Source organism: Spodoptera frugiperda, chromosome 21 (genome assembly GCF_023101765.2).
Source record: "Spodoptera frugiperda isolate SF20-4 chromosome 21, AGI-APGP_CSIRO_Sfru_2.0, whole genome shotgun sequence".
In the NCBI taxonomy this organism is placed as follows: domain Eukaryota; kingdom Metazoa; phylum Arthropoda; class Insecta; order Lepidoptera; family Noctuidae; genus Spodoptera; species Spodoptera frugiperda.
Window position 1 is genome coordinate 67,501 of NC_064232.1, and position 109,240 is coordinate 176,740.

General features: G+C 42.3%; 6 protein-coding genes across 16 annotated transcripts; 4 read left to right on the forward strand and 2 right to left on the reverse strand.

The window, feature by feature from the left end:
• Window positions 1–27,174: 27,174 nt before the first annotated feature.
• Window positions 27,175–34,564, forward strand: LOC118280438 (sorting and assembly machinery component 50 homolog). Of its 4 annotated transcripts, XM_050701992.1 has the most exons (12): window positions 27,175–27,337; window positions 28,218–28,334; window positions 28,418–28,447; window positions 28,711–28,833; window positions 29,836–30,046; window positions 31,001–31,085; window positions 31,850–32,085; window positions 32,498–32,585; window positions 32,844–33,226; window positions 33,306–33,378; window positions 33,797–33,994; window positions 34,438–34,564. In XM_050701992.1, the coding sequence occupies exons 1-12, from the start codon at window positions 27,317–27,319 to the stop codon at window positions 34,493–34,495; spliced, it is 1,623 nt and encodes a 540-aa protein (XP_050557949.1). In that variant the 5' UTR covers window positions 27,175–27,316; the 3' UTR covers window positions 34,496–34,564. The 4 variants fall into 4 exon arrangements, with proteins under 4 accessions (XP_050557949.1, XP_050557950.1, XP_050557951.1 ...); XM_050701993.1 differs by lacking the exon at window positions 28,418–28,447; XM_050701994.1 differs by lacking the exon at window positions 34,438–34,564 and having other exon boundaries at window positions 29,836–29,931; window positions 33,797–33,992.
• A 667-nt stretch (window positions 34,565–35,231) lies between these two features.
• LOC118280439 (putative fatty acyl-CoA reductase CG5065) lies at window positions 35,232–44,251 on the forward strand. Its single transcript, XM_050701996.1, has 13 exons — window positions 35,232–35,437; window positions 38,467–38,580; window positions 38,989–39,105; window positions 39,458–39,577; window positions 40,034–40,159; window positions 40,464–40,609; window positions 40,924–41,036; window positions 41,449–41,641; window positions 41,961–42,107; window positions 42,260–42,349; window positions 42,825–42,989; window positions 43,303–43,401; window positions 43,689–44,251. The coding sequence occupies exons 2-13, from the start codon at window positions 38,485–38,487 to the stop codon at window positions 43,816–43,818; spliced, it is 1,542 nt and encodes a 513-aa protein (XP_050557953.1). The 5' UTR covers window positions 35,232–35,437; window positions 38,467–38,484; the 3' UTR covers window positions 43,819–44,251.
• A 1,260-nt stretch (window positions 44,252–45,511) lies between these two features.
• On the forward strand, window positions 45,512–61,419 carry LOC118280437 (cullin-2). 5 transcript variants are annotated; one of them, XM_035600469.2, is made up of 14 exons: window positions 45,512–45,680; window positions 46,823–46,905; window positions 48,106–48,326; window positions 48,784–48,877; window positions 49,275–49,349; window positions 49,745–49,811; window positions 50,448–50,710; window positions 51,029–51,325; window positions 54,888–54,995; window positions 57,477–57,733; window positions 58,149–58,293; window positions 58,548–58,902; window positions 59,375–59,601; window positions 60,211–61,419. In XM_035600469.2, exons 2-14 carry the CDS (start codon window positions 46,843–46,845, stop codon window positions 60,370–60,372), a joined length of 2,334 nt encoding a protein of 777 aa, XP_035456362.1. In that variant the 5' UTR covers window positions 45,512–45,680; window positions 46,823–46,842; the 3' UTR covers window positions 60,373–61,419. The 5 variants fall into 5 exon arrangements, with proteins under 5 accessions (XP_035456362.1, XP_035456364.1, XP_050558202.1 ...); XM_035600471.2 differs by lacking the exon at window positions 45,512–45,680 and adding an exon at window positions 45,778–46,142; XM_050702245.1 differs by lacking the exon at window positions 45,512–45,680 and adding an exon at window positions 46,179–46,202.
• A 3,104-nt stretch (window positions 61,420–64,523) lies between these two features.
• Window positions 64,524–65,498, forward strand: LOC118280436 (nematocyst expressed protein 3-like). The gene is made up of 2 exons (XM_035600468.2): window positions 64,524–64,705; window positions 65,041–65,498. Exons 1-2 carry the CDS (start codon window positions 64,661–64,663, stop codon window positions 65,479–65,481), a joined length of 486 nt encoding a protein of 161 aa, XP_035456361.2. The 5' UTR covers window positions 64,524–64,660; the 3' UTR covers window positions 65,482–65,498.
• A 264-nt stretch (window positions 65,499–65,762) lies between these two features.
• On the reverse strand, window positions 65,763–73,740 carry LOC118280435 (adenosine 5'-monophosphoramidase HINT1-like). The gene is made up of 2 exons (XM_035600467.2): window positions 73,327–73,740; window positions 65,763–69,979 (listed from the first exon to the last, which is right to left on the reverse strand). Exons 1-2 carry the CDS (start codon window positions 73,654–73,656, stop codon window positions 69,818–69,820), a joined length of 492 nt encoding a protein of 163 aa, XP_035456360.2. The 5' UTR covers window positions 73,657–73,740; the 3' UTR covers window positions 65,763–69,817.
• Window positions 73,741–74,376: 636 nt separating this feature from the next.
• LOC118280434 (putative fatty acyl-CoA reductase CG5065) lies at window positions 74,377–108,169 on the reverse strand. Of its 4 annotated transcripts, XM_035600465.2 has the most exons (13): window positions 107,966–108,169; window positions 97,920–98,029; window positions 96,893–97,009; window positions 96,301–96,420; window positions 83,335–83,460; window positions 81,748–81,893; window positions 81,076–81,188; window positions 80,269–80,461; window positions 77,316–77,462; window positions 76,772–76,861; window positions 76,385–76,549; window positions 75,824–75,922; window positions 74,377–75,522 (listed from the first exon to the last, which is right to left on the reverse strand). In XM_035600465.2, the coding sequence occupies exons 2-13, from the start codon at window positions 98,022–98,024 to the stop codon at window positions 75,366–75,368; spliced, it is 1,578 nt and encodes a 525-aa protein (XP_035456358.2). In that variant the 5' UTR covers window positions 98,025–98,029; window positions 107,966–108,169; the 3' UTR covers window positions 74,377–75,365. The 4 variants fall into 4 exon arrangements, with proteins under 4 accessions (XP_035456358.2, XP_050558205.1, XP_050558207.1 ...); XM_050702248.1 differs by lacking the exon at window positions 107,966–108,169 and having other exon boundaries at window positions 97,837–97,978; XM_050702250.1 differs by lacking the exons at window positions 97,920–98,029; window positions 107,966–108,169 and adding an exon at window positions 97,754–97,827.
• Between the last annotated feature and the right edge of the window lie 1,071 nt (window positions 108,170–109,240).

Here is a 109,240-nt window from a genome sequence, read left to right on the forward strand (position 1 = left end):
ACCAAAGTTGCATCTGAACAGTAGTTATTTCGTCTAAACATTCGTAGTTAATACCGAAAAATCAAAGTTGCGACTGAACAGTCGCTGTTGCGACTACACAGTCGCAGTCGCGACTGAAAAGTCGGAGCCTCGATTGAACAGTCGTTGCATATCAACCAAAGTTGCATCTGAACAGTAGTTATTTCGTCTAATCATTCGTAGTTAAGAATGAAAAATCAAAGTTGCGACTGAACAGTCGCTGTTGCGACTGAACAGCCGCAGTTGCGACTACACAGTCGCAGTTGCGACTGAAAAGTCGGAGCTGCGATTGAACAGTCGTTGCATATCAACCAAAGTTGCATCTGAACAGTAGTTATTTCGTCTAATCATTCGTAGTTAAGAATGAAAAGTCGAAGTTGCGACTGAACAGTCGCAGTTGCGACTACACAGTCGCAGTTACGACTGAAAAGTCGAAGTTGCGATTGAACAGTCGTTGCATATCAACAAAAGTTGCATCTGAACAGTAGTTATTTCGTCTAAACATTCGTGGTTAAGTATGAAAAGTCAAAGTTGCGACTGAACAGTCGCAGTTGCGACTACACAGTCGCAGTTGCGACTAAAAAGTCGTAGGTGCGATTGAACAGTCGTTGCATATCAACAAAAATAGCATCTGAACAGTAGTTATTTCGTCCAAACATTCGTAGTTAAATCTGAAAAGTCAAAGTTGCGACTGAACGGTCGCAGTTGCGACTACACAGTCGCAGTCACGACTAAAAAGTCGCAGGTGCGATTGAACAGTCGTTGCATATCAACAAATGTTGCAACTGAACAGTAATTATTTCGTGCAAACATTCGTAGTTAAGACTGAAAAGTCAAAGTTGCGACTGAACAGTCGCAGTTGCGACTACACAGTCACAGTTGCGACTACACAGTCACAATTGCGACTAAAAAGTCGTAGCTGCGATTGAACAGTCGTTGCATATCAACAAATGTTGCAACTGAACAGTAATTATTTCGTCTAATCATTCGTAGTTAAGAATGAAATGTCAAAGTTGCGACTGAACAGTCGCAGTTGCGACTACACAGTCGCAGTTGCGACTGAAAAGTCGGAGCTGCGATTGAACAGTCGTTGCATATCAACCAAAGTTGCATCTGAACAGTAGTTATTTCGTCTAATCATTCGTAGTTAAGAATGAAAAGTCAAAGTTGCGACTGAACAGTCGCAGTTGCGACTACACAGTCGCAGTTGCGACTGAAAAGTCGGAGCTGCGATTGAACAGTCGTTGCATATCAACCAAAGTTGCATCTGAACAGTAGTTATTTCGTCTAAGCATTCGTAGTTAATACCGAAAAATCAAAGTTGCGACTGAACAGTCGCTGTTGCGACTACACAGTCGCAGTTGCGACTACACAGTCGCAGTTGCGACTGAAAAGTCGGAGCTGCGATTGAACAGTCGTTGCATATCAACCAAAGTTGCATCTGAACAGTAGTTATTTCGTCTAATCATTCGTAGTTAAGAATGAAAAGTCAAAGTTGCGACTACACAGTCGCAGTTGCGACTACACAGTGGCAGTTGCGACTGAAAAGTCAAAGTTGCGATTGAACAGTCATTGCATATCAACAAAAGTTGCATCTGAACAGTAGTTATTTCGTCCAAACATTCGTAGTTACAACTGAACAGTCGCAGTTGCGACTACACAGTTGCAGTTGCGACTACACAGTCGCAGTTGCGACTGAAAAGTCGAAGTGGCGATTGAACAGTCGTTGCATATCAACAAAAATTGCATCTGAACAGTCGTTATTTCGTTCGAACATTCGTAGTTAAGACTGAAAAGTCAAAGTTGCGACTGAACAGTCGCAGTTGCGACTACAGAGTCGCAGTTGCGACAGAAAAGTCGAAGTTGCGATAGAACAGTCGTTGCATATCAACAAAAGTTGCACCTGAACAGTAGTTATTTCGTCTAAACATTCGTAGTTAAGACTGAAAAGTCAAAGTTGCGACTGAATAGACGCAGTTGCGACTACACAGTCGCAGTTAGGACTGAAAAGTCGAAGTTGCGATTGAACAGTCGTTGCATATCAACCAAAGTTGCATCTGAACAGTAGTTATTTCGTCTAAACATTCGTAGTTAATACCGAAAAATCAAAGTTGCGACTGAACAGTCGCTGTTGCGACTGAACAGCCGCAGTTGCGACTACACAGTCGCAGTTGCGACTGAAAAGTCGGAGCTGCGATTGAACAGTCTTTGCATATCAACCAAAGTTGCATCTGAACAGTAGTTATTTCGTCTAATCATTCGTAGTTAAGAATGAAAAGTCAAAGTTGCGACTGAACAGTCGCAGTTGCGACTACACAGTCGCAGTTGCGACTGAAAAGTCGAAGTTGCGATTGAACAGTCGTTGCATATCAACAAAAGTTGCATCTGAACAGTAGTTATTTCGTCTAAACATTCGTAGTTAAGTATGAAAAGTCAAAGTTGCGACTGAACAGTCGCAGTTGCGACTACACAGTCGCAGTTGCGACTGAAAAGTCGGAGTTGCGATTGAACAGTCGTTGCATATCAACAAAAGTTGCATCTGAACAGTAGTTATTTCGTCTAAACATTCGTGGTTAAGTATGAAAAGTCAAAGTTGCGACTGAACAGTCGCAGTTGCGACTACACAGTCGCAGTTGCGACTACACAGTCGCAGTTGCGACTAAACAGTCGCAGTTACGACTGAAAGGTCGAAGTTGCGATTGAACAGTCGTTGCATATCAACAAAAGTTGCATCTGAACAGTAGTTATTTCGTCTAAACATTCGTGGTTATATCAACCAAAGTTGCATCTGAACAAATCAAAGTTGCGACTGAACAGTCGCTGTTGCGACTACACAGTCGCAGTTGCGACTACACAGTCGCAGTTGCGACTGAAAAGTCGAAGTGGCGATTAAATAGTCGTTGCATATCAACAAAAGTTGCATTTGAACAATAGTTATTTCGTCTAATCATTCGTAGTTAAGAATGAAAAGTCAAAGTTGCGACTGAACAGTCGCTGTTGCGACTACACAGTCGCAGTTGCGACTGAAAAGTCGGAGCTGCGATTGAACAGTCGTTGCATATCAACCAAAGTTGCATCTGAACAGTAGTTATTTCGTCTAAACATTCGTAGTTAATACCGAAAAATCAAAGTTGCGACTGAACAGTCGCTGTTGCGACTACACAGTCGCAGTTGCGACTACACAGTCGCAGTTGCGACTGAAAAGTCGGAGCCTCGATTGAACAGTCGTTGCATATCAACCAAAGTTGCATCTGAACAGTAGTTATTTCGTCTAATCATTCGTAGTTAAGAATGAAAAATCAAAGTTGCGACTGAACAGTCGCTGTTGCGACTGAACAGTCGCAGTTGCGACTACACAGTCGCAGTTGCGACTGAAAAGTCGGAGCTGCGATTGAACAGTCGTTGCATATCAACCAAAGTTGCATCTGAACAGTAGTTATTTCGTCTAATCATTCGTAGTTAAGAATGAAAAGTCAAAGTTGCGACTGAACAGTCGCAGTTGCGACTACACAGTCGCAGTTGCGACTGAAAAGTCGAAGCTGCGATTGAACAGTCGTTGCATATCAACCAAAGTTGCATCTGAACAGTAGTTATTTCGTCTAATCATTCGTAGTTAAGAATGAAAAGTCAAAGTTGCGACTGAACAGTCGCAGTTGCGACTACACAGTCGCAGTTGCGACTGAAAAGTCGGAGCTGCGATTGAACAGTCGTTGCATATCAACCAAAGTTGCATCTGAACAGTAGTTATTTCGTCTAATCATTCGTAGTTAAGAATGAAAAGTCAAAGTTGCGACTGAACAGTCGCAGTTGCGACTACACAGTCGCAGTTGCGACTGAAAAGTCGGAGCTGCGATTGAACAGTCGTTGCATATCAACCAAAGTTGCATCTGAACAGTAGTTATTTCGTCTAAACATTCGTAGTTAATACCGAAAAATCAAAGTTGCGACTGAACAGTCGCTGTTGCGACTGAACAGCCGCAGTTGCGACTACACAGTCGCAGTTGCGACTGAAAAGTCGGAGCTGCGATTGAACAGTCGTTGCATATCAACCAAAGTTGCATCTGAACAGTAGTTATTTCGTCTAATCATTCGTAGTTAAGAATGAAAAATCAAAGTTGCGACTGAACAGTCGCTGTTGCGACTGAACAGCCGCAGTTGCGACTACACAGTCGCAGTTGCGACTGAAAAGTCGGAGCTGCGATTGAACAGTCGTTGCATATCAACCAAAGTTGCATCTGAACAGTAGTTATTTCGTCTAATCATTCGTAGTTAAGAATGAAAAGTCAAAGTTGCGACTGAACAGTCGCAGTTGCGACTACACAGTCGCAGTTGCGACTGAAAAGTCGGAGCGGCGATTGAACAGTCGTTGCATATCAACCAAAGTTGCATCTGAACAGTAGTTATTTCGTCTAATCATTCGTAGTTAAGAATGAAAAGTCAAAGTTGCGACTGAACAGTCGCAGTTGCGACTACACAGTCGCAGTTGCGACTGAAAAGTCGGAGCTGCGATTGAACAGTCGTTGCATATCAACCAAAGTTGCATCTGAACAGTAGTTATTTCGTCTAAACATTCGTAGTTAATACCGAAAAATCAAAGTTGCGACTGAACAGTCGCTGTTGCGACTACACAGTCGCAGTTGCGACTGAAAAGTCGGAGCTGCGATTGAACAGTCGTTGCATATCAACCAAAGTTGCATCTGAACAGTAGTTATTTCGTCTAATCATTCGTAGTTAAGAATGAAAAATCAAAGTTGCGACTGAACAGTCGCTGTTGCGACTGAACACAGTTGCGACTACACAGTCGCAGTTGCGACTGAAAAGTCGGAGCTGCGATTGAACAGTCGTTGCATATCAACAAAGTTGCATCTGAACAGTAGTTATTTCGTCTAATCATTCGTAGTTAAGAATGAAAAGTCAAAGTTGCGACTGAACAGTCGCTGCGACTACACAGTCGCAGTTGCGACTGAAAAGGAGCTGCGATTGAACAGTCGTTGCATATCAACCAAAGTTGCATCTGAACAGTAGTTATTTCGTCTAATCATTCGTAGTTAAGAATGAAAAGTCAAAGTTGCGACTGAACAGTCGCAGTTGCGACTACACAGTCGCAGTTGCGACTGAAAAGTCGGAGCTGCGATTGAACAGTCGTTGCATATCAACCAAAGTTGCATCTGAACAGTAGTTATTTCGTCTAATCATTCGTAGTTAAGAATGAAAAGTCAAAGTTGCGACTGAACAGTCGCAGTTGCGACTACACAGTCGCAGTTGCGACTGAAAAGTCGGAGCTGCGATTGAACAGTCGTTGCATATCAACCAAAGTTGCATCTGAACAGTAGTTATTTCGTCTAATCATTCGTAGTTAAGAATGAAAAGTCAAAGTTGCGACTGAACAGTCGCAGTTGCGACTACACAGTCGCAGTTGCGACTGAAAAGTCGGAGCTGCGATTGAACAGTCGTTGCATATCAACCAAAGTTGCATCTGAACAGTAGTTATTTCGTCTAATCATTCGTAGTTAAGAATGAAAAGTCAAAGTTGCGACTGAACAGTCGCAGTTGCGACTACACAGTCGCAGTTGCGACTGAAAAGTCGGAGCTGCGATTGAACAGTCGTTGCATATCAACCAAAGTTGCATCTGAACAGTAGTTATTTCGTCTAAACATTCGTAGTTAATACCGAAAAATCAAAGTTGCGACTGAACAGTCGCAGTTGCGACTACACAGTCGCAGTTGCGACTGAAAAGTCGGAGCTGCGATTGAACAGTCGTTGCATATCAACCAAAGTTGCATCTGAACAGTAGTTATTTCGTCTAATCATTCGTAGTTAAGTTTGAAATGTCAAAGTTGCGACTGAACAGTTGCAGTTGCGACTACACAGTCGCAGTTGCGACTGAAAAGTCGGAGCGGCGATTGAACAGTCGGTGCATATCAACAAAAGTTGCATCTGAACAGTCGTTATTTCGTCTAAACATTCGTAGTTAATACCGAAAAATCAAAGTTGCGACTGAACAGTCGCTGTTGCGACTACACAGTCGCAGTTGCGACTACACAGTCGCAGTTGCGACTGAAAAGTCGGAGCTGCGATTGAACAGTCGTTGCATATCAACCAAAGTTGCATCTGAACAGTAGTTATTTCGTCTAATCATTCGTAGTTAAGAATGAAAAGTCAAAGTTGCGACTGAACAGTCGCAGTTGCGACTACACAGTCGCAGTTGCGACTGAAAAGTCGGAGCTGCGATTGAACAGTCGTTGCATATCAACCAAAGTTGCATCTGAACAGTAGTTATTTCGTCTAAACATTCGTAGTTAATACCGAAAAATCAAAGTTGCGACTGAACAGTCGCTGTTGCGACTACACAGTCGCAGTTGCGACTACACAGTCGCAGTTGCGACTGAAAAGTCGGAGCTGCGATTGAACAGTCGTTGCATATCAACCAAAGTTGCATCTGAACAGTAGTTATTTCGTCTAATCATTCGTAGTTAAGAATGAAAAGTCAAAGTTGCGACTGAACAGTCGCAGTTGCGACTACACAGTCGCAGTTGCGACTGAAAAGTCGGAGCTGCGATTGAACAGTCGTTGCATATCAACCAAAGTTGCATCTGAACAGTAGTTATTTCGTCTAATCATTCGTAGTTAAGTATGAAAAGTCAAAGTTGCGACTGAACAGTCGCAGTTGCGACTACACAGTCGCAGTTGCGACTGAAAAGTCGAAGTTGCGATTGAACAGTCGTTGCATATCAACAAAAGTTGCATCTGAACAGTAGTTATTTCGTCTAAACATTCGTAGTTAAAACTGAAAAGTCAATGTTGCGACTGAACAGACGCAGTTGCGACTGAAAAGTCGCAGTTGCGACTACACAGTCGCATTTGCGACTGAAAAGTCGAAGTTGCGATAGAACAGTCGTTGCATATCAACAAAAGTTGTACCTGAACAGTAGTTATTTCGTCCGAACATTCGTAGTTAAGACTGAAAAGTCAAAGTTGCGACTAAACAGTCGCAGTTGCGACTACACAGTCGCAGTTGCGACTGAAAAGTCGAAGTTGCGATTGAACAGTCGTTGCATATCAACAAAAGTTGCATCTGAACAGTAGTTATTTCGTCTAATCATTCGTAGTTAAGAATGAAAAGTCAAAGTTGCGACTGAACAGTCGCAGTTGCGACTACACAGTCGCAGTTGCGACTGAAAAGTCGAAGTTGCGATTGAACAGTCGTTGCATATCAACAAAAGTTGCATCTGAACAGTAGTTATTTCGTCTAAACATTCGTGGTTATGAAAAGTCAAAGTTGCGACTGAACAGTCGCAGTTGCGACTACACAGTCGCAGTTGCGACTAAACAGTCGCAGTTACGACTGAAAAGTCGAAGTTGCGATTGAACAGTCGTTGCATATCAACAAAAGTTGCATCTGAACAGTAGTTATTTCGTCTAAACATTCGTGGTTAAGTATGAAAATCAAAGTTGCGACTGAACAGTCGCAGTTGCGACTACACAGTCGCAGTTGCGACTGAAAAGTCGGAGCTGCGATTGAACAGTCGTTGCATATCAACCAAAGTTGCATCTCGAACAGTAGTTATTTCGTCTAATCATTCGTAGTTAATACCGAAAAATCAAAGTTGCGACTGAACAGTCGCTGTTGCGACTGAACAGTCGCAGTTGCGACTACACAGTCGCAGTTGCGACTGAAAAGTCGGAGCTGCGATTGAACAGTCGTTGCATATCAACCAAAGTTGCATCTGAACAGTAGTTATTTCGTCTAATCATTCGTAGTTAAGAATGAAAAGTCAAAGTTGCGACTGAACAGTCGCAGTTGCGACTACACAGTCGCAGTTGCGACTGAAAAGTCGGAGCTGCGATTGAACAGTCGTTGCATATCAACCAAAGTTGCATCTGAACAGTAGTTATTTCGTCTAATCATTCGTAGTTAAGAATGAAAAGTCAAAGTTGCGACTGAACAGTCGCAGTTGCGACTACACAGTCGCAGTTGCGACTGAAAAGTCGGAGCTGCGATTGAACAGTCGTTGCATATCAACCAAAGTTGCATCTGAACAGTAGTTATTTCGTCTAAACATTCGTAGTTAATACCGAAAAATCAAAGTTGCGACTGAACAGTCGCTGTTGCGACTGAACAGTCGCAGTTGCGACTACACAGTCGCAGTTGCAACTGAAAAGTCGGAGCTGCGATTGAACAGTCGTTGCATATCAACCAAAGTTGCATCTGAACAGTAGTTATTTGAACAGTCGCAGTCTACACAGTCGCAGTTGCGACTGAAAAGTCGAGTTGCGATTGAACAGTCGTTGCATATCAATCAAAGTTGCATCTGAACAGTAGTTATTTCGATCATTCGTAGTTAAGAATGAACAGTCGCAGTTGCGACTACACAGTCGCAGTTGCGACTGAAAAGTCGTAGTTGCGACTGAAAAGTCGAAGTTGCGATTGAACAGTCGTTGAATATCAACAAAAGTTGCATCTGAACAGTAGTTATTTCGTCTAAACAGTCGCAGTTGCGACTACACAGTCAAAGTTGCGATTGAACAGTCGCAGTTGCGACTACACGGTCGCAGTTGCGACTACACAGTCGCAGTTGCGACTGAAAAGTCGTAGTTGCGATTGAACAGTCGTTGAATATCAACAAAAGTTGCATCTGAACAGTAGTTATTTCGTCTAAACATTCGTAGTTACGACTGAAAAGTCAAAGTTGCGACTGAACAGTCGCAGTTGCGACTACACAGTCGCAGTTGCGACTGAAAAGTCGAAGTTGCGATTGAACAGTCGTTGCATATCAACCAAAGTTGCATCTGAACAGTAGTTATTTCGTCTAATCATTCGTAGTTGAAAAAGAACAGTCGCAATACACAAGTTGCGACTGAAAAGTCGGAGCTGCGATTGAACAGTCGTTGCATATCAACCAAAGTTGTCTGCGTTATTTCGTCTAATCACGTAGTTAAGAATGAAAAGTCAAAGTTGCGACTGAACAGTCGCAGTTGCGACTACACAGTCGCAGTTGCGACTGAAAAGTCGGAGCTGCGATTGAACAGTCGTTGCATATCAACCAAAGTTGCATCTGAACAGTAGTTATTTCGTCTAAACATTCGTAGTTAATACCGAAAAATCAAAGTTGCGACTGAACAGTCGCGTTGCGACTAACAGTCGCAGTTGCGACTACACAGTCGCAGTTGCGACTGAAAAGTCGGAGCTGCGATTGAACAGTCGTTGCATATCAACCAAAGTTGCATCTGAACAGTAGTTATTTCGTCTAATCATTCGTAGTTAAGAATGAAAAATCAAAGTTGCGACTGAACAGTCGCAGTTGCGACTACACAGTCGCAGTTGCGACTGAAAAGTCGGAGCTGCGATTGAACAGTCGTTGCATATCAACCAAAGTTGCATCTGAACAGTAGTTATTTCGTCTAATCATTCGTAGTTAATACCGAAAAATCAAAGTTGCGAAACAGTCGCTGTCAAAGTTGCGACTGAACAGTCGCAGTTGCGACTACACAGTCGCAGTTGCGACTGAAAAGTCGGAGCTGCGATTGAACAGTCGTTGCATATCAACCAAAGTTGCATCTGAACAGTAGTTATTTCGTCTAATCATTCGTAGTTAAGAATGAAAAGTCAAAGTTGCGACTGAACAGTCGCAGTTGCGACTACACAGTCGCAGTTGCGACTGAAAAGTCGGAGCTGCGATTGAACAGTCGTTGCATATCAACCAAAGTTGCATCTGAACAGTAGTTATTTCGTCTAATCATTCGTAGTTAAGAATGAAAAGTCAAAGTTGCGACTGAACAGTCGCAGTTGCGACTACACAGTCGCAGTTGCGACTGAAAAGTCGGAGCTGCGATTGAACAGTCGTTGCATATCAACCAAAGTTGCATCTGAACAGTAGTTATTTCGTCTAAACATTCGTAGTTAATACCGAAAAATCAAAGTTGCGACTGAACAGTCGCTGTTGCGACTGAACAGTCGCAGTTGCGACTACACAGTCGCAGTTGCGACTGAAAAGTCGGAGCTGCGATTGAACAGTCGTTGCATATCAACCAAAGTTGCATCTGAACAGTAGTTATTTCGTCTAATCATTCGTAGTTAAGAATGAAAAGTCAAAGTTGCGACTGAACAGTCGCAGTTGCGACTACACAGTCGCAGTTGCGACTGAAAAGTCGGAGCTGCGATTGAACAGTCGTTGCATATCAACCAAAGTTGCATCTGAACAGTAGTTATTTCGTCTAATCATTCGTAGTTAAGAATGAAAAGTCAAAGTTGCGACTGAACAGTCGCAGTTGCGACTACACAGTCGCAGTTGCGACTGAAAAGTCGGAGTTGCGATTGAACAGTCGTTGCATATCAACCAAAGTTGCATCTGAACAGTAGTTATTTCGTCTAAACATTCGTAGTTAATACCGAAAAATCAAAGTTGCGACTGAACAGTCGCTGTTGCGACTGAACAGTCGCAGTTGCGACTACACAGTCGCAGTTGCGACTGAAAAGTCGGAGCTGCGATTGAACAGTCGTTGCATATCAACCAAAGTTGCATCTGAACAGTAGTTATTTCGTCTAATCATTCGTAGTTAAGAATGAAAATCAAAGTTGCGACTGAACAGTCGCAGTTGCGACTACACAGTCGCAGTTGCGACTGAAAAGTCGGAGCTGCGATTGAACAGTCGTTGCATATCAACCAAAGTTGCATCTGAACAGTAGTTATTTCGTCTAATCATTCGTAGTTAAGAATGAAAAGTCAAAGTTGCGACTGAACAGTCGCAGTTGCGACTACACAGTCGCAGTTGCGACTGAAAAGTCGGAGCTGCGATTGAACAGTCGTTGCATATCAACCAAAGTTGCATCTGAACAGTAGTTATTTCGTCTAAACATTCGTAGTTAATACCGAAAAATCAAAGTTGCGACTGAACAGTCGCTGTTGCGACTGAACAGCGTCAGTTACTACACAGTCGCAGTTGCGACTACACAGTCGCAGTTGCGACTACACAGTCGCAGTTGCGACTACACAGTCGCAGTCACGACTAAAAAGTCGCAGGTGCGATTGAACAGTCGTTGCATATCAACAAATGTTGCAACTGAACAGTAGTTATTTCGTCCAAACATTCGTAGTTAAATCTGAAAAGTCAAAGTTGCGACTGAATAGTCGCGACTCAAAGTTGCGACTGAACAGTCGCAAAGTTGTTGCGACTACACAGTCGCAGTTGCGACTACACAGTCGCAGTTGCGACTGAAAAGTCGGAGCTGCGATTGAACAGTCGTTGCATATCAACCAAAGTTGCATCTGAACAGTAGTTATTTCGTCTAATCATTCGTAGTTAAGAATGAAAAGTCAAAGTTGCGACTGAACAGTCGCAGTTGCGACTACACAGTCGCAGTTGCGACTGAAAAGTCGGAGCTGCGATTGAACAGTCGTTGCATATCAACCAAAGTTGCATCTGAACAGTAGTTATTTCGTCTAAACATTCGTAGTTAATACCGAAAAATCAAAGTTGCGACTGAACAGTCGCTGTTGCGACTACACAGTCGCAGTTGCGACTACACAGTCGCAGTTGCGACTGAAAAGTCGTAGCTGCGATTGAACAGTCGTTGCATATCAACCAATGTTGCATCTGATCAGTAGTTATTTCGTCTAATCATTCGTAGTTAAGAATGAAAAGTCAAAGTTGCGACTGAACAGTCGCAGTTGCGACTACACAGTCGCAGTTGCGACTGAAAAGTCGGAGCTGCGATTGAACAGTCGTTGCATATCAACCAAAGTTGCATCTGAACAGTAGTTATTTCGTCTAATCATTCGTAGTTAAGAATGAAAAGTCAAAGTTGCGACTGAACAGTCGCAGTTGCGACTACACAGTCGCAGTTGCGACTGAAAAGTCGGAGCTGCGATTGAACAGTCGTTGCATATCAACCAAAGTTGCATCTGAACAGTAGTTATTTCGTCTAAACATTCGTAGTTAATACCGAAAAATCAAAGTTGCGACTGAACAGTCGCAGTTGCGACTGAAAAGTCGCAGTTGCGACTACACAGTCGCATTTGCGACTGAAAAGTCGGAGCTGCGATTGAACAGTCGTTGCATATCAACCAAAGTTGCATCTGAACAGTAGTTATTTCGTCTAATCATTCGTAGTTAAGAATGAAAAGTCAAAGTTGCGACTGAACAGTCGCAGTTGCGACTACACAGTCGCAGTTGCGACTGAAAAGTCGGAGCTGCGATTGAACAGTCGTTGCATATCAACAAAAGTTGCATCTGAACAGTAGTTATTTCGTCTAAACATTCGTAGTTAAGACTGAAAAGTCAAAGTTGCGACTGAATAGACGCAGTTGCGACTACACAGTCGCAGTTGCAACTGAAAAGTCGAAGTGGCGATTGAACAGTCGTTGCATATCAACAAAAGTTGCATCTGAACAGTAGTTATTTCGTCTAAACATTCGTAGTTAAAACTGAAAAGTCAATGTTGCGACTGAACAGACGCAGTTGCGACTGAAAAGTCGCAGTTGCGACTACACAGTCGCATTTGCAACTGAAAAGTCGAAGTGGCGATTGAACAGTCGTTGCATATCAACAAAAGTTGCATCTGAACGGTAGTTATTTCGTCCGAACATTCGTAGTTAAGACTGAAAAGACAAAGTTGCGACTGAACATTCGCAGTCGCAACTAAATAGTCGCAGTCGCGACTGAACAGTCGGAGCTGCGATTGAACAGTCGTTGCATATCAACCAAAGTTGCATCTGAACAGTAGTTATTTCGTCTAAACATTCGTAGTTAATACCGAAAAATCAAAGTTGCGACTGAACAGTCGCTGTTGCGACTGAAAAGTCGCAGTTGCGACTACACAGTCGCATTTGCGACTGAAAAGTCGGAGCTGCGATTGAACAGTCGTTGCATATCAACCAAAGTTGCATCTGAACAGTAGTTATTTCGTCTAATCATTCGTAGTTAAGAATGAAAAGTCAAAGTTGCGACTGAACAGTCGCAGTTGCGACTACACAGTCGCAGTTGCGACTGAAAAGTCGGAGCTGCGATTGAACAGTCGTTGCATATCAACCAAAGTTGCATCTGAACAGTAGTTATTTCGTCTAATCATTCGTAGTTAAGAATGAAAAGTCAAAGTTGCGACTGAACAGTCGCAGTTGCGACTACACAGTCGCAGTTGCGACTGAAAAGTCGGAGCTGCGATTGAACAGTCGTTGCATATCAACCAAAGTTGCATCTGAACAGTAGTTATTTCGTCTAAACATTCGTAGTTAATACCGAAAAATCAAAGTTGCGACTGAACAGTCGCTGTTGCGACTACACAGTCGCAGTTGCGACTACACAGTCGCAGTTGCGACTGAAAAGTCGGAGCTGCGATTGAACAGTCGTTGCATATCAACCAAAGTTGCATCTGAACAGTAGTTATTTCGTCTAATCATTCGTAGTTAAGAATGAAAAATCAAAGTTGCGACTGAACAGTCGCAGTTGCGACTACACAGTCGCAGTTGCGACTGAAAAGTCGGAGCTGCGATTGAACAGTCGTTGCATATCAACAAAAGTTGCATCTGAACAGTAGATATTTCGTCCGATCATTCGTAGTTAAGACTGAAAAGTCAAAGTTGCGACTGAATAGTCGCAGTTGCGACTACACAGTCGCAGTTGCGACTGAAAAGTCGAAGTTGCGATTGAACAGTCGTTGAATATCAACCAAAGTTGCATCTGAACAGTAGTTATTTCGTCTAAACATTCGTAGTTAATACCGAAAAATCAAAGTTGCGACTGAACAGTCGCTGTTGCGACTGAACAGCCGCAGTTGCGACTACACAGTCGCAGTTGCGACTGAAAAGTCGGAGCTGCGATTGAACAGTCGTTGCATATCAACCAAAGTTGCATCTGAACAGTAGTTATTTCGTCTAATCATTCGTAGTTAAGAATGAAAAGTCAAAGTTGCGACTGAACAGTCGCAGTTGCGACTACACAGTCGCAGTTGCGACTGAAAAGTCGAAGGTGCGATTGAACAGTCGTTGCATATCAACCAAAGTTGCATCTGAACAGTAGTTATTTCGTCTAATCATTCGTAGTTAAGAATGAAATGTCAAAGTTGCGACTGAACAGTTGCAGTTGCGACTACACAGTCGCAGTTGCGACTGAAAAGTCGGAGCGGCGATTGAACAGTCGGTGCATATCAACAAAAGTTGCATCTGAACAGTAGTTATTTCGTCTAAACATTCGTAGTTAAGACGGAAAAGTCAAAGTTGCGACTGAACAGTCGCAGTTGCGACTACACAGTCGCAGTTGCGACTACACAGTCGCAGTTGCGACTACACAGTCGCAGTTGCGACTACACAGTCGCAGTTGCGACTGAAAAGTCGTAGCTGCGATTGAACAGTCGTTGCATATCAACAAAAGTTGCATCTGAACAGTAGTTATTTCGTCTAAACATTCGTAGTTAAGACTGAAAAGTCATAGTTGCGACTGACTGCGAACAGTCGCAGTTGCGACTACACAGTCGCAGTTGCGACTGAAAAGTCGGAGCTGCGATTGAACAGTCGTTGCATATCAACCAAAGTTGCATCTGAACAGTAGTTATTTCGTCTAATCATTCGTAGATAAGACGGAAAAGTCAAAGTTGCGACTGAACAGTTGCAGTTGCGACTGAACAGTCGCAGTTGCGACTGAAAAGTCGGAGCTGCGATTGAACAGTCGTTGCATATCAACCAAAGTTGCATCTGAACAGTAGTTATTTCGTCTAATCATTCGTAGTTAAGAATGAAAAGTCAAAGTTGCGACTGAACAGTCGCAGTTGCGACTACACAGTCGCAGTTGCGACTGAAAAGTCGGAGCTGCGATTGAACAGTCGTTGCATATCAACCAAAGTTGCATCTGAACAGTAGTTATTTCGTCTAATCATTCGTAGTTATAGAAAAATCAAAGTTGCGACTGAACAGTCGCTGTTGCGACTGAACAGTCGCAGTTGCGACTACACAGTCGCAGTTGCGACTGAAAAGTCGGAGCTGCGATTGAACAGTCGTTGCATATCAACCAAAGTTGCATCTGAACAGTAGTTATTTCGTCTAATCATTCGTAGTTAAGAATGAAAATCAAAGTTGCGACTGAACAGTCGCAGTTGCGACTACACAGTCGCAGTTGCGACTGAAAAGTCGGAGCTGCGATTGAACAGTCGTTGCATATCAACCAAAGTTGCATCTGAACAGTAGTTATTTCGTCTAAACATTCGTAGTTAATACCGACTGAAAGTCGCATCAAAGACTGAAAAGTCGGAGCTGCGATTGAACAGTCGTTGCATATCAACCAAAGTTGCATCTGAACAGTAGTTATTTCGTCTAACATTCGTAGTTACGACTGAAAAGTCAAAGTTGCGACTGAACAGTCGCAAAGTTGTTGCGACTGAAAAGTCAGTTGCCTGCAGTTCAGTCGCAGTTGCGATACACAGTCGCAGTTGCGTCTAATCATTCGTAGTTAAGAATGAAAAGTCAAAGACTGCGATTGAACAGTCGCAGTTGCGACTGAAAAGTTGTAGTTACGATTGAACAGTCGTTGAATATCAACCAAAGTTGCATCTGAACAGTAGTTATTTCGTCTAATCATTCGTAGTTAAGAATGAAAAGTCAAAGTTGCGACTGAACAGTCGCAGTTGCGACTACACAGTCGCAGTTGCGACTGAAAAGTCGGAGCTGCGATTGAACAGTCGTTGCATATCAACCAAAGTTGCATCTGAACAGTAGTTATTTCGTCTAATCATTCGTAGTTAATACCGAAAAATCAAAGTTGCGACTGAACAGTCGCTGTTGCGACTGAACAGCAGTCGCAGTTGCGACTACACAGTCGCAGTTGCGACTGAAAAGTCGGAGCTGCGATTGAACAGTCGTTGCATATCAACCAAAGTTGCATCTGAACAGTAGTTATTTCGTCTAATCATTCGTAGTTAAGAATGAAAAATCAAAGTTGCGACTGAACAGCCGCAGTTGCGACTACACAGTCGCAGTTGCGACTGAAAAGTCAGCTGCGATTGAACAGTCGTTGCATATCAATCAAAGTTGCATCTGAACAGTAGTTATTTCGTCTAATCATTCGTAGTTAAGAATGAAAAGTCAAAGTTGCGACTGAACAGTCGCAGTTGCGACTACACAGTCGCAGTTGCGACTGAAAAGTCGGAGCTGCGATTGAACAGTCGGTGCATATCAACAAAAGTTGCATCTGAACAGTAGTTATTTCGTCTAAACATTCGTAGTTAATACCGAAAAATCAAAGTTGCGACTGAACAGTCGCTGTTGCGACTGAACAGCCGCAGTTGCGACTACACAGTCGCAGTTGCGACTGAAAAGTCGGAGCTGCGATTGAACAGTCGTTGCATATCAACAAAAGTTGCATCTGAACAGTAGTTATTTCGTCTAAACATTCGTAGTTAAGAATGAAAAGTCAAAGTTGCGACTGCACAGTCGCAGTTGCGACTACACAGTCGCAGTTGCGACTGAAAAGTCGAAGTTGCGATTGAACAGTCGCTGCATATCAACAAAAGTTGCATCTGAACAGTAGTTATTTCGTCTAAACTTTCGTAGTTAAGAATGAAAAGTCAAAGTTGCGACTGAACAGTCGCAGTTGCGACTACACAGTCGCAGTTGCGACTGAAAAGTCGGAGCTGCGATTGAACAGTCGTTGCATATCAACCAAAGTTGCATCTGAACAGTAGTTATTTCGTCTAAACATTCGTAGTTAATACCGAAAAATCAAAGTTGCGACTGAACAGTCACAGTCGCAGTTGCGACTGCGACACAGTCGCAGTTGCGACTACACAGTCGCAGTTGCGACTGAAAAGTCGGAGCTGCGATTGAACAGTCGTTGCATATCAACCAAAGTTGCATCTGAATGAAAAGTCGAAGTTGCGATTGAACAGTCGCTGCATATCAACAAAAGTTGCATCTGAACAGTAGTTATTTTGTCTAAACATTCGTGGTTAAGAATGAAAAGTCAAAGTTGCGACTGAACAGTCGCAGTTGCGACTAATTAGTCGCAGTAAGGACTAAAAAGTCGAAGTTGCGATTGAACAGTCGTTGCATATCAATAAAAGTTGCATCTGAACAGTAGTTATTTTGTCTAAACATTCGTAGTTAAGAATGAAAAGTCAAAGTTGCGACTGCACAGTCGCAGTTGCGACTACACAGTCGCAGTTGCGACTAATTAGTCGCAGTTAGGACTGAAAAGTCGAAGTTGCGATTGAACAGTTGTTGCATATCAACAAAAGTTGCATCTGAACAGTAGTTATTTTGTCTAAACATTCGTAGTTAAGAATGAAAAGTCAAAGTTGCGACTGTACAGTCGCAGTTGCGACTACACAGTCGCAGTTGCGACTACACAGTCGCAGTTGCGACTGAAAAGTCGAAGTTGCGATTGAACAGTCGCTGCATATCAACAAAAGTTGCATCTGAACAGTAGTTATTTCGTCTAAACATACGTAGTTAAGAATGAAAAGTCAAAGTTGCGACTGAACAGTCGCAGTTGCGACTACACAGTCGCAGTTGCGACTACACAGTCGCAGTTGCGACTGAAAAGTCGAAGTTGCGATTGAACAGTCACTGCATATCAACAAAAGTTGCATCTGAACAGTAGTTATTTTGTCTAAACATTCGTGGTTAAGAATGAAAAGTCAAAGTTGCGACTGAACAGTCGCAGTTGCGACTAATTAGTCGTTGTTGCGACTAATTAGTCGCAGTTGCGACTGAAAAGTCGAAGTTGCGATTGAACAGTCGCTGCATATCAACAAAAGTTGCATCTGAACAGTAGTTATTTCGTCTAAACTTTCGTAGTTAAGAATGAAAAGTCAAAGTTGCGACTGTACAGTCGCAGTTGCGACTACACAGTCGCAGTTGCGACTGAAAAGTCGAAGTTGCGATTGAACAGTCGTTGCATATCAACAAAAGTTGCATCTGAACAGTAGTTATTTTGTCTAAACATTCGTGGTTAAGAATGAAAAGTCAAAGATGCGACTGACCAGTCGCTGTTGCGACCAATTAGTCGCAGTTAGGACTGAAAAGTCGAAGTTGCGATTGAACAGTCGCTGCATATCAACAAAAGTTGCATCTGAACAGTAGTTATTTTGTCTAAACATTCGTGGTTAAGAATGAAAAGTCAAAGTTGCGACTGTACAGTCGCAGTTGCGACTAATTAGTCGCAGTTAGGACTGAAAAGTCGAAGTTGCGATTGAACAGTCGCTGCATATCAACAAAAGTTGCATCTGAACAGTAGTTATTTTGTCTAAACATTCGTAGTTAAGAATGAAAAGTCAAAGTTGCGACTGTACAGTCGCAGTTGCGACTACACAGTCGCAGTTGCAACTACACAGTCGCAGTTGCGACTGATAAGTCGAAGTTGCGATTGAACAGTTGTTGCATATCAACAAAAGTTGCATCTGAACAGTAGTTATTTTGTCTAAACATTCGTGGTTAAGAATGAAAAGTCTAAGTTGCGACTGAACAGTCGCAGTTGCGACTAATTAGTCGTTGTTGCGACTAATTAGTCGCAGTTAGGACTGAAAAGTCGAAGTTGCGATTGAACAGTCGCTGCATATCAACAAAAGTTGCATCTGAACAGTAGTTATTTCGTCTAAACATTCGTAGTTAAGAATGAAAAGTCAAAGTTGCGACTGAACAGTCGCAGTTGCGACTACACAGTCGCAGTTGCGACTGAAAAGTCGAAGTTGCGATTGAACAGTCGTTGCATATCAACAAAAGTTGCATCTGAACAGTAGTTATTTCGTCTAAACATTCGTAGTTAAGAATGAAAAGTCAAAGTTGCGACTGTACAGTCGCACTTGCGACTACACAGTCGCAGTTGCGACTGAAATTAAAGTCGAAGTTGCGATTGAACAGTTGTTGCATATCAACAAAAGTTGCATCTGAACAGTAGTTATTTCGTCTAAACATTCGTGGTTAAGAATGAAAAGTCAAAGTTGCGACTACACAGTCGCAGTTGCGACTACACAGTCGCAGTTGCGACTACACAGTCGCAGTTGCGACTACACAGTCGCAGTTGCGACTACACAGTCGCAGTTGCGACTGAAAAGTCGAAGTTGCGATTGAACAGTCGTTGCATATCAACAAAAGTTGAACAGTAGTTATTTTGTCTAAACATTCGTGGTTAAGAATGAAAAGTCAAAGTTGCGACTGAACAGTCGCATTTTGTCGACAAACAGTCGCAGTTGCGACTGATAAGTCGAAGTTGCGATTGAACAGTCGCTGCATATCAACAAAAGTTGCATCTGAACAGTAGTTATTTTGTCTAAACATTCGTGGTTAAGAATGAAAAGTCAAAGTTGCGACTGAACAGTCGCAGTTGCGACTAATTAGTCGCAGTTAGGACTGAAAAGTCGAAGTTGCGATTGAACAGTCGCTGCATATCAACAAAAGTTGCATCTGAACAGTAGTTATTTTGTCTAAACATTCGTAGTTAAGAATGAAAAGTCAAAGTTGCGACTGTACAGTCGCAGTTGCGACTAATTAGTCGCAGTTAGGACTGAAAAGTCGAAGTTGCGATTGAACAGTCGCTGCATATCAACAAAAGTTGCATCTGAACAGTAGTTATTTTGTCTAAACATTCGTGGTTAAGAATGAAAAGTCAAAGTTGCGACTGAACAGTCGCAGTTGCGACTACAGAGTCGCAGTTGCGACTGAAAAGTCGAAGTTGCGATTGAACTGTCACTGCATATCAACAAAAGTTGCATCTGAACAGTAGTTATTTTGTCTAAACATTCGTGGTTAAGAATGAAAAGTCTAAGTTGCGACTGAACAGTCGCAGTTGCGACTAAACAGTCGCAGTTACGACTGAAAGGTCGAAGTTGCGATTGAACAGTCGTTGCATATCAACAAAAGTTGCATCTGAACAGTAGTTATTTCGTCTAAACATTCGTGGTTATGAAAAGTCAAAGTTGCGACTGAACAGTCGCAGTTGCGACTAAACAGTCGCAGTTACGACTGAAAGGTCGAAGTTGCGATTGAACAGTCGCTGCATATTGCGACTGAACACAAGTTGCGACTCGCAACTAAAGTCGCAGCGAAGTTGCGATTGAACAGTCGTTGCATATCAACAAAAGTTGCATCTGAACAGTAGTTCGTCTAAACATTCGTAGTTAAGACTGAAAAGTCAAAGTTGCGACTGAACAGTCGCAGTTGCGACTACACAGTCGCAGTTGCGACTGAAAAGTCGAAGTTGCGATTGAACAGTCGTTGAATATCAACAAAAGTTGCATCTGAACAGTAGTTATTTTGTCTAAACATTCGTAGTTAAGATTGAAAAGTCAAAGTTGCGACTGTACAGTCGCAGTTGCGACTAATTAGTCGCAGTTAGGACTGAAAAGTCGAAGTTGCGATTGAACAGTCGCTGCATATCAACAAAAGTTGCATCTGAACAGTAGTTATTTTGTCTAAACATTCGTGGTTAAGAATGAAAAGTCATGAAGGAATGTTGTCTGACCCTTCCTCGTACAGTCGTCCCAGTTGTCGCAAACTAACTGTATTTTTTTCTTACCTACTTAACATGTGTCGATCACACTATCTTTACAATTTGGTGAAATAAATAAAGTTGAAGTGACTGAAAAGCGAGCTATTCTCCGACAGTTGCGTAATATTTTTTAAGTCATTCAATAGAATCAACACACACTGCATTAAAGATCTGGGGGCACGGCAGTGCCCCGCCAAAGGCACGGCCGTACCATCCTTTTCTCGAAGCAATTGCGATTGAACAGTCGTTGCATATCAACAAAAGTTGCATCTGAACAGTAGTTATTTGAACCAGTAGTCTAAACATTGTTAGTTAAGACTCACTGAAAAGTCAAAGTTGCGACTTACAGTCGCAGTTGCGACTACACAGTCGCAATTGCGACTAAAAAGTCGTAAGTTCGGACCAGTTTTCAAATACACCAACTGCATCAATAACTTTGTAATCCCATATAAATATATGGGATACAAAGTTATTTATAGTTTGGTTTAAAGTGGTTATAAATTTAATAGGTTAGATATGTCATATGAGGCAAGGGAGGGGGTTAGGGTTAAAGGGTGTGTTTAGCCCATGAAACTGAACAAATTATTTAATTTTACAAAATTCGTTAGAAGTTGGTAGAAAGGTTAGGTTAAGTGAGATCCCATCAAAAACATCCTGTAAAAAACCCAAGTTCGCAGCATACTACCGTCAAAAGTTGTATTGTAATACCAAGTCGGTTAAATTTAGTGTCTCTTGAAGGACCTTCTGTTAGTTATTACCGTTTAATTTGATCATGCCAATACATTTCAATCGTTAACGGCTAAACAAATAGATCGACTTGGACATCGCATGAAAACAAAATGAATAACAATATTATATTAGATTCTTTAGTCTCGCGCCTCACACTCGTTCCTGTTGGTCGCTGGCCCGTCGTGCTGTGTAGTGTGATACATACCAATAATCAAATCAACTAAAGTTGATCACTGTTTAAAACGTTAAATAGTTACGATATTGGCATGATAATAACATGTAATAACTTAAGACAGAGGTCCTTCAAGTAGACAGACAATAGTTAACCGACTTGGTAACATGGATCTCACAACTTTTGACGGTAGAAAGACTGAGCTGCGAGACTTGGGTTTTTTACAATGTTTTTGATGGGATTTGAATTTTCCCAAGGAATTTACACAATGTCAACGTCTTCGAGGTACACGATATGGTATTGTATCCGTCGGCCATTCGAGCAACGTATGAATGCTTACCCAGGTTAGTACGGTAGCGCGGGGTTGTGAGCAATGGGCGGGAGTTGCGTGGGATTCTGGTTGGTACGCTTATTAGTATTCTATATCAGTTCACCATTTTCTTAGTTGACTTACCTAAAAATAATAGCTTATGTTGTGCAGTCTGCTACTCACGTCTGTGCTGATGGTCACACTAACACAGTGATTCACTTATTGCTGCGCTTTTGAACAATGTATATAGTACTTTAAAATGTTTTTTTTACAATTTGATTTGTGACCATTGATGCAGAATCTTTCAGTCTAATACATAGTACAAGGAATTTAATATATTTTAGTTTTTTTTAGTTTTGGTTTAACAATTATTTATTTACTGAATAATACATTAATCTCGTAAATGTCAATAGTACGGGATTTCTATTTACTACAAAACGAATGGATGACAACAAATGAATAAAGATGGCGCTTCAATAATTATTTGTGACGTCACGTCCGTTGGGGAGGGGAGATGGCGGTTACGGTTACCACAGCAGGCACTCTCGTGTTGGACTCCGAGCGAACAACTACTTACTGGGAGTACTGTCAGTCGATTGGTGATCAGTGATTGCAATCATTAGAATCAGTGTTGTGTATTTGTTATTGAGTAACGGTGAACATTATTACAATAAGAGTGGACTTATCTTTGATGTACTTTGTTAACGATATTTGCACTTTGGAAATTGTTTTCTTGCTGCCTACACATACTCTACCTATGTCTGTAGGCGAGATTGAACGACCTATAGCAGGAGGCGGAGAAGACAGGACTAAAAATCAAGACTAAAGAGATGTGATCTGGAATGAAGAACAACACACTGTTGCGGATTGACACAGAGGCAGTGGAACGCGTCCGCAACTACACTTACTCCGGGAGCATCGTGTCGGAGGCTGGAGGCTGTGAAGAGGACATCTCTTCTAGGATTGCCAAAGCTCGAGCAACCTTCACGCAGCTGTGGGCCGTTTGGCAATCACGAAAATTGACCCGAAGAATTAAACTCTGTCCAATGTCAAATCCGTGCTGCTATATGGCTGTGAAACATGAAAGGTCACTAGGGACATCTCCCGCAAGATCCAAGTTTTTATCAACCGCTGTTTACGTCGCAGTCTCGGAGTTTACTGGCCCGACACCATCTCCAACGTAGACTTACTGGAAAAGTGCCACGAGTACCCGACCGACCGTCAGATCAAAAGCCGATAGTGGGGATGGATTGGCCACACACTCCGAAGGGGTCCCGACCACCATACCTACCCAAGCAAGCTTTGGATTGGAATCCTTCGGGGAAAAGGAAGCGTGACCCCGTCAAACCTGGCATCGCACAGTGTTGGCAAAAGCGGCGGGCATCGGAATGTCGTGGAGCGAGGTGAAGCGGGAAGCTCAAGACTGGTCGCGATGGAGACTTCTATATCTCCCTCTGCCGCAAATAGGAGACATAGGACATTAAGTCAAGTAAGTTATGTGTGACGAAGAGCGTTCTCGCCCAACGTATCGCCCACAATCTCCGACATATTATGTATGTTAAATTGATGCGTAATCAACTTTGAACCAGTCTAATATAGTTAACATTCTAGTAACAAACGACAGTACCTATTGATTCGACATACCTACGGTTTTTGAATATCCTACGAGAACACCTCTTTTTTTTTGGTAAGTGATGATACGGCCTACGGTGGAGCACGTCTGCCCATAAGCAACCTATTCACTCGGGCCTTGAAGACACCCAAGTTATACCCATCAGGAAACACAGACTCCGGCAAGGAGTTCCACTCCCTAGCAGTTCGCACAAGGAAGCTTGAAGCGAAGCGCTTCGTGCGAGTGGGTGGGATATCTACCATGAAGCGGTGACGCCTCGCCGATTGTCTTGTGGTTCGATGATGAAAAGGACTAGGGGGAATCAAGTTGTGCAATTCCCCCGCACACTCTCCGAAATGTATCCGGTAAAAAACGGAAAGGCTTGCGACCTTGCGCCTGTGTTCAAGGCTTTGAAGCCGGGCCTCCACAAGCGCATCGTCATTGATGAGCCTCTTGGCACGCCTTTCAATGTGTTCGAGCGCATCCAGCTGGTATTTGGCCGAGCCGTCCCAAAGGTGAGAACAGTACTCCATACATGACCGAACCTGCGCTTGGTACAGGCTCAGCAGTTGTTTCGGTGTGAAGTACCGTCTCACCTTCGAGAGGATACCCAACTTCCTACCAGCCAGATGCGCCTTCGACTCTATATAAGAGCCGAAGTTAAGCGTTGGCGATAGAGTTACGCCCAGAAGCTCAAGACGATCCGCTACCGGAACGGACACATTTCGGAAAGTCGGAGCCAGCGGAAATTGACTCCGTTTGGCAGAGAATAGACACGCCTGGGTTTTGGTAGCGTTGAACTTGACCAAGTTGGCGTCACCCCAATCGGAAACCGCCTTCAAGGACGAGTTCAACCGTTCGACCATGGATTCTCTTAGAGACCGGATCTGTGTTCCGCTACTCCGCGCATCGGACACATACCTTTCAACAACTGTGCTGTCATCTGCATACCCAAAGATACCGGGCTTAAGCAGGTCGTTGATGTGCAGCAAAAAGAGCGTTGCTGAAAGTACTGACCCCTGAGGGACTCCGGCGTTGATGCCAAATTGGTCAGACGAGCAGCCATCAATGACTACTCGAATTGACCGATCCCTCAGGAAGTCTGCAATCCATCTGCACAGATCAGCGGGAAGTCCATATGCAGGAAGCTTGCCGATAAGGCTGTCGTGCCAAACCCTGTCAAAGGCCTTCGATATATCGAGAGAGACCGCTATTGCCTCCCCGTGCTTCTCGATGGCCTCGCTCCAAATGTGGGTGGCATACGCAAGAAGGTCCCCAGTGGATCGGTTGCGGCGAAACCCATACTGCTGATCACTGAGGAGGTCGTTACCTTCAAGGTATGCCAGGAGCCTGTTGTTAAGTACACGTTCCATACTCTTGCAGAGTATGGACGTGACCGAGATTGGCCGGTAATTATTAGGGTCGGCACGACTACCTTTTTTGGGCACAGGCTGCACGTTGGCTAGCTTCCATGCAACCGGCACTTGACCAGTCTCCAAAGAAAGTCGAAACAGGCGTGTCAGGATTGGAGACAACTCAGGCGCACAGATTTTTAAAACCACGGCTGGGATTCCGTCGGGGCCACTGGCCTTGTTCACGTCAAGATTACGCAACGTCTTATATACCTCCTTCTGTCGTATGCGAATTTTTGACATATTCGTCTCGCAAACTCTATGGAGAGAAGGAGGCAAAGCGCCACCAGTATCAAGACGTGAAGATTCCGCAAATAGAGAAGCAAACAGGTTCGCTTTCTCTACCGCGGTGTGTGCCAGTGTCCCGTTAGGCCCCAGGAGAGGTGGGAGTGAAGGGCGGCAGAAGTTCGATTCAACCGCCTTGGCCAGGGACCAAAACGCTTTACTACCCGCTGGGTAAGAAGCCAGTTTGTTCCCTATTCGGCCAATGTGGTTGAACCGAGCCATCCGTAATGCCTTTTTGCATGACTTGGCAGCCCGGTTATAGGCTCTCTTCCTCTGAAGAATGTCGTCAGCCCTACGACGCCTGGCATCCGCCCATGCCAAGTATGCCGCATGCTTTCGCGCTTCAGCACGTCTGCAGTCGGCATCGAACCATGGACGAGTCCCACCGAAAGATGTCGCATCCGAGAATGGAATGTAGTATTCCATGCCCTGACGCAACACCCCCGTTATGGCATCCGCACAAGCTGACGGGTCCTCAGTAGAGAAGCAGACAGGCCGCCAAGGATAGGATGCAAAAAAAGATCGCATCCCATCCCAATCTGCTGACTTGTACCGCCACATCCGCCGAGATCCTCTGGGACAAGGATCCGGTGGGGAGTACGTGGATACGGATTTCACCAGACAGTGGTCAGAGCTACCCAAGGGTGAAGAAACTGACACCGAGTAGCTGTCTGGATCAGTTGTCAGCAGAAGGTCTAAGCAGTTGGCAGTGTGCGAGTCGACATCGGGCACCCTTGTGGCCTCCTGGACCAGCTGGGTCAGGCCAAGCGTTAGCGCAAGCTTACGCATTTCCCTCCCAGCATGGTCAGTGCACTGGTATGGGAACAGCCACTCCTGGTGATGGGCGTTAAAGTCCCCCAGTAACACCAACTGGGCCGAAGGGTACCTCTGCCGAGCCGCATCCGCCGTCTCCACAAGGTGTTGAGCTAATCTGGTCGTCTCCAAATCTCCGCTGTGCGACCGGTAGACACAGGCATAGAGAATTTTCTCCATCCCTGTGTCCACCAGTATCCACAAGGTTGAAAAACTGGGGTCTTCAAAGTTTCGGAGACGCCGGTAACAGATGCCGTCTTGGACGTATAGGCATACGCCTGCGCGGGGAACGAAATTGTGCTCCAGGGAAAAGCCTGGGTAGTTCAGGTATGATACGTCCGACGGACATCTGATCTGGGTCTCCGAGAGAAACAAGAGCGTGGGGTTCTCGGTCTCTAGGTGGTGATGGACCGCATTGATATTTGAGTGCAAGCCTCGAATATTTGAGAGGTGCACTTTGAGGGAGAGGAGTGCAGCCGCTGTTGAACCCTTTTCTTTGCTCTTGTTTTCATTTTATGAGTATGAGGTTGCTGAGAGGATGGCAGTGAAATGTTCCTCCACACAGGCGACCCCAGACGCGCGCCGCAGTTAGCTACATCATTGGGAGGCCAGCCTGGAGACTGCGGGGACGCCCGAGCCCCCCATGGATATCCATCGGGCCCTCTCGTCCGGTCGCCAACCGGCACGATGGCGTATCCATGGGATTTTTCGCTAGATGGCGGGGCAGCCTTTCACGTGTGGCTAGCACGCTAATTGGGCCCCCAACTATCTGCGGTCGGCCAGCGGTGCACCGTGCCTCGGATCCCGCTACCCTCCGCGACTGGCCACCCGATGAAGCTACACCAGCGCGCGCCAGATCGGTCTACCCATAGTGGAGCAAACATCTCGACCCATCCTCTCATACGGCTTCACCGAGCATCGTGGCGGAACACGGCTAGGCCGCTTGGCGACACGGTTTTGCTCGGTGGGTGGTTATAATGCCGTCGGCCGAAGCCTACCACCAGAGTGTCACCTGATTAGCACCACCCAGAGGCCACGTGTAGGGTTTCGTTTTTATTTGGGTGCTCTCCTACGGACGAGGGTGACTCAGCCTCCATACTACTTTACTTATTATTCTGTGCCTCTACCGCCTATCGTCTACCGCCTTACAATATGCATCCAAGTACTCAGAGAGAACCGTAAAATGAAACGTATTATTATTGCCAGGCCAACAGTGATTTGATGCTGAGCTTTCATAACTATGTATTTACGTTTTAAATTTTTTTCTTGTATTTTACATTAGGTAAAATTAAATAAATTGAATTTTTCTATTCTTTTTTTTTATTAAAATATTTGACGATGACAGTTTCATAGTGTTGCCATTATACAAAATTATTAGGTTAGCTGTCAAAACTGTTGTTTATGTAATTTCAAAATATAAAAATTCCAAATTACTATTTTGTTATTCTTGAGAGACCTAGTTCCTGCTTAGAATTAGTGCAACATTGTCGCGATGGGAACAGTACACGCCAAGGTAACGTCCGCGCGGAGTTTGGTTCGACGCTGTGAGGTTATATATTGCTCGGGAGCTGCTGGCTCGGCTCTCGTTTGCTTGCTGTGTGTGTAGCCTGGGCAGGTCTCCTGGCGTTAGCTCCCAGTGTCCAGTACGTGGCTGGCACGGGCCAGTCGCCGCTGTGCTTGAGCAGGACGTGCGAGTCTCCTCTCAGCTCACGATGTATTGTATCAAGTTCCCCACTCAGTTATAAAGTTACATGGAGTATGTAACTCGAGTACTACTAGTAACACGTCCTATTGCTACCAGACAATACAAACTCAGTCAGTAACTACCACGAATAGTTGTTTACATTCATTTATCAAGTTATAAACTTTTACATTTTCTTAACACAAACTGTGGTGAGCGTCTCCAGTTACATGTGTGAATGTAATTATGATGGCAACAACCACCAAAGACATTATATCATTGCACCTTTTACCCCTCAAAGAGGGGTATGCAGAGATACTCACAGCTGACAAACTGCAAACGGATTATTTCATGAATTCAATATGTTATTAAATATGTTCTCAGTCAGTCTTTGTAAATATGTGTGCAATCGCTTATGAAATGACGAAATGTTTTAAAATTGTTTTTATTATACTAAATAGTTGGCAAACTAACACTTTTATAAGTAAACATTTTAAATAAATGAGATGGTATTTTTTATAAATAATCTGACCATAAACATGAAAACAAACACAGCTCGGTCTCTTTTAAAGTTCAGTTAAATAATAATTCTGTTGATCATAGTCGGCTGGTATTGTATCTGTAGGAATATAAAGGTGGATATTGTGTTGTATTCTAGAAATGTTAAAGTTGTAGTAAAGTAATGGATAATATGTTGCTTATGATATTGCAGGCCGCGGGCGGCGACAGCGTGGGCGAGGTGGGCGGGGGACTGTTTGAGTTCGAGGAGCCACTCGAGATGGACGACGAGCCCATCTCCAAGCCCACCATCAAACTCAACGGAGTGCGGGTATGTACAGTGATACAGTGCTGCGGGTACAGTGCTGACTGACCAGTGGCTACTGATAGCTTGTAACCATTGAATCTCCGCAGGTGTTGGAGTCGGACGTGGTGTACACTCGCGTGAGTGCAGCGCCCCCTGTAGTGTACTAACGTGTAACCTCGACCACTGCTAATCTAGTCAATTTTATTTAGGAAAATATAGTATTTCATGCATTGTGTTTTAACGATTGTAAAACTTTCATTGTAATAAGTGTAAAATACGAGTGCATACTTTACCCAATGTCATTTATATAACAGTGTTGTCGGTACTCCCTACTACCGTCCGCCGAGTAGTTAATATAACTAGTCAGTAATATTATACTATAGTATGTGTACTATTGCAGGCGCGCGTGGACCGCGTGCACGTGGACGGGCTGAACCGCACGAAGGACGACATCATCCGCAGCACCGTCGACGACCTCTTCCACGCCACCGACTTCGAGGACGTCATCCTGCGCGCGCACAAGGTCACACGCACACACGCACACACGCACACACGCACACACGCACACACGCACACACGCACACACGCACACACGCACACACGCACACACGCACACACGCACACACGCACACACGCACACCGTCGACGACCTCTTCCACGCCACCGACTTCGAGGACGTCATCCTGCGCGCGCACAAGGTCACACGCACACACACACACACACACACACACACACACACACACACACACACACACACACACACACACACACCGTCGACGACCTCTTCCACGCCACCGACTTCGAGGACGTCATCCTGCGCGCGCACAAGGTCACACGCACACACACACACACACACACACACACACACACACACACACCGTCGACGACCTCTTCCACGCCACCGACTTCGAGGACGTCATCCTGCGCGCGCACAAGGTCACACGCACACACACACACACACACACACACACACACACACACACACACACACACACACACACACACACACACACACACACACCGTCGACGACCTCTTCCACGCCACCGACTTCGAGGACGTCATCCTGCGCGCGCACAAGGTCACACGCGCACACACACACACACACACACACACACACACACACACACACACACACACACACACACACACACACACACACACACACACACATGTATTGGCTTAGCAGATCTTCCATCAGTCATCCTCCACATCACAGCCTGTATACCATAATTTCCACGCACTTTGCTAAAGAGTAGGAGATCTCAGCTTAAAAATAAGATCGCGATCGATAACGTTGCTGCTCGGTCTCTGTTAAATACGTAGTGCCTTAGTCCGGTTATGAGACACCCGGCGGGAAAAGGGCGGGTGGTGAACTCTGGCGTCATCACAAGGCCGTATAATACAATAATGTTTATTTTAAATGCACTAACAGTAACACACCCCACCTACACCTGACACAATATTGTTACTACATAACACCTCGAATAAATAGTTCTCTAATATAGTATATATGTATGTATGCAGGTCCGGCGCGCGCTGGACGCGATGGGCTGCTTCCGCGACATCGGCGTGTTCATCGACGTGTCCTCCGGGCCCGGCGCCACGCCCGAGGGACTCGAGGTAACATATTATATAGTGTACTGTGTAGTAGTGTACATTGTACTTGGGGGGACATGTACACAATGTGTTCATCGACGTGTCCTCCGGGCCCGGCGCCACGCCCGAGGGACTCGAGGTAACATATTATATAGTGTACTGTGTAGTAGTGTACATTGTACTTGGGGGGACATGTACACAATGTGTTCATCGACGTGTCCTCCGGGCCCGGCGCCACGCCCGAGGGACTCGAGGTAACATATTATATAGTGTACTGTGTAGTAGTGTACATTGTACTTGGGGGGACATGTACACAATGTGTTCATCGACGTGTCCTCCGGGCCCGGCGCCACGCCCGAGGGACTCGAGGTAACATATTATATAGTGTACTGTGTAGTAGTGTACATTGTACTTGGGGGGACATGTACACAATGTGTTCATCGACGTGTCCTCCGGGCCCGGCGCCACGCCCGAGGGACTCGAGGTAACATATTATATAGTGTACTGTGTAGTAGTGTACATTGTACTTGGGGGGACATGTACACAATGTGTTCATCGACGTGTCCTCCGGGCCCGGCGCCACGCCCGAGGGACTCGAGGTAACATATTATATAGTGTACTGTGTAGTAGTGTACATTGTACTTGGGGGGACATGTACACAATGTGTTCATCGACGTGTCCTCCGGGCCCGGCGCCACGCCCGAGGGACTCGAGGTACGTCATATAGTGTACTGTGTACTTTGTAATGTGGGGGGACATGTACCGGGGGGGGGATAGTACTGATGTAATGAAGTCTGTCGATGGAGAGACTAAAGTACTATACCCGGCCCCCGGAGCATGGCAACATTCTGTCTTAGTACTAGTAAAACGACGCATTGTGTGTTCCCTATTTTGTCATTATTCCTCATACACTGTAGAGTTGTTGCTATCGTGTAGTTGCAATCCTGTTGACTGAGACGAATATTAAAGTAACAATAAAACAACAAACCTGACCACGACACAATTTGGCCATGTTATGTTCCGAACGCTATGATAATTATATTTGAAGTAAATATAATGTAATGTACCACCGTGTCTCGTGCGGCGGGTGCAGGTGACGTTCCAGGTGCGCGAGCTGTCCCGCGTGGTGGGCGGCATCAACACCACCGTCAGCGAGAACGAGGGGAACCTGGTCCTGGGTGAGTGGACACTACCATATCTTCTAAATATATAAAACTCAAAGGTGACTGACTGACTGACTGACACAGTGATCTATCGACTCACAGCTTAAACCGCTGGACGGGTTTGGCTGAAATTTGGCATGCAGGTAGATGTTATGACGTAGGAATCCCGTATTAAAGGATTTGATCAATTCTACCACCAAAGTGTTAAAATAGGGGATGAAAGTTTGTATTAAACTTTGACTATTTAAAACCAATCAGACTGAGACTTTGCATGCTAAAGCTACTAAGGCGTAGCGCCTAATGACAGATTAGTAAAGAATATTGTGTACAAAGAAGTTTTGTAGGCCCTAATTTTTTACACACGCTAAACAAAAGTAAAGCCGCAAAAACCATACCTAATTAATAATAATACTTCTTAACGCGAGCGAAGCCGCGGGCAAAAGCTAGTTATACTATATACGAGCAGACGGGACACCTGATGGTAAGCAATCAGCGCTACCAGGGGACACGCGCAACACCTAAGGTGTTTTTATACGTTGCGGTTACCAGAAGCCAACCTTTCCATCTCCATTCCCAAATCTTTAATCCTTAATCCCAAAAATCCACTTGTAATTCCTCTGGTGTAGCGAATGTCAAATTGCCGATCAGGTGATCTGTCTGCTTGACAACCACCCTATACCATAGTTTTCATCAAAGGCCTATAAGTGACCTATCCTCGCACGGAGAAGGTGTGAGCATGAACCACCACGCTTGTTGTATTGTATGGTGTACTGGTGCAGGCGTGAAGATGCCGAACGTGCTGGGCCGCGGCGAGCGCGTGGCGGCGGAGTACAGCATGGGCTACCGCTCGTCGTCCAACTTCAGCGTGGCGGCCACCAAGCCCTTCCCGCACAAACCTCTGGTACCAGTGCTCACTGCCACCGTGTACCAGCAGAACCACGAGTACCCGTGGTCCGGGTACCGCCTGCTGGACCGCGGCGCGCTGCTCGACCTCGCCTTCAAGACCTCGCCCGCCGTACGTATCTCCATACCAATAGCTACAAACACTCTCAGCCAATATCACATTAATAAGTCAATCTCACTCTCAGTCAGTATCACACTCTGCCAAACTCACACTCATTCAACCTTACTCTCATTCAGTCCTACAGTCAATCTAACATTTAATTACAGACTCACATTTAGTCACAGTCTCAAACTCAGAAGTTTCACACTATAAATAATGATAATAAGTAAAGAATCATTCAATGTTACTGTTATTGATTCTCAAACTCTGCCAGCTTCACACTCAGCCAGCCTCACACTGGGTTTTTAGTCAGCCATTTTGTATATTGACGCTTGCTATACAACATTCTCCCTGGTCGACATGGCTCTTTGTGTTATAGTCCCAGTAGAGAGTGAGTGAGTGTCAGTGAGTGTTTGTGTTGCAGACGCACCACAACGTGCAGTGGGAGGGCCTGGTCCGCGACACCTCCGTCCTCAGCAAGACTACCTCCTTCAAGGTCCGGGAGAGCAGCGGTCAGTACCATATGTATTGTTTACTTATATATTTTCAGTTGCTTGGAGTAATTACTTTACTATTAGGGCGCTCACTGCCGACATGGGACGGCTAATTGAAATAAGGTCGTAACTTCTGTAGCAGTCATGGGAAAGTGGTTGGGATTTCAATCGAATGCCGCAGCATAATATGCCGTGTCATGTCGGCAGTGAGCGCCGGCCCTTGCCCAGCGCTCGGGGCGGGGTATGTGCCACCGTACATGTCGCGTGGGTGCGCAGGTCCGCAGATGAAGTCGATCCTGCGGCACATCGTGTGCGTGGACCAGCGCGACGAGGCGATGTTCCCGACGCGCGGCTGCTGGGTGCAGTTCAGCAGCGAGCTGGCGGGGCTGGGCGGCGGCGTGGCGCACCTGCGCACCGAGCTGCACGCGCAGGCCAACCGCAGCCTGCCGCGCGACCTGGTCCTGCAGGCCGCGGGGGCCGTGGGCGTGCTGCACGACGTGTTCGGCACGGAGCTGGCCGACCACTTCTTCCTGGGCGGGCCCACCTCGCTGCGCGGCTTCCGGCAGCGCGGCGTGGGCCCGCACGCCGAGGGCCAGGCCACGGGCGGCCGCGTCTACTGGGCCGCCGGACTACATCTGTACGCGCCGCTGCCCTTCCAGGTCAGACATGCATTAGTATCACTTGTACCGATGCATGTATAACACGATGTAGTATACAATATATATATACATGACGCAGGGCTCCCGCACGGGGCTGGCGTCGTTGTTCCGCTCGCACCTGTTCGCCAACGCCGGCTGCCTCGCCATGCCAGGTGCGTACTACTCCATACTTACTATACTATACATCTATGTATATGTCGGTTTCGCATTACCATTGTATTACAGCATTTTGTCAACATCGTCAGCTAGTAGATAAAATCGACAACGTTGCACCTGCAGGACGCTAGCAGATGAGTTTTCCACATAAATATATCCAGCTGATGTTTTTATTTAGTAACAGTAATACGTAAACGATCCTCTAACAAATTTTCTATGACGATCCATATGTTCAGATGAGTAGCTGCCGTATAACTCTCCACTGTATAACCAGCTGACGTTTTACTTTCTTCAAAATGTTTATGTCAACTGTAAACTAGACAAGTTTTTGGAAGGAAATTACTAAAAGTGCCCAGCTTAACATGGCTACATAAGTAGTCGCTTAGGCTGAATGATTTAATCTCCCTTGTACAGAGGGCTCCGGGCTAGAGTCCCTGGAGTCGCTGAGGCTGGCGCGCGTGTCGGTGGGCGCGGGCGTGGTGGTGCGGCTGGGCCGCGGCGCGCGCCTCGAGCTCAACTACGCCGTGCCGCTGCGCGCGCAGCCCCACGACGTGCACGCGCCCGGCATACAGTTCGGAGTCGGCGCCAACTTCCTCTAGGACACAACACGAGGTACTGTTGTATTTTACTTTGTTAATAGTCTTACACTGTATTATTTGAGTCTGCTTAAAGTTAAGAATCTTTAATAATTGGTAACCGCCGCTACGTTTGTTGTGACTTCTCTAAAGCCTTCGATAGGTAATGCCACGAAATTGACAAGAGATTCAATACTTATAAAACTGTTCTTAAATACAGAGTATTGTAATGTCCCGCTGTGTGACAATGTGTACAAGTAGAAGTAATTACAAAACTATCGACTAATCTCGATAATACGACTATATCTAACTAGACGTTCCTTGGAATTGTTTTGGTGTTCCTCAGGGCACAATATTGGGTCCACCCCTAATTTGAAGCAATAGCTGGGCAATATGTTACCAGTAAGATTCAATGATTTTTGTGACTAGTGTTTCAGTGTGTTAGTATTTTCAAATATTAATGTGTATCGTTGTTCCCAGGTCCCAGGTGCCCGGCTCCGCGACGTGCGCAGGTCGAGCGCGCGACGTAACGAAGTAATGTGTAAATAGTAGCAACATCAAGTATCGTATTATTTAATTGTTCAAATAAATATCTTGTTATACTGTACGCACTCGTTTACTTTATGTCCCCGCCCAGGAACACAACCACCGCATCACCACACCACATCTATCATGAGTCTATGACAAGTGCTCTCTACCTATTTAAAATGTGTGCGCAAAACTAAACAATGTCAAAAAATGAAGATGAACAATATTGTTTCTTTAATATAATATTATTGTACTAGTAACTACTAACGCCATCCGTTTGAGGACAAACAATTAACTTTACTGCAAATATTTGCAGACAGAAATATTATGCAAGCGCTCACAAACGCTTGTAAACTTTCAACTATGGACTGTATCTTTTTGAAGGTCTAAAATACAAGCGTATTATTATTATTAAAGTCAAATCATTACACCAAGAGGGCAACGTCAAATAAAAAGTGTCAGTATTTTGGTCAGTCCGCTAGTGAAGCTATTTGCCGATCTTTAGTGCAGATTTAGTCCCTTAACCTTTGTATGCCGGTATTATATTTTTATGTATATGAGACAATAGCTACATTGTGTCTCCGTTAGTTCACATTTACATTAGGTTAAAGCAATATAGAGCCTCCAACACTCCTTACTATACTTCGTACACAGACACTGCGATCTCGCACATATACCGCGCGGTGTCGGCGGGCGAGGCGACAGTACATTATAAGTATACATACATTAGCATACGGCGATATAACGCGCCGCCGCCGGCCGCCGCCCCTCACTGCCGCACCCTGCTCCACTGTACGTACACGCATATACTACGTGGACTGTCACATACTACTGCTGTACAAGAGTGAACCATCCGTGTCAGTCAGTCAGTCAGTCGTCTACATCGATACAAGCTGTGTACTGCGTGTCGGACTACCGCCGGGAGCTTGTTGTAACGTTTGCAAGAACTAAGGTAAGTGATAATTGTATCATAATCTATTTATCTACAACACGGGCCTCGTTGGTCTCTCTTCCAAGGGATCTCGGGTTCCATTCCCGGATCGGGCAAAGTAAATTTCTCAGTAGTAGCACGGAGTCTGGAATTGTGTCCAGTATATGACAATAGGCTCACCCCCTATTACATGGGACTTATAACACAAATGGTGAAAAGTGGGTGTACATTGTATTATACAATGTGCACCCACTTTTATTACGGTGTACGTGCCGTAATGTACACCTCTGCCTACCCCTTGGGACATAAAAGGCGTGACGTTGTTTTGTGATCTATTGACAAGTGGGAATGCTGAGTAAACGATCCCGGGCGCAGTTTCAGGAACATTTTAGAAACTGGACCCGCGGGAATCGTGATGTAACTGGTTAATAAATGGTGTTATATTACACAGGGGTACTGCTGCTCTACTCCTATGTGATATTTATAATAACTTGGAATAATAATATAAAGCTGAAGAGTTTGTTTGAACGCGTTAACCTCCGCGGAACTACTGCTCCGATTTGAATAATACTTTTTGTGTTAGATAGTACATTTACCTAGAAAGACTCTAAAACATCAAGCTGCGATCAATATGGTGTCCTCTCCGACGGGGTGTGGTTGAGGAATTCCGTGTAGCGATGAATGCAACATGCGGCCTTGACACCGGCTTTACATAATGTGTATATTTGGCGGCGACATTGAACCGACTTTTTTTGCGGGGGAAATATTATCCTCCAATGACTTCTCCCAGTCTGCGTGTGGCGAGAGGATACGTCAGTGAAAGTGTCAGAGGAACTGTTTAGTCAGTAAGAGCACAAACTCTTCCTCAACCCGTTCCTAGTCTGCTCTTCGAGCCGGGTGTCCCCCGGTATCGGTAACCCGCTAGGTAGTCCACAGTCCGGGTCGCTACAGTAGCCTACCCTATTAGCATACTTGTAATAATATTGTAAACTAGCAGGTGAAACACGCTACGATTGGGGTTGTATGGATTCTGAGGGATGCGAGGTTAGGTTCCGTGTATTGAAATTGAGATTGGTTTCAACATTAAGCGCCCTTGTTACCCGTTCATCTGAATAACACATTTGCTCGGTAGATTAGGTATAGTCCCTTCTGGCCGGGAAACAAAAACCAATCTTAATCTAAAACTGCGTTTCGGATGAATGTAGATTCTTGTCATCATAAAGTCCACGCTTGGCTAGGTAAACGTGTAGACTGGACTACCTACCGCTCATGTAGAGGAGGCCCGTAGTCCAACAGTAGATTGTTGCCCGCTGTAGTTCAGAGTTTCAGCCCCGAGTTGCGAGCACGTGTGTGCCCTCGTGTAGAGTACATGCGATACTCGTAACTTTCGCTTTCGTATTTACTACTGAAGTGTCCTTGCTTCTTGGTACTTAGTATCGTTATATCATTACTAGTAATGGCACTATACATGTATAAATACGTGCGACCTTCGCAATATTCAGCGATGTTATTACAGTTATGCAAAATATACATACGTAAGTAGGTAGGTAGAGGTACATACACAAGGTGATACATAACTTACTATTCTCGCCCTTTGGCGACCAGGACTATTATGATAAAACCAACGTTGACGGGGACTTGGAAGATTTTGCGCTTAATTTTTTGTTTAAAATAATAGGAAACATTGTAATAAGTATCATAATCACCTCATTAGGCAGGAATAGCAGTGGTCAGCTAGCATGTTTACTAGACTCAGACATTTCCGAAGCTACGGACTACCTAGCGGGTTACCGGGGCTCCGGATTCGAAAGGCAGGAGTAGATTGTGAGTGGTGCTAAGTCAGTAAGAGTCTGACACTACCCTCTCGCCTCGCCAACGGCGGGAGAAGTCACTGGATGACTTTCACCCCTCTCAAAAAAGACTGCGACATTTACTGGTCGTAATAACTCGTAATTACATAATTTGTATAATGTATATTACAATACATATTATAGTGTCATAGTAGGTAAACATGTTGTAATATTATATCAGCTCTGTGACCTGCCGGTAGTAGGTACCTGCTGTCACCTGCAATAATACATATTCATTAAAAATAACTAATTGCGAATTGATTTAATTATTCAGCGATTTATCAATTAATCACAGTTAACAACCGTAATACAATAACAATGTGTTATTGGAATGTGTTGCAGGGAGTCAGAGGTCGGGCTTGCAGACATTATAAGGAAACAATAATCCTTTATTCAGACATTGTTGAATGCCAATTCTAACTTCGACTGCACGGTTTACGCGGTGGTGGTAATCGGCCATCGCGAAACGTGTAGCGGTTACGATTTTTTTGCACGGGGAAACTGTGTGATCCATTAATACGTAACTTGTTTGGGGTATAGCAGTGTGAGCATGTGCACTGGTTCTCAGAGTACTGACATTTTACTGTGTCATTCGTAACTATCCCATGTCATAATGCTGATAGTTACGTAATATGTTAATTCATATTGTTGATCATTGATCAGTCAATGGTCATCGTAATGGAATTATATTAGAATGACATTGTCGTATTGTCGTTACTACCAGTAGTACCTACTGTCACCTGTAACTAATGTCTTCGTTACATATTCATTAAATAATTATGAATCAATCATACACAACTAATGTAATACAATAACAAAGTGTTATTGGAATGTGTTGCACGGAGTCAGAGGTCGAGCTTGCAGACATTATACCTAAGGAAACTATAATCTTTATTCAGAAATTGTTGAAATACAATTCTAATTTCGACTGCACGGTTTACGCGGTGGCTTGGCAACTAGCCGTCGCGTAACGTGTAGCAGGTTCGATTCCCGCACGGGACACTCTGTGTGATCCACAAATAGGTAGTGGTTTCGGGTCTGAGTGTCATGTGCATGTAAAATTGTATGTTTGCACCCACGACACAGGAGTAAATCCTAGTGTGAGGCAGTTAATGATGTTATTATGTCTCACTTGTAGAGGACACCTATGGTCGAACTGTGTGTTTTGATGCTCCATGTACCAGTGTATGTATGTTGCAGGGCTCGCACACAGGCAGTATGTCGGCGCCAGAGCCGGGCGAGGGGCCGCTGCTGCCCGGGTTCTACGCGGGCCGCGCCGTGCTCATCACGGGGGGCACCGGCTTCCTCGGGAAGGTAACCACTACATTACTTGCACTATCTAATATTACATATAATTATAGCAACTACTATAATGGGTAAATTTATATAAGCTATCCCTTCATTGTTCTACTACGATGTCTACGTCACATTACAAGCTGCTACGAAACCGCTACGAACTGGCTACGAGAGCTACGCAGCGTAGCAGTCACTCATAGCCTTGTAGTATTCTGTGGCCTTGCTAACCAAAGTCTTTGGATTGCTATTGGTCAATGGATAGAATTTCTTTCAGGAACGTGAATTGATCCTGTGTTGTATTTATTCTGGCCGTTAGAAATAAAAAATATAGTTTTGTTTTAGATTATAACATACTTAGGTGAATTCTTTTTCGCAAATCCTTTGAAAGCTACGTAGTATGCCACATGTATCAATGTACGCCTGCAGGTACTGATCGAGCGCCTGCTGTATACATGCCCTGAGGTGGGGGAGGTGCATCTGTTGCTGCGGGACAAGCGCGGACAGCCGCCGCGGGTGCGGCTCAACCAGCTCAAGCAGTCGCAGGTACGATCATGGCATATGTTTCTACAATAATAGAGAATCAGGGGGAACTATCAGATGATCCGGCTCGCTTTCCTAGGGGGACTAAGCAATCGCACACCTGCAACACTGGGGGAGATAGAAATGCATTGCTGACCCTTTGAGGATTTGGAAATTGGGACGGATGGGGAAGATTGGACCTCCGGTTATGTCACTTACACAACGATACGGTTGTTTTACGTCAATTTCTTATAATACCATGTTAACTCCACTCGAGCCGACCCATTTTTGTCAAAGGGCTCGCACTTTATAAATTATGGTCCGATATGTGTCGCCATCTGTGAGTTGACTCCGGAACTATGTAATGTTGTGGCAGGCGTTCGACAATGTCCGCGCGCAGTGCCCGGGCCAGCTGGACAAGCTGCGCGTGGTGTGCGGGGACGTCGCGCAGCCGCGCCTCGGGCTGGACGACGCCGCGCTGCAGCAGCTCAGGGAGGTAAGCTGTATCTTATGATTACGTATTTCGCAGATTATGTGATGATAAATAGTACATTATATATAATACAATTAGTACTTGTAATATACAATAGGGATGATGACTCGGTCAAAAATAAATTATTACAACTTTTCAATACAATAAAATATTCGAAAATAATCATAATCTCATACATTTGAACTACCGTACTTCATTTTCGATAATTTCTAGAAGTTAGTCTGCTATTTGACGTCAAAAATGTATGACGTCATAATAGTGTATTTCATACAAAGTTCATAGAAAATATCATTTTTGTCGTTTCGAAAAAAGTATTGAATTAGACTAGTAGGAAACATGCCTATTCATTGACGTGTGCGCCCGAGTAGTGACTCACTATCTATGCTAAACTAACTGTCCGCAGTTATGTCTATGCAGCAATTACATTAATCAAAGGTTGCTGCTGTCTGTGTGTCGCAGGTGTCGGTGGTGTTCCACAGCGCGGCCACGGTGAAGTTCTGGGAGAGCCTGGAGACGGCGCTGCACCAGAACGTCACCTCCGTGGTGGCGCTCATGGACCTCTGCGACCAGCTGCCCAAACTCGAGGTCAGTGGAGTATAGTCACCTTACAGTTATAGGACAGGTCAGCAACGAGCAGGACAAGTAACTGGCGCTGCCTGTAGACACCTGCAACACCAGAGAAGATACTAAGTGCGTTGCCTTTTGAGCATTTGGATTCAGGAATTGGGGACGGGGAGAGGAAAGGATTGGGCCCGGTGTATCTTGAAACCAGTAGACACTTAGTACGAACTACAACTACTTTGTACAGTACAACTTGAACCATTCGAGGAATGCCTTCGAACGGTTCAAGTAGCCGTGCATGTAAAGTAATGCAGTGTGTGTGCTTTAGGCGCTGGTGCACGTGTCGACGGCGTACAGCAACGCGGAGCGGCGCCACATCGAGGAGCGCGTGTACGAGGCGCCCGCGCAGCTGGCCGGCCTGCGCGCCATGCTGGACGCGCTGCCGCCCTCGCTGCTCGACGACCTCACCGCCAGGTACCACGCACCCACTGCACTTGTGTCGTCCTGTCCTTCATGATCATCATCATCATCATGTCTACTTATGTTCACCCACTGCTGGATATAGGCGTTCCATTTTTCTGGCATACTTCTCATTATTGTGCACAAGTTATTTATAGTTTGTTGTCGGTACAATTGGCTTTCGGTTTCCATTCGGGATCAAATGGAAAGTGAAAGTTCTACTGAAACTGTATCTTATTACAATTTCAAATGCCTCGTTCAACCGATGTGTTAACTGTTATCTAACTGTTATTTTGTATCTCATATAGTGACGTAGGTCTCGTCCGCAGGTACATCGCGCCCAAGCCGAACACGTACGTGTTCTCGAAGGCGGTGGCCGAGGCGACCATCGCGCAGCGCCCGCGCAAGCACTACGCCACCGCCATCGTCCGGCCTTCCATAGGTACGTCACACCCACTACCAGCTTGTTGTACCTACAGACAGGGGGCCGATATAGAACAAAATGTAATTACCTGGGAGTTTCAATTGTGGGAGATCCATGTAATAATGATAATTCTGAGATTGGAAATATGATCGTAATGGATAGCGCTCTGTTGGTTTTCTCCACGGTCAATAGGATGAAGGCTATGAAGTTTAAGCTATGTACGTAAGTACGTTCTAGTTATGACGAGATTTCTCCTGTCCTGGGCAGTATCCCAGGGGACTAAGTTGTACCTACATTTATTTGACGAGAATTACCGGCAATGTAGTGCTCTCTGAGTTGACTTGGACCCTTTAAGTAGGGATTTCAAATATGGAAGTCATCCAAAGTAGAGGAGTCTTATAGTCCAGCAATGAATATGGTATATGTGCAGTGGTATCATCCCACCGGCACCCGTTCCCCGGGTGGATCGAGAACCTGGCGGGCCCCAGCGGCGTGGTGGTGGGCTGCGGCAAGGGGCTGGTGCACGCCTTCAACCTGGACCTGGCGGCGCGCGCCGACCTCATCCCCGTCGACATCACCATCGACACCATGCTGGCCGTGGCCTGGGAGATCGCCACCGACAAGTACGTACATTCTGTTATAATAATTCTTGACTTACTCTTGTAAGCAGTGTCTGGGACAGTTGCCGCCAAGTGCTGTATGTGTGTTGTTTGGGTTCGGCAGTGTCTGTGTGTTATACGTAGGAGAGTAATTTGTCAACATTGTTGGGTTTGACCTCCCCAAAGTGATCTCCATCGACTTCAGTCTCATAGGAGTCTGACTCGCATTTGTAATTCCCGGTGTTCATACATTGCTTATATGACATATGTGTGGTCCTGCTGATGTAATTTGTTCCTACATAATACTGTATAGTGCATATAATAGTATTGTCGTATGGTGCAGGAGCGGGGAGGTGCGCGTGTACAACTCGTGCTCGCAGCAGAACCCGATCACGTGGCGCGCGTTCCGCGACCGCGTCGTGCGCAACGTGCGCGCGCACCCCTTCGACCACCTCATGTACTACCCCTTCACCTTCGGCATCAAGAACAGGTACCCACCGACTGTCCTTCTGTCTGTCTGTAACATTTATTATAACTGGGGCCTTGGACCATTGTCGGGAGGGACGGAGCTATGTAGGTTGTATAGCTACCCACTGCTAATGATTATAACAATGTCCTGACAATATATCCTATGTCCCACAGGTACGTGTACAAGACCCTGGAGCTGGTGCTGCAGACCGTCCCGCTGCACGTGGCCGACTACCTCGCGCGGCTCTGCGGGGTCAAACTGCAGTGAGTAGCGCCCACTTACAGTGTAGTATATATCGATACAACAGTTTACACTTAGTAACTTAATAATTGTGGAGTTGCTTTATATACTCACTTTATTTCTTTTTCTTGCCCTCTAATAACATCTTCTGATTTATTTCGTTGCGGGATCCAAGACAGTCATTCATGTCCCTGGGACTTTGGACTTCAGTGTTCCGGTGTTTGCATGGTTGTAGTGTAGATCCTGGTGCACAGGTGTGGCGGTATGGGAGGTTGTGGCGGGCTTGTCCCACAAAAAAAAGAGCTCACATTATGGTAAAGCTGGTGAGCTACACTCGTTAAGATGTCGCTAATCTGGTAAGAACTCCGTTTGTCCAATCGCTGTAGCTACCAAAATTGTATGACACTAGTTAACGCTTTATTAGATGAATCGCCGTCTAATCGAGGTCTATACTAATGCCATCTAGTAGCCCCTCTGTACAAAGTGTTTCCCCGGCAGACTGAGCCTGGTGACGGTGAGCGAGCGGCTGCAGGCGATGAACCGCGTGCTGGCGTTCTTCGCGACGCGCGAGTGGTACTTCAGCACGCGCAACGTGCACGCGCTGCGGCGCCGCCTCACGCGCGCCGACAGAGACATCTACAACCTCGACGTCTGCTCCGTCGAGTGAGTACAACACACTACATCTACATCATCATATGAATAAAAAAACTTCTCAAAAAGAAGAAAAAAATCCAGCTGAGCCATACGGCCGATGGGGCAAAAGGTTTTCGAATAGACGCCATGATCGATTGATCTAAAAGTCATTGGGGAAGGCCAGACAGTTAATTTTAGGGATAGTGGCATCCATAAGGCGTGTAACTTTTAGATTACCATTTCCAAGTTTGTCAGTTTAAGTAGTGAACCTAGGGCTCCCCGAGGGAGAGTGCTGCTTTCTACCCAATACCCAATTTAGACTGTGTATATTTTATGTCCCCAGCTGGGACGAGCACGTGCGCGACTTCGTGAAGGGCACGCGCAAGTTCCTGCTCAAGGAGAAGGACGACAACATCCCGCGCGCCAGGAGGTTCGTCGAGAGGTCAGTAATCGTAATCCTAGCCATTTGTTTACGGATCACCCAAGTAAGACATCGCTGCCTCTCGAGTTAATTTTCTTGTACCTCTAGGTACTGCCCAATTTAATACACACTTCGGAATTGAGCCCGAAACCCTCTTACTGGGTAGTCTTGATTGCAGACCTTAGTCTGCTGCCACTCCGCCTTCACCAGGCGTGGTGATATGGATTGACCTTCTCCGTGTGAGAAGAGGCCTTTGCCGAGCAGTTGGCACTTATATTCTGCTGTTGATGCTGACTGTGTTGTTCCAGACTGCGGCGCGTGCACCAGTTCGTGCTGCTGGTGCTGTCGGTGCTGGTGTACCGGTTCCTCACGCTGCTGCTGCCGCGGTTCCTGTTCCGGAGCGCGCCCGCACTCGCCGGGCTCGCCGCGCCGCACTGACGACACCGCGGCCTGCGGAGACCAAACTAAATACAATACGTGTAGTAGTGGACTTTCATCAACATATTTGACTAAAATCCAGCTAAGTACTTGTGGTACCACTAGTGTTGGTGTCCATGTGCGGTACTGATTGCTTACCATCAGATCAATTAGACTCAAAATAAGCATTCAGTCTAGTTACCATCACCTTGTATCACGGCTGATCCTTGCCGTTTAATATTATAAAAATATGTTGATGATTGGTCACACTGAGTAAGCTACCTACCAACTAATATTTGATTTAATTATGAAGATAATTATTAGACCGTGAGTGAGACTCACCAACTCGGTAACTAAGTAAGTAGGTAAATATGTTAATGTGAGTTTGTAAATAATGTTCTAATGTAATGTACTTATGTAAGATAATGGGATTCAATAAATACTGTATTGTAAGACGAGGGTCGTTTTATTTACACATAACATTATGCAGTGACCTCTAGTTCTAGTGAAACTGATAATGTCTGCGAGGACCTGAACAGTCGCTTGGTTTCAGTAATTACCGCCATTAATAATCTGAATATTTGTAAATGTTATGTAACGATCAGTGAGTATCTAAATAAGAAGGTAGAAATTGAAAAATGAACCTCGGTCGGTATAAGGAGAAAGGTTTTTGGTAGGTTCGTAATAAAGAGCGACACGTTTGTTGGAGAGATGTGATGAAATAAAACAGTTCTTATTGGTTTATTGGCATTGATGTAACGAAGGAATTCGCCATTTCGACACCAGCAATTTATACTGCGCTAACTCAAAAAGCGTACTTTACAGTAGAGGCGTTTAAAGGGAAAAACGTGATAACTTTTACATTAATTAAGATACTGTTTTGAAATTTGGTATGCTTAATATTTAATTTATTCATTGTAATATCTCATATTTATATTTCCTTAATTATTTCTATTTTTTGATTTAGCGCAAGTTAGCCGTATATAAACGTAATTCATCAAAAAAAATTACATCTTATACACGTCTAACTTATGTTAGCGTAGTGTAGTACGGGACGTCGTAGTGCATGATCAATCATCTGATGCATATTTCAATATTTTATAAAGAACATGTACTTACTTACAAAAAGAATAGTCAACGTACCATTAATAAACTAATTAATACGTTAACACATAAGTATTTACTATGTAAAAGTCGCTAAGTCGTTCATTTTACAAACGAAATGGTATACACACGAACGCACTAAACTACGCTAACTATGAGTTAGTGCAGTGTTGCGCGGACTTTGACCAAAGTGATGCCCGCGCACACTCCGCTAATAATAGTTGGCGTAATATAAATCGAGTGATTTCAAAAAGTACCTTTACTTAGCGTTTTATAAGATTTGTAACTTTCTTATTTTTGCATATTTCTTCTCAATTTTTTTATGACGTATGTAAACATACATTTTAAGCAACTTGGCATAAAAAAGTTTTTTCCAAATTTCGAGTTAGCGTAGTATAAATTGCTGGTGTCGATTTGCACTTCGTAGGAGGCCATGCTTGCGAACTCGATTTTTTTTATCAAAACTTACTTTTATAAATTTTATTTATTTATTTGATTTATCAATTTTATTTGTATCATACTCAAAGAAAATTTAATTATTTTTGTACAATAAATCCCAGAATGTTTAGAAGTGGAGAAACGGAGCGTTGTTTCGCACATTTTATTTATCTGGGCTAGCAACTGGCAACATTGGAGAGAAACGTCAAATTAAAGTGATACAGAGCTGCGGACCCACTTTTATTTGATTATGATTATTTTTATTGTTAAAATAAGCTGAAAGTTCGACGGTTGTCTTGCGAATTATCGTGTGTGATATTGGGCTGCCCGCTACGGTCGAGGTAAGGCGACGTGCTCGCGCAGACAGTGTGCAGTTCCGTGTATTGGTGTGTGCTGTCATTGCATCGTTGCTATATTATTTTTGTTTAGTGCCAATCCTGCTGAGTAATTTCTGGCTAGTGTGTTGTGGCGGCCAGCGGTCGGCCTGTCGGTGCGAAGTTGACATCGTGCCAAGTTTGTGCGGGCGCCGACTGCGCGGTTATTGCGTTGTTTCTGCCAGCCTGCCGTATGGGTGTCACGCAGCGCTGGCCGCGGGCTGGTGGCCGGGCAAGGTCGTCGCCTTGCACCCTCAGCCTCGCCGTGGGTCGCGCGAACAATGGGCGCGATGACTTGCGTTCTCCGCGCGTCCAGTGACCCATATAGCGGCGCTACACTGACACACATTAAAATGCAATTTGTAAATAATTAGTGGACGCAATAGTTCCGTCTGTGTACTCGTGTTGTGATGACAGCAGACACTGACAGTGAGTTGTATGAACTGTTCCAATAAGAAAACACTGCACAGATGACTTTGTACTGGACTGGTACATCTATGAACCTCCTAAAGACTGTGTAGATGATGCCACTGTACATCAGGTGTATGTCCCATGACACCATGGAGGCGGGATATGTGCGAATACACCTGACTACAGTGTTACACACTATTGTGCATTAATATCAGTGCATTGTTGTTGATTCTCTGTTGCGATGGACTGTTGTTATTGTAAATTGGTACACAGGCTTTTATAAACTACCCTTTATACGAAATTTGCCCAATATCAGTATGTATGTGGGCTGGATTGGCATTACATAGAGTTTAGCAAAGAAAGCTGGAATAAGCCTTTGTGAGCAAGAAAGGAAATTGCAAGTCATATTGTTATAAATAGCATTCTAGAAAGTTTTGGCAAAAACTTTAGGAAGTTCAGAAACATTGTGTTCCGCTGTAGTATTGCAAACAAAGACAAAGTATTTATTTGTATTATACTATATTTCAACACTTTTGAAACATCAAAACTTATTTTACATCAGTGTGTCCGTCAGTGAAGTTGTTTGTACATTACACTTGTATGGACTCTGTTGTTATATCTTTACAATAATATGCCACTGAGTATGTGTTGAGTGTAGTGAGTGTAGTGAGTGTTAGTAAGTGAGTGTGTTGTTGCAGGTTCATGTTAGGTGAGTGTGATGATGTCTCTCAAGCCCCGCAACGTTGACTTCACGGAGACATGGGCGCACCTCAAGGAAACGGTAATTATCATCATATATTTATTGAAACACTCATACAGCCATGTATTTATATCTGATCCTTGTGCTTAGAGATTATAATAAACCCCTCTTTTGTATAGGAGTTGTATAATTTGGCCGTGGAATCTCACTGGTTGTTGATGATGACAATTTTCCACCAGTTATGTTATGAGTCCCATGTAATATGTTTCTTGACAACTATAACATCTTACAACAAATAAATAAGATTGACTTTTTTGGAGGGAATTGATGTCTGTGTTTGTGTAACTAATGAATATGCAGTAAATTCACTACAACATAGCACTGTTATACATCTCAACAATAAGAAAATGTAGTAAATGACTTCCTAGAGGTGGAAATACCCAAACGAACATAGAGGTCACAGTGTGTTCTATATTTAAACAAAATAAAGTAAACAAATACATTACAATAGTTTAGTCGGACAACCTTCAATACTTCTACATACGTAATAAACTATATCATATTAAACAATATCAAAGCCCTTAGTTCAATTCCTGGGTCACACGAAATAGTTCTTATTGGATTTTTTTTGTAAACTTATTATTCATTTATTTATTTATGTTACTTGTTAATTACATTTTTAAATATTTAATTAAAAAAAAAAAGAAAACACTTATAAATATGAAAAGCAGTAGCCCACCAGTAACGGGAGAAATCCAAGCTACCGGTGGTCAGGGCTCAACAGAGAGGAATTTCCGGACAATATGCTCTGTGTCCAAAAAACTTATTTTTATAAACTTTGTAAATTATAACTCGTTTATATCAAATAAATAGTTCTGACCTATCAATGTGAAAATAATCTAAAAATAATTACACTTTCATAGATTGTTTAACTTATACAACTCCAATGTTGTTTTGGAGTTTAGTACATCGGTGTTCTACTAAAACCATTTGAAATGTTTCAGAAGTTAGTCTTTCTTTCATGATACAATATTTTATACAAATTACAGTACTCTCAACGGATCTTGGCAGGTCTGAACAACGTGCAGAAGGCTGCGCAATAAGTATTTTTTAGAACCAAATGGTGGCATGAGGCGAGGTGCGGGGGGCGGCGATCTAGGCTAGAGATCGACCGTTTCTAAATACAATTAACCCTTTACACTTATGGCGCAGCCTGCAACTTTCTGCACGTAGTTCAGAGCTGCCAAGATCCGTTGAGAGTACTGTAGCTATGTATTGCAGGTGGCGGGCGTGGTGGGCCTGCGCGCGGTGGAGCGGTCGGTGTGGAACACGCGGTTCTCGGACGTGTACGCGCTGTGCGTGGCGCACCCCGAGCCGCTCGCCGACCGCCTGTACGACGAGACGCGCAACTTCCTCGAGGAGCACGTGGCCGGCCTGCTGCAGCGCGTGCGGGGCGCCGCGCCCCTCGACCACAACGACCATAACGACGGCCTGCTCACCAGGTACACAAGTGAACAGTAGTTGTCTTTACATTGCTTTATAGTTACTTGATGCTGATGTAGTTCTATTAGTCAGTAAGAGACTGACGCTCCAGTTATTCATCATCATTTCTTATCATATCATTTTCTATCCACACAAACAAGGTCTGATGTCTGTTGACGTATCACGACTTCTTGACGTTTCACCTGATGGTAAGCAATCGCCGCCGCCCATAGACACCCGAAACACCAGAGGCGTTACAAGTGGGGGTAGAAATTTAAGGGTTGTTGGGGAATTCTAGTCTTGTTTAGCCATCATTGTAACTGTTACTAATTGAACGTTTAATTATTCGATACTTTGATATTATTATCTTTTGAGACTGAGCATCGACATGTTCTGATAAACCTGAACGCCCCTTATATAGAAGATGCTCATTACGCTCCGAGTCCATCAATGGACTAACACATGATGTGTGTGTAGGTACGTGAGTGCGTGGCGCGAGTACAGCCAGGGCGTGGCGTACCTCAACAGTCTCTACTCCTACCTCAACCTGCAGCACGTCAAGCGGCAGAAGGTAACTCATCATATACTCCTACCCTGTAGCCTGCCTAGATATACCAACTATACAACACTAAAATAATTATTCAATTCGAATCAGTAGTTCCGGAGATTTGATGGGATTTGGGCAGACGGATCACCTGATGGCAAGCAATCTATGCCAATGGCCTACACCCGCAATACTAAAGCAGTTAGTAGTGTCTTGTGGACCTCGGTCACTCATATTGCAATTGTACCGAAGTAACGATTTTGGAAACCGAAAATATCAGTCTGTCGGTCAGTCCTCTAGTTGCTCTATTTGCTCGTTCCAAAGTGTAGATTCCTATGGAGAAGAACGAGCTTACATTGTAATATGTTGGCTGTGGTATTATGTTCCGTATTGTAACACTGATAGAGTGTAATGTCGCGTGCAGGTGTCGGACGCGGAGATCATCTACGGCTCGTCCGCGACAGTCACGTGCCCCGAGCATGACGCCAGACAACTTGAGGTCAGTTCACATAATATGTACATTATATGTTGTTGTATAAATATTATATTATTATAATAAGTAGATATACTAAATTAATATATGGCTTAGTTTTGTAACTTTTCGAGGATACTCGACTAATTTCGAGCCACACTGGGGCTCATAAATCATCAAACATTGAGCCAGTTGGCTACATATGCTTGTTCTTTAGTTTGCATATTGTAACTCTGTAGTACATTTATGTTTACAATAAACAAGTAAAGTTGAAAATCTTACTAATTAGAATATTTCTAATGAGATATTTCAGCGATTGCCATTGCTCTGTAAAATGTGGGATATCCTAGTCGGGTATATTACACCCACGGTAAGAGTATGTGTATTGGAGTCTGCTACAGCTGTACAATGTGTGGTTGCAGGTGGGCGAGCTGGGCCTGGAGATCTGGGAGCGAGTACTGGTCAAGCCACTGTCCGCCGCACTCACTGGTCAGTACACCTTGTACCTAATACTCACTGGATATAAATACTACTAGCTACTTCCGCGCGGTTTCACCCGCTCTGCTTGGCTCCTGTTGGTCATAGCGTGATGTTTTATAGCCTATAGCCTTCCTCAATAAATGCACTACCCAACACAAAAAGTATTATTTAAATCGGACCAGTAGTTCCGGAGATTAGCGCGTTCAAGCAAACAAACTCTTCAGCTTTATATTATTAATATAGTTAGATTTGAAGTTGTACTTCAATATCGTGCTATCTCTGTCGTTTTACTAAGAATGTGTAGAGACAGAACTATGGTTGAGGGGGGTTTGATCATTAAGTGACGTTTGAGTTTGATTGACCATTAATTACTCGATCCATTATATCTAATGTCTATGATCGAAATGAATCCAAATATTTAATCAATTAATGACAGTATCATCAGTGAGACATATTAATTTGTTTCTCATTATGTGCTCATGTAACTGTTTGACGAGGTAACTCGACTAGTTTCAAGCACAATGTTGCGCATGACCACGAGCCCCCAGCGTGGTTTGAAACTAGTCGAGTTACCTCGTCGAAACAGTTCGCTAAGTTAATACATTGTGTAATACAGTTAATAAATACACATGTTTCACTACCCAGGCCGCATAGTCCGCGGGCTAGCTGCAGCCCGTGGCTCGGCCCCGGACCCCGCGTTCGCGTCCACCCTGCGCGAGGCCATCCGGTCCACGGTGCAGGTGCGCGCGTTCCGCGTCCGCGCGCCGCTGGCGCTGTACCAGGCGCTGGTGCTGGAGCCGTACCTGGCGGCCGCCGCCGCGGCGCACGCGCAGCTCGCCGCCGACCTGCTCGCCGCCGGCGACGTCGCGCACTACACCACGCACGCACTCGCAGGACTCGAGAGGGAGGTACGTCCGTCATTGGGGTTACTTTATTTTTGTTCAACAGTTAACACTAGTCTTATTCCTCATAGAATTAGCTAGTGCCATATTATTAGACATTCGATGAAATTACATATTGGACAAAACATCCCTTGCTATATTTACGTTTCATCCCAATAGATGCAAGTATTACCGATATTAGGATTCCGATTTTGATGTATAGTTATAGAGGTCCGGTCGTTTCTGACAGACGTGTAAAGATTCATCACTACTAAGAGCCCGCCCCCACCTACATATTATCCGGGTATAAGTATAATTGAATGCTAACATTTGGTTCGCCGGCAGGTGGCGCTGGGCGCGCGCTACCTGGACAGTTCGTCGGCGGAGGCAGTCCGCGCGTGCTACGAGCGCGCGGCCGTGGCGGCGCACCTCCCCACGCTACACGCGACTGTACCGGGCCTGCTGCGGGAGGCGGCGGCGGAGCCCCCGGCCTCCACGGAGCGGCGCGCCGACCTGCGCCGCATGTACACGCTGCTGCGCCCGCTGGGCCCCGCGGCGCTGCGCCCCCTCGTCGACGCGGCGCACGCGCAGGCCGCCGCCGACGGACAGGCGCTGCTCGCACAGACACACTCCAAGGACGAGGTACGACACGCACTCCGAGTGTTGCTCCCCTCCGTCACTCCGCACCCTCCCCCGCTCCGCCTGTATTGACATTCACCCACCCACCGTATTGTCAGCTACCACTATTAAGCTCACACGAAGCTCTCTCCATAAAGTCCACTATGCTGTTTACAATGCATCATATCCACAAACTTCACTGTTCACTTTACTCCGCGGCTATACTCACAAGCAATCCCTAAACCCCCTACAACTATCCCCATTCCCCCACGGTCGGGGACTCACAACGAGACTACCCCCCATCCGTCATAGTCAACCCCTTTTCAAAATTATTATTAATGTGAAATTCACATTCACAAACTTCGCCCTACTGTCTACAGACAAATTAATGTAATACATTGATTATTTAAATCATTCCTTTGTAACGATTTACTTCCGAAAATTACTTAAGGCTGAATTAAGTAACCATTAAATGTCTCCAAGACGCCAGTGATACCCCCTCCCCCCGCCCCCCCCTCCAGTAGTATAGTAGTGGGTGTGTCGTGCACCCGCTACAAGAGCCACGTCACACGTAGTATGTACCACGCCCCGCTATAGCCTGTCTCTGTCCGCAGCCGGCCGACTGTACGGGGAACGGATCCGAGGTGCGTCACCGTGTCGGCTCACACACACACACACACACACACACACACACACACACGCACACACACACACTTTTATATCGACTCAGTAATAGAGGGGACGGTTTCAGTAGGGCCAGGAATGTATAATGTAACGGTAAAACAGGGGGAATAGAATTCGAAGGTTAATAGACATAAGAATGGGGTGAATAGATGTTAGAACTGTTTCCCAACATTTATTCACCCCTCTTCTGTATCTGTCCACCCCATTTTACGGTAACTAAAACTATCAGCGTCTCGTAAACGTCTCGTGGATGATATGATGTCATGACGAATCATCCACCAAATCACGAGTTTTAAACAATGAACATGTAGCTCCCTAAGTTACGATCAAAATTAATTGCTTTTAATACATCGCGATGGGAATTTTTGATAGAAATTCTATAGAACTTATGTCAGCAATCGATTTTGGATTGAAATTATTGATTTCGGCCATTAGTGCCGAATTATAACGTATTTGAAAATAAAAATATTATGATACTTATTTACTCATAATTATGTTATATTTAATCACCAAAACAATTTGAGAACCGTTATCATAAAGTCATAGATTGGTTAGAATGCAAGACATTAAGTATGGTAACACAAGTTTACTGACGTTAGCTATTGTCAGTGTATCCAACATTGTTCGTATTGTACACACACACTGAGCCGACACACACCACTGTTGTATATTAATCGACAAACGTTACTCTAATACATTACGCAGCGGAATTTATTCCAATATTTTGCGGAAATACCAGCTTGTATATTATGTATAGGGTGACTGGTAATTAGTGAACGATATTTAAACACGTGATTGTACTCATGATTACAAACAACTTTCCCAAAGAAACATGTTTTGTATACTCATTAGTTTTATTTTTATCACAATAACAAAACAACAAAATTTCGGGCGCGTTCTCTCGCATAGTCAGCTGTTAGCAGTTATAGGAAGACTAGTAACTTGGTAGATATTTTGGAACTATACGCGCGCGTGCTAATGAAGTTTTATTGTTTTATTATTGTGATAAAAATAAAACTAATGAGTATACAAAAAAGTTTCTTTGGGAAAGTTGTTTGTAATGATGAGTACAATCACATGTTTAAATATCGTTCACTAATTACCGGTCAACCTATATCATTTTCCCAAACTCACCCAGTGCAATGTTGTATAAAGCGCGGTAACGTTTGTCGATACAATACACAAATAAATGTTAGAATGCATGTTAGCACGGATGCAGCGGGTCTAGGACCCCCGGTGTAGTCCACTAGCTCGGATTAAAAAGATACGCTTCCACAGGCCCGCGTCGTACGCATCGCACGCAACGGATTTTAGTTAGTCTTGTATAGAAACTCATACAACTGCGTCCACTGATCCGCATCGTACGGACCGCATCATCGACAATGCCTACATGCGATGCGTACCGATGACGTCATACGGAATGCGTACGATGCGGGCCTGTGCGCGTACCTTTATAGTAAACCCTCAGTTAATCCCTGCACAGGTGCACGGATGCACCATGTCCGCTACACAATGCTCGCTTGTAGTACATATACATGTCATGATATTATTATCTTGTACCATACAAAATGTCTTGAACAATACGGTAGGCGACTTATTTTTATTTCAATGTCCGTCTTGTAGATTATTTTAAATCATTACACACGTACTTTTTTATTTTCTCTCGGAAACAAATACAGTAGAATCCGGTTATAACGACTACCAAGGGACCGGTGACATTACGTCGTACTAACCGGAAGTCGTATTAAACGAACAGAAAAAGTTTTTTTTAAAAAAAAACAGATATTACAGTTAAATGCCCATTTAGGTGATGAGCAGATAAAAAAAATCAAATTTTAATCAAAATAGTTATTTATTAATTATTCAAATTATGTAAGGATGTGTTATGTACGTACATAATGTACCGCTTTCTTATATGGAAGTGTAAATCTATTCTAACAACTTTACATTTAATGCAAATGGTCTGTAATTTTTGTTTATTTCTGGTTTTATTCGCGTTTTATCGCGTCACTTGGATTTACCTACAAATACGTACTGCCATAAAATAAACAGTCAATTTCCAATCAGAGGCGTCGCGCGGGGCGATAGTTGAGATAGCTAATCATTTATTTCATTATTTTCTATGAATTACATATTTGTAAACACGGCAACGCTCGTCGTTTTGTCGTTGTAACCGGACAATTATGTGTGAAATTCGGTCGTTAAAAGCGGTTGGTCGTTGTAAGCGGAGTCGTAATAAACGAATGTCCATTAATGCAAGTTTATACTAAAACCAAACAAATGCCTAAACTTTCGTCGCTAAAAACGGTTGGTCGCTATATGCGAAGTCGTACTAAAGGGACTACACTGTACTTTCGAAGATATATCGATTTGAAATATCGCGTGACGTCACTTCAAGGTGCGTTTTATACGTAGAAATGACGTATTTGCTCCCACTCCTAAACTTTGATTCGTTTTATCTAAGTATTGTTATCTTATATGACAAAATAAAAAAAATACGTGTTTAATATTTTTTCTTTACCTAACTGACGGACTAAATAGGTTTTTAATTTTCATACCCCGTCATCATCCCTATTACGTGATTAATTTCAAATTTCTACTTTATTAGAGAACAATAAGGTAGAAAATGATTTGACATAATTATCCTGCTTGGTTGTAGTATAGATACTGTCCCGCTACTTAGTTGTATCCTGCTATATTACAACTAGCTACTCCCGCGCGGTTTCACTCGCTGCTCGGCTCCTATTGATCGTAGCGTGATGTTTTATACCCTATAGCCTTCCTAGATAAATGTACTATCCAACACAACAAGAGTTGTGCGATTCGAACCAGTAGTTCCGGAGATTAGCGCGTCCAGACAAAATGTTTAGTGTTATAATATTGTTTTCCTACGCCCCGGCAGGCGCACACGCACTTCGTGAACGCGATGCTGACGCTGCACGGCAAGTACAGCAAGCTGTTCAGCGAGGTGTTCGGAGGGGCGCAGGCCTTCGTGGGCGCGCTCGACAAGGTACGGCCCCACCACTAGTATAGTATACAGTGTGATACTTCTAACCCGTTAAGGCTGAGCACTACATCTAATTTTATCGACAAAAAAAATAATATGGGGGGTTGAACCCCCAATTGAAAATATTGAAAAATAGCGATTTTTCGGTAAAAATAATTCAGAAATGATTTTTTTTTCTCACCAAAACATTATCAAACATATGAAAAAAGTAATGAATTAGTTAGCCAAGGTTATTAGCTACCGTTTGTCGTTTATTTTTTGTTTCTACGACGCATACAACTTTTGAAATCACATAAAGTAAAAAAATATTAAAATAGCCATAATTTTTAGGGGGAAGGGTTCAGCCCCCCATTTTTTCTTTGTCGATAAAATTAGACGTAGTACTCAGCCTTAACGGGTTAGAAGTCCCACTCCTATCACATTGTGTATGTAGTGCTGTGTCATGTCTGCTTGTAGTTCTAATAGTCTTGGCTTTAGAAATAATTTCTGGGTAGTTTCCTAGTATAGTAAGATGTCATATTTTTGTTTTATATCAGCCTCGAAAATACCAAAATGAAAAAAAAACAACAAAATGGAAATGAAATATTGTTTGAAAATCCAAAAAAAAATTGTTGACAGCGGAAACTACCCGATACTTGCATCTCTGAATGTATTCAGTAAGAATAACATAAGGCAGTTGTCCCACCAACGGCGAGTGAACGACTAACTATCGGCTATTTTCTCGCTCAAGAAACGTACAATAGATATACTTTCCGTGTAAACAAAAGAGATGCATATACAAATAGTTGATCGCTGACTGTTCACACTGCCGGCGAGTGCTCGCTTCACTTGTTTGTTTTTGTTTTCACTCGTTTTCACTCGTTTCTAGCTCTACTCGTTACTTGTTCATCGTTGCCGGTGGGACAACTGCCTAATCCTGCTTGTTGCATGGCTTGTCTGTACAATATATTTGCGCTTGTATGTATGTATGTACAATCGACGACTTGGACTACTGACCCGTCTTGATAGTAAACAAATAAATAAATATAATGTATATTTGGTAAAAACACTAAACAGCCAGATTACAAAGTAAATCTTATTACCTAAAGTAAAGTCTAATGTATACAGAACCTGTTTCAACATTAAAAATATGCTGACATATTTAACATATGTATACCTTACATATGTATGCTTTTTAAACTTAAATTAATTAAATTAGTATCTACAACTAAATAAATCGTTTACAAGCTCTCTATATCAACAGGGGTCGGATAAGTAAATGTTTAACTCGTTGTCGTCAATATTTGATGATTGATAATAATTTGCGGCCAAACTTTTGGAATTAAATTTAATGCAGAAAAGTTGTTTTATTTTCCGAACTCTCGCGATTAATTGTAATGGCAAAGACAAAAAATACTCAAATTTCAAATGAATCATAGAGGGTCAGTGTTCAAATTGGCCGACTGTACACACGTTCTCTGAACCTAAGTATGAAAATTATGACAAAAATAACCACACTATATTTTTTTTTATGGAAACGCCTGATGGTAAGCGATTGCCGCCGCCCATGAACAGCATGAACACCCGAATTACCAGACGCGTTACAAATGCGCTGCCAACCTTTTGGGGGTTAGAAATTTAAGGGTTTTTGGGGATTGAGAAGTGGGGTGGGGTAACGCACATGGGTTGTTCCACGTCGGTATTCTGCTCAGCCGTGGCCACTCCGGTCGAGTCGGCCCAGCAGTGCCTAAGCATGACTCGCCACACTTATAATTCTATTTGAATGTTTGAAAACTGCTTGCATGTGGATTCATAGCAATAAACGCTTCAACTGTCATTTGATTACGAACTAGATTAGTTAAATTTTTTTGCTTACCGGCTTACTCACGTAACTGTTACACGAGGTAACTCGACTGGTTTCAAGCCACGGTAAGGGCTCATATTCATGATAAACATTGTGTGTCGGACGATGCGGCGACCGTTGTGCAGCCAACTGTTACGTGAGTAAGCCGTTACATATAATTAATCATACATACATACATACATATCATCACGCCTGGCTCCCACTGGGATGAACAGGGACAATAGAACGCTGAATATAATTCTGCTATACCTTTGTCACATCACCTCCATTCATTAATCTCTTCATGTATGGTTTTATTTGACCCATTTATAACACGACCATTTTGGGAAGGTACAATCTTATTAAAAATGTGTTATTGTATGGTTGGATATATCATATAGCTGAAGATCGATCTTAGGGGCGTGTCATTGTAGAGGCATATATCCAGCGGTGGACGGATGGAATCGGATGTGTGTGAACTACAGAGCCGTATTATCCCTAAGGCAAACTAGGCAAGTGTCGGGCGCTGGGTTGCAGAGGGGCGCCTATGAGGGGCTTACGTTGGGACGCTCTGTAGTTAACTCAGAGGGGCCTCTGGTGGATTGTATAGCTTAGATGCAATACAATCGACATGTAGTCAGCACTGCTCCCGCTGTACGCAGGCATGCAGCGCGGTGGTGAACAGCGGCGGGGCTGCGGGCTCGGCGCCCGAGCTGCTGGCGCGGTACTGCGACTGCCTGCTGCGGCGGCGCGCGGCCGCCGACGCCGACGTGGACGACAAGCTGGCCGCCGCCATCGTGGTGTTCAAGTACGTGGACGACAAGGACGTGTTCCAGAAGTACTACGCGCGCGCCCTCGCCCGCAGACTCATCCACCAGCTCAGCGCCTCCATGGAGCAGGAGGAGGCCATGATCAACAGGTGCGTACTTACTTACTCAGTAGCTACACTACTTACATCCGACATTGTACTAGTATCAGTAGCACTGCAATAATCATCATTAATTGCGTGTGACAGTCAACTGCTGGACTGTGGACTTCTTCATTACCTCAGTCTCCACGCTGGGTTTGGTGGGTTGGTAATCATAGTTTAAAATGATCAGATTTGTTAGAAGGATTCACTCGTTCTCAGGCTAATGATTAAAAGGCTAGTATGAGTCTCCCCTGCGGGAGAATTAGAGATCCGACTCAAAAAATAAATAAAAAATCCACTGAAACACTTTATTGTAAAGAAATAACGCGTAGTCCTGCTGTCGACGGTCACAGAACATGAATGATACAATATGTATATTGCAACCACTTTGATTCCTATCTATTAATGTGTCGGTGTATTGCAGACTGAAGGCAGCGTGCGGGTACGAGTTCACGAACAAGCTGCACCGCATGTTCACGGACGTGGCGGTGTCGGCCGACCTCAACGCCAAGTTCCAGCAGCACCTGCGGGACCACAACCTGGCCACCAGCACCGGCTTCTTCATCCAGGTATATGTCATATATATACAGGTACACACTACATAGTACATACACCTGCGGGACCACAACCTGGCCACCAGCACCGGCTTCTTCATCCAGGTATATGTCATATATATACAGGTACACACTACATAGTACATACACCTGCGGGACCACAACCTGGCCACCAGCACCGGCTTCTTCATCCAGGTATATGTCATATATATACAGGTACACACTACATAGTACATACACCTGCTTACTTGACGTACCCCCCCCTCCAGGTCCTGCAGGCGGGCGCGTGGCCGCTGGGCGGCGCGATGGCCCCGCTGGCGCCGCCGCCGCAGCTGGAGCGGCCGGCGCGGCAGTTCGAGGCCTTCTACCGCAACATGTTCAGCGGGCGCCGCCTGGCCTGGCTGCACCACCTGTGCAGCGGCGAGCTGCGCACGCGCTACACGGCGCGCCAGTACCACGTGGCGGCCAGCACGGCGCAGTGCGCGCTGCTGCTCAGCTTCGACGCCGTGGACTCGTGGAACGCGCGCGAGCTGCGCGACACGCTGCAGCTCGAGGGGGACGCCTGGGGGCGCCAGCTGCGCCCGCTGCTGGACGCCGGGCTGCTGCTGGCCAGCGGGGATGTCGGTACGGGGGCCTTTCTTTTTTTAGAGTATAAGCCGATAGCTACGGACTACCTAGCGGGCTTACCGGGGCTCTGGTTCGAAAAGCAGGAGTAGGAACGGGGTGGTTTTTAGTCAGTAAGAGTCTGACACTCTCTCTCGCCTCGCCTAAGGCGAGAGAAGTCATTGGATGATTTTCCACCCTCAAAAAAAAAAAAGGGTATAAGCCGGTAAACGAGCAAACAGATCGCCTGATGGTAAGCAATTACCGCCGCCCATGGACACCCGAAACACCAGAGGCGTTACAAGTGCGTTGCCAGCCTTTTGGGGGTTATGGATATAAGACTTGTTGGCAATTTAAGGTTTGGGAAGGGGGTAATTGTGCCTCCGGTAACTTCACTCACACGATGTAAAACGTGGATGTACTGCTCGGCCGTGGTATAACTCCGGTAGTGGTGTACAGTAGATGTACTATATAGTCGCTATATTGTACGCAGGCACGGAGGAGGAGGAGATCCCCCCGGAGGCGCGCGTGTCGCTGAACCTGGCGTTCAGCTGCAAGCGGACCAAGGTGCGCGTGACGTGCGCCAGTGCGCCGGCGCAGGGGGGCGGCGCGGGGGGCGGGGGGGCGGCCGCCAGCGACGCGGGGGACGCCGCGCACTGCGACGACGACCGCAAGATGTACCTGCAGGCCGCCATCGTGCGCATCATGAAGCAAAGGAAGGTAACCACGTCACTCACTTACTGTAATATATACTATAATATATATCACTCGTTGTACAGTCACACACTGCCACGCAGGGGATTCACAGTCTTACGACGGACTAGTTACAGTTCATATTGCAGTAACTACTACGGCAGGACAAGTGCAATACAATCTCATACATACCTAGTTGATATGTATAATCAATTGTTTGTCTTTTAATGATTAACTAATGTTTGTAGACCAATCTCACATTGGTAGTAACAAGTCACACATAGGGAACAGTGAAAACGTAAACACCGGCAGAAATTAACGATTTATTAACACTACAATTATATAAAATCATGTCATGTACAAAGGTCTCCATAGTATTGAAGTAGTGTGTCGTAATACCTGCGTCATTAAACAATTAGTTGATGACTCGTACCTATACACATAAATTCTGTCGCGGACCACATACATTATATGACATTGTATAATAAAATAGTAACGATGGAGTTTCTTGCTCGTTCTTCTCCATTCGAAGCTACACTGACGGACAGACTGATGAACAAATGTTCAGTTTGACGTTGCAAAAGTGTCTAATTGAGGATTATTTGAAATAAATGCTTTGACTCTGACTCCCCGCAGGTCCTACGGCACACGGAGTTGATCCAGGAGGTGGTGTCGCAGGCGCGCGGCTCGTTCGCGCCGTCCGTGGCCATGATCAAGAAGTGCATCGAGGCTCTCATCGACAAGCAGTACCTGGAGCGGGCGCCCGCCGCGCTCGACACCTACTCCTACCTCGCGTAGGACGCGCCAATACAGGCCCTGCGCCCGCCGCACAAGGCCCATTGTCGCGTGAACTAATCCATTGTTTCTGCGTGGCTCCGGCCTCGGTCTGACTCTATGGCGCGACGGCGCTACACCGCCGACACCGCGCCCGAACATAATCTAATTATATCAACATCAAAATACTTAGCTAAAACAAATTCACATTTTTATAATAACTATCGTGAGACATACTAAATTAACTAAAAATCACGGTTTAATTGAGTAACGTACATTAATTGAGAAAAGCTCTACTAGTTTCGAGTCACAGAGGGACTCTTCATCATGAGCAGCGTGTGACTCGAAACTAGTAGAGCTGATAACAAATTCACATTTTTATAATAACTATCGTGAGACATACTAAATTAACTAAAAAATCACGGTTTACTCACGTACATTAATTGAGAAAAGCTCTACTAGTTTCGAGTCACAGAGGGACTCTTCATCATGAGCAGCGTGTGACTCGAAACTAGTAGAGATTTTCTCTATTAATGTACGCGAGTAAACCGTGATTGTTAGATAAAGCGAATTAAAGTTATGTTTAGTAGTAGCTCGGAGTTTGGTTTTAACATAACATAACATTCTGGTGGAACATGTTACATTGTATAGATATATGTATGTGTGTGTGTGTGTGTATGTAATGTCTCGATTCAAACATGTTATACTGAGCTCGATTACAATGTCAGTCGGAAGACGGGGCGCTCACATTGTGTTTATATAAAATATTTTGTAAAATTGTTGTAACTTTATGATTTCTTAATTTTCTAATTTAATATTATGTATCACTAACTTCTGTTTCTCCTGTCTCTGCTCTCAATGTCTAGGGTTTGATTCCCGATTAGTGAAATGATGTAAACGTTACTGTGTGCAGTGGTTAGTGTGCGGTGTCGCGGGGGTAGCGCGTTCGAGGCCCGGCCGAGGCAGTGAGCACATCTGTTGTATATTTAATGTACAATAATAATATATTATGTTTAACGGAGTAGAGGCACATAATTATACATATTATAATAAACTTGTACGAAGTCGTTACACACTCGTTTATTTTACCCCAACCCCGCCCCCTCCTTACCCCTTCCCCCTACCCCCACGCAGATAATCTTGAGTTGTAATCCCAGAACGAGCAAATAATGATTGTATTGTTTTATTCCATAACACGAACAATTATTTGTATTACTTATGGCAATGTCCTACATATAAGAACCAAAAATCTATTCATATTCACAGATTTTCGATTGAAATTGGTAAGTAATTTCGACCGTAAGACGTCATAAGTCTGGTTCATTTTCCAGGCCGGCCAGTTTATTACAGTGTAATTATATTTTCGACTGGTAAAAGGTTAGACCTCTCTTTTTTTTAAAAACGTTGCCCCATACTAGGATTTTCTCTTGTGTCGTGTGTGCGTTTACAAACATACAAGTTCACATACACATGACACCCAGACCCAAAACAACAATTTGTGGATCACACAAACAGTTGCTCCGTGCGGGAATTAAACCCGCTACACGTTGCCGCGACCACGCCAACCGTGCAGTCGCTATCGATGACATTAGCAATAATGCAACATTAGAGCAGTATCTACCGACACAGTAACACTAGGTACTCGTATACAGCGAGATGTCACGTAGTGGCAGATAGTAACATAGTACATACAATACTAACTCATATTAAACAGGAAACATTTGTATGTATGTTTGTAATGTTTTCTAATGTAAAACTATTGAACCGAAAATTATTTCGAAAACATACATACATATCGTCACGCCTTTAATCCTCGAAGGGGTAGGCAGAGGTGCACATTATGGCATGTAATGCAACTATACAATGTACACCCACTTTTGCACAATTTGTGTTATAAGTTCCATGTAATAGGTGGTGAGACTATTGCCATATACTGGACACAATTCCAGACTCCGTGCTACTACTGACAAATTTTTGAAAAACCGAAATAGTCCAGCCATACTTTGCCCGACCCGGGAATCGAACCCGAGACCCCTTGACCGGCAGTCGCACTTGCAACCACTCGGCCAACGAGGCAGTCGCAATTTTTTTCACAAATTAAAAAGCTACACCTTTACTGAGTAACATAGGCTACAATACATTTTTAAATTATCTGCTAGCATCTTATTCCATGCGAGCGAAGTCGCGGGCAGGCACTAGTATAAGATAGTGTCACGCGAACGTGTCAGTATTGCGTGACATTTTCACATGTTGTGTTGCTAGAGGAACTGACAGGTGTATGTTATAGTGGCGAAATGTTATTGATGTCACGGGGTTCGATTCCCGAGTTAATAATAACAAAAAGTAGGTACTGGTTTACAACCAAAATGGTGTTCGTTTATCGATTGCTTCTGTTTCGCAAGCGACTGCTGAGCAAAAGGTTTCGGGTTCGATTCCCGAATAGTTCTAAGTATAAATATCTATTACTACACCCCCTTCCCAATCCTTGATTCCTCACAACCTTTAAATCCCTAACCCTCTTTTGGGGATGGGGCAGGCAACGCACTTGTAACGCCTCTAGTGTTTCAAGTGTCCATGGGCGGCGGCGATTGATTACCATCAGGTGATCCTTCTGTAACATCTGTTCGTTTACCGGCTTATTCCATAAACAAAAACAATTACACAGTAACTGCCCTGGATTACACTCACAGTCGCGTGGTCTTGGGCTCGCTGTCATTGCAGCGGTAAGTCCCCTCTTTGAGGAGTGGCTAGAGAGGCGCCATGGCGTCCTCACCTACCGCCTGACGCAGGTGCTTACCGGACATGGGAATTTCGGTAGGTTCCTGTTTTTGATTGGGCGGGAGGAAACGCCCGGGTGTCATCACTGCGAAGACCGCCCGGAGGACACGGTGGAACACACGGTTGCGGTCTGCCCTGCGTGGGCTGAGCACCGCCGTGCCCTCAGGGAAGTGATCGGCGACGGCGACCTCTCGCGTCCGGCTTTGGTTCAGACCATGGTGCGGAGCGAGGGGGACTGGGATGCCGTCTCCTCCTTCTGCGAAGCAGTCATGCTAGCTAAGGAGGAGGCGGGACGCGTGAGGGAACGAACTTCCTCACGCCCCAGTCGACGCGAAAGACACTCCGGGCGTCGGGGATCGCGTGACGATCTCCGGCCACCGTAAGTGCGGGTCTGCGGACGGCGAGCAAGGGTAGCTCGCCGCCCGACCAGAACCAGACCCGTGCGTGCGGCGCGTTGCGTTCCGCGCGCGCCTCAAAGAGCCATCAGACCACCACAGATGGGGCCCAGTAGGGCTGATGCTTAATCCGGAGCTGCGGACTACCTAGCGGGTTTACCGGGGCTCCGGCTCGACAAGCAGGAGTAGGAACGGGGTGGTTTTTAGTCAGTAAGAGTCTGACACTCCCTCTCGCTTTGCCCTGGCGAGAGAAGTCATTGGATGATTTTATTTTATGAAAAAAAAGTCGCGTGGCTTCGAGTGGCGTCAATGGTGGAGACTGCAGATGGCCAACGTGGAGGCTTAGCAATGGTCTCGACAAAGTCGTGTGTGTTGGTCCGCGCCAGAAGTATATTTTTTTTTAAATACCTGTTTCTTCTGACACCACCACTAGAGGAGTTACAATATAAGTGGCTAATTGCTTAGAGACGTGCCGTAACTGCACCATTGCACTCGAGGAGTGCGATGCGGGTCTTTTTGGGATCAGAGATAGGGGACGGGAGGCGCTGAGGGTTGGGTCGTGGTATACGAGTACTAAGTTTTAAGTGTGGGAGAGCCATGTTTTGGCACGAATGGGCTGGGATCGACCGGAGTGATACCACGGCCTTACAGAATAAAAAAAACGTGAAACAATGTGAGGTTACCGAAGGCAACATCCCCCTTCCTAATCCCAAATTTCCCAACAACCCTTAAATTCCTGACCCCCAAAAGGCCGGCAACGCACTTGTAACACCTCTGGTGTTTCAAGTGTCCATGGGCGGCGACGATTGCTTTCCATCAGGTGATCCGTCTGCTCCTTTACCAGTTTATACCATAAAAAATACTGACTCTTGCGGCTGCAGAGCGCTCTCGTTGGTTCAGACCAGCTTCCTACGAGACCGTAGCGTCACACTGGTCGAGCTGAAGCATGTCTCTACCACGTGCCTACCCTCTATCCATACACTGTGCACACACAAAGTTTCACAAAGTACATGCCAGATAGCGCCACCGAGTGTCGCCACAGTAACACAGCGGTGGCGACACCGCGATAGCGGCGCGTATATAGGCGCGGGCGACACAGCGACAGAACAAGTTGCTTGCACGACATACAACATACTACAATGAACTCCTTCGTCGCTTTGTTCTGCTTCGCTGCTCTGGCGCAGGTGAGTTACATACAAATATGTTTTATATTTACTTTTTAATCCTTTTTTTTTGTTTTTCAATAATCATGTTATTCTTTTCCAACATTCTTAAATTTTTATTGACTTGCTTTATACATCAAAACTTTGTCATATGATGATGGCAAGGTAGAATACATGTGTCACCACCGCTACTCTTCCCACGGGTGTCATATACCCGACTAAAGGATTACAGAGATTGTCAGGGTAGACCAGCGATCTCTGATAATCCTGAATCTGGAGCTTATGCTAAAGGATCTATAAAGCCAGAACAAGTACAAATAAGTGTTCATTACTAAACATTAACATTTACATTGCAGGTCGCGTACTCGCAGTACGCCTACCCGTGTGCCGCAGCCCCCGCCCCGGCGCCCCTGGTCCTCCCCGCCCCCGCGCTAGCCCCCGCCAACCCGTGCGCCGTGCCCCCCATACTCGCCGCGCTGGCGCCCGCACTGCCCACCCTGGCGCCGGCCCTCGCCAACACTATCTCCGCCTCAATCGCCGCGTCCCTCCCCCCCCTGCTGGACGCTGCTCTGCCCACGGTGCTGACCTCCGTGCTGTCCGCCGCTGGTCCTCTACTGGAGGCTGCCCTACCCCCAGGCTGTGGTTACGCCCCAGCTCCTCTAGCTCTCCCTGCCCCTGCGCCCCTGGCGTACGCTCTCCCCGCCCCCGCGCCGTGCGCTGCCCCCGCGGTGACGTACGCCGCCCTCCCACCCCCACCCCCCATGTACGCGGCCCCCGCCCCTTGCATGTGCTACTAAACATTTTGTAAATTGTTTCAAAGTTTCAATAAATTGAATTTTCATTAATCGATTGTGTTTCTATTGCCTATATTTGTGACCAGGAAGTTTGACTATTCCTTAGTAACGATTTTGTTCCGAAAACAATTGCTAAGGACTGGGTTAAGTAACCATTAAAAAGTGATTGTGTGCGCCCCGATGACACAAGAACATTGTAATCAAACCAAGTTTCATTATGTATGATAACACGAAACATTTCATAACAACATTATTACAGCAGTAACGAAGTAAAACACAACATAATCATTAAAAAAAATCATTTAATAAACTTTGGTTAAAGAATTTAAACATCAAGTTAAATTCCAAACAGCACTGAGACACACGACGAGCGTTCGCGCGCTTTTTGCCAAACAAAATGGCGGAACGGACGCCGCGCGCACCCACAACCGACATACAACGAATTAATAAAGAAAAATACTTAATAATATAATATGTACCCCCGACTGTACACACTGGGCTGCACATGGAGCTATACAAAACCAGTTTACAATGCTAGATTCTGAAGCCAAAAGCATTTAAGTCAATTCTTTGCACGCAAACATTATACAGAAGATTTTAAGACTTAAGTATTGGTTATGGTACAAGCCGGTAGCACCTGATGGTAAGCAATCACCGCCCAGAAACACCAGAGGCGTTACAAGTGCGTTGCCGGTCTTTTGGAGGTTAGGAATTTAAAGGTTGTTGGGGAATCGGGGATTGGGAAGACTGGGAAGGGAGAATTGAGCCTCCTTGGTTTTATGGTACAGTCGACTATTGCGACTGAATGGAGTGACGGTGACTTAAGTGCTTATTCCAGTCAACCGATAACACAAAACCGTAGATACTGTGAAATTTTAATATTTTGAGCAAAATTGACTTAAATGATTTTGGCCACCGCGTCAAGAAAATGGTCTCGCGTTGTATAACCTTTCCACACATTCGACGGTCAGTTTATACTGGTGCTATATAGCTCTATGTATACCCGTGTGTATATAAAATATAGTAGGTACAATAAAGATTTTGTATTAGTAGGAATGATGACAGGGTATGGAAATTAAACACTTTTTAATCCATTGAACAGAATAAAAGAAAAGTACAAGTTGACTATTTTTCTAATTTAACGTCAACATCATCATGAACTGCTGGACAAATAGAGGGGATCTCTATAATCCCCCCCTTGGCTGACTCCCTCAATAGACCATTACCTTCCATACCCTGTTCATCATACCAAGTTCCTAGGCAATAGACCGTGACGTCACGCTTACATGACAATATTTGGTGTTGTCTATGACACGGGCCTTACAGCCGACTACTTACTACATTTGTACTCAAACTCAACTAGAGAGTGACGTCACAGTATATCGCCGTCTCTGTCTCACACACGCAGGACACATACAAGTGCGACAGAGACAAAGCATACAAGTCGGGGGAGTCATTAATCAATAAAAATAAAAATGAAACAAAAATAAAACAACTAAATCTAAGATATGTACCGAGCGACTGACTACGTCGACTGGCGAGGACACCACACGCCATTCTAGCTCTTAAAAGTGCAGGAATACTGTCTATAATTGCTTGTACTAACGCCAGACTAGACTAACTAGTTTGAAGTCATCATTTTAGTTTACTTTTGACAGTAATTACACTGACAAGACTTTATTCGACAGTGGCGCTACCTACGAAGAGTGACAGCATTTAATTCAAACTGCATAGTTAACACTTTAAACGCCACTTGAGGGGTCACCGGTGACCGACGTTAGCGGAGGATTAGTCTTCAAGAGTTTTCTATTGGTAGTCAAATACTTAATACTAGTAGAATAGTATCCCTGCAAAAATATAGCTAAAATGGCTAGTATAGCATAGTCCCCGCCCGTACTACCACAGTTTGAGACGCGCGGCGGCCGCGGGCCACCGTTCTGACTAGAAACATACCAAATGTTTTGCAACACAAATACAACGAGATTCGCGAATTACTCAGATCATTACATTATTGAGGTATTTATTTAATAAACAACATTCACTAACTACCGCACTCACAGACATTTAATGACTACTTAAAGTTTAAGTAAAATCCTTGCTAAGGAATAGTTAAAGTCGTATTGTGAATCTGATTGAAAAAGAGTAACCTATGGAGTTTCTTGCTCGTTCTTCTCCATAGGAATCTACACTTTGGAACGAGCAAATAGAGCAACTAGAGGACTGACCGACAGACAGACGTTATTAATATTATTATATTTGTTTTGATGTTCAAAGGTGCCTTCCTGGTCTATTTGAAATAAATGATTTTGACTTTGACTTAAACTATTCCTTAGTAACGATTAAATTCCTCAAACAATTACTAAGGACTGGGTTAAGTAACCATTGAATGACTCTGAGTACGGCGGTAATTCAACAAATTCAATTAAACTACACACTACATTGACACTAGTGACAGCTGTCAGGAATGACAGACGTCAGATTTGACAGCTGTCACGTGTGACAATGTGACTAAAGGAAGAAATAAGGATCTGTTTTATAGAGAAGAAAGTATTGTATGTATAATTATTTTTATATTTTTTAAACGAATACTGATCTGAGCGTAATTTCCAACTGACAGGGGCGCGATATTGGCTCCGTTTTTTAAAGGAAAGCTGCTCTAATTTAGTGAAAATAATAATTTAAACCTAAAACTACAAGTTATTGAATAGACGGAATTGGAAAATACTACTTATAGAGCTAAGTATATCAGTCATCATTAGTAAAACTACTTGATATTCTAACTTTGGGCCGAGTTAACAAGAAAAATGACTATTTTTGGTATCGCGTTTGTTTTAATCGAGCCCAGTACCGCCCCCTGTCGGCTCAGGCAGAAGGTATCAAACTGTGGCGTCGCTACTTTGAGACTGAGCGCTGCGACACACGACCCGATGGCAGCAGATCAAGATACACTCTTCTTTAATTCATTTTCGACTTTATTTACAAAACGTTAAAGTTGAAAATGTGTTAAACAAAGACGGGTGACTTGATGTTAGTACTCAAATATTGATTGGTTTAAAGGAACCATTTAATTTTATACAAATTATAATTATATTCATTGGGACGCATTATACAATAACTATTAATTTAAAATAGACCAAAATCTACACTCGCGCCATCTAGCGTCGTGTGCGCACGCAATAATACTTACAAACTAATTTGGCAAGTGTATATTGCACTAACATAACATATAACGATAACAATGGCTTCATTATGACACGATTTAGCAATCTTAGGTTAAGCAACACACCACGAGGATTGGAAAAGGATGGGTGGCAGTAATCGTAACTTATAATTATGTTATATTTACGTTTTTGGACATAGAAAATGCCTGTGTAAGGCATTAATATAACGCTTTTTATTCCCTATTGGGGTTAAGCAGAAATGTATACATTTCGCTTTATTATGGGAACAACGCCAGACTGCGAACTTTCAGGTACCGACTTGGGAATCGAACCCACGACCATTATACATACCTGCAGTCTGGATAAATAAGGCACTGAAATAATATCTTCAAGACATTTATAAATATCTGAAATAAGGCAGGCACAACACTACCTAGTACTAGACTAAATAAGCCTTAGTCTAGATAGGTACTACCTTAATATAACAACTGTGATTGGCTGACAAGCCCACCAATCACAGCAGAGGGTTTCAATAGACAATAGTGCCTCTAATTCGATACTAGCGCCAACTAGTGAGCGCAGAAACAAAACCCTCTTTTGAAAATAAATAGTAAATAATCTTTTTGCTTACAAACAAAGAGAAATTACTAGTATTAGTCTAATATATTTGAAAAGGAACCTTATAAACTTATATATAAGGTTACATTTCATTTGCGAATGCGATTTTTATAATTATTGCAACAAATAATATACCTTAAACCAGTGACGATAAAGTTCAAATTGTAATGACAATAGATGCAACTACAGAGTAATTGTATCGAGCCTTGAGACAGATAGTGACATTGGAATTTCAATACTAATTCAAAGATGTTAAGGTATATTATATATTAACTAAATACAACATTATTTTTAGTATTCCATTAGAAAAACAATTTGAATGGCGAGACGAAGAGACCTCTTATATTGCAAAGATATATCAAAAAAACTAATTTAAAAGGATGTTTCCTTAAATTCTTTCATCATCTGATTACTCATATTTTGTCAGATTTTAAAACCAAAAAGCGCATCATCGCATCGCAATTAATATCTAACATCCTTCTTAACACTACACATACTAAAAACAGCATTACATTACCAACCAATCCCCCTTCCCCTCTTTCCTGTCCACCCCTCACCCCTTACCCCGGCGGCCAGCCCATCTGGCGCCCCCCCAGCACGTGCAGGTGCAGATGGTAGACGGACTGCGCGCCGTCGCGCCCGTTGTTGACGACAAGCCGCCACCCCGACGGCGCCCGCGCAGACCCCAGGGAACGAGCCACCAGCATCAGGTGGCCCAGGAGCTGGAACACAGGGGGGGTGGTATTAGGAACAATAAACTACTTCAATCTCATGCCTACTCTAATTCAACGAAAAACGAAGTTTCGTCTGAAACTTCGCAGATTGCATACTACAATTCTATTCATTGTGAACTTTCGTGAACAAAAATGAACGAATTAAATGATATTAAAAATAAAACGTTATTTCAAGTAATTCTGAAAAGATTAAATGAAACTTCGGATTCGAAAACCGGAGTAGGCCCCAAGGACTTTTAATCCTCACATTTCACCGGTTTTTCTTATGGAATAGGGGCAATAGGGGCAATCGAGCAGACGAGTCACCTAATGGTAAGCGATCAGCGCTGCCCATGTACACCAGAGGAGTCAACAGGTGCGTTGCCGGCTTTTTTTAAAAAGGAATACGCTACTTTTCTTGAATGATTTAAAGGTCGTATCGGTTGGTATGGCAAGGGCCAAGATCTTTTAAGTGTTCAGTACGAATGGGACGGCTTGACGTACGTGATAGATACCACAGCCTCTCAAAATAACAACGTGAAACAACGCTTGCCTTGTGAGTGAGGTTACTGGAGGCCCAGACGGCCAGACCTCATTTCCCAAAAGACTGAAAACGCACTTGTAACTCCTCTAGTATTGACGGTACCGATTGCTTACCATCAGGTTCTCGTTTGTTGGCCTATCGCATAAAAAAACCGCGATGGACATCACAGTTTAAATGGTTCTTTTATCGAAACTAATAGAGCTCCATAAATCTACGTGAGTAAACCGTGTCTTATAGTTAATTTAGTAAGTCTCACGACAGTTATATAAAAAACCATGTAATCTACTTGTGCAGTACTACTTTATTGCCAAACAATGAGTCGAACAGGCGATGTTATTGAGCCACAGTCGTACAGCAACCGGCGCGCTATCAGTGTGTACACAGCGCTGGAATTTGTTGATAACTGATAGTGATAGCGTGTGTATGTATGTATGTGCTAGCGGGAGTTTGGTGGAAATGTAATTACTACTACATAATGTAATGTCATTACTTTAATGCTTGAAAGAGTGTTCAGTATACAATGTAACAACACTTCCCCATGTTTATGCTATAAGTCCCATGTAAGAGAAAGAGAGGGTATTGTCACATAGTTATACCGAAAAATCTGAAAACTGCTAAAAATACAACAAATGTAGTTCGTTGGGATTGTCTATCCATGTTTATTCGCATGTAAACTTCATATATGCGATGCAGGATTTTATGACGTCATCCTGTGATTTGCTCATCGATAGTCTATGTGCGAATTCTGACTTATACCTATAACTACATAGTCATACTTTTTTTGAGGAATAAAGTCATCAAATTATTCCCTAAGTGAGGCGCGAGGGATTGTGAAACCTGCCCATTCCTACCCCTAACTACTTCGAATCAGAGCCCCACCGCAACCCTTGCGGTTCCCTGAAGCCCCGGTTTCGGATATGTACCATTGAAGTATGTACGTGTATGTTTCGGTGGCGTGTCAAATATTCCGCAGTAGTAGAGTGAGAGCGTGAGTAACGCGAGTGGCGCGCGCTGATAACGCGGCACTACCCGCGACGTAGGTACCTAGCGCTGATAACTGAGGAATTCCGCACGACGTGACAAACTCACAGCCGACGATACACTACACGACGTATACTTGCGGAAATACTGACGAATCTTACTAAGAATATAAATGCGAAAGTTTATGAGTTTGTTACTCAATAGCTTCAAAACGTCTGAAGGAATCTGGATGAAATTTGGAACAGGGATAGATTACGATCTAGACACATACCTTTTATCCTACGAGACCGCTGGCATATGCTAGTTTCCTATACATTGTCTATACTTTTTTAATATTATAAAGCTGAAGAGTTTGAATGCGCCAATCTCCGAAACTGCTGGATGGGATTAAATAACTCTTTTTATGTTGGATAGTCCATTTATGGAGGAAGGATATAGGCTTTATAAAACATCACGCTACGATCGATAGGAGCGGCGGGGGAAACCGATGAAGTAGCCAGTAATCTCGTATTACTCATTCAATAGATATGTAGCTTAAATATTTTCCTCATTGATGAGGACATATTTTAAATTTCTTACCTAATGTATGACATCATTACACAAATATTTACCTGCAGGTATTTATAACTAATATCCTTAAAAAAGTATTGTTAATAAAAGCAGTGATGTCATTGGAGTCAATACCCTATGATTTCTGACAAAAGTTTCACCAAAACAATTGTTTTTAAATGTTTATCTAGGATCTGAAAGAATTTTATAAAAACAATATTTTTAATAAACATATTATCTTTTGACTGATTAAATACTTTGTTATTGTAAATAGGTATAGTTTTATCACAGTAGCTAGCACCACCCTGCTCTTCCCCCCCATTAGACCACCACAGATGGGACTCAGTAGAGCTGATGCCCTATACAGAACTGTGGAAGACCTGACTGCTTGCTGGGGCCTCAGCACGAAGAGCAGGAGTAGTAATGGGGTGATGTTTAGTCACTAAGAGTCTGACACTCCCTCTTGTCGCACACAGGGGAGAAGTCATTGGATGATTTTTTCTCCACTCAAAAATAGGACCTACATAAATATTGAATAACAATAACCTAGAAGTAGCTCTCCAAACTTGATCCTAATGAATTGTGATCTCTATCCTGCTTGACAAGTGTGGAGATTATGGCAAACCCCAGTTATGTCAATATGGCCTGTAGTCCAGCAGTGGACTGCACAGGCTGTTTATAATGATGAACTAACTACTTAATTTTACTTGAATTCAAGCAAGACTTTGTTTTTACAGTATATTAAAACTTCATAAATTCATTCCTCCTGAGATATTATTGTGTTTTTTCTAATCTTACACTACTTAGGAGCAACCTTGAATATAAATTTTATTGACATTGCTCGAGTACCTACTCATCAAGTCTTGTCCAAAATTAAAATGTTGATCATTTTAGCATTCTACAATCTCGCTAGCTAATGTACATTAGATGTTCTGAAAAGCATGAATTAATTGTAGTACTTGAAACTATTTTAAAATGTATGACAACTAATATTTGTTGAGCAGATAAGTCAAGAATCAGATTTTACGAGAAGCAAAGACTACTGCTAAGACTATTTCAGAGGATTTTTTTTATGTTAGTGATGTTTATTTGATAGCAATAGAGGCTTGATTACAATGAACCAACGATTTAATATTTTAGAGAATAGAAAAGTAATTTAACACCATTCAAAATTAAAATAAATAAACACATAGGATGAGGTGACCGCCATTTACCTACATCATAACTCGAGCCATGTTTGCAGGCAAAGGAATCACCCCATACAGCCAGAGGTTATACTCACTTCCATATCATTCGGCTCAGCATCCTGCAGCCGCGGGATCCGACGCTTCGGTATCACGAGGAAGTGCACGGGAGCTTGCGGAGATATATCGTTGAACGCCAAACACAAGTCATCTTCGTAAATAATGTCCGCTTTAATCTCCTTCGATATAATCTTGTCGAAGATTGTCGGCCCCGGCGCAGCGACGCTCTGGGCCTGCGCACGACGCACTTCGTCGCTGTACGGTCTCCGCACCGCTATCGCCGATCCACGAGATAAATCATAAATATTCGTGGGATAAGTCTTCTTCAGCCGGAACTTGAGAGCGCGTTGTAACACTTTATTGAACATTTTTATTGTTATTCACGTCGGCATTCCATCGTCACGAAACGAAATCACATAACTTTTACGATTGATAAGATTATGAATGACTTTGACATTGACAGCAACTTTTTTGACATTTTATTGACAATGGCGTGACTGTGTTGCTATTTTATAAAAAATAAAGCTACCAAAATTATACTCTTTTAACAAATATAAGTTTTTAAACTGACATGGTCACTAACACTATTATTAGAACTTATTACGGGATATTTACTCTATAAACTCGCCAAATTAAATAAACATGGTAAATATCCCGTAATAAGTTCTAATAATAGTCTCTTAACGAAATCTTTAGACTTGTCGTCAGCAGCTCCCCTTTCCAGCCAACTCTATGAAGTAACCACAATGCATTAGGTTAACCGGGTATCATATGTACAATTATGCATAAATTACGCATCGTATCAGCAGTTTTGTTTCCAGCATAGATCTTTGTGTGATGACTGACTGGAGAAAATACTGACGTTTACCAAAATCATTACGTCTTATTAACTATGAAGTACTATGTTGTTCCATACATTCATATAGAATAGATGTAGACTTCTATTTATTTATTACATTGTATATCTTATATTTATTCATTTTAAAAATCAGACTCACTATTTACTTGTTCACTCATCACTAGTCTGGTTAAGGTCATAACTATTCAGAGTAAGAGTAAATAGAGGAAGATAAATAATAACAACATCGTACAAAAATACAATACTTTATTGTAGGTAAAATACAATTATTTGGCTAAAACTTAAGATTTATTATTAAAAAATACATTATTTGACTTCGTTATGACACCGTTACCCGTAAATATGTAACCTAAGTACTCAAAAATTCGAAAATATGTACTAAAATATTATCATAATTTACAATCAATTATTCATATCGAAATAAAAACTAAAATAAGATAGCACCATTGTTGTACCTATTATTTTTAGTGATTTATATATCCAAGAGTCCTGGGAACAAAATAAGCCCATAAATGTATATCGGTAAGTTCATCTATAATCCGGAATCGGGATACTATAATTCCATAACCAATAGGAATCCAGAACAAAGCGTATATTAGTTTTTCATTGGTCTAAAAGTTTGGGTCAAAGTTACCCCATAGGGTCAAAAAACCCGTTCTTACGGTACACTTTAATAAAATTTACATTACAAAACATAATACTTACTAACTATTAAGTACTACAATCACAACACAATCCTAAATATTAATATCATCGATTGAGCAAATTCTTATTAAATGAGCAACCAATATTAATATTACTACTACTTAAACATTGTCTCTCTTATATTTACGATTTCATCACATTTATAATTCACTAGTATCAAAATCTTAACCTTATTATTACAGACTTAGCATTCAATTTTCATTGCAACATTACTATTGCTGTTGTATTACAATGTTACCAACTGTCGCACTCAGAGACATTTAATGATTACTTAAACTATTCCTTACTAACGATTTTGTTCCGAAAACAATTGCTAAGGACTGGGTTAAATAACCATTAAATGACTCTGAGTATGGCGGTAAGTATTATAAAAACATTACAAGATCTTTTTCTTCTAATTCTAACATGTATGAATTTCATCTATTACAACAAAATGTTCAAACTGTACTTATTTTACTATACATACATATGTGTAGATACGAGTTTCTAAATAATATATAGTATAGTCAATCCTCAGCTCTGCCGTATACGCATGTAAGCTGAGCCGGCGACAGTGAGCAGCATCCTGAAGGTGCGGTAGATGAAGGCGCGCAGGTACTGGTTCTGCAGCGCCAGGCGGCACAGCAGCGTCACCACGAAGAACAGGACGCCTTGGTGTAAGTAGTACATCCTGGAATATTTACATCAATGTTTAATATATTTACACATTGATCGCGTCTGCACTATCAAAATCATGGCAAGACATCATGTAAAGAAGAAATTTTTTTCAAGTATGGTAGTAAATTGACTCGACTTTATTTAATTTCGCGTCAAGATTGTTAATGCATAAGTATTAAACTACTAAGGTCTTCCTGAGTATGTCGTAATATGGGACTAAACATTTATCATTATTTATAACAGAAACAGTCATAACTCGACTCGATAACAGAGGTAAGTCTGTATAACATAATAGACTGTATAACACAACTTACCTGCGCAAATGTTTCTTCGCCTCATCGATGTCTTGGTCTTTCTCTTGTAATAAATATTTTCTTGCTCCTTTTACGAAGTTGCAGTAATGTTCATCCCAACTGCAAAAGTAAATTACATTTTAATATCTTTTTAGTATCTTGTAAATTCTTTAGGGTGTTACCACACCAATCGAGCGGTCGTCGATCGATAGTAGAATGGATTAGTTGACGTCGATCGACAGTTTCTACTACACCAATCGATCGATAGCCGATAGATACTATCTGTCGATGGTGGAATGGATTGGTCGATGCCGATTGATAGTCTCCGGCTGGAATATAATCAATCTACGTCGACCGATGCCATCGACCGGCAATCGATCGATGGCACGTCATGATGCCATCGACCGGCATACGACGATTGGCAGTCGACCGGTATCCGTCGATCAATTAAAGCTACCACACCAATCGATTAATGTCGACCGATGTCGATCGATAGGTATGGTAACACCCTTAGACAGTAGCAGAGTTTTAACCGTGCAGGAGTAATTATGTTACTTGAGATTCTGAAATATTGTTTCTTACTTGATAGTTTGTGGATCCAAGTTGTAGATGGCAGCATCTTGCGGCGTCAGCCTGGCGTGTAGTTTGCGCACATTGTCGGTCACAAAGTGCCACTCACGCACTGAGAAGAATCTTAACACGTCGTTCATAGCAACGAGACGTTGACTCACTGTTATGAGACTCAATCTGAAAGTAAGACATTATTTAAACTCTTGAAAAACTAGACTGAAAATATTTTAGTGTTCAAACACTATTTGAAATAGTAAACAGAATTTGAAATGTTAACAATCTTTGCGCAAAACTACCATTTTGGTAGAAATTCTTTACTGTGACAACTTTTATGTCTTCGTTTCTTTCAACGCAGAATTACTAACAATTTTATAATTCTGTCTTAAGACGTGAACTCACTTAGTTTTTATTCCCAGAATCTTTGAGATATACTCCGCGACATGTAGAGGAGCGGTCTGCAGCACTGCCTCTAGCGTCTTCTGTGTCAATCTGTAATAAGACAATTTATTTTAGCACGCTGTGAACTTTCAAAGTGTATGAGGATGAGGGCCTACATAAAAATGACATTGAAAACAGTATTGAAATGCGCACGTAGGGCACAGTTTTATATATTTCATAGAAGATTAGAGAGGGCTTAGAACGAGTTTGTTTTACGCAAAACGAGATCGAAACAAGACCGTGTTAGGCGCTTTGATTGACCAGCTCCAATGAACTAACCAATCAGTCCAATGAACTAACCAATTAATCAATCGAAGCGCTTCGTGCGCGCGGGTGGGATCTCTACCATAATGCGGTGGTGTTTCGCCGATTGTCTTGTGGTTCCATGAAAGGGGCAATCAAATTGTACAATTCCCCAGCACACTCACCGTTAATGCCTACCACCAGGTGATTCGTCTGCTCGTTTACCGCCCTATACCATAAAAACTGTCGATGTTTCCCTTACTTGTTCTCGACGGTGAACCCGCAGGGGTACCAGAAGGCGTTGTCGAGCGGGTGTCCGCGCAGGTGGTGGCGCAGCGCCGCCTCGAACTGCCGCCACGTCGTCGGGTTCTCGCACGTGCTGCAGTTGTACACGCGGACTGACTCAGGGCTGGAAATTGTAATATATCGACATTTTTTTATAATGTGATATGTTTCTTAGGGGATATGATAAGCACGGCTTCAAAGAGCCATCAGACCACCACAGATGAGGCCCAGTAGGGCTGATGCTTGATCCGGAGCTGCGGACTACCTAGCGGTTTACCGGGGCTTCGGCTTGAAAGGCAGGAGTAGGAACGTGGTGGTATTTAGTCAGTAAGAGTCTGACACTCCCTCTCGCCTCGCCCAAGGTGAGAGAACTCATTGGATGATTTTCCCCCCTCAAAAAAAGTAGGTATAGGCAGAAATGTACTTAGGTACCTACTTATAATGTTGGTAATTCAGTAAGTAGTTACTTAACAAATAACTACATCAATTTTTTATCAGTTTTATTGCAAGTCAGATGTATTTAAGTGTGCGAGTGGCAGGCCTGCTGGACCACAGTGATACCACGGCTTCACAGAAAATTGGTGTGAAACAACGCTTCCGTTGTATTTCGTTGTGTTAGTGAGGTTCCAAACCCCCAAAAAGGCCGGTAACGCACTTTTAACATCCCTAATGTTTCGGGTGTCCATGTGTGGCAGCGATTGTTTATCGTCGTGTGATCCGTCGGCTCGTTTAGACTTACACCATAAAAAAAATTACAGGCACAATTTCTGACGCCATGCTATTACTAAGATATTTTTCGGAAAAGCCAAAAAAGAAACATGAATGCTTATTATTTCCTACTTCACCCGAATTCGGAAAGCATTCAGTGCCAAATACCAGACTCACCTAGTTAGGTAATAGTTAACTAATCGAGCTGATTTATTTGTTACATATAAGTATATTAGTCAACCTCCTATATATTATATAGTAGCATTTCCGAAACGAAACGACCTTTAAAGTTCCAAAAGATGAATATATCTACTCCTTTTTAATGATAAAATGTCGGCAACACATCTTTTATTAAGGAATCGAACCCAGTATCTATCGATGATTTAGAACTATTTCGACCATGAGCTACATAATAAGGTAGATGACTAATTCAAAGTCAAAGTCAAAATTTTTAATATTCATACCCCGTCTTCATCTCTATTATACTTTAGATAGGTCCATCCATGACACGACTAAATGAGCCACTAAAATCTTCTATAATATAAAAATAAGTCGGGTTTTCCTTCCTGACGCTATAACTCCAGAACGCACGAACCGATTTCCACGGTATTGCATTCGTTGGAAAGGTCTCGGGCTCCGTGAGGTTTATAGCAAAGAAAATTCAGGAAAAAATTCAAGAGAAAAGCAGGAAAACAGGGAACATCATTGATGGCGAAGTTAGCCGGGTTTTACAATAAAAAAACATAAGTTTTTAAACTGACATGGTCACTAACACTATTATTAGAACTTGACACGGGATATTTACCATGTTTATTTATTTCGATGAGTTTCTGATATTGTACCATGTTTATTCCGAAATAAATAAACATGGTAAATATCCCGTCTCAAGTTCTAATAATAATAAAAAAAAACAGACCAAATATTCCCGCCATCGCATGATTCACTCGCGGAAACATGACACGGAACTACCTACAAACGCGGTCGATACAAGAAGCGACACAGTTCGCGCGCCATATTGATATTTATATTTTATATTTTATTAGAGCATCAAATTAATGTTCCGGTGTTTCTTTAATTATCATTGTAATGGCAGCCTTCAACTCTTCACAAACTGTCCGCAAGACAATAGACAGTGTAAGCTGTACCTACAGAGTCGTGGCACCAAATATGGTTGGGTTGTAATTTCCTGCCCAAATGAAATGTCTCTCTGAACATTAACTTTTATTTTAATTGCTGTTAGTCACTCGTGTTGTTAACTAGGTAGTAGGTGGTGTCTACGAATGAATTATCTATTTTTCTTTTCTGAATTAGCTTGATAAGTTTGTAAATGGAATTGATAGAGAATGATTTATACATTAACGGAAATAAGATGTGAAAGGTAAAAAAATACATTGTTGAATGTAATAATATTTTTTTCACCTATTTTTTTCGACGACAAACTAGCATGCATGACTGATGACTGTTGATGAAGCGAAAGAGGTCTATGTAAGAGTCGTAACAATTGGCGGTGCATTGTCTCTGGCTACCCCCATGGGCGATAGGCGTGAAGTTATGTATGTTTGTTTTTTTTCGGTAGTTTTGAGAATTAAAATATGTCATCTCATGTAAGGCTCAACGCCAATTGACCACCTGGGCGGTAGTTGTTAAATATGAAGAGCTGAAGATCGTAATCAGTTATACCTAAATATGTTATCGGAGAGGACCTAGCCGAATATGGGTTAAGGATGAATAAGGATCGATTACATAATAATATTTCCGATCTGTGTCTGTATCAAAAAGCCTTTTTTTTTTGAGAAGGGAAAATCATCCAATGACTTCTCCCGCCTTGGGTGAGGCAAGAGGGAGTGTCAGACTCTTACTGACTAAACACCACTCCGTTCCTACTCCTGCTTTTCGAGCCAGAGCCCCGGTAAACCCGCTAGGTAGTCCGCAGCTGTATCAAAAAGCCTTGGATTACTCACAATTTTTTTTTTAAAAATCATTGCCCCCCACTGGGATTTTCTCCTGTGTCGTGGGTGCGTTTAGAAACACACAGTTTCACATACACATGACACCCAGACCAGAAACGGCAATTTGTGGATCACACAAAGAGTTGCTTCGTACGGGAATCGAACCCGCTACCCGTTGCACGGCACCCAGCCACCGCGCCAACCGTGCAGTCTTCCATTTTTTACATTGACCACAAACTTCCACTCAAAAACCAATTACATTTGTCTACTAACCGGTCTACAGCAGTCTCCCAGGCGACACAGAGCAGCGTGTCGATGGCCATGTCCACAGGCAGCATGTCTGCGCGCGCGGCGGACCGGCAGCAGAACACGTGCAGCAGCCCCTTGCCCGCCGCCACCACCACGCCGCTGGGGCCGTTCAGGTTCTCGATCCACCCGGGGAACGGGTGCCGGAGGGATGAGATTACTGGGGAAGAATAGAATACAATGACGTTTTTGATAATATTTTTTGTGTTGTTTAGGTTAGGTTAGGTTAAGTTTGTGACTTCAGAGAGTTTAGAGGATTACAAAATAGCGCATCATAACATGTAGGTAAGTAAACGTATTTTCCCAAAGGTACAGGTTACATGTAAACTGAAGTAGCAAAAATTGAGCAATAAACGTCACCCCACACCACGATTTTCTCCTGTATCGTGTGTGCGTTTACAAACATACAAGTTCACATACACATGACACCCAGACCCGAAACAACATTTTGTGGTTCACACAAAGAGTTGCTCTGTGTGGGAATCGAACTCGCTACACGTTGCCCAGCCATCGTGCCCAAGTTCACATACACATGACACCTAAACCCGGAACAACAATTTGTGGATCACACAAAGAGTTGCTCCGTGCGGGAATCAAAACCGCTACACGTTCCACGGCAGCTACCATGCCAACCATGCAGACGATGATTTAAAATCCAATAGATTTTGGATTTGATTATTAAGTGTTGTACCTTTTGTTTAGGCTCTCACACTCGACTAGCGAAACAGTTCTCTTATTATTTATCTAAAAAATAAGTATTATCAATGAACTAACCGATGGAAGGTCTGAAGATGGCGACGGGGTACCCTCGGTTCCCGTGCTCCTGCACCACCGTCTCCGCCAGCGCCTTCGTGAACGTGTACGTGTTGGGCTTCGGGGAGATATACCTGTGGACAATACGATTAATATAGCTACATACATACATGGAGGTATACCTTCGTCCCAAAGGGATAGGAAGAAGTTATGCGCGATACACTTGAGTAGAGGTTTATCGCAATGCTTGAGAACAACAACTTGGAGAAACAAAAAATCATTTACAAGCTTGTGTCATTTATTATATTGCAACGTGTGAGTAATGTTTTGAAAGGCTAACTCTTCTATCTTCAGTCTCCAAATCCCCAAGGGATCGGTAATGCACTCCTTTGCTAATCGCTATAATACCAATAGCACACGCGTAATACCACGGGGGGCGCTGATTGCTTACCATCAGCTGATTTACCTCATTCTCCAAAAGACGCCTTAACTTTAACATTACTCAGTAGCAAACAAGCTCCAGTCCACAAACATCGAGTAAGATAAGCAATAAGCAGAATGGTCGATCACTGATCAGTGCAAGAGAGACGGAGCTATGTATAGCTATGTATAGCTCCGTCCCTCTCGCACTGCTCAGTGATCGACCATTCTGACACAATTGTAATAGCAGACTAAGGCCCCTGGTATACTGACTGCGTGTTGATCTGCCCCAGCAGGTCTCCGGGCAGGGTCTCGGCGAGGGTGCAGGCCTGCGCCAGCGGCACCGGCGCCGGGTACACGCGCTCCTCCACCACCGCCAGCTCCGCGTTGCTGTATGCTGTCGATACGTGGATGAAGGCCTGGAGAGGAACATATTTAAGTGTGGGAGAGCCATGCTTCGGCACTGCTGGGCCGGCTCGACCGGAGTGATACCACGGCCGAGCAGAAAACCGACGTGAAACAAAGCTTGCGTTGTGTGAGTGAGGTTACCGGAGGCCTAATTCCCCCTTCCCAATCTTCCCAATCCCCGATTCCCGAACAACAACCCTTAAATTCCTAACCCCCAAAAAGCCGGCAACGCACTTGTAACGCCTCTGGTGTTTCAAGTGTCCATGGGCGGCGGCGATTGCTTACCATCAGGTGATACGTGTGCTCGTTTACCGGCGTGTTTCATAAAAAAAAAATGTTATGTTGGTGATCACACACATCAACAGCCTATAAGTGTCCACTGCTGACCAAAGGCCTCTTCTCACAAGAAGGTTTGAGCATTGAGAAAACACATCGAGATCTTCGAGTGCTTGGTCAAAAATTCTAAAATAGACGTAATTTTTTTTTATGTTGCCCTACTTTTAGATTTTCTACTGTGTCGTGGGTGCGCTTATAAACATACAAGTTCGCATACCCTTGACACCCAGACATAAAACAACAGTTTATGGATCACACAAAGAGTTACTCCGTGCAAGAATCGAACCCTACACGCTGCATGGCAGTCGGTTGCCTAGCTACCACACCACACCGTGCAGTAATTAAATGCACACATTCATTTTCAGGACGTTTCAAGTTTTACTTCTCCATAATTAAGAAGTCTCTAGCACCTGGTAGCTTTGAACTTGAACGATTTTAATTGAAATAATGAAAGTTTGTGTGAAACGCGGCCTTGTCTCAGTAAGCGGCCAGCTGTCTAACTCCTAGTTACTAATTACCATAGCTAAGTTCTAAATCACCTGGTTTACCTTCACAGTCAGCAGTTACCTAAAATATTGCTAGCACTTACTCTACCTTCAAATTCGCCCACTTCACCAGGAAAAAATTACCTAAATCCCAAATGAATCTATTTGTAAATCAAACATATAAAAAAGCTCTACAGTAAAGGACACTAGTATACAAAAAAAATATCAAAATATATATTTGAAACATTCGAAATTAAATTGTTAAGATATGGAGTCTAGCCTTCTTCATCATCATCAGCCGAGAGACGTCCACACGCTACGACTCAAAGCATGTAAGGAAAAAAGGATTACATGATACCACATATAGGGGAACCTAATTTTTTTATGTACCTACATCTGAAAGATTGTATAAAAATACGTAGCTTTTTTCTTTTCTTACATTTTCAAATTCGCTTTTAATTAGTAACTAACTAACTATAATATATTGTGTGGCTTTGGGAAACCCACTTATGTAGAGGACAGAGGAGGCCCTTGTTATTGATATGATGAATTGAATCAAAGTTCCTCTCATCTAGTCTCAGTACTGTACCAATACAGTGAGCTACTATGTATTATATATGTATATTGTTACCTGCATGTTGGGTAACTGGTCACAGATGTCCAGCAGTCGCTGCACGGAGCGCACGTTCTGGTCGATGGCCACCGGCAGCGGCTCGTCGAACTTCAGCGTCGCGGCCGAGTGGAACACGATGGACACCTGGTGAGGAGATAGGGTGACAGATAATTAGTGAACGATATTTATACACGTGATTGTACTCATGATTACACACAACTTTCTCAAAGAAACTTTCATCGTATACTTATTAGTTTTATTTTTATCACAATAATAAAACAACAATTATTATTTCGCGAGCGCGTTCTTTCGCATGATCAGCTGTTAGCAGTGAGGCGCTCACATTATCGGAAGACTAGTAGATACTTTAGATATTTTATTTTTAAATTACCTACGCGATAATGAAGAACTATTGTGATAGCAATTGCTTTCATTGACTAAGCGTCGCATCGTGCGTATTTGTGAACCACTTTATGCAGATTAGAGTCAATGTTTATTTAACTTCTTTATATTCTCAAATTAAAATAACTGGTCCGGGGTACGTTTAAATAAAAATTACCTACGAAGTAGGGGAATAGGTAATGCTTAATCATCAAAAATTCGCATCACAAAAACGTCGCGATTTTTTTAAGTAAAAAGAGATTTTATCTTAGTTAAAAAAGCTATTTTCATCATAGGCCTATTACTTCCCACGCGATGTGAGGGCCATACAGCCCACGGCCTACAGAAATCATTGTAACTACTACATAATATTTCGCAAATCAATTATCTGCATGTATCGTCTGTGAACTAAGAAGATTAATCTTAAATACAATAGGCCTGCCGCGATGAAAATATAGCCTATGACACTGACAAATAAGTTTGCCAATCATTGAAATAGACTTGGTTTAACTATCCGGAGCTGAGCTGCGAACAACGTAGCAGGTTACCGGTATTAAATAATGACGCAGACACTTTCGGTTAACGACTGAATTTTATTTTTAAAAACAAATGACAACTGAATGCAGGCAGTTACACATTACTTCAGATAGAAGGTGTTACTAGTTATACATAATATATTTTGTTATCTGTAAATTATTACAACACCCCCACTTAACAAAATATACAAAGAATCCCAGAAACATCAGTTTGACATAATGCCCAACATTTTTACAAATTTATAATGTTTACAAGATGATAAACCTTTGGTTAGCAAGTCTGCTGGCATATCCTGAGTAGAAACATACTGAATTCTAATTAACTTATTTTTAATAGCATCTCTAACGTAATGATGACGAACATCAATATGTTTTGTTCTATTATGTGACTGCTGACTAATTGCAAGCTTTAGGGCACTTTGATTGTCACAAAACAATGTTATTACATTTACATTTCCTGTAAGTTCACCTAGTAAATTACTCAAGTATACTGCCTCTCTTGCAGCTTCAGACAGTGCCACATATTCAGCCTCTGTACTAGAGAGGGAGACTGTCTTCTGTTTCCTGCTTTGCCATGAGATCACAGACCCACACATGGTAAAACAGTAACCAGTATAAGACTTCCGGTCCAGACTGTCACTGGCCCAATCTGCATCAACAAAACCCTTCAATTCAGTATATTCTTTCCTATAAATTAAACAATAATCTTTAGTCTTTTGTAAATATTTCAAAACTCTCTTGGCATAATGGTAATGGTTTTCATTATAACAATTATTAAACTGACTAAGATAACTTATAGAATATGCAATGTCAGGTCTTGTTAACACAGCCAAATACATAAGACTGCCTATTAGTTTTTGATAAGGAATATCCTTTGCACATTTTTCAGATTGTTTTATATCCAATTTACACTCTATTGGGGTATCAACAGTTTTACATTCAGACATATTGAATTTATTTAACAATTGTTCTATGTAATGACTTTGGTCCACAGTTATAGTATTACACTCCTTGTTAACATTAATTCTCATACCCAAATAACGTTTCACAAAACCTAGATCTTTTAATTTAAATTCTGAAGCTAATGATGATTTTAATTCCTCTGTCTTTCTAGTGCAATTTGAAAAAATCAGAAAATCATCAACATACACTGCTACAATGACTTTAACTTTATCAGAATTTTGAGTAAACAAACAGGGTTCATATTTACTATTTGTAAAACCTAAATTACATAAACAATCTCGTACTTTTTCATACCATACCAATGAGGATTGTTTTAACCCGTAAACAGCCTTTTTAAGTTTCAATACTTTGCCATTACTTTCCTTTACAAACCCTTCAGGTATAGACATATAAATATCTTCCTTTAAATGACCATTTAAAAAAGCTGTTGTTACATCTAAATGTGTTATATCCATTTCCCATTGTACACTGAGGGCAAACAACATTCTCAGTGTAGAATGCTTCACAACAGGAGAAAAAATGTCAGAATAATCAATACCTGGTCGTTGTGTAAAACCTTTTGCTACAAGTCTGGCACGATAACGCACTTTGTCATTCACATCTAGCTTTTTGTTTAACACCCACTTACACTGCACTATAGAAACACCACTTGGGACATCAACTAGCTCCCATGCATCATTATATTCAAATGACTGCAGCTCCTCACGCATGGCCAGCTTCCAACTGTCAGCTTCTGGTCCAGTCAGCGCTTCTGAGAAGTCGATCTGCTCTGTCTTAGGTGTATTATCATAGGCACACATGTTACTGAAACCATAACGTTCAGGGGCTTTCCGTATTCTCTTACTGCGTATGTCTACCATACTATGAGTATTTGTCGTAGTTCCCCCCTTATTCACCATCACATTGTTGGATGGGACCATGGTATCATCACCAGCATCACTATCAGGATCTGAGTAACAAGGAGAGCTAGAGGTATTCAGAGATTCCCTTACTGTAGATTCCCCCACTGAATCTCTGTTCTCTAGATCTGTCTGTAATGTGTCAACTTGTGCAACTGGTACTTGAGTGTTTTCTATCCCTTGTTCTTCTTGTATCCAAATAGCATCATTTTCCTTGCATTCTTTATATGTTTTTCCTTCCAACACTGTAATATCCCTTTTGACAGTCACATTATTTGTTCTAGGATCATATACTCGATAGCCTTTAATGTTTTCTGAAAAACCCATAAGAATATATTGCTCGGCTTTTCTGTCCCATTTCAATCTTCTTTCCTTGGGAATATGAATCATTACTGGACTGCCGAAAAGGCGAATATGACTCATATCTGGCTTCTTTCCATACCACGCTTCATAAGGAGTAATATTATCCAAACTCGAAGTAACTGACCTATTTTTCAAGTAAACTGCTGTATTAGATGCTTCTGCCCAGAACTTCTTTTCTAGTTTTGCATCAAAAAGCAAGCATCTAGCCTTTTCTACAATAGTTCTATTGGCTCTCTCACATATACCATTTTGTTCAGGTGTGTATGCAACGGTTTTCTGATGAATTATTCCTTCTTGTGTCAAATACTTTTCCATTTCACCACTACAAAATTCACCACCATTATCTGTACGCAAAACTTTAATTTTTCTATTTTGCTGGTTCTCCACCATAGCTTTAAAATCTTTGAATTGCTTATATACTTGATTTTTGTGTTTCAAAAAATAAATATAATTCATGCGACTGAAGTCATCCACAAATAAAAGAAAATATTGCGCACCACCTATAGATTTTGTTTCCATGGGACCGCATAGATCAGCATGAACTATCTCTAAGGTTGCATTACTTCTTTCACCAACATGTGAAAATGGTAGTCTTGTCTGTTTGCCCTCGCAACAGGTCACACATTTTTCCTTCAACATGTTACTGGTAGTGGGATATGACAATCCGTCCACAATGCCATTCTTCATTTTTTCCATATCACATCTATTAATATGTCCGAGCCTCCTGTGCCAAAGCTCTGCACTAGCAACTGCAGGTGCTGCTAACATGCATTCTGTCTCATTCGTTTTTAATTTATAAACACCGTTAATTGACTCTGCAGTAGCAACTAACTTATTCATTTTGTTGCGAATGTAACAATTATTATCGTCGAAAACAACACTGTTTCCATTCTTGATAAGTTGACTCACTGACAATAGATTTGTCGTCAAGCTTGGCACGCACAGTACATCTTTAATTGTGATATCGTATTTACGATCAGTCGTTATCAATACGTCTCCGGAACACAACACTGGCACTTTCATATTGTTTGCAACGGTGATCTCTGATAAACATGGATGGAAATTTGCATTGTTTATCCACTCTTTATTTGCAGTCATATGTGCACTTGCGCCCGAGTCTACGTACCATTCACTTTTACTATATTTTCCATTAAGAAATACCACACTAAAAGCGTTAGATTGCTTATTTTTCTGCAATAATGGACACTGGTTTCGAAAATGGCCGGTTTGTTTACACTTGTAGCAGGTTACTCCTGTCACTTTGGACTTGGACGCGGACGACATATTGCCGCCATTTTTGTTATTTGGCGTCTTGTTCGTTCTTTTAACGGCGAATGCAGCGCCACTTTCCGTTTCGGTCATTGTTGGAACCTCCATATCAATTAATTTTGATTTTATTGCATCTGTGGTAATCTTAATTCCAGAGTGTTCTATGGCCATTATCATTGGAGAAAATTTATCTGGCAAACCGGCTAGTAATAATGATCCTAACCACTCATCTGTAATTGTAAATCCTGTGCCCTTTAATCTTTGCGCCGTCTCAACAACTTGCGTGACATATGCAGTCATTGAATCGCAGTTTTCTTGTCGTATGGAGATCAAATGACGCAACAATGTTATTTTCCTCGAAAAACCGGAATCATCAAACATGTTCTTTAGTTTGTTCCATAGTTCTTGCGAGTTGTTTGTTTCTCTAATATGCACGTACAATCCAGGGTCTATAGTTAAAATCAACTTTGCCTTTGTTTTTGCGTCGTCTGCAGGTTTTAATTCGATGCCGGCTATTGGTTTGATGTAATGCACCATGCCTTCGAGCACCAACAAATTTTCTGCCGCAAAGCTCCATTCATCATAATTCTCCCTGCCTTTCAATTTCGGTACACTCTGAATATAGTTTACAGCCATATTTCACGAAAGTTTGCAGTTTTTTAACTAAAAAACACGGGAAACTGATTGCCCATAACCTATTAAATAATGACGCAGACACTTTCGGTTAACGACTGAATTTTATTTTTAAAAACAAATGACAACTGAATGCAGGCAGTTACACATTACTTCAGATAGAAGGTGTTACTAGTTATACATAATATATTTTGTTATCTGTAAATTATTACAACAACCGGGGCTCCGGCTTAAAGCAGGAGTAGGAACGGGGTGGTTTTTAGTCAGTAAGAGTCTGACACTTCCTCTCGCCTCGTCCAAGGCGAGAGAAGTCATTGGATGATTTTCCCCCACAAAAAGGCTTGGTTTAACTTAATGTTGCCAATAGTAAAATACATTTTCTAATCAGTCTAGTAATTTCAAATTAAAATAAACAACAATTATTTCCTCTTTAGTTATAATAATATTAATAATTGAGAATACAAAGATACAAAACTACTGGATGTGTCGCAATGCATCAAATGTGGTAACTGAGCGCAGTGCGCGGCTGCCAATCATCACAATTATTGGTAATTGCAGCGCATGCGCCGCCGAACGCAGATCGTACGAGTTACAAGTGTTGCGAAATTATATCCCACCCAAAACATAAATGTTAAAGGGTGCCAAGTTCGATAATATTGGAATGCTTCGCCTATAAAAGAAGTGAGATCTAAATAAGTACCAAGTTCCATACACAGACCTCAGTTAAAAATGATATAACAAGTTGGCAAGTTTTCACACACTTTGTTATAAACCTACTAAACGCAATGAGTCAAGTATATAATTTTCTATTAAAACTTGCCAAGTTATATCATTTTTAACTGAGGTCTGTGTATGGAACTTGGTACTTATTTAGATCTCACTTCTTTTATAGGCGAAGCATTCCAATATTATCGAACTTGGCACCCTTTAACATTTATGTTTTGGGTGGGATTTCATTTATTTTTGTAAGGTTTATTTTCTTTTTTTCTTATTTTACTTTACTTTGACTAAATACAAACCTTCGTAACGAATTTTAGGTCGGTACGACCATTGGAAGATATAGATAATTTTTTTGTTTTAGTTCCTTAGGGGTATGAATTTACACCTTCATTATTTTTAAAACCGACTCACACTTGGCCATTTTCAGATTTTTTCCTTTACCTTGACCTAAAGACCTACCTCCATGCCAAATTTCAAGTCAATACGACCATTGGAAGTGGTCTAGGTTTTTGATGAGTGAGTCAGTCAGTGAGTGTATAGTAAAAATAGCGATTTTCTGACGTCAATATCTCAAGACCTACAATAGGTACATTAATGAAATTTTGTATTTTAGATAAGTAAGTAGATCTCGACAGATACTAGAAATTTCATATGCGTAGATAAAATAGATTTTGAGTTATAGGTGGGTCGAACTTGGCCCGAAATGGTTCGTGTAATATAACCCACGGCCGGTGTGTCGGTTTTTTGCTCGAACTTGGCGGACACACTGCCGTGTGTCTAGATTACGCGGGATACAATCATGCGTGGACAATTTCATATTTGTTTAATACTAGCTACTATATCGCGGCTTCACTTACTGGCTTTCTTTCATATTATCCTATAGCCTTCGTTAATAATTGACTATTCAAACACAAAAATAAAAGTTTAATTCTAACTAAGAACAGATTAGAGAGTTCAATTTTGTTTAATTTTTTTATAGTAAGCAATCGCCGCCGCCCTTGGAATTTTGAATCACCAGAGGTGTTACAAGTCGTTGCTGGCCTTTTGGGGGTTAGGAATTTAAGGGTAGTTGAAGAATCGGGGATTGGGAAGGGGGTAATTGGGCCTCCAGTAACCTCACTCACACAACGCCAGCGTTGTTTCACGTTTGTGTAGAGCTCGGCCGTAGTATCACTCCGGTCGAGCCGGCCCATTCAACCAATCCAAACAAACAAGGTCTTTATTAACTTTATAATGTCAGTATTGCTCAGTATCAGTATATCATAATATTATTATATCCTTCATACTGTGTTAGTATAAACTGACAGTGACCACTGTTTAGTGTTTACCTACTTGAAACTGAAATTATAATAAATCTTATATACCTAGGTTTTTGCTACTCAAGCGTCTCTTGAATTAGCGGTTATTGATTGAAAAACACAAGGATACTAAATAGTCACGTGTTTTATAACGTGTCAAATCAAATCAAATCATTTATTTGTGTGTATGCAAGATACATTGGTTTTTATGAAGAAAAGTCTCCTAAGTTCTTTGCCCTGCAGTAGGACGACTACGGTAAAGAAAAACAAAGTCTCCTAAATCATAAGGTACGCGTCCACAGGCCCGCATAGTACGCATCGCACGCAACACATTTTAGTTTGTCTTGTATAGAAACTCATACAACTGCGTCCACTGATCCGCATCGTACGGACCGCATCATCGGCAATGCCTACATGCGATGCGTACTGATGACGTCATACGGAATGCGTACGATGCCTGCGATGCGGGGCCTGTAGACGCTTACCTATAAGTGTCACTTCTAGTAAATTTAGATATCTGTGTATTTGAGAACTTGCAATTTTGCATTTTAGAAATACTTACCTAAGCTACTTAATACCTAAGCATAAAGTTACGTACGTATTTTATAATAGGGTAGATGACTAATTTTTATTACTTATTCATTATTTTTAAAACATTACACACGTATGTTTTATTTTCTTACGGAAACAAATAAGTACTTTCGATCGATTTGAATTATCGCGTGACGTCACTTCTAGGTACGTTTTATACGTATAAATGACGTATTTGCTCCCATCGTTTAATCTAAGTACCTATTGTTATTTTATATGACAACACTAGCTTCCGCCCGCGACTCCGTCCGCGTGGAAGTCGGTCTTCGCGTGGATGTTATATTTCTCCATTTTGAGTAACTCTAACAATGATATTTTATAAATATCTATTGAAGCCAAATACGGCGAGGCCTAAAATAATTAACGGTATCCGTCTACTGCTGTTGTTCTTGCGTTCTGCAGTATAAAAGTGAAAAATTATTTTTTTTTCTACGTATTTTTCCAGGATTAAAAGTATCCTATTTTAAGCCCAGGATAATAAGGTATAATTATACCAAGTTTCATCGAAATCGAACCGTTAGTTTTCACGTGATGCCTGAACATACAGACAGACAGACAGACAAAAAAAAATCACATATTCCGGTTTAGTATCGATCTATAATTAATAAAAGTACCTACGCCTTTACCTACTTAATAGAAACTAAGCGTAATTCATGTATTTGGTGTTTCTGTACCGATTTCTATGATTTTTTTTATTTAATAGGTAATAATGTTAACATTTTTTAATTAGGGATGAATGAGTGTCATAAACGTAAGAATAGGTAGACAAATATAATCTGAAAGCTTCGAACTGCTAAGCTATCGGGAGTTATACATGTTATTGTGAGTCAACCATAAAAGATAGATATTTGCTGTCGTAGAATATTTTTTTAACAATTTTAAGGAGAACATTTTCGTCATACATGATTTCTGTGTAGCTTTAACCATTAAGGCTGCACACGCGACGGAAGCTTCAAAAATGGAGTAAGTTCTCCGGTTTTCCCAACATTTCCCTTCACTGCTCTGCTCCTATTGATCCTAGCGTGATGAAAAGTATACTATAACCTGCCCAGGAGTATGAAGAACAATTGTACCAAGTTTCGTTGAAATCTGTCGAGTAGTTTTTGTTTCTATAAAGAACATACAGACAGACAGACAGACAGACAGACAGACAGACAGACAAAAATTTTTCTGATTGCATTTTTGGCGTCAGTATCGATTACTAATCACCCGCTGATAGTTATTTTGGAAATATATTTCATGTACAGAATTGACCTCTCTACAGATTTATTATAAGTATAGATAAAAAAATAGGTAGGTATCGCAAGTGACCCGGTTGTGGCCACTTTAAGAATTTTGTCGACTTTGAGGCTTTCTTAACTTATAGTTTTTGTTATCATGAACATATTTCTTGTAAAAAGTCATTTAACATGTATTAATCTTGCCTAAGAAAATCCTTTTTTTAAAGAACGTCCAATAGAAAAATAACTGTATAAAAAAGAAAAAAAAAGGGAGTTTGTGCCATTTTTGGCCAGATTCGTGCCATTTCTGGCCACGGTCGTGTGCCAGTTCTGGCCATCAAAAAATACAATAAAAGTTATCAAAATTTATTAATTAAATTTGACATTATAGAAACAATGGTTTTCATTTAGTCTGGAAAATATGAAATATTATTACTTCACTTGAATTTAACTTACAAATAAAGAGATCAACATTTATATGACGTTGGTAAAAGCTGCAAAGTAAACTGACCTCCCTTTGTGTGAAGGCAATTTATTGCATCTCTGAAAATGAAAAATATGTATTTGTTGATATATAAAGCCAAGGAAAAATAATAAATAAATTACGATAAATGACTAGAAGTGGGGCGTTTATGTACAAAAGTTTTGGCCAGCCGTGTGGCCAAAGATGGAGAAATTCATAATTTTGTCTCCATTAGTGGCCACCTTCTAATAATCCCACTTCAGAAACATATGGCGACAAAATAACTTTAGTTCCACTTAGACAATATATTCTTCATGTAGTATTAACATAAACATCCAAACAATAAGCAAAGATTAAAAAAATGAAAACCAAATCCTCACCCGCTCGCCTTAGCCTTTTTGTTAAGATCTTAACAATTTCACCCTCAACTAAAAAGAATGACTTATTGCATCGAAGTGAAGTTTGACACATCAAAGCTGCCAACGGTATCAGTGTCTCCAATATTCAATATTTTAAATACTGTACATCACAGAGTAATTTATTTGTCCATGCCTTAGTTATAAATATTTGAAGGCCCAAGTGGCCACAAAGGGGTCGATGGCCACAACCGGGTCACTTGCCCTACGTGTCTAATATTTTTTCGTTAGCTAACTGACGATCTAAATAGATTTTTAACTTCCATACCTCGTCATCATCCCTATTTACATCAAACAAAGCGCTTATCTATATCTATACATATAATAAAATCGTAGAAAAGTGCTGTCTGTACATTGAAAATAAAAATAAAAAAAATAGCAGGGGTTATTGTTATGTCGATGTCGAACCCAAAAATGTAATTAACTTTTTTTTTGTCTGTTTGTCTGTTTGTCTGTTTGTCTGTTTGTCTGTTTGTCTGTTCGTCTGTGCGCGCTAATCTCAGAAACGGCTGATCCGAGTTGGATGCGGTTTTCACGAATATATTGTGGGATGCTTAAATTTACATTTAGTGTTTGTTTCATGTCAATCGGTTCATAAATAAAAAAGTTATGTCAAATTAAAGAATCACGTCGAACATTCTATGCTTATACCATTAATCTCCGCAACTATTTGACGGATTTGGTTGAAATTTGGTACAGATATAGTTTAGAACCTTAGAAAGGACATAGATATATTTTTATTTCAAAAATCAAAAAATAAAAATAAGAAATAAATTATTTATAAATAATTCTATGTCGATCGTTACACGACTTCGGTTCATGTTATTGTTTTAATTCATCGAAAAAAAGTAAATAAATAGTAAAAAGGTATGAAAAAAATAATATCAATATAATAAAACATTTAGTACAAAGAAAATGCTCTAACGGAGTATAGATAATTCTATGTCGATCGTTACACGACTTCGGTTCATGTTATTGTTTTAATTCATCGAAAAAAAGTAAATAAATAGTAAAAAGGTATGAAAAAAATAATATCAATATAATTAAACTTTTAGTACAAAGAAAATGCCCGAACGGAGTATAAATAAATAATCCAAGTTGTCTTTATCCTCGATAGATGGCGTTGGGATCGAAATAGATCGCGCTATGGTTTCGTTACATTCATTTGGTTGGGTATCGGCCGAGCGCTTCGGTACTATCGTAGAAAAAGTGTATTATCAGTCGTATGATTATTTGTCTGTAGTGGTCCTGCTGTTTCGTATATTCTAAATTGGTTTCGTTGTATTTGTCAATTAATAAGTTTATTTGTTGGGTTTTCCTGGTTTTTTGGTTAAACTATTTAACGTAGGTTTAGTTTGATATCGATTATTAGTAGTTACTGTAGTTAGTTTTTTTAATAAAATTGTAAGTCTAATTTATAAATTAATTAGATTAGATTTAAGTCGTTTCTTTTAAATTATTTAGTTTAAGCTTGGTTATTATAGCATAGAGGATAGGTTGTAATATAGTTTCTTTTTTAATTGTTATAAATTCGTAATTCGTAGCTTTCTTTAGTTTTAAGTTAGTTTAAGTCCGTTTTTAAACTATTTTTTCAATGCCCTAAGTGAGTATACATCTATTAAATTCAAACGCAGAGCTCATTATGTTGATTTTTGAAGAGTTCCCTGGAATATCTTCCACATCTCATTTTTGAAGAGATCCCGCGAGATCGGGAACTATGTGGTTAAAAACAAAAATTTGCCGGAAGTCACTATTCCACGCGAACGAAGTCGCGGGCAAAAGCTATTTATAATAAAAAATAATGATTTCACTATAAAATTAAAAACACTCGTATTTGTCAACAAAACGCATTCTAAAACATTAAAATGTCAAATTCCAAACAAGATGGCGCGAACCATTTCGTCATGCCACAGATTATAACATCTTGTAACATTGCTTTTTAATTTCGAAGGGCTTTAGTAGGCTAAGGGCATGGCGTATACTGCCAGTATATTTAATTCTCGGGGGCTATCGCGGCCAGGGCCTTACATTCTCCGTGCTGTGGGCAGTTTGAGACACCATGGAGCACCCAAAGGGCCAAATTATAATAATGATGCTAGTTGGCTGTTGCCCGCGGCTCTGTCTGACTTCGATACAGCTGTTACTGGACCAAAATTACCAAAATTTTAATGTAAAGTAAAGCTTTTACCATTGTAAAGTTTACTTTTCTGAGAAATTGGGTATGAAGTGTAGGTTACATTTATTGTTCAGATTGTTCATAAAGTACACTATCGAGACTTTCCTTAAGTCGGGAAATGTTAATTTGAAAGTTATGCTACGCCGAAACAGAAAGTTTCATTACACTAAACCCACTTTAAAAAGGATTTTTTTTTATAACCAAACAAATCTTTCTTTATGATATTAATAAGTAGAAAATACCTTTCCTATCTATACATGTAAATAAAACTGGAGTGTCTCTATGTAATATTGAAATAATCCCAATTTATGATTGATTGAACTGATTTTACCGCGACTTATTTATTGGCAAGAAGCTGATATACTAAGCAGTATCTTAGGCTACTTTCATTAGTCACACAGTCCATAATCCACGCGAGTGAAGTCGCGGCCATCATCTATAGTATACATATGTATGTATACATATACTCTAGTATTGCATAAATATCATGTCATGTTGCATATAACGCCAAGGTTAAGTACACAACCGATGGCCCGCGGGCCACGAACCCACGACCCGCGGCTCGGGTGATCGACTTCTTAATCGGTGAGTTACGCAACTTACAATGATGGTAAAATGCGTAGGCCAACGCTGACGCGGGAATCGAACGCGTTACACAGCAGGTAATGGTAAAGATACGGTATGTCTATCGAAAGTTTAGTGTAAATACGCTTGCTTATGAGTCAACGAAGGTCTAAAGGCAATGTATGTACTTGTAACTCCTCTAGTGTTGCGGGTATTTGCTTACCATCAGGTAATCCGTCTGCTAGTTTATTAATGGAACAACCCCGCCAAAACCTCCCATACCGCTGCAACTCCTGTACACCAGGATCTACAGTAGATACAACCATGCAAACACCGGAACACTGAAGTCCGACGTCCCAGGGACATGAATGACTGTCTTGGATCCCGCAACGAAATAAATCAGAAGATGTTATTAGAGGTGAAGAAAAAAACGATAGTTTCCACTTCCCTTCCATCTACTCGTTAGCCGATCAATACTATAAAAGTACGTACCTCTCGAAGCTGCGCGATGGAGTCAGCATCCATCCCCAGCTGCGGCTTGGACACGTCTCCCGACACCACGCACAGCTTGTCCAGCTGGCGGTGGTTGCGCGCGCGCACCTTGTCGAACACCTGCAGGCGAATATGGAAAATATTATAGGCTAAAATTAAACACTTTAAACTTCAATATTTTATTTAGAACCAGCTGCGGGTGTATACAAATAAACCATCCTCTTGAATCACTCTACGTATTTGAAAAATGTTGTAAAACTCTGAGCATACATATGGACAGACAGTGAAAACTGACTTCGTTTTATATGTCACAACATCATCATCATCAGCTTGTTCTCGTCCACTGCTGGACAAAGGCCTCTCCAATAGCACATCACTGAGCTCGATATATGTGCCATATTATATATGCCACAAATCGATACAATTTCAGACTGAGTTTTGGAAAACCGAAAAATCACTATATCGATCCCTTTCCCTTGGCATACTTGCAACCCTTTTCAAACCTTAACAACTTTGAAATAAAGTTAAAAATCCCTTACAGCCTAGTATAACTTCATCTGCTGTACATATAAAATATCATCACGCCACTTACCTGTGACTGCTTGAGCTGAGCGAGTCTCTTCTGCGGCGAGTGTCCCTTCTTGTCGCGCATCAGCAGGTGCAGGCGGCCGACGTCGGGGCACGTCGCTAGTATGCGCTCTACTAGCACCTGTAGCAGGGAAGAAGTTAATTAATTCTTTGACTGCCAATAGAAAACTGTTGAAGGCAAATCCTCCGCTAACGTCGGTCACCGGTGACCACCACGGCGTTTAATAAATATATTTTTGTTTCTTTTTTTTTGAAGTGGTTAAATCATTCAATTTCCTCTCCCGCCGTGGGTGAGGCGAGAAGGAGTGTCAGACTGTTATTGACTAAAAACCACCCCGTTCCTACTCGTGCCTTTAGAGCCGGAGCCCCGGTAGGCCCGCTAGGTAGTCCGCAGCTCCGGATCAGGCATCAGCCCTACTGGGCCCCATCTGTGGTGGTCTGATGGCTCTTTGGCGTACGCACGGGTCTGGTTCTGGTCGTACGGCGAGCTACCCTTGCTCACCGTCTGCAGACCCGCACTTACGGTAGCCGGAGATAGTCACGCGACTTTTTTTATTGATGACGGAGGGAAAAGCCACCTAGCTTTGTGGAGATGAAAGACTAGGGATTGTGAGAATTTTACCTCACTGACCCAGGTGGCCACCCTCAACACCTGTAAGGGGCACTGGGTCCTGTTAATGGACCTGCTCCGGAGCCCCACGGTGTAACACCAGTTACTGTACAATGCGATACTACCTAGGTACAATTATGTACTAATGAAAAAAAGCTGCAGTTCAACCCACCTTCCCCATGAAGCCAGTGGCCCCGGTGATGAGGATGGAGCGGCCCGCGTAGAACTATAAATAAGCACTATAGTTCAACCCACCTTCCCCATGAAGCCAGTGGCCCCGGTGATGAGGATGGAGCGGCCCGCGTAGAACTATAAATAAGCACTATAGCTCAACCCACCTTCCCCATGAAGCCAGTGGCCCCGGTGATGAGGATGGAGCGGCCCGCGTAGAACTATAAATAAGCACTATAGTTCAACCCACCTTCCCCATGAAGCCAGTGGCCCCGGTGATGAGGATGGAGCGGCCCGCGTAGAACCGCGGCACCAACGGCTCCGCGGGACTCGGCGACACCGGGCGCGGCACCATCGCGACTGGGAAACACAAACAATACATTGTTAAAATTCATTATTCAACAAATCTCTACTATATAAAGCTGAAGAGTTTGTTTCTTTGTTTGAACGCGCTTATCTCTGGAACTACTGGTCCGATTTAAATAATTATTTTTGTGTTGGGTAGGGCATTTATCGAGGAAGGCTGTAGGCTATAAAACATCACGTTATGACTAGAATTGTCACCACTTCACTCTTCCAGTGGGTGTCCTATACCCGACTAAAGACAGTTTAATAGAGACTGGGTAGCAGCGCTCTCTGATAAAACTGGACCTTTTAATACATGTTCTTTAATGTGCTTGCCAAGCGAGGAGGTTATGGCAACCCGTTATGGATATGGAATGTTTTGATGTTAATTTTTGGTAATGCCTAATAATATTTTTTTATGGTATAAGTCGGTAAACGAGCAGACGGATCACCTGATGGTAAACAATCGACGCCGCCCATGGACACCCGAATCACCAGAGGCGTCACAAGTGCTTTGCCGGCCTTTTAGGGGTTAGGAATTTAAGGTGTAAGTTGTTGGGGAATCGGGGCTTAGGAAGGGGGTAATTGGGTCTTCGGTAACGTCACTCACACAACGAAACACAACGCTGTGGTTGTTTCATGTGCCGTGGTATCACTCCGGTCGAGCCGGCCCATTCGTGCCGAACCGTGGCTTTCCCACACTTAGTTTTTAGAGTAGCAACCTCTCAAAATATCTATGTACATATAGACATTGTAATGAAAATACCCACAGCCCGCACCGCAGGTACACTGCCAACATATTTGCCAAGCACTTGAAACCAACGCATCGTTTGTTCAGTCACACACCCTCGACTCTAGCTGACTTTGAGCTGAGAGTTTAGCCTCCAAGTGTCACTAGTAATATAGGTACATAATGGTGAATCATTAATTTATAGGACTAGACATAGAATGGGGAAAAATTTTACTACTTTCAAGTTACAGAGATACTTCATCATGACCAGCGTGCGCAGACGTAGCAACGTCACGTAACCTAATCGTCCCCGCGTTTATTTCTACCGCGCCTTAGGTGAGGCGAGAGGGAGTGTCAAACTCTTACTGACTAAAAACCACCCCGTTCCTACTCCTGCTTTTCGAGCCGGAGCCCCGGTAAACCCGCTAGGTAATCCGCAGCTCCTGATATGTAGGACCAGTGAGGCTATTCTGTAACTTTCAATTTGAAAGATCGAAGTGAACTCGAATGCGGTCCGCCATGTCATTGGTTTTGAAAATAATTTCGATAAATTACTGGCGAGAATGCGATCAAGCTCACTTCGAAATCATCGAATGTCTCGACTTGACAATTACAGAATAACATAGAACTGCTAAAATTAAACACAAGGTGTGATGTATGTCACGTAGCGATCACGTTTCGTGACCGGAAACACAAGTGACGTCACGTCACTCTAAACTATAATATTTCCCACAAAAACTTGTTAATTTCTTATATCTATATATACTAGAGAATACTGCGGAGTTGCCCGTTCGAAGGCAACAATTATTGCAAGAGTAAACAGATGCCGAGGTGTGTATTGAACGACAAACAACGTGTTTGTTGGTTAAACATGTGTTATGTTATAATGGACACTAAGTTTCCATAATTACGGAATATTGTGTTTGTTTGTCTGTTTGTCTGTAGCCTCGGGCTCGAGGTTTAGATCTATGTATCTAGGTAGTACTTGTGTACCTAGGCGTGAGTAACGATGGAAAAATTTAATTGTTACTTTTTATAAGTAGAACTTCAAACTTAGTTTGGCGGCTCCCAAACACCATTAATAAACATAATATATTATCCAGATAAACATAATATGAGTGACTAGCTTCCCCCAGCGGCTTATGTGTTATTCCAGACCATAATCTACCCCTGTTCCAAATTTCATCCCGATCCCTTCAATCATTTTTAATTGGAATAAACCGGTAAACGAGCGGTACCTGATGGTAAGCAATCGCCGCCGCCCCGACACATTCGAAATACCAGAGGCGTTACAAGTGCGTTACTGGCCTTTCCCCCAAATTAGGATGTTAGGATTTTAAGGGTAGATTGTATCACTCCGGCCGAGCTGGCCCAGCAGTACCGAAGCTAGGCTCTCATACACTAAAATTCAACTGCTGGACTATGAGCCTCCTCTACATAAGAGGGGTTTAATAATATCCCCAAGTCCACACTCGGCAAGCGGTTTGGACATCGGAAATTACAGTGTAATATAGATATAGGTACAGGTTTTCGAAAATTTCTCAGTAGTAGCACGGAGTCTGGAATTGTGCCCAGTATTTTGGCAATAGGCGGACACCCCCTTTTACATGGGACTTATAACACAAATGGTGAAAAGTGGGTGTACATTGTACAGCGGCATTACGTGCCGTATTGTGCACCTCTGTCTACCCCTTCGGGGATAAAAGGCGTGACGATGTAAATAATATAGGTACTTATTATAATTAAGTACACTATTTAAGTAACTGCTACCTGTCCAGTCGAGGATGTAGTGTCAATACTAGGCGGCACAGGTCATTAGCATGGACCTAGGTGTCTACTTGAGACCTAAACTAATATTTAAGAACTAGCTGTTGGGTACCTGAGTGTATACAGCTGTGTGTGTATTTATTTATTTAGTTTTATGATGATCGTTCGATGCTCTTTTCAATGGTAGTTTGTCATGATCGGTAAATTAATTCGCGAGTCTATGGCGTTTTTAAGCTCGCGACAGGTTAATAAATAATTATCGTGTAGGTACAGAGATTTATTTAATTGCAGAGCACCTCATGGCATAGCTGTCGGTTGTGATATGAACGAACATCTAAAGTTAAAGTCTTCAAAAGATTTAAAAATCTGACAAGCAAAGAACAAGATTCGATTCCATCTGAGTTAGATTTAATTTTTAACCGACTTCAAAAAAAAATTAGTTCTCATTTTGACCTATAGGTACATATTATGTATGTTTGTGCGCAATTATCTCATGTTTGGGTGAACCGATTTTGATGCGTTTTCAGCATAGTATTTTACAGACTTAGGTGTTAGCCTGGCTAGGGCTATTGCCTGACTTAAAAAAAATATAGTATATTACTTTCGATGGGCTGCTAGCAAAATAAACATTATTATAAGTATATGTCCACATCAGTTGGAAAGTTCACCGAGGTAATATGAATGAATTAATGCTCGTATAAAACTGGGACCGTTAGTATAACATAAAATGTAATATGTAAAAAACAATATTAAACAACAAACATTACTCTAAATATTTAATTATTTGTGTTCAAACACAAATGTTTACACATCACACAGCTGATCGGTTGAACGCACTCCTAGGTAGACATGTAGGTATGCTAGTAATCACGTATGACCTAGGTAAGGTACCTCGCTTACGCTGCGATTTTGGATCGAGATAAATTATTTATTAACTTCGCCCGTTAGGTTATAAAATAATTAATTTTGCAAGATTTTTTTATGAAACACCGTGCGTTGTGTTTCATTGTATGAGTGAGGTTACCGGAGGCCCAATTCCCCCTTCTCAATCTTCCCAATCCCCGATTCCCCAACAGCCCATAAATTCCTAACCCCCAAAAGGCCAGCAACGCACTTGTAACGCCTCTGGTGTTTCAAGTGTCCATGGGCGGCGGCGATTGCTTACCATCAGGTGATACGTCTGCTCGATTACCGGCGATGTTCCATAAAAAAATAAGGTAATTGGGAAATACACGTGGAGGACCACACAATCACGTGTGACAGACTACACGACATTAACAAATAGCTACGATAGGTATAAACAACAATAAAGTACTCGAGTAATGTTTACTCGCACCGACCCGACTAGAGAGACACATTAACAACTTTTTTAGCGAATTTTGAACTCTAAGCACTTAGCTAGACAAGGTAAATAAGTATTTAGGTATGTCATGTACTTATTAGTTGGTTAGTGTTCTGAGAATAGTGAGAACTCATGTCCTGAACGATTAGACAGACAGAGGTGCACTTATATACCATGTAAGGCCCACTTATCACCAATATGATAAGACCATCTAAGTTGTAGCCCCTCAGGTACCACACAGGGTTTAGATTACTGCCCTTCAAGAGTTTTAAAAAGACAATTTTAAAAAGACAAAGTCAAAAATTATTTATTTCAAATAGACCGGGAAGGCACTTTTGAACCTCACCCTCTCAATGGAGAAGAACGAGCAAAAATCTCTTCAATCAGATTCACAACACAATACTTGGTTAAATTACTTAAATTGTTCCGATTGTTCAACTATGTGAGAACAATGTAACACCAATATTTAGTTAAAGAGATAGAAAAAGAAAATAACCTTGAGGACAACTAAATTAATGTAGTCTGGTCTGGAGCTTTAGGCCTCTGACCTACGGCAACCCCAATCCCAATCAGTGAGGGAAACGCCAGTGTTGTTTCACGCCAGTTTCATATGAGGCCGTACCGTGGTATCGCTCCGGTCGAGCCGGCACATCCGTACCGAAGCATGGCTCTCCCAAATTTTTACTGATGAACGAATGATGTACTCTAAGTAACAATAAAGCATTACTGCGTTACTTATACCAGGGGGTCCCAACCTTTTCCTGGTCATGGACTATTTTTATATCATTATTATTGGTCTGACTGCACGGTTGGTGCGGTGGCTGGGCAATTGGCTGCCGCGCAACGTGTAGCGGGTCCGATTTCCGCACGGAACAACTCTTTGTGTGGTCCACAAATTGTTGTTTCGGGTCTGGGTGTCATGTGCATGTGAACTTGTATGTTTGTAAACGCACCCACGACACGGGAGAAAAACCTACTGTGGGGCAAGGTTTTTTAGTAAAAAAGAATAAAAAAGACAAAAAAAATTTAGTTAGGGACCACTATTGTTATTAGAATTTCTGATTTCGTTACAAAATCTGATTAAAAATCATGTGTCTCTATTAATATAAGTAATTTTTTTGTAACCTAGGTATTTACTGGACAGAGCAGGGAGAGTCTTGTGTAATGTTTTTCGCGATCCATTTTTGTCTTCTGCAGACCACCGGTTGGTAACCACTGACTGATACCAATACCAGATGACGCAATACCACGAGAGTTGACACATTCATTGTAACGTGCGGACAAATATGTGCCGAGTCAATACACGGGCGGCTCGTTTACTGGGAAGCAAGTTCAGGGGACACGAGACCGACGACACGTGAGCACGAGGTCATTGGGGGGAGGGGGAGATAGAGAGAGAGGGAGAAGTAGAGTGTAAAGATGGTAGGTCTTCTGTTCAAGTCAAGTCAAGTCAAAATTATTTATTTCAAATAGACCAGGAAGGCACTTTTGAACGTCAAAGCAAATTATAATAATATCCCACAAAAACATTTCATGTTAAATGTTGCCAAGACGAGACCATATAGCTCGCACTGTCAAAAAGTAATCAGATCCCGTGTAGAGCCAAGTTTCTAACCCTATACTTTTGAACTGGCGAGTCGGCCGCACGGACTTTTTGCTATTCGTCATATGGGCTTGAGCTTAAAAATCTATTCAATCTTCTAAACTCTTTCCGTGCGGCCAACTCGCCAGTTCAAAAGTATAGGGTTAGAAACTTGGCTCTACACGGGATCTGATTACTTTTTGACAGTGCGAGCTATATGGTCTCGTCTTGGCAACATTTAACATGAAATGTTTTTGTGGGATTTCATTTCTTTTTGTAGGTTGCTTATGATAGAAAGACAAAATGAGCGACAAATTCACCTACTAAACTACTAAATTTATAAGAAAATTGGAAACGTAATCCTAATACTTTTTATCAATGAAAATTAAAACACTAGTATCTAAACCTTTACCTACTAAACTACTAACAATTAAATATTAGGCAAATGGTTTTTTTCTCCGCGATAGCAAACTTTTAAATCACCGAAATATTCCGAAAACTTTTCATTCAACGAGACAACCGTCAACGACGTGTGCCCTCGCGCGTCTGCCCGCGTTCGGGTGCCGCGCTCGCTGACGGGCCGATTATTTTTAGCTACTGCGCGGGGACGAGGGGGCAGGCGGCGGGCGTTGGCGCATACTATACTTACGATGCTTATGTTCAAAAGTATAGGTTGATTAATAAACACTTACCGAAGTGAAGTGTAGTAATATTATTCATATCTAAGTACTTATGGGTAGGATAATGTTTTGATTTGATGAAAAGTTTGTGTTCTATGTACTTGTGTATAATTTTCAGATCTCAAGCAGGAAATAGGGAATTAAGTTTCCCTATTTCAGATTTTTACCCTTCCGCGGCCGCATTCAGACCTCTAGCGTCAAAAGTTGCGGAGGTCTCGAACAAACTTTCACCCCCTAGTTTAAGGGGTTGGGGGTAAAAGTTCCAAGTTTTAGGATTTTTTTGTTGTTTGGGTACTAATACTAGCTTACATACCAAATTTCAGTTTTCTAGGACTTCAGGAAGTACCTTAAGAATTTTGTTGATCATCAGTGAGTGAGTGACGAAATCGGGGTATTTTAGATATCAATAAAATCTAAAGTATAAGAGCTATGCAATTGAAACTTTAGAGGTTTATTAAGTCTACCACTGACATTATATCCTGAAAATTTTGTTTATCTGGTATAACCCAAACTCAAGTTATGAAGGTTCAAAAATACGACGAAGCGCTTCGAGAAAAGGTAGGTAGTGCCCTTGCGCTTGCGCTTCGCTTGGCTCGTCTTGGAGGGGGCACTACCGTGCCCCCAGATTAATAACGTCTGTCTGTCGGTCAGTCCTCTAGTTGCTCTATTTACTCGTTCCGAAGTGTCCTATGGAGAAGAACGAGCAAGAAACTCCATAGGTTACTCTTTTTCAGTCAGATTCACCATACAATACTTGGTTACATTGCCTGCGACTGCATTAATTTTTATTGTCCTCTAGGTTATTTTCTTTTTCTGTCACTTTGACTGTATTTAAGTTTTACATTGTTCTCACATAGTTGAAGTAATCGAAACAATGTAACCAAGAATTGTATTGTAAATCTGATTGAAAAAGAGTAACCTATGGAGTTTCTTGCTCGTTCTTCTCCATAGGAATCTACACTTTGGAACGAGCAAATAGCTTCACTAGAGGACTGACCGACAGACAGACGTTATTAATATTATTATATTTGCTTTGACGTTCAAAAGTGCCTTCCTGGTCTATTTGAAATAAATGATTTTGACTTTGACTTTGATTGTTTTGATTGTTGTTGCATTGTTCTTCCAATTTACTAAAAATCATGAGCAGCGTGCACAGATGAGACGCGGCGACGTCGCGCAGCCTATATCCAGAAGTTCCTCTGTGACTCGAAACTATAATTTACGTGAGTGAACCGTGATTTTTAGTTAATTTAGCAAATCCTTTGCTGTAGAGGAGGCCCATAGTGCAGCAGTTGACTGTTTGAGATAAAATCCCCCTTTTTTGAGGGGGAAAAATCATCCAATGACTTCTCCCGCCTTGGGCGAGGCGAGAGCGAGTGTCAGACTCTTACTGAGTAAAAACCACCCCGTTCCTACTCCTGCTTTTCGAGCCGGAGCCCCGGTAACCCGCTAGGTAGTCCGCAGCTCCGGATAAGAAAAAATCCCCTAGGGCACGTGAGTGAAGAGGTCATTGTTCACACGTAGGCAATGTGGCAAATATATTTTTTCTTGTTTGATTATTATAATGAGTGTGATGTGTCGAGTCGAGTGTGAAGGAAGTAGTTAGCCACGTATTTGTAGAGAGACGATAATTTAGTGAGTGTCAAATTAGTATTATTTACTTAGTTTTTATGGTATAAGTCGGTAAACGAGCTGACGGATCACCTGATGGTAAGCAATCGCCGCCGCCCATGGACACTCAAAACAATAGAGGCGTTACAAGTGCGTTGCCGGCCTTTTGGGGGTTAGGAATTTAAGGGTTGTTGGGGAAGGAGTATGAACGGGGTGGTTTTTAGTCAGTAAGAGTCTGACACTCCCTCTCGCTTCGCCCACGGCGGGAGAAGTCATTGGATGATTTTCCCCCCATATAAAAGGGAGTCGGTACTGTACGGTCAAATCAGACAATTCTTAACAGTCTATTGGTAGTCAAATTAATAAGGAAAATCGTGTAGTTATACAAACAGACAGACAAACGAACAATACCGTGCAGTGTACACGACGACGCGGCGCGGGCGCATCATCACGCGCCGGCGCAAGGTCGGCAGACTACAGCGGTGGCTCGGACAATATCAGCACGTACCGACCTACATAAGGTGCATCTTACTCACTAATATTATAAATGCGAAAGTTTGTGTGTTTGTTACTCAATCACATCAAAACGACTGAAAGGATCGGGATGAAATTAGGAACGGAATAAGATAAAGATTCTTGAATAATACTTAGGTTATTTTTTTACCCACAGGAAAATGAGACGAAGCCGCAGGCAGAAGCTGGTTTGAATATACAGGGTGCCATACTGATTGCGGTGGCTGGGCAACTGGCTGCCGTGCAACGTGTAGCGGGTTCGATTCCCGCACGGAGCAACTCTTTATGTAATCCACAAATTGTTGTTTCGGGTCTGTGTGTCATGTGTATGTGAACTTGTATGTTTGTAAACGCACACACTACACGGGAGACAATCCTAATGTGGAGCAACGTTTAAAAAATATGTGGGTGAAGTCATTGGATGATTTTCCCCTCTCAAAAAATTTCCTCTAATATTGCTTACCATCAGGTGATCACCCGTCATTCCGATCGCATCCTCTACACCTTATTACCATAGCAATAAGGGCGATGTGAATGCCAGAGTAACCATGAAACGTCAATTGTTTTAGTGGACAGCGGACCGGCCAGGGTCGTGGGTTCGATACCCGCGTGTTGCAATATCTGCAACGTTTAATGATAACGTGCAGTGCTGACTAATAACATGCGTGTTACGAGTGAATGTGGTTTTAATTTATTGTATTTATATTGAAGTAGGATTAGATTAACGGCTGATATTGATACTGATCTTAATGCAATTTTTTTTAATTACAATGTCATGTCTTTTATCCCCGAAGGGGTGGGCAGAGGTGCACATTACGGCACGTAATGCTGCTATACAATGTTGGGTGTATTTTTCACCATAGGTACATCAAATAAAATACATCCGCTGTACAAAGTTGGGTGAAAAACACCATTCATAAAATAAAATAAAGTAAATAAAAATTTGTGTTATAAGTCCCATGTAATAGGGGGTGAGTCTATTGCCATATACTGGGCAAAATTCCAGACTCCGTGCTTCTACTGAGAAATTTTTGAAAAACCGAAAAAAGTCCAGTAATCCTTTGCCCAACCCGGGAAATAGAACCCGTGACCTCTATTCGGCAGTCGCACCTGCGAAAATTCGACCAATAATGCGAGTATTTTTAATTGATGTAATTTTTTTTTAAGTTCAATAATAGTAACCTAATAAAAATTTCGAGGTTGTGTATTTTTTTTAATATTTTTTTAATGGCAATTGAATCTCCAAAGTTTATATTGTATGTATGTAAATTAATTATTATTTAACTTAATGTTATTTTATACAATAGGTAATAATCATAATTCATAGGTGTAGTATAGGTATACATACCTAAATGTTTAATTTATTTTTAAAAATGATGAATTTACTATTTACACTATTTTTAAATAAATTAAAATAATTCGCTTCTAAATTAAGAATAAAATTGTCATAAAAAGTTATCTAAATATTTACGCCTTTATAATTTACGTAACTGAGGTAGGTAATTAAGTTTCATATTTATATTTAGTTTATAATTTTTTTCGTTAGTTATTTTAAATAATTATATTAAAAACTTATTTTATAAACTTTAATAATTTTATATAGGATAATTTACGCGCTAGAATATCATTTGTTTTAATTAAAAAATATTGACAAAAACATTAACGCTTAATTTAGTACATTAAATAAATTGAAATATCCTAAAAAAATAAGTATAAAGTAACTTACCAAAATTAAAAATATTCAAACTTCAAACACTATAAAATCACACACAACAACGTAGGAAAACTTTACTATTAAATTATAACAATAATTATGACTTTACTATTATTTATTTATAAAAATAATAATTATTTAATAATTGTATTATTATTGCAAGCGATGCGTGCTATAGGTGCGCGTGTCAGTATAATACTGAATACTGAGAGTCAGCCGTTGATCGCGGAATGTTGTGCGGATCATCTGCGCAGGAGTTGATCTTACCGCTATTATCATTCATCATTAACAGCCCGTGAGAGTCCACGGCTGCGGTGTAGGCGTTATCTACGGACTATAGAAGATTTCCGGAGCTGCGGACAACGTAAAAGGTTACCGGGGCTCCGGCTAAAAGCAGGAGAAGGAACGGGGTGGTTTTCAAGAAAGTCTGATCCATTCAAATGTGTGAGTAAAAAAAAACTTCACACATGAGAATGAGAAAAAACAACAATTATGTAATAAAAGATTCATAGGTAGTCATAGAGACCAATCAGCTAGCGAGTGGATTTTTTTGCCGGAGTCTGTGTTTCCTGATGGGTATAACCTGGGTGTCTTCAACGCCCGAGTTAATAGGTTGCTTATGGGCAGACGTGCTCCATCGTAGGCCGCATCATCACTTACCACCAGATTCTACATGGGACAAGGTCTGTGTAAAATATCTCTCGGCACGAGAGATCGAACCATCGCACCCAACACTTTGGATGTTAATTAACTAAATTAATGGAGAAAAGCTCTACTAGTTTCGAGTCACAGAGAGACTCTTCATCATGAGCAGCGTGCGCAGACGCAGCGACGTCGCGCAGCCTACGAAACTAGTAGAGATTTTCTCCATTAATGTACGTGAGTAAACCGTGATTTTTAGTTAATTTAGTATGTCTCACGATATTTATAATAATAATAAATAGTTACTTTGCTTACAATCGCGAACGTCACCCATAGTTACACCGTATCACGCATGATCACAAACTCAACCACCTGTTTGTTTGTCTATCACCGACATATCTCGGAAACTGGTGACGTCAGCACTCTGTGTATTTTCCTTTACTATTGAATTAGGAATCGCGTCAATATATTGTCACCTCTAGAGTTTCACACACTATGAGTACGTATTGTATTAAATAATAATAATACTTTTTTTTACGTTTGATGGGTCGACGTTTGACCGCTATCTCGCCTGATGGTAAGTGATGACTTTAGCTATTTTTTGTTGGTTTAGTCTACTCTCACCCCAGGCCACTAATAAATTAT

Bases quoted from the DNA above. Each gene is read 5' to 3' on its own strand.
- LOC118280438 (XM_050701992.1), top strand. From the start codon at position 27,317: ATGGGAACAGTACACGCCAAG. The intron at 28,335-28,417 runs GTATGTACAGTG...GAATCTCCGCAG, and splicing joins TCAAACTCAACGGAGTGCGG to GTGTTGGAGTCGGACGTGGT. The intron at 33,227-33,305 runs GTCAGACATGCA...TACATGACGCAG, and splicing joins ACGCGCCGCTGCCCTTCCAG to GGCTCCCGCACGGGGCTGGC.
- LOC118280439 (XM_050701996.1), top strand. From the start codon at position 38,485: ATGTCGGCGCCAGAGCCGGGCGAGGGGCCGCTGCTGCCCGGGTTCTAC. The intron at 38,581-38,988 runs GTAACCACTACA...GTACGCCTGCAG, and splicing joins GCACCGGCTTCCTCGGGAAG to GTACTGATCGAGCGCCTGCT. The intron at 41,037-41,448 runs GTACGTCACACC...GTATATGTGCAG, and splicing joins CATCGTCCGGCCTTCCATAG to TGGTATCATCCCACCGGCAC.
- LOC118280437 (XM_035600469.2), top strand. From the start codon at position 46,843: ATGATGTCTCTCAAGCCCCGCAACGTTGACTTCACGGAGACATGGGCG. The intron at 48,327-48,783 runs GTACACAAGTGA...ATGTGTGTGTAG, and splicing joins AACGACGGCCTGCTCACCAG to GTACGTGAGTGCGTGGCGCG. The intron at 58,903-59,374 runs GTACGGGGGCCT...TATTGTACGCAG, and splicing joins GCTGGCCAGCGGGGATGTCG to GCACGGAGGAGGAGGAGATC.
- LOC118280436 (XM_035600468.2), top strand. From the start codon at position 64,661: ATGAACTCCTTCGTCGCTTTGTTCTGCTTCGCTGCTCTGGCGCAG. The intron at 64,706-65,040 runs GTGAGTTACATA...TTTACATTGCAG, and splicing joins GCTTCGCTGCTCTGGCGCAG to GTCGCGTACTCGCAGTACGC.
- LOC118280435 (XM_035600467.2), bottom strand. From the start codon at position 73,656: ATGTTCAATAAAGTGTTACAACGCGCTCTCAAGTTCCGGCTGAAGAAG. The intron at 69,980-73,326 runs GTGAGTATAACC...CCTGTGTTCCAG, and splicing joins CTGAGCCGAATGATATGGAA to CTCCTGGGCCACCTGATGCT.
- LOC118280434 (XM_035600465.2), bottom strand. From the start codon at position 98,024: ATGGTGCCGCGCCCGGTGTCGCCGAGTCCCGCGGAGCCGTTGGTGCCG. The intron at 81,189-81,747 runs GTCAGTATACCA...TATTGTCCACAG, and splicing joins CTGGGGCAGATCAACACGCA to GTATATCTCCCCGAAGCCCA. The intron at 77,463-80,268 runs GTTAGTAGACAA...TACAATTTCCAG, and splicing joins TGGGAGACTGCTGTAGACCG to CCCTGAGTCAGTCCGCGTGT.